Raw genomic sequence first — 109,394 nt, 5'->3', positions numbered from 1 at the left:
TTGTGAGAAGCTTGTAGAAGGCTACCCAAAACCTGACCCAATTTAAACAATTTAAAGGCAATGCTACCAAATACTAATAAAGTGTATGTAAACTTCTGAACCACTGGGAATGTGATGAAAGAAATAAAAGCTTCTTTACTATTATACTGACATTTCACATTCTTAAAATAGAAGACAGAAAATGTTTTCTACAATTAAAAGTCAGGATTTGTGAAAAACTGATGGTTTAAAAAAAAAAAATAATAATAATAATAATAATAATTTATCCCCTTTTCTCCCAATTTGGAATGCCCAAATCCCACTACTTAGTACGTCCTCGTGGTGGCGCGGTTACTCACCTCAATCCGGGTGGCGGAGGACAAGTCTCAGTTGCCTCCGCTTCTGAGACCGTCAATCCACGCATCTTATCACGTGACTTGTTGTGCATGACACTGCGGAGATTCCGCATGTGGAGGTTCATGCTACTCTCCGCGATCCACACACAACTTACCACGCACCCCATTGAGAGCGAGAACCACTAATCGGGACTACGAGGAGGTTACCCCATGTGACTGTACCCTCCCTAGCAACTGGGCCAATTTGGTTGCTTAGGAGACCTGGCTGGAGTCACTCATCACATCCTGGATTTGAGCTCGCGACTTCAGGGTTGGTAGTCAGCGTCAGCTACCCAGGCCCCCCGTGAAAAATTGAGTTTAAATGTATTTTAAGGTATAAGATGTATGTAAACTTCTGACTTCAATTGTACTATATAGTATGTCATTGTGAGTCACGCATGCAAACAGGCTTTATCATACGGATTTAAATTTTACATTAAATCCCACAGCTTTATTTTTGTCAAAACTTAGTGCAATGTGGATGGAGGGCAAAGAAAAATCTTAGGTCAAAATTATGGAAAATGTAACTTTATTAAAAAGCATTTTTTAAAATATAGTACCCTTAAAAACACCAAAAATGGTCACAAAGTACACCACCATCGCAAACATATCGGTTCCTCTGAACAGGTGTGCGTCCAGCAGGGCCCACCCCACCAAAACCCTCCACTTCACAAGTCACTGGACTCCGAGCCTCCACTCATTTCAACCCTGAGGCTTAGGTTCCAGAGTCATTCCTACTGTAGTCCCGTGCCTATTTCTCACAGAGACACCTGTGGTCGGTTGCCAGTATTAGCCGTCCGATTGAATCTATAAAGACAGACATGAGAATTCAATTAACATTTCAGCACATGTTGTTAATAGGGAAGACGTTGATTTGCCAACTTATGGGCCATTTGTGTTTTTTCATTGCTTTTCTATGTAAACATGCTCTAGACAAACATCTACTCTGATTTTTCAGAATCTCACACAGGTGTGCTGCGTTTTTAAGATTCTGTGTCAGGTTAAAAAGATAAAATTTTCATAATGTTAATGAATTTTTTTAAATGCTACAGTAAAAAAAAAAAAAAAAAAAATTGGTTAAAAGGGTAGTTACCTTAACATATGGTAAAAATTTATATTTAAGACAATACTTGTAATTTTACAGTAAAATATACTATTAAATACTATTTTACTACTAAACAAATTTGTATGTAAAAAGTATAATTTTACCATATAATTAATGGTCAAAATGTATATTATTTTTAACAAGAATACATGTACTTTTTACGGTAAGCTACTGTTGTAAAATATTACGGTCGAAAACAATAATCAGGCATTCCCAGAAGTCTCTGCGTGACCCATCACGTTTTATTATATTTTATGTGAATGGTTATGTTTCTTCGTTTTTCATATCTGTTATATACATTGGGATGTTCTGTGTTATATTTTATGTAGTTAAGCTAATGTTTATTGCATTTTATTTAGTGTCACATGTTCAGTGTTGGTGTAATTGTAGTGTAATGCATAACATTTTACATTTTTGTAATCAGATTACAGTTACTGACTTTCATAATTTAATTACTTTTAAGTACATTATTATATTATGTAGAATACATTCATTAAAGCCCTGTAACGAGTCATTGTGAAGGAGAAATGTGAGGTGCTGGGAGTATGACTTGTATTTAACAATGAACAAGGAAGAAATATAGACATTATTTTGAATTTGTTAAGTGGAAAAATGCTTTAGAAAGTAACTTAAAAGTATTTAGTTATGTAATTAAATGTTTAATGAAGTAATTAGTAAAGTAATTGATTAGACTTTTACAGAAATAATTAGAAATTTGTAATGGATTGCTAGTTTGTAAGTAACACTGCATGTGTTTTGTGTTTGTGTGAGTAACAATGTGCAATGTCTCCACATGTGTATTGGTCATTGCTCCTGGAAGGGCCACTTGATGAGCTTTAAATCATCATGTGGCCTTTTGTAATAACTACAGCGATTAACAATACGTTTTAAAGCAGACTTTTATAGTTCCAGAAGATTAGTATATCAAGTTTATAATATTTTATTTCTTTTATTAAATTTTATCCCCTTTTCTCCCAATTTGGAATGCCGAATTCTCACTACTTTAGATGGTCCTCATGGTGGCACGGTTACTCACCTCAATCCGGGTGGCGAAGGACAAGTCTCAGTTGCCTCCACTTCTGAGACTGTCAATCCACGCATCTTATCACGTGGCTCGCTGTGCATGACACCGGAGACTCACAACATGTGGAGGCTCATGTTACTATCCGCAATTCATGCACAACTTACCAAGCACCCCATTGAGCGTGAACCAGGAGGAGGTTACCCCATGTGACTCCACCCTCCCTAGCAACCGGGCCAATTTGGTTGCTTAGGAGACCAGGCTGGAGTCACTCAGCATGCCCTGGATTTGAACTGGTGACTCCAGGGGTGGTAGACATGCATCAGTACTCGCTGAGCTACCAAGGGCCCCCTTAAGTTTATAATATTTAATATTATAAACGGTAATAAACCGTAAAATATACAGGCATCAAAAAAAGACAAGCCTGAAACATGGTCACAGTTTGAAATTTGTCGTGGGCCCCTGGAATCGTTACCACCTGCATCAGCTTGTGAGTTTTTTCTCTTTAGCATAAGAACGAATGGGTCTGAATGGACCCAAAACATTAGTTGGCGTTTTACGCACCTTTTCAGTGTCACACCTTTGACTTCTTTTCAGCGTTCTGGAGTTTTTCGGTTATTTTGCGCTCGTGTCCCGCGGGATTTTGTCTGTTCGTGTTGCAGCTCGCCTCCTTCTTCGTCCTGCCTTTACGGCTAGTGCTCTCTGCAGTTCACACAACGAAAAAAATGTACCAAATAAGGCACAACTCTGAAAAAGACTTTATTCAATGGCAAAAACGTCTTTTTCATTAATGTTTGGATTCTTTCTTTATAAGAAAATTAAGCTCTTCGAAAACTTACCGGTATAACGGTCTGATAAATTGTAATATTCGTATTCATCGTAGTAGCGGTCCTCAAAGGTAGTAGGTTCAATGTTTTTCACTTCAACGTGGTTGCTCATGTTTGATAGTGAACGATTACTCGAAAACAAACTTAAACGGTTCCCGACAGCAGTTTAACTTTAACAGGCGATGCTCAGCGGCAGACTTCTAGGTTTCTCCTCGGTTCAGCTTTGTTTACATGCATGTCAGTCGATGCTTTATAAAACACTCGCTCCGCCTTCGTTTCCTTCACCTCCCCGCCTGTGCACCGGTTAACATCACCTGAAGGAAAAGTTGCATCAGAAAAGTTCATGTTTGATCAGCAGACCTCATCCAGTGCCAGACAGGATATGTCCTTTCTATCAGATGTCCTTGTTATTGTTATGACTTACACTTACACTTTCACTTAAATAAATGTAAGCTAAAACACTTATCTGTCTTCAGTGCTGTTTTTTTTCCCAACACTGAAGACAGGTTTCTTTATCTGATGGAGATTAGTTTAATTCAGTTAATGTTTGTCTCTCGCTCTCTCTGTATTATTTACACCTGACTTTGTGGTCAGACTTCTCACGTCCTTCTGGACTGTGACCCACTTACCTGCTCTGTTATAAACAACATATTTACACATTTGTCTCTGTTTGTGTGGCTCATTTAAAAAGCCTTTTAGTTTGCTGATTCATTGGTGAACGTCTAGATTACTGTACTGTCTATTTTGACTGATGTAAGTGTTTTCATGAGGATTATTAAAGGAATATTTTGGGTTCAATACAGGGTAAGCTTAATCGACAGCATTTGTGGCATAATGTTGATTACCACAAAAAATAATTTCGTCTCATCCATTATTTTCTTTAGAAAAAGCAAAAATGGAGGTTACAGTGAGGCATTTACAATGGAAGTGAATGGGGCCAATTATTAAAGGGTTTAAAGGCAGAAATGTCAAGCTTATAATTTTATAAAAGCACTTACAATCATTCTTCTGTTAAAACTCATGTATTATTTGAGCTGTAAAGTTGTTTAAATCGTAATGTTTATTGTCATTTTAGGGTTTTGTTGACGTTACATCATCATGGCAACAAAGTTGTAAAATTGGCTTTAACTTTACATAGAAAAGGTTAGTAAGTGATTTTATAATACTGAAATCATGTTAACATGCATAATATTTTGTGGCAGTACTTTTGAAACAGCGAGTATTTTAACATTTAAGGATTGGCCCCATTCACTTTAATTGAAAATGGCTCATTGTAACCCAGATTTGTGTTTAAAAAAAATAAATTAAAAAAAAGGAAGGAACATATCAAAATAGTTTTTTTGTGATAATCAATAGTATGCTACAAATGCTTTCGATTGAGCTTAACTTGTATTGAACCTGGAATATTCCTTTAAGGCGGTGGTTCTACACTGATGGGTTGTGACCCAAAAATGGGTTGCCCATCTGTGGCATGGACATCAGGGAAAAAACAATGCTGTATCCAAATAATAAAATGCAACTATACCAACATGTGCATATTTAGGAGGATGGCAAATGGCTTACCAACTTTTAAAGGGAGGAGATATTTTTCATATCTTTTTCTGTGTCAAGTGTTTTGATGCAAATTCACATAACACGTGGTATTGGCTAATACTAATCTAACATTTAGCCCAGTGTTTGTTCTAAGTGGCTGATGAATCACACTTCTGCTGTTGTTTTTGCATTAACAAAATTGTCAGTTTTCCTATTCAGCCAATGTCATGTTAATTTAGAATATAATTGAGCCTATAGGCAGTTCAGTTTTAACTTTTGACTTTAAGGACATTTTTGTTTACTTTTGTACGATAGACAATTGATTTACTACTGTATGTTGGGTCATCACTTCAAATCTGGGTTTTACATTGGGTTGCAATGACTGTATTAAATGATACAAAGGTGTCAAATATTTGTGTTGCAACAAAGTAAAACAAAAATGCACTACAGCATTTGTTTTATCAGCACAGAGGATTATAGGATGTAATCTGCCATCTGGTGAAATCCACATCGTCCACTGGAAAAGCAAAGCCCAATCCATCATTCAAGATCCTACTGTATAATGTACCCCAGCCACAAGCTGTTTTGTCCCTTGCCTACAGGCATTATCGCAAGATGACAGTGAAGTCTTAACAGTCTGAGGAATAGCTTCTGCCTAGTGTAGTTTACAGACTCAGTAGCATTAGTAATAGCTGGTTGCCATGCCTTCTCTTTATCTTTTAGCACACATTTTATAGTAGTTATTTCTACAAATATATTTACTTTTTTATATGATCTACTGCCTGAGTCATGTCCTGCACATCATTTCTTGTTTGTCATGTGGCCTATTGGTTTGGTGTGAACTGTAAAATGTATTGCCTGTGCTGTCTACTATGAATGTACGAAAGGTAATAACAATTGAGAATTCCATTGTACATGTATATATACTCTGTGCTCTACTTATTTTTGAGTAAAGTGGAAATTGCAGAGGTCTGTATGATGTCTAACTTCAGTGGATATTTTTGAACATTGCAGTTTACAGTAAGACTTCTGTGGTTTGTGTTAAACACCAGATGTTGCAATACAGTGTAAGAGTGCAGGAGATTCTTTTTTTCTTCTTCTTCTCAAAAATTCCACTCCGTGGTCTTTGCTTACGCGATCTCTGTGCATGAGCTACGTGATAAATGAGGAAGGCTTCTCCTTGGCAAGAGACGACAGAGACTACACAGTCTATTTCTTCCACCCAATCCATAAAAACAGTGAATCAGCACATGAGAAGTACACACTGTACTGACTTCAGAAGTGTTTTTCTCCCTTCTTCTCTCTTAGTGCAAACTGTAGTTCTCTAACTATAGCTCTCTCACACAGACCCAGTTCTTAATCCATATTTATTCTTTCTTTCAGAAAGCAAAAAATTTTGTCTCCCTAATCTGCCGTTTTTGTTTTGAGTACACATTCTTCTGTTTCCCTCCCCCTCTTTTTTTCCTAACACTGTTTTTCTTGGCTCTCAAATTAATATCATGTGAGAGTGCCGTGTTCTGTACAGTAAATATTTGCAAAGATAGCTGAGCCACATGTATGCTTTCAGCTATGACAACATAACTAATCTCTCTCTTTCTCTTTTATACCCACCTAGACCAGGATTTCTGTGTGCTAGATAAACCATCACTTATCTTTGTGTTTTGTTTATCACCCTGTTCTCTAAGTAGCTCTGTTTAAAATTAACTACACATTATCTCTTTATTCATAGCCTTTGGACACAGTAAAGTTCAGGTCAGAAAAATTAGGTCTTATTACTACTGCCTCTTTCAGTTCAATATCTGTAACAGTTAATCATGGGTCTAAAAATTGGAAATTCAATATGGAAATGTAACCCAGGTCTGTATGCATGATTAGCAAACACACTACCCCTAGCCTAACAGACCTTACCTGTGAACAGAGACAATTATTTTATCAACTTTATCAAGCTATTGTTTTGTTTTATGTTTTGTTTTTATTTAAGAGTATAGGCCAATTGTTGACAAGTATACGCCTGATGCTTTAGTGTTGCAAATAAAAGACTTCCACATGCAGTTTACTACTCTGAAAATGTAATCACCAGTTCCCATAAACCAATGTCCCACGTTAACATGGGCAACCATGTTACCCTGTGAAACCATGTTAAAATCGCTCTTAAACTGTGTCAGATTAATTGGAACAGACATCGATCATACAAAGCGGGTTAATAATGATACCAGCATTTTTTTATGATGTGTAAAACGACTTATATTGTCTCTTTACAAATTCACATAGAAACGAATCTGCTGAAAATTCAAGTAAATTATTCATGTGCATGTGCATGATATATATATATATATATATTTATACATACATACATACATATATATACATATATATACACACACACATGTATATATATATATATATATATATATATATATATATACACTATATTGCCAAAAGTATTCGCTCACCCATCCAAATAATTGAATTCAGGTGTTCCAATCACTTCCATGGCCACAGGTGTATAAAATGAAGCACCTAGGCATGCAGACTGCTTCTACAAACATTTGTGAAAGAATGGGCCGCTCTCAGGAGCTCAGTGAATTCCAGCGTGGTACTGTGATAGGATGCCACCTGTGCAACAAGTCCAGTCGTGAAATTTCCTCACTACTAAATATTCCACAGTCAACTGTCAGTGGTATTATAACAAAGTGGAAGCGATTGGGAATGACAGCAACTCAGCCACGAAGTGGTAGGCCACGTAAAATGACAGAGCGGGGTCAGCGGATGCTGAGGCGCATAGTGCGCAGAGGTCGCCAACTTTCTGCAGAGTCAATCGCTACAGACCTCCAAAGTTCATGTGGCCTTCAGATTAGCTCAAGAACAGTGCGTAGAGAGCTTCATGGAATGGGTTTCCATGGCCGAGCAGCTGCATCCAAGCCATACATCACCAAGTGCAATGCAAAGCGTCGGATGCAGTGGTGTAAAGCACGCCGCCACTGGACTCTAGAGCAGTGGAGACGCGTTCTCTGGAGTGACGAATCACGCTTCTCCATCTGGCAATCTGATGGACGAGTCTGGGTTTGGCGGTTGCCAGGAGAACGGTACTTGTCTGACTGCATTGTGCCAGCTGTGAAGTTTGGTGGAGGGGGGATTATGGTGTGGGGTTGTTTTTCAGGAGCTGGGCTTGGCCCCTTAGTTCCAGTGAAAGGAACTCTGAATGCTTCAGCATACCAAGAGATTTTGGACAATTCCATGCTCCCAACTTTGTGGGAACAGTTTGGGGATGGCCCCTTCCTGTTCCAACATGACTGCGCACCAGTGCACAAAGCAAGGTCCATAAAGACATGGATGAGCGAGTTTGGTGTGGAAGAACTTGACTGGCCTGCACAGAGTCCTGACCTCAACCCGATAGAGCACCTTTGGGATGAATTAGAGCGAAGACTGCGAGCCAGGCCTTCTCGTCCAACATCAGTGTCTGACCTCACAAATGCGCTTCTGGAAGAATGGTCAAAAATTCCCATAAACACACTCCTAAACCTTGTGGAAAGCCTTCCCAGAAGAGTTGAAGCTGTTATAGCTGCAAAGGGTGGGCCGACGTCATAATAAACCCTATGGATTAAGAATGGGATGTCACATAAGTTCATATGCGTCTAAAGGCAGATGAGCGAATACTTTTGGCAATATAGTGTGTATATATATATATATATATATATATATATATATATATATATATATATATATATATATATATATATATATATATATATATATGTGTGTGTGTGTGTGTGTGTGTGTGTGTGTATATATATGTATGTATATATATATATATATATATATATATATATATATATATTACACATACACACACACACACACATGTATGTATATATATATAGCAATGCCCAATTTGGGTATGAATAATTATTTTCAGTCGGTTCTTTTCAGTGAATTGGCCAACGGGCTTGCAAAACGGTCTGAATCGATTCGTGATTCAATACAATTCGTTCAGAGCGCTCTCTCACTGAATCATTTGGAGCAGTTTCTCACACAGTAAAACAGTGTCGGGATATTACGAATACAGAGAACAAACAGCGCTGGATACAGTGGAAATGTACCAACAATCAACTGAAACAAAAGTCTGTCTTTTTGAGTGGTAACTTTGAGAAACTTCAGCTAGTGCTGTCATGTGAACAAGGGGCTGTTCAAACTGAATGTGTTTTTGCGTCCGCTCGTGCTGTTTTTCAATCGTTTTCCATGTAAACATTCGCTAGATGGATATCTTTTGAAAACTGTCACGTTTCACTTTGTTTTTTTGCATCTCTCACAGGAGAGCTGCATTTTTAGACACTGTGTCATGTTAAAAATGACTTTTTCAACTGCTAAAAATGCGTCTCAAGACACTTGCGTTTTGCTTTTTTTAGCGTGAAAATGCATCTGTCTGAACTGTTACTGGAAGAAATGCTTTAGCCAATAGTTACATGAACGTTACTCATACTCAAGAAAATAAAACAAATGCTTATCTCAAAGTCACCAGAATTGACCGCTTTGGTGTTGTTTTTTTGCACACACCAAAAAATATCACAGGGGAGCATACCCCCGGACCCCCCTAGATATAAGGTGTATTAGGCAGATTTCTGTGCATACCTTCAGATTAAATCCTGCAGGAGCACCTGATGTCAGGATTGAGGAAAAAAAGGGTGTCTAAATCAGGAAGGAGAAAAGTCAATAATAAAAGGTCTGATGCCTGAGGTGGAAAACATGATTTGATGTAGGTACCTAATGTTGTTAAGCACCCAGAAAATTAATGAAATGTCGTTGACATTTTACCCCAAGTTGAATTAATGCCGAATCCCAGAAATTACCCTCCGTTCTGCCTTAAAGCGTTTTCAAAACACGCTTTTAGATTTGTCCCTTCAATGTGTCCGTACGAGGCCTAGCTTGAAAGCTAACAAATAAACACAAAGCGAAAACACACTAAAATTCGTTCTGGAAAGTAAAACTGCAATAAATAAATGATTATTAAAATCCCATTTTGAGTATTAACACACGAGGTGCATCTGAGCGGTATCGCAAAACTGTCTTGTTAAAGGTGAGACTCAGGCTTATCTTGTTTAGCTGTGTGCGCGCGGAGGGTGTGAACTGAGCTTCATACGGTGCTCTATGAATGTATGTGGATTTGAGCTAATTGTAACACGTAAAGCTAAATGCATCATTATTAGAATCACTGCACTATTTATTATGGGAATATATGTTTTGGACTATATTAGTGCTGTATTTTATTTTTTATATTATACAATTGAACATTAACTTCTAGCTCTAGGAGTCTTGTTGGCTCAGAGTCAAACCCTTATATATATATATATATATATATATATATATATATATATATATATATATATATATATATATATAACTCCATACCATTTTGACATTTTTTAAAATTCTGGTTAAATCTAAGTTTTTCTTACAGGTACAATGGCTTTAGTATCAGCAGACACCAAAATCGCAGAGTTACTCAATGAGCTGCATCAGCTCATAAAACAAACTCAGGTGAGCACTACTCTATTTGGGTTATTATAGGAAACACCCCCTTTCTACACATTTTGCTCCCATTGCTGTGCAACCTGCGTTTAAACCCTCACCTCTCTAAAACAAACAGGAGGAGCGATCACGGAGTGAACACAACCTTCTGAACATCCAGAAAACACATGAAAGGATGCAGACAGAAAATAAGAGTAAGACATGATTTCCGTTATTGTGTCCTGCAATGAAAACTTTGTCAGATTAAAAAGTATAACTGTGTTAAGTTATAAAGTATGTTATTAGCTGATGTACTGGTTATTAAAAGGATTAACTGTGCCACTAAACTGGATCTCGCTCATATTTGTATCTCTAAATTTCATTTCCTATCTAAAATTAATTCCCGTTCCACATCAAGTTTACTTTCATCAACCTCCCCAGCATCTCCATATTATCGGACAAAACTGAGGGGTCTTTACACTACAGCTAAAGCAGATGCGGAGGCTGAATGTGGGTGAGTAATGTGAATGTTGTAGCATTTGGTTTCCATTGATGCACCAATACGTGCACTTCCACAGTCAATTTCGGAATGGAGCTCAAAGACACTTAATCATTAATGTTACAGTTCAATCAATAACATTTAGTTTTAAACATTGCCCACCAACATCTACTCAGTTTACTACATGACTTGTATTACATATAGTTAACTGGCATTATATTTGTGCTGCATAGCCTGAGGGGAACTGGCTCTTCCAGCTGAGCCTAGTTTCTCCCAAGGATTTATTTCTCTCCATTAACCTCTTATGGAGTTTTGGCTTGCTCACTGGGGGCCTAAAGACCATTTATAAAGCATGATTTTCAATCACGTTTTTATTTAAACATTTCATTTCATGAGCACTTTAAGACATTATGGACATTACAGCTAGAGGGGCAGTGGTAGCTCAGCGGTTAAGGCTCTGGGTTACTGATCAGAAGGTCGGGGGTTCAAGCCCCAGCACCGCCAAGATGCCACTGTTGGGCCCTTGAGCATGGCCCTTGACCCTATCTGCTCCAGGGGCGCCGTATCATGGCTGACCCTGCACTCTGACCCCAGCCTAGCTGGGATATGTGAAAAAGAAGAATTTCACTGTATATGTGCAAATGTATAATGTGTGATAAATAAAGAAAATTATTATTATAATTATTATTATTACCATTAGTGGATTTTGCAGATACTGATAACTAAGGTGGTGGAAAAGGGAAATAACCGATTAATCGGCAGGTCGTTTTTAAAATAATTTACATTTATTCATTTAGTAGACTCTTTTATCCAAAGTGACTTACAAAATGAAGAAGGATACAACATAAGTGATTCATCTTAAGAAGGCAGTAGTTCGAAAAGTACTGCACTATAAAGTTTCAGTTGCATTAGAAAAGTATTAGCCGAGACAGAGTTTAGAGTGGAACACATTTTTTTAAATTATAACTATTATTATAAAATTGATTCATGGAATGTTACGACATTTTCTTAGTTGGCGCAGACATTGATGCCAGAGTCCAAAATGAATAAAATCCCAGATTTTTCAACCAATATCCCAAGATTGGGTGCATAACATGGGACTTTTAACACTTAACAAACATGAAACACACCGTGGACTCTTATTTTGAAATGACGGATACTTGGCTCCGTTACAGTGCTCTGTGTTATATATATATATAATATTTACCAAATTAAGCTTTTTATAGCCTATATATTATTATTATTTTTATTATTATTATTATTATTCATAATGTATGAAGTTGGAAACACAATGTGTTTGCTGACAAGGGATGTTTTCATATAGTCATATTTATCTTTGCATGCCCTCGCTTCAATTTAAAAAACATAATTATCAGAAGAACACGGAGGAATAAAAACTATCGCAACTATCGACAGATTTTTGCTGATAACCGATAGTTCTGAAAAGCAGCTACAGACACAGATTAATCTGTAAAACCAATATATCGGTCTACCTCTAATTACAGCATCATTTTATGTTACAGTATCATTTTCTGTAAAGCTGCTTTGAAACGGTGTGTGTTGTGAAAAGCACTATACAAATAAAAATGACTTGACTTGACCTATCACTGACTGTAAAGGATGCATTTTTACTTGAAGAAATACTTGGTTTACACAGAACTGTTCTGTATACATTTCTTGACTTTATTGTTTCAAGTGTTGACAATATTTCTGCGCTCCCTTTTTAATTATAACATCTTAAGAATATTGTGGTTATGTAGCCCCATCTTGTGGTAATTTTGCCTCAGGTTCTCACATGTCAAAAGTCCCTTGGGTATTGAACAGACAGACCGTAGTTCTTTTTTTGTAGAATGATGAACATAATGAATCATGCAATTTATCTGTTTTCCTCCCACAGTATACTAAGACGGGCCCTTGACAAGATTGCTGAAATTAAATCCCTTTTGGAGGAGAGACGAATTGGTAAGTCCTGGATGGAATTGTGTGTTTACTTAAGCCATTTTGAATGCTTATTGGACCCTTCCTTTCTGCAGCTGCCAGAATGGCAGGAGTGTACAGTGACACTGACCCACCAAGAAAGACCATGCGCAGAGGTGTTCTCATGACCCTGTTGCAACAGTCAGCTATGACGCTCCCACTCTGGATTGGAAAACCCGGGGAGAGGTACTTCCTGTCCAGAGTCTCCTACATATCTCTTACTATCTTCACAAATTGATGCAATTCACCAATTTATATTTGTCTTTCTTCTTTAGTCCACCACCACTGTGTGGTGCTATTCCAGCCAGCAGTGATTATGTGGCTAAGCAAGGGGACAAGGTGGCGGCACGTGTGAAGGCAGTGGATGGTGATGAGCAGTGGATTCTCGCTGAAGTGGTCAGCTACAACCACTCCACCAACAAGTAATCATTTACCAAAATGATCTCAGGATATCCTAATCATTGTTAACTGCTTTTAAATCTGATTGTGTGGAATGTTTATTTAATCTCATGCTATTGTCAATCATAGGTATGAAGTGGATGACATTGATGAAGAGGGTAAAGAGTAAGTAAAATATCTTTTTTTTTTTTTTTTTTTTGTGATTTTCACCTACTTCAATATTTATCTAAAAATACTATGACTTGTTTATTGCTCCTCAGTGTCTCTCCCTTTCTCTTGTATCCAGGAGACACACATTGAGTCGGAGGAGAATCATCCCTCTCCCACAGTGGAAAGCAAACCCAGAGACGGACCCAGAGGCTCTGTTCAGTAAAGACCAGCTGGTGCTGGCCCTCTATCCACAGACCACTTGTTTTTATAGAGCCTTGATCCACACGCCACCACACCGGGTGAGAGAAACAAGGCAGGAAAGAAAGGAGAGATTGATTGAAGGGATAATAAATACTCATATTCAGGCCCAGCTCCACAGGGTGGGCCTGGTCCCCCATCATGAGTCAGGCCCACCCTGCAGACCAGACCCAGAATAGGTTTCGTTCAGGGCATAAGACATGCCGAAGGAGAACGCTGGGAGAGAACCGCTTCTGTTATTAAAAAAAAAAAAAAAAGTAAATATACACTGCAAGCGCTCAGGGGCGTAGATAGCTATGGGCTTTCGGGGCTATATATCTTCATATTTTTTTTCTTACTAATAGGCCTACAGAGATATTATAGAGTTCCCAGCTGTTTATAATGAGAACAACAAATGCTTTCACAGTCAGCCCATGTAACTATAGCAAACATTATGCTGCACTTTTGTGGTATAAATTGTGCTTTTGTTTGTTGTTGGTACATCCTTACAATAAGGAAAATATAAAAAAAAGTTGTTAATTTAGACTCACATTTTCAAATTTTTCATTCCTGGGTTGCCCCATACAGTATATTTCCTCAGCCACAAGGGCTCCTGTTTTCATTGCATGTATCATTTCATAGCTTTACAAACCATATTAGCTAATGAAATCATAAGTAAGTTATTATTAAGGGGGGCCTGGGTAGCTCAGCAAGTAAAGACGCTGACTACCACACCTGGAGTCACAAGTTTGAATACAGGGCGTGCTTCATACTCCAGTTAGGCTTCCTAAGCAACCAATTAGCCCGGTTGCTAGGGTGGGTAGAATCACATTGGGTTAACCTCCTCGTGGTCACCATAATGTGGTTCTCCCTCTCGGTGAGGCACGCGGTGAGTTGTGCGTGGATGCCTCCACAAACGCTAAGTCTTCAAGGTACGCGCTTAACAAGCCACTTGATGAGATGCGAGGATTGATGTCTCAGACGTGGAGGCAACTGAGATTCGTCCTCCGCCACCTGGATTGAGGCGCGTCACTACGCCACTACAAGGACCTAGAGCGCATTGGGAATTGGGGATTATTATTGTCCAAATCTTTGTTGGGAAGAAAATGTTGAGATCGGTCCTCCCGGAACTTAAATGTAATACCTCTGGTGTATATATAAAGCTACTGAAAGATTCATGTATGATATATATATTATACACTGATTAGCCACAACATTAAAACCACTGATAGGTGATGTAAATAACATAGATTATTTTGTTACAATGGCACCTGTCAAGGGGTGGGATATATTAGGCAGCAAGTGAACAGTCAGTTCTTGAATTTCATGTGTTAGCAGGAAAAATGGGCAAGTTTAAGGATCTGAGCGACTTTGACGAGCCAAATTTTGATGGCTAGACGACTGAGAGTATCTCCAAAATGGCAGGTCTTGTGGGGTGTTCCCGGTATGCAGTGGTTAGTACCTACCAAAAGTGGTCCAAGGAAGGTCAACTGGTGAACCGGCGACAGGGTCATGGGCGCCCAAGGCTCATTGATGCATGTGAGGAGCGAAGGCTATCCCGTCTGTTCCGATCCCACAGAAGAGCTATTGTAGCACAAATTGCTGAAAAACTAAATGCTGACCATGATGGAAAGGTGTCAGAACACACAGTGCATCGCAGCTTGCAGCGTATGGGGCTGTGTAGCCGCAGACCAGTCAGAGTGCCCATGCTGACCCCTGTCCACCGCCGAAAGCGCCTACAGTGGGCACATGCGTATAAGAACTGGACCATAGAGCAGTGGAAGAAGGTGGCCTGGTCTGATGAATCACATTTTCTTTTAGATCATGTGGACAGCTGGGTGCGTGTGCGTCATTTACCTGGAGAAAAGATGGCAGCAGGATGCACTATGGGAAGAAGGCAGCCCTGCGGAGGCAGTGTTATGCTCTGAGCAATGTTCTTCTGGGAAACCTTGGGTCCTGGTATTCATGTGGATGTTACTTTGGCACGTACCACCTTCCTAAAGATTGTTGCAGACCACGTACTCCCCTTCATGGCAACGGTATTCCCTGATGGCAGTGGCCTCTTTCAGCAGGATAATGCGCCCTGGCCAGAGTATGTGAGTGAAGCGGCAACAATTTTCCCTCCGCGCTCAAAGCATTCTTTAATCGCTCCACTCCAGTTCCACTCCGGGTTGTCCATTTCCCGCTCTTCGCTCGCTCCGCGCTCCTGGATTAGAGAAACCCCACTCCTTAAAAATATAAATGACCATACGAAAAAAAGAAAAGACCAGAATGAAAAAAAACATTAAATTAAATAAAATTAATAAATAACCAAAAAAAATATATATATATATATAATAATATTAGGCCTATGTATTATTGCCTATTATTTTCTGTTATTGCACTTCTTTTAATTAACCTTGCCCTATAATTCTGTGAAAGAAAAAATTACATTCTCAGAATGTTCTACACTTTTTTTTTTTTTTTTTTTTAAATCAAAACTAGATAAGACTATCTAAACTATATGCCTAATGCAGAGTTCACTTTTAGAAATACTAGCTTTGAATTTTTTAAAGATTTTAAATCTGCCTCTCTCTGTTCGAGTTTGCTGAGCTTCTTCATCTGCAAATGTATAATGCATAAATTAGCCTACGGCACTAAAATACATTTAAATGGCAATCGATTAAAGTCAAACTATGCAATATTAACATATTGACTAGTTCAGTTGATGTTTTAAGTCGTTAAAAGTTAAATTCTATTTAATGCGGGACAATTAGATTAGAATGATGATTATTCAAAATATTTAATAGGGGATATATATATATATATATCCCCTATTAAATACTTTGAATAATCATCATTCTAATCTAATTTTATTTATATATAATGTGCATTACTGACCTTAAGATTTTCTCTCCACATGTGAATGGATTATCATTGTGTTTTCTGACACATCTTTTAGGATTTCACAACAAACCTTTGATCGTGGCAACCACCTCCCCACTCGTGTTCTCCTTCGTCGTCCCATCATTAATTTTCAGTGTGTGCCAGTTGATGTAGGACTAAAGTGACGAGACACAAGCACACAGTTAAGTCAAGCTTTACCCCAAGCTTAACTCAATAATAGAGAGCGTGAACACAGAAAGCGAAAGTAACCTTTGTGCTGGAGGTCAAACATTACAAAGTGCCGCTACATTTTATATTTGTTTTTTTTTATCACATTCTTTCTGGTTATATCATTTTTCCTTCATGCCAATAGTGTTTAACACTGTTTAACATGTGGTGCATTACTGCATTAAGGGCCATTAACAGGTGCTGTGCCTGTGATGGAGCATTAGTGGAGCGCATTTGGAGCGAGAGAAAACAATGATGCACCTATTTTTTTTTAAAACCTGCTCCTCGCTCCAGGCAAAATCATGCCTCTACACTCTTCGTTCCGCTTCCACTCCACTCACATACTCTGGCCCTGCCACACAGCAAAAAGATTTCAGGAATGGTTTGAAGAACATGACAAAAAGTTCAAGGTTTTGACTTGGCCTCCAAATTCCCCAGATCTCAATCCAATTGAGCATCTATGGGATGTGCTGGACCAACAAGTCTGATCCATGGAGGCCCCACCTTGCAACTTACAGGACTTAAAGTATCTGCTGCTAACGTCTTGGTGCCAGATACCACAGGACACCTTCAGAGGTCTTGTGGAGTCCATGCCTCAACGGTTCAGAGCTGTTTTGGCAGCACGAGGGGGACCTACACGATATTAGGCAGGTGGTTTTAATGTTGTGGCTGATCTGTGTGTGTGTGTGTGTGTGTGTGTGTATATACACACACACACACACACATGAGTAGAAGACAAATTTTCCCACAATTTGACAAATTTAACTTCTTTTTCAGCCCCAGGATGACTACTCTGTGCTGTTTGAAGATACATCTTATGCTGATGGCTATTCTCCACCCCTTAACGTCGCCCAGCGATATGTAGTGGCCTGCAAAGAGAACAAAAAGAAGTAATGGAAAAGATTAAAAAAGAAGTGATGGAAAAGATTTAAAAGAGAAGCATTTAAAACCTGACAAAGATTATATAATATGGGAGAACATTTGTGAAGAGTCCCTGGGTTGAGGTTTATGCACGATTATGGTGATTATCATAAGGAGTGAAACCAGCATATTGTGCATCCACTCTATGTTTTGATGTGCTTTTTTCTGTTACCATGTAAATAGTGTTGGTATACTGCATCTTTTTTTATGATGTTCCTGTGGGTGTGGTCACCCACTGCAGGTGAATTGTGCTTAAATAAAACCTTTGCATTTGAATGAAAGGTATGTGAATGAATCAGTTGTCTGTACTTTATAGAGGACTGATAAAAATCAATTTTGAATGTAAAAATTTGGATCTTGTGCAGGGCCGTCATTAAAGACATTCAGGGAAACGCATCTCCCTTGATACTGAGATTAGTGCTACATAGAAATTGGTTTCTCCATCCCACGAATCATGAATATTTGGTTACATAATTAATCTTTAAAATTCATAAAGATCTTGATGGTGAACATTAGACCATTCATTAGACAGTATTATATAGCATTGTAGTAATTCCAAGCGGTCACTGAAAATGTAAGATACTGCTGAACCTGGTTAGATATATAAATTCTTTAAATTCTTGCAGAAACAGTTTACCATGGCAAATCTCTGAATATTCTCTTCATCAATATAAGAATCAAGCGCTCAAATTTGTAATACCATTGAAACAGACCAGACTAGGACCCAGTACGTCCCAAGTGGTGTGACGTCACACTGAGGACGCGCACGAGAATGAACCACGGGGGCGCGCGGAAACGGATCATGGCTGAAATGGTGAGACGTACATTACTGTCTGCACTCTTACTTTAAAGTTTTAAGAGTTTTTACGACTTATATTCCGTTAATTTAATATGGACAGACTGACTGACTGTATGAATGGTTCTAGTCAGAAAACAACTCTGAATATTAGATTTCTATGCAGTTCTATTGTACAATAGCAAGTAGGCTAATCAGTTATCATTGATCAACAAGCAGCATAATTGGAAAAGTCAAACATTTTAAGTGGTTTCGTTCAGGTGGTCAAAACATTAACACCGTCATGTTATATTATCAGTATCAAGCACGTCTCAGTTGATAATGATTAGTTTTATTAGCTGGTTCAAACCTCCTACAAGCACTTTTCTGCATCTCCTCGGCAGTTATCAATAATCAGATTGTCTTTTGTACATTTTATTATCCCGTGTACTTAAAAGTTTAGGTATTTGTTGACATGATACCAGTGAGTTAATTGTTCTATTTATGTGATTCGACTGATACCTTTTATGTAGTTTAACGGCATAACTCTTGGTGTCATTAGTGAAGTATTTCCGCTGTTCTCTTTATTCAAGGTATCGGAAAGTGGCAGTGATGTGAGCGGTCCTGTATCAGACCCTCCGAAACAACCTCCCAAACGCCGGCGCATCATTGACCCCTCATCCATCACAACTGTACCTGTTTACTCCAACAAGGTGGGTTATTACTGCTTTCAAGTGGACCTCGGAAGCTACTACTTTAGTCGGGCGTTGGTTATTACATGTCACGCATTCGAATGGGAAACAAAATAAGACGCAAAGCTTAAACAAATACACAAGGATCGACGGCAAAAAGCTTTTCTGTTGTACCAGTGAATAAACATAACTAAACCGGCCTGTATCGTTTCTACACGACCTATATCCATCTGAGACACCCGCGTGATTTAATGGTAGAAAACATTCGCTGTCTTAGGTTAGTTAGGATATTTTAAGAATGTGAAATATCAGAATAATAGTAGAGAGAATGATTTATTTCAGCTTTTATTTCTTTCATCACATTCCCAGTGGGTCAGAAGTTTAAATACACTTTGTTAGTATTTGGTAGCATTGCCTTTAATTGGTTTAATTTGGGTCAGACTTTTTGGGTAGCCTTCCACAAGCTTCTCACAATTAGTTGCTGGAATTTTGGCCCATTCCTCCAGACAGAACTGGTCAGGTTTGGAGGCCTCCTTGTTCGCCCACACTTTTTTAGTTCTGCCCACAAATCAGATTGAGGTAAGGGCTTTGTGATGGCCACTCCAATACCTTGACTTTGTTATCCTTAAGCCATTTTGCCACAACTTTGGGGGTATGCATTGTCCATTTGGAAGACCCATTTGCAACCAAGCTTTACATTCCTGGCTGATGTCTTGAGATGTTGCTTCAATATATCCACATAATTTTCCTTCCTCATGATGCCATCTATTTTGTGAAGTACACCAGTCCCTCTTGCAGCAAAGCACCCCCACAACATGATGCTGCCACCCCCATGATTCACGGTTGGGATGGTGTTCTTCGGCTTGCAAGCCTCACCCTTTTTGCTCCAAACATAACGATGGTCATTTTGGCCAAACAGTTCAATTTTTGTTTCATCAGACCAGAGGACATTTCTCCAAAAAATACGATCTTTGTCCCCATGTGCACTTGCAAACTGTAGTCTGGCTTTTTTATGGCGGTTTTGGAGCAGTGGCTTCCTTGCTGAGCAGCCTTTCAGGTTATGCCGATATAGGGCTCGTTTTTACTGTGGATATAGATACTCGCCCACCTGTTTTCTCCAGCATCTTCACAAGGTCCTTTGCTGTTGTTCTGGGATTGATTTGCACTTCTCGCACCAAATTACATTAATCTCTAGGAAACAGAATTCATCTCCTTCTTGAGCGGTATGATGGCTGCGTGGTCCCATGACGTTTATACTTGCATACTATTGTTTGTACAGATGAACGTGGTACCTTCAGGTGTTTGGAAATTGCTCCCAAGGATGAACCAGACTTGTGGAGGTCCACAATTTTTTTTTTCTGAGGTCTTGGCTGATTTCTTTTGATTTTCCCATGATGTCAAGCAAAGAGGCACTGAGTTTGAATGTAGGCCTGAAAATACATCCACAGGTGCACCTCCAATTGATTTAATTAGCCTATCAGAAGCTAATTGCCTAAAGACTTGACATCATTTTCTGGAATTTTCCAAGCTGCTTAAAGGCACAGTTAACTTAGTGTATGTAAACTTCTGACCCACTGGAATTGTGATATAGTCAATTAAAAGTGAAACAATCTGTCTGTAAACAATTGTTGGAAAAATGACTCGTGTCATGCACAAAGTAAATGTCCTAAACAACTTGCCAACACTATAGTTTGCTAATATGAAATCTGTTGAGTGGTTAAAAAAAAAAAAAGTGTATGTAAACTTCTGACTTCAACTGTATCTAGCACCTAGTAAACAAGCAAATAGTTTTTCTAAAAATGTATGTCCTCATATGTGGAAAGTGGGACTAAGTTGTGAAATTTTAAGAAATACCAAGCTATAGAAAGTCAGATTTTTTTTTTTTTTTTTTTTTCCCATCAAATTGTTTGTGTCCAGGAGTGTTGGTTATTCATATATTTGAGACATTATAGACATTACAGCTGATTTTCTAGAAAGATGAATACATAATTCTGATTAAAAGTGTAACAGTTAAATGACCGGCTGAACCGGCTGAACATTCAACATAAAGTTTAATGTAAAACTCAACTTAAAACAACAAAACATAAGGACACACAGACACACATGCAACTGGCATCTCTGGCTTCCCTTTATCTCGGTCTCCCGCTGATCATCTGATTCAGCACCGGCTGTGCACCCTCACGGCCCAGCCACGCCCTCTTCCTCGTCACACTCCTCCTCTGCCCGATTCAATCCGGGGCCCACCGGACTGACTTACTCCCCTCCATATCTGGAGGGGAGATGCTGCCCTTCTGGCCATTCTGTCAGCCGGTGGTCCACCCTGCCTCCTGGTAACCTGGGGGAGAGATGAGGGGATGAGTGGGCAGAGGGAAAGGGAAAGGGCGAGTGGGAGACAGACAGAGAGAGAGAGAAAAACTTGCTCGCCGGTCCCCGGACACGCTGTCGCCTGGCCTTCAACCGCTCCTCCGACCTCTCGTGGACGACAGCACGCTCCTCCCTCGGTGGACGGCAGCGAGCCCTCCGACCCCTGGCGGATGGCAGCAGTGAGGAGACTCCTCCTCCCACCCGGGATTCGGCAACACTGTAAGAGTTAAAGGACAGGCAAGGAGGAGGTCGGAACCAGCTGAACAGTCAACATAAAGTTGAGTTTTACATTAAACTTAAAACAACATAAAACATAAGGACACACATGCAGTGTGGCCGCGTGTATCTCTCTCGAACTGGTGTCTCAAGTTCCCGTTTATCTTGCTCTCCTGCTGATCATCTGATTCAGCGCCTGCCGTGCACCCCTCCTCATCACAAAAAGTAATTGCCAGCCTCATCAAATCACTGCCAATCATGTTAAAATTTAATTTTGAATTATAAAATTCTTAATCAATCTTCTGATTATCATTGTCCCATATCTGCCAAACATGTTGAGTGGTCTAAACATCATCTGCAGCCTGAAACTGAACTTTTGGTCAGATTTAAGGAGTGAATGCACTTTGCTGCATAGGAGAGCTATATGATACACCCTGGCTCCCTTGCTCCCTTTTTAATTGAATGACTTAAATATTTAAGCAGCATATCAAACGAAACTAGAGACGCTATTCTTTACAACGAAAAAGGTTTCAGTGAAAAAATTTGAAGAGGTTTTTTTTTTTTTTTTTTACCAGAGATGCTTTTGTTGGCGCTGCACCCATAGAAGCAGTTCACGGAAATCGACGCCATGGTGTTTGGTCACATGACTCTGTGTGTCAAAAGTTTAACCCTTAAATTACTCCTTAGAGTGTCCTGAACAGTATGCAATGGGTTTAAATTAATTTATGCGTTGCGTATAGTGAATCCAAAATAGCCCTCGCATAGGCCGCGCGATCGCGTGAGGATATGATTTATTAATGCATGTCAACAAATTAATTTCCTTAAAAAGGGTGAGTCTTTAGTTGACTGTAATATGTAGCATGTTAATATTTTTAAACTAAAGAACTGAAATTAAAATAACTTTGCAAAATAATTGCTTTCCATTATCTTTCATGTCGACAAGCCCATTCCAACGTCACGACTTGGTAACTCGGGTATCATCAGTTTCCTACTGACTTCAGAGCTCTTAATTACAATATTTCCGACTCTGCTTGAAGGGCACATATATCTCGCCATCAATGTCTTCGACGACTGCAAACAATTGCCTCTGGAAGGCTTTTTAAAGTGTCACAAAACCCGCCTAGTTCAGCACCAGTTGTTCACAACTTAAGCCCCGTACACACATGCAGTGACTTTATCGCTTGATGTCGCTAGTCTCTGTACTATGAATCGCTAGTTGGTGTTTCTACTGCTGTCACTCTAATGTTATTGGTGGACTGCACCTCTGGCCGTATCTTTAGAAAATGTGATCACAGATTATCAATATTGCCGGTAAAACTAATACATCATTTTAATTTGACAAAGAATCAGATCTGTTGTCCCTAAAAGAGTGTTTTATATAAACTACAGCAGTGCTCAATGCATCATATTAACAAGTCGAACGATCTATCAATTTATGAGTCAAACTCACTAAGATTGCTGACAGTTTCTTTTCCACTCATCATTTTTTTTTTATATCCAGGGCTCGAGTTGAGGGGGGATGCAAGGGGATGCCATCCCCCTTGTTGCAAGAAATACCAAAAATCATCCCTCTCGTAAAACCACCATCCCCCTTACCATCCCCTTTAGATCAATTGTGTCATGTATTACTTAGAACTAATCATACAAGTAAAATATTTAATATTTAATTTAATATGTTTGATAAATAACAGACTTTAAGGGCGATTAGCTGTTCAGAATTAGATTTCGACATGTGTGAGGTTGCCAGATTTCTATAGGTGAAATCCCCCAATCAGATCTGGACAATTGTACAATTTGGATATATGCTGCCAGGGTGACGCTTTAGTCACGCAATCTGACAACCTTGAGTGCGTGAGCTCTCTCTCCACTGCGAAAAAAGACACTGGTTTTCTGAAAACACTGGCAGGTATGTCGAAGTTTGCGATGGGTTGACTTGTCCTTCCCATGAAACTTACAGCACAAGTTTTCAAATGCTTCACGCACTTTCAAACATGGTCAAGTAGAAGATTGGAGTAGAAAAAATGTGTCTGCAGTGGGCAAGCGACCTAGAAAAAAAAACTTTTTCATGATTATAACGTAGATTCTTTTCACAAAATGAATCATAAAATACAATTACTGAGGGTAACAGGTGCATATTATGGCCATGTGTCCTAAGGGTCAATGAAGTGACGCTTATTTTTGTCCTGATCTATTAAATTAAAAATACATAAATGTAATTCACACAAACCATTTACTTGAATACACCCCTTCTATAATGAACATTTTTAAATTGCTGAGTTTAAAGGCATATTGATATTTTTTCTGGGGCTTAAAGTAAAAAATGTAATGTGGTGTCCAGAGACAGTTAAAAAAAAAAAAAAAAAAAAAAAGTCAAAGTCTCATTAAAATCTGAAATTCCTGAAAAAAGAATAATATTTTGTTATTTCTTAAAAAAAAAATAAACAGTGAAACAATTGTTTAAAATTATGATTCATATTTTAAAATGCTTTTTGTCCACCAAATCAAAATCTTTGGGTGTAAGCAACATGCAGGTAGCCATTATGTTGTTTATGTTGACCATAAAAACTATAAAACACAGTAAAATAGTGTTTTGTCAGTATTTTGTTTGCTGAGATAAACATTGGTTTATTATAGATGGACCACTTCTATTAAAATGAATGGGAGAGTATTGAACAGGAAGTTCTTGCCCCTATTTCGCCATTTGCAAAGCCTTTCTATCAAACTAACCAGAGAAGTTAAATTACACCCAGTTATCTCACATTTGCACTCGGTATGGACAAAAGTGTCCAGAGTGTTTAATTTGGATATTTATCTAAATGTTGCCTCGAGCTTATGGCTGAACCCCAAACTACGTATTAATAAGTCCTCTTTCTGTTGGTCAGAGTGGACCGGGAGGGGGGTTACTACACTCGGTGACCTATAAGAGAGTAGTGTGTTGAGATCCTTTGAAAATTTTATTCAACATTTTGGGATCCCCAGATCAGTTTTTTAGGTATCTACAGCTGCGCCACTTGCTCTGTACTATTTTTGGGAGTAGCACACACTCCCCTAAAGTGGCAGATATTATGAGAGTGGTGATTACTGCTTTTGGAAAAGGTCATGAGGCATCAGTGTATTACTCCCTGTTAATTCAGAATCTGGGGGATGGAGCTTTAATTTCTATCAAGAGATTATGGGAGAAAGATTTAAACTTGGAATTGGAGGAGGGAGTGTGGGCAAGGATTCTAAAAAAACGTCAAGACTGCATCTAGAGACACAAGGGTGCGCCTTATGCAATTCAAGATTTTACAGTTCTATTGGACCCCCGCTAGATTGTATAGGCTTGGTCTTAAAGACACGCCCACCTGCTGGCGATGCCAGTCAGAGGACGGAGACATAACCCATGTCTTTTGGGGGGGTGTTGAGATCCAGGAGTTTTGGTTAAAGGTTCAGAGTCTTGTGTGCGACGTATTAGGCACTTGGGTATCATATTGCCCTAGATTGCTCTGTATTTTGGGCAATGGGGCAGTCATCAACATTGAAAATAGACACATAAAGATTTGGGTCTTAACCAGTGTCATGATCGCTAGGCAGATCATTTTAAGGGCTGGAGGTCGCCTGGAACACCCTCTTTTCAGGAGTGGTTCTCGGAGATGGGAAGGGTGGCGGCCTTTGAGGAAGGGTCATTTAGAAGAATGGGTAGGTACAGCGTGTTCATGGAGAAATGGGGCGGGAATATGTCATTTATGGATAGGTGATTATTATTATTATTATATTTTTTATTTGTTTTTATTTTGCATTTTTTTGTGCGTGTGTGTGTCTATCATTTGCCACCACTGTGATGTTGTTGGGGTCAGGGTGGGATGGGAGGGGTAATAGTGGGGGTTAAGATTGATTCTGTGTATATGTTTTGTTGTGTATGTGGTCATTTTTGTGAATCAATAAAAAAATAGTTTAATCTGAAAAATGAATGGGAGGACGGAAGGGGGTCAAAATCTACTTCCAAAACTCACAACAGAGATGGCAGAACATTGCATGAGTGATGAAGAAAACATAAGTGTTTTGGGGCACTTTGCTGTATATCAGTCATATGACAAAAGTGTGAAGAGTGAAGACGATAGAACAGTTTGCAAATCTGCAAAAAGATTTGGATATTTTGTTAAAACTTTCGAGAATGAAGTGAGAACAGCACTCAGCAGAAATTACCATCAAAATCAGCACTGTTTGAAACAATAATTTACAATCATTCATAGATATTTATTCTTACAAGGATTGTTTTGGGTTTAATACAAGTTAAACTCTGTTTGACAGTATTTGTGGCAAAATGTTGATTGCCACAGAAAATAATTTAGACTTATCCTCTTTTTCTAAAAGAACATTAAAAACCACGTCCAGTAAGACACATACAATGAAAGAAAACTGGTCCAATACACAAAACATTAAATACACACTGTTTTTCTAAAGTATAGACACAACACTTAAAAATAATATGTGTGTATATAGCTCTTGTATGATAAAATTGCTTACTAACCTTGTCTATATAAAGTTATCCAGGATTTCATCTCCATTATCATGACGACGTAAACCATGTAGGCGTAAATCCCGGAAACTTTCGCACAATGAAAAGATACAAAAAAGAGAGCTGACGTGACTTGAGTTTTTGGTCTTCATCAGTGTCTTCTGTTTTTTCACAAGCCATCCTGACATCCTGTCCATAACACACAGAGAAGATGCAAGAGAATCAAAATCCGAAACAACAACCTCCACTCATAAACAGCTGCTTTATGTCTGCAACCAAGAAATGCTCTTGCCGGTCCAGTTATGGACTCCGGTCTGTTCTGACAAATGATTTCGAGCTCACCACGTTGTTTAGTGTAAAAGTCCATTCTCATGTCTCTTCAGCGAGTGCTGTTGTTGAACTTGTGCCTGTCAGGGACCTCTGTCACGTGTGTGTGTGTGTATTTTGAATTCTCAGCTTCAGTGCAAGCTCATACATGATGCAGCGCTGTGACTGGATTGAAGCGTTCCTTCTCATGAATAATGTGGAGACACGCTCAGGATCTACTGACATACATGTGTACTGTCCTACCAATCATAACTCAGAGTTTACACATATACCTAATTTTCTGTGATGTTACTTCAACTTTTGTTTTTAAACCTGAAGAATGAAATGGTACAAAATAAAAACACTTTCCCCTTATTGTTATCAATGATGTGCAACCTGAACATCTCTGTTAACATCTGAAAATGTGTTTTGGGGTTTCATGACCCTTTAACCTGCTGTCACTTTCGCTGGCATACCCTGTTATGTAGAACCATGTTCAGGATTTGTTGCACTTAGTATTTTAGTTTTAGTAGTTGTTTACTGCTTAATGGCCTTTGAAAACATACATGTAATTTAGATGTACTGCCATGATCTATGTCTTGCAAAGTGCATACACTGCTAAATGGTGAATCATATAATGTCATTTTTGTTCTAGGTGAACCGTTCTTTAAATCTGAAGCCAGTAACCTTCAAACAAACCAGTCTCACAGGTATTAATGCTTATAGACAACTGGCCATGATGGCGATATATTTGAGTATATCAAATTTCTTCGAACTAAACTTGATATATCATTGCTTCATGTGAATGGAGGTTTTTCATCACTTTGCATGCAAGTTTTATCCAGTGCCATCCTCACTCTTTCATTTTCTATACCAGATGAGGAAAAGGGTTGTCCACTCTGGTGTCCTTCCCCACCTCGGACAGTGAAACAGCCAATCAGCATTGATCTGAGTGGCTCCGAAGAGGAGTCAGAACACAGTGAACCTCAGTGAGTAAACAGACTAACTTTGGTATGGAAGTATTTATGCAGATAATATGCTTAATCCCAAAGATAGATTGTTATTTGTTTTTGTGCAAACTGTTTGAAAAGTGTAATTTGTTTTTGTGGTAACCTCTACAAAATCACTCCTTGACTTCATATTGACATCATAATTAGTGATAGACCGATATATTGGCCAGGCCAAATAAATAATACATTTTTGATGTTGACATAGAGCATTGAAATATCAGTTATACCATATCAGTTGATCACTAATCAACATGTGCTAAAAAAAGATGGATATCTAAAGGAGGTATAGAATGTGCTGTGTTGGTTATGTTGCTTTTGTACTTGCCATCAACCACTTTGCCCTACCTTAAGTCTTTCTCACTTTCAGGGAAATTCTTCGTTCCCCCTCTCCACCCCCTCCACCATGTAGTCCACCTGTCAAACAGAGCAGACGGGCAAACCAAAAAATACGGTAACATCAGTATATGACATCTTATGCCCTTCCTCTCTCTTGCACTCTTTTGTGAGTGAATGCTTTCATGGCAATGAATAATATTAGCTTTCTCGGAGGAGATAAAAATGAATACCAATATTAGAAGTAATAAAATTAGCAGATACTAGGCCCAATGATAAATAGAATTGTTTGACTTTCTCTCTTTCTTTTTCTCTCTCCATCTCTGTCATAGAGAAATCAATAGAAAATTGGATGCTATTGGCTCTCTCGTGTGTCTGTCACCTGAGTGTCAAGAAGAACCTGTTATTGAATACAGAAACTCTCCATCTCCTGTAAATGACTATGATGATGATGATGACATCATCATAATTCCCTCTGGCAGCAAACAGAAAAGACGTCCCCTAAATACTGAGAGCAGAGACTTGGCACGAGAAATTTCATTAAAATTCCGTTGCCGAACAGAGCTGTACAAAATCCCAATACTGTCTGTAAGTGGAAAAGACACACGTCTGTTTACATGTCACACTTCGCAACCTTGACCTAGACCATGGGTTACCCATCTTTTATGACCTAAATGATTTACTTGAATTACCCTCTGAGATATAAGTCATGTTAATATTTCTATAAATATTTTGTTGTTATTTGCAAATAATTAAAACCAATTTAAAAGAATGTTCTATTTTAATTTTAAATATTTAAGCCTTTAAAATTATACATTTGTAATCAATATATTAAACTGACATTTCTATCACAATCACACAATATAGTTCCATCAAACCCTGACCTAGACTGTAGAAAGAAAGAAATCTTATGAATCAAATTTCCTTTTTAAGCTTCCTGACTGTTCCTAACTTTGACTTTCATAATGTGAATGACATTCAATTGCAGACAGCTCCTTTGAGTAAAGCTGTGGAACAGCTGGCCATTAAATTGAATGTCCCACCCAGCCAAATTCTGTTATTAAAGAAGGATGTTGATCTCCCTTTTTACTCATCAGTCAATGAGCTGGGTCTTGGCATTGCTGACATCATAGGTAATAGAAACCAAACTCTACGATTGAATGTTTTGAGCTAAATTCATATGCATATTTCACAGTGCATTTTTCCTTTGTACTTATCATGGAACCTTCTTGATACAGCAGATTATGTGTCTTTTGTAAAACAAATGTAAATACTTTCTTGAAGAATGACACTAATAAAATAGTTGGAGTAACCTCTCCTCATTTTGTTTCTGATGCCCTACCCAGATTGTGTAGTAGTAACGGAGAATAAACAAAAAGATGATGACAGAGGGGATGTCATCACTGTGCGACTGCAAGGCAAAGAGAAAGGATCTGTGCAGGAGTACTCTTTGCAGAAGGTGTGTCTTTTTGGATCCATGTTCTCCTTTTTCTTTTTTAGAATTTAGGCAATATTATAGTTCTTTGGATAGTTCTCCCCAAAATTAAAATTTTGGTAATCATTTACTTATCCTCAGGTTGTTTCAAATCCATATGATTTAAGATTTTCGGCAGAATGTTAAGGACTTGAAGGTCTATTCACACCAAATTCATGACAAATTTGCGAGGCAAACTGTCGACGAAAGGTCTATTCACATCGAGACCAAAATGATGTGTCAGTGCATGAGGTTAATATATTTGATGCAATTAAAGCATTTATTTACCTAATTTGTCATAACTGTTTCATTATGTTCCTTCCATGTTTTGATACAGTTTGAGGAATACGAATCTGTTTTTTGTGTGAGATGAGTAAAAAGCACTGTTGCATACATCCAATGTCTTCTGTCTTTATATTTATGCATGTATTTTGCCACGAGTATATTCCAAACAAACTCTAAAACCAAGCCTCTTTTTTTTAATGCCTGGATTATAAAACACAAGGTACAGTGATATAAATACACATGAAATAATGTACATTAGGTAAAACAGGCATGCATAAAATATATATATATATACACATATTATATAAAAACACAGCCTCATGATCTTTATTTAATGATTGCATATCTGTATTAGATTCAGAGAAAAAGAGCGCCGTTACAAGAAAGCTTTATTTTATCCTTGCAATAAAAATGTCAGTGAGGTTCGGCAGTTCCTTTGTCTACACTCGTAGTAAAGTATTTCATGTAAAAAGTCTTTTTATGTTGTATTTTACAAGCTTAGTCCAAACAAATTGCTGAACCTCACTGATGTTATTGATGCCTAGATAAGTCACAGTGATAAACATATTAAGTAATGTGCATTAAGACAAAACACCAGGTATATTATATAATGTGAGGTTTCAGCACATTGCAAAAATTTTCTAAAAAAAGAAAGAATTTGTTTATGGCTTCTATATTATTTATTTAATGCATATTTGCATTGAATTCAGAGCTTTTGTGCATAAGATGAGTAAGAGCACAGCACCTGTTTGCCAGTTGCACCACCAACTTGCTGGATCGTGCAGCGACTCTGGAAAAATGGCAAAAAGCTCATCTCATTAGTCAATCAGTTTTCATCACAGTCCGAAGAAGAAAAAAATCGGATTGCTCTCCGTAAAAATACCTTTGGATTGAAGGTGTACGATTTGTCGGATCTGGTGTGAATAGCACCATGGTAATCCATTGTTCCTATTCAAAACCTCTTTCGGAATGAAAATTCGGTCTTGGTATGAATAGGCCTTTACAGCCTTAGTCACCATTTACTTTCATTATATAGAAAAAAGATGCAATAGAAGTGAATGATGTCTGAGACTCTAATTATTCTGCCTAACATAAGTAATACGGGTTTGGAGCAGCTTGAGGGTGAGAAAATGACAATCTTCATTTTTGACTGAACTATCCCTTTAAAGAAATATAGCGTCTCACTGCCATTGTTAATCTTGTTTTTACTTTTTTGAAGAATGCTCCTCTAGGGTCCATCCTGTCACAGTACGTCTCTGGTCTGGCTGCCAGTGTTAGGCGGAAAGCTAAATTCCTCTTTGATGGGTCAAAGGTGACACATAATCAGACTCCAGCTGACCTGGATATGGAGGATGGTGATGTCATTGAAGTGTGGGCCTAAATGCTGGAGCTGTTGATGTTCAGGGTTTTGCACTTGTTCAACTGCATTTTTTTTTAAATGTAATATATGTTAGTATTTTTGCAGGAATTACTTTATTTTTTTATTTTTTTGTAGACCTTCTTAACAGCTGATAAACACCAAAAAAAAAAAATGTTGTTTTAGGTTTTATACAAATTACTTCTGTTAGAAAAAATAAACAATATAAGATATTTTTACGTTGTGTACATATGCCAGATTTATTTAAGAATTGATGAAATGTTCCTGTTTTTAATACATTAACTTGATTGAAAGGAATATAATAAAATGACAAATTTGTAAGATGTTTTTATTTCTTTTTTTAATGGATATTTACCTAAATGTAGATGCAACAATGCAGCAATGTTTGCTGCTCGCCAACCCATGTGAACGTGATCTCAGACCATTGATCAACTCGAACAATTAATTACTGCCCTACAATTAGATTGTGTTGACAAAGCACTAATGATTCATCAGTATAAACTGCAGAGACTAATGAAAGGTTCAGATTCACTGTTGATTTTGTTAGCGTTCTTTTTCATTGTTTGTCGAAGTATTTATTTGTATAATGCGCTAAATACCGTCGAAATAAATTATTTACAGAATATTTTTTTAATATAATCCATTCACACAGGCACAAATATACAAGTAGATTATTATAATAAATAAATGCATATTCCACAACACATTAGCAAAAACTAAAATGTGTAAATGGAAATATTTTCTTTCACGTGTGGTTTTAAATTATATTATTTCGAAATAGTGTCACATGTCTGGGGAGCGGAAGTACTGCGTCATACCAATATGGCGTCGTGCTGAGACTGCAGAGAAGCGGCAAAACAGTAAAGTCGGTTAGCTACACGGTACTGTTCGAGACCCGCCACTGTTTTCTGAAAATGTTCACACAGGAGGTAAGGCAAAGATAACACCCTGAAACGTCTCGACAATTCAGGGAGACCCAAACACCGCCATAGAAAGAACTTTGAGGACGCGACTGTCTACGCGTTGCATTTTCCAGGTAAACAACAGCACAACGATACGAAGAGTGTTTAGACTGTAATTTAGGAGTCACCGTACAAACTCTTGGATATATCAGAATGGAGACAGTTCATACTATTACATACGTTTGGTGCCCTTGCATGTCTTTGTAAACAATGTTAACTGAAAGGTTGTTTCCAAATGTTTTTTGCCATGGTTGGGTTTTGCATCCCAATGTTGTGAAAAATGTGCGTGTGTTTAAAGAAATATCCCAATGTCCTCTTCCCATAATAACCACATGTAGAAGATTTGAGCCAGATAGGCACACTTTTTGCGTGTTTTTGCTTGCTGAAAGCCGTTTTTGTGAACCCTAGTTTCATATATGTACACAGACTAGTATTGGTCAACACCAGTCATTAAATGTCAGCAGAAACCGGTCAGTTTTTGTGTGGATTCAGCTGACATGCTTATCTGAGTCAAAGATACAGATTATTGAGGCTAGATAAGGATTCTTCTGTCATGTTCCAACCTTATAAGTAAAAAAAAGCTTCCAAAAGTTAGGTTTATGTACTGTGTTCAGGCACTAATTTATTTATTCCTTGGTTAAAATAGATATTATCTGCTGTTTAATCAAACCTAAACATCTGTCCACATGTTCATATGTTTTTTTTTTTTTTAAATAATAGCACATATGCATAGCTTTCCAAGCATGTCACGTAATTTCTCCCAATGTCAGTGTTTTTCTTTCAGCGTCTTCCTCTTCACTGTATTCACATGACATTGTGGTGAGAGTAATTTTGCATCACGAGCCTGGGCACCATGGCTACTTCCCTCTCAGTAGTGTGTCTGTTTTATGCATCTATGAGAAAACACCCCTGATGAATTGGATTATAAATATACTTCATGCATTCTGTCCCATTGGAGTCTGTCTTAGAAAACTGCTTTCAATGCATCAGACAAAAGCACACTTTGGCAGCATTCTTGTCTTACTTGCCATTATTTAAAACAGTTCATCTCACTCACAAAAAAAGATACATCCTCATATTTGATTGTGATCAATAGTTTTTCCATGCTACACTAGCTGCTTGTATTTAAATAGTGAATAGACTCTGACAGTGGTGGACTTTGCTCTTTTTTTTTTTTTTTTTTTTTTGGCCTTAAGCATTGAACACAGTACTGTCCAAAACTGTGTCTGTCAATCTTTGGTTTTGATTCCTTGTGGCAGAGAAGTCTCACATTAAGAACATCTGCTAAATGCCTTAATTTAGATTGAAAAGTACATCTGTATTGCATAGAGGTCACTGTGATCAACAGATGGCAAGAATGCAATTTGAAATGCTATCTGATAGCAAAGAAATGCTTCCTGTACAAGTACAAACAAGTGCTTGTAGCACAATTCAAATTTTGTAACAAAACCTAATGCAAATAATCAAACCTATGATTATTTTATATAATCCAAGTATAAGTGATGAGTGTATTATATGCATCTGTATATTTGCAATCTATATCAATAACCCATTACTGAAACCTTTTGCTATCGTTGGTTAATAGATTTGTACACTAGCATCATCTTCCTTCTGCTACAGCAGTGATGTCACAAACAGATGCTTCTGCAGACACCACACCCTTCTTCTCAGATGATAATGAGGGGGAGGGGCCTGTTGACAATGGGGTGGGGAAATCTCATTCTAAGGAGGAGGAGTCTGCTAGTGGAGTGTCAAATAGAAGGGCTATATTGACAGTTATTGTCCTCTGCTACATCAACCTACTAAACTACATGGACAGATTCACTGTGGCAGGTAACTAATGCATTTTTAGTGCAGGTAGACAATTCAGGGTTCCTTTCCCTCCGGATCATTGCTGTGAGTTGCAGTGATATTTTAAAGGCATAATAGAAAAGACACATCTGTAATGCCCATTTATGTCCTAATAAGAGTGCTCTATGCATGATAACAGATTATAGTAGTCTGACTTGCTTCTTTTTGTTGTTCTTGTTTACAGAGTTGTCACATAGTCAAATTCTTAGAATAACTGAATTAGGGCTGCAACTAATGATTATTTTGATAATCAATTAATCTAATGATTATTAGAACGATTATTCAACTATTTGTGCGATTATTGCAATGATTAATCATTAGCTCTTAGCCGATTATTTGACTTAAAAGGTTTTATTAAACGTGCTTACTAACAATAAAGAGGACAAAATCATCTTTTAAAAATCTCTCTAAATGACATTCACTGAATTAAAGGGTAAAAAATACTTTTAAGTTTAATTCAGTAAAGAAATTCACTGCAAAAAATACTATTGTTATCAAGTGTTTTTGTCTTGTTTTCCATTTAAAATTGTCTCAAAATCCTTAAAACAAGATACATTTACTTGAGAAGCAACATATAAGATATTTAGACTTGCTGTAAGAGTCTTAAATCAATTTTTGTCTTAAATATAAGTGGATTGTTTCACTTGATTATACTTTTGTGAGTGCAGTAAAGACAAAAATATACTTATATTCAAGATCTATTCTCTAAAAGCAAGTCTAAATATCTTATATGCTGCTTCTCAGGTGAATGCATCTTCTTTTAAAGGATTTTAGATATTTTAAAATATTTGTATTTTTAATATTACATTCAACATTCTCAGACAACAATTTTTTTCTTCTGCAGTATAGCTGCTAAAGAAAATGTACGTTGTTTAAAGGAGTTTTAGATATTTATATCGGAAAACAAGCCAAAACAAAAACAAATCAAAAACATGTTTTGTTGCAGTGTATAATGGGGCGAAGACTACCCTCTCTCACCTTTCTGTTCACGTCAATCCATCTTTAACTCACAAAACAAAACAAAAAACTCTCATTAATAAAGCTGCGTACTGCCAATTTTCTTCACGATAAGAAATGCATAGTGACCTATATTATGATTCAATAAGTCATGAGCCATCACGTTATAATCTAGCTGCATTAAGCACGAGCACTCGAGGGATGATCGTACCCTTGACAGAGTGTGTATCAGCCAGGTGCAGTTTCAATCTCTCTCCCCCTTAGATCGGGACATTTGCGCTACTCAGAAGAGGTGCTGACTGCACAGAGAAATGCCATTTTCTGAGTTTGTAATTATTTACATGATCTGCTTCCATATTATTTGAACTTTAATAAAGCTATAACGCATTAAATATAACTGCATTTAAGATATAACGCCAGTGTTACCTTTAAAGAGCTCCGGCTCTGCTTATTCCACAACGTGAGTGCTTCCTTTTGTATTTACTTTTGTATTTTTGCATTATAATTCCCTCATACTTACGATCTACATCACCTAAATCTGTTTGGAAAGTTTAGAGTGCATCTAGACTGTGAGCTGTGTAATTCTTCCTCTCCTCAGTCAGGCGTGAACTGCAGTGCTGCTCGCACACGTCATCATTATAGTTTAATGTGATCTCATGTTACTTTAAATTAGATCAAAGATCTAATCTATCTAAGATCTATTCGACAATGAAAATTTTTGTAGACAATTTTTTATTGTCGACGTTGTTGGTAACGTCGACTAATCATTTCAGCCCTAAACTGAATTGTAACTAAATAACAGGTTAGACATGATGTGGATTCAGCTTTTGATGTGCTGTAGTTTGTTTAAGGTTTGTAAACATACTTCTTGTATAACAAAAGAGTCCTTTGTTGGAAAGTGAGAAACCATCCTTTTTCCTTATGAGTGCTTGACTTATTAGTCGTTGCTAGACTTCATTGTAATAATAAACATATCCTCTCTCACAGGTGTACTCCCAGACATTGAGCATTTCTTCAACATTAGTGATGGCAAATCAGGACTTCTTCAGACTGGTGAGTGGATGATTTATGCAATATGTGTTTCATACCCATGTGATATACAGTCACTGAGCACTTTATTAGGAACACCTGTACACCTGCTTATTCATGTGGTTATCTAATCAGCCAATCGTGTGGCAGTAGGGCAATGTATAAAATCATGCGGATAAGGGTCAGGAGCTTCAGTTAATGTTCACATCAACCATCAGAATGGGGAAAAAATTTTTATTCCCAGTGATTTCGACCTTGGCATGATTGTTGGTCATGCCAGATGGGCTGGTTTGAGTATTTCTGTAACTCTGATCTCCTGGGATTTTCACGCACAACAGTATCTAGAGTTTACTCAGAATGGTGCCAAAAACATCCAGTGAGCGGCAGTTCTGCGGATGGAAACGCCTTGTTGATGAGAGGTCAATGGAGAATGGCCAGACTGGTTGGAGCTGACAGAAAGGCTATGGTAACTCAGATAACCACTCTGTACAATTGTAGTGAGCAGAATAGCATCTCAGAACGCACAACACGTCAAACCTTGAGGTGGATGGGCTACAACAGCAGAAGACCATGTCGGGCGCTTTATTAGGACCATAGTGTTCCTAATAAAATGCTCAGTGAGTGTATATTTAGACATTTTCTTTCAATCAAGAGAATTGAGAATTCACTCTCTCTTACTCTTTTCTTTCCATTCAGTCTTCATCTGCAGTTACATGTTTCTAGCTCCAGTGTTTGGTTACCTGGGTGACAGGTATAACAGGAAGGTTATCATGTGCGTGGGTATTTTCTTCTGGTGTATAGTGACACTGGCCAGCTCCTTCATTGGCAAAGATGTAAGTCCAACACCACCCTCTTCATTCAAATTTCTGTATTTGTATTAAAGGTAATGTTTTCAATGTTAAAATACTTAATATACTTCTCAAAATACTACTATGCTAGCTTACACAATAGCCTGCTTACAGTTACAAAAATTATCTGCATCACTTCCGGGAAAGTCAAAGAACTCTGCGAGAACCAACGTCATAAAACTCTCACACAGAGGAGCATCTCCACCTGAGAAAACACACCCCACTGATTAGGGACCATAAAACGCAAATCACACTCACATCTGCTCTCTCTCTCTCACCTTAGGTCACTTTAAGGACACTAAAAACTAAGTTATGACTTATCCTGTTCTGTAATGTAAAAGGTTTTCTGATCATACATGTTTGGTATCATTCAAGAGGTCTCAGTGCAACTGGTAAAACGGTCTCATTCCCTTTTAGCAAAGTCAAACCACAAGTAAGATTTAAGAACTTAATAAAATACAGTATTCTATCCGAGGCATGCCCCTCCCAAGTCTCACACAGAGACCAGATGCTGTATGCAGATTAGGTGTATTCTTTGTAAACATCAAACAACCTACTCAATCAAAGGTCGACTTATAACTCCCTAAATTGTTAACCAAATCTTAAATAACATCAAACACACACATCTGAAATAACAATGGAATCGTTTGGTACTTAAGGAAGGATGGCAGAGAAGCTCGGGGAATCTGTAAATCAGATCTCCCATGCTTCGTTGTTTGCATGTAGTTTTTTCTCTACCAGGTATTTCTTATTATTGATAAATGTTTGAAGGAATCTGTAATTCAGATCTCCCATGCTTCGTCGTTTGCATGTAGTTTTTTCACTACCAGGTAATTGCAATTTGTATTTCTTATGTTTGGTAAATGTTTGAATGGAATACAACTTTAATTATATTATTATGCTTGGTTCACTGATAGCTTTGAGTTTGATTTATTATTTTAATTGGATTGTTTGAATGTATTACTATCACCTGGTAAATAAATTGTTATTATGATTCATTCTGAAGGACTGTTTTCTAGTATATTTCTTGTTAACTACAAATCTATGGTCAGAGTTGGCTTAATTAAGCTACTTCAGATGTAACCCATTAGTTGAGTATGTAAGAGGCTAAACGGTAAACCGAGAATCTATAATAGATCTTAGCCAAGTAGAATTAAATGGGAATACTAAATGTAGGACCGAGAACCTGTAAAACAGGACTTAATTGACTGGGGCTAAACGGTAAACCGAGAATCTATAATAGAACTTAGCCAAGTAAGACTAAACGGATAAAGCCGAGAACCTATAAGGACTTAGTCTAAAACTTACTAATATCTGAAACTGATGAATTTGTAGTTAAAGGACCTGCGGCCGGCCGGCACAGGACCCAAATAACATTGAAATAACAAATGCAGTCTAGAAGAGAGAATTACTAAAATTCAGAGCATAGATACATCAACGAGGTTTTTCATAATTGGAGTCAGATGAAATAAAGAAAATAATTAATGATAAGATTAATAAAAAACATGGAACTCAAATCAAATAATCAAAGTATTATTTAATGTCGCGCACGATAAGACAGAACACGCAGGAGACCTTCAGCCACACCATTGGATGTGGGTGACTTCCCCCTTACAGTACCATTTCACTTTAAAACTTCTAGTTTATTTTTAAAAGCAACAGCTTTCAATCTCTGACTTAGTATTGTGTCCTCTTTGGAGTGTGTGTATATAAAGTGTGATTTAGAGAGTAAACTAATAGAATCAATTCTGTCATCTTCTCTCAGTATTTTTGGGCATTGTTGGTGACGCGGGGGCTGGTGGGTGTTGGGGAGGCCAGTTACTCCACAATTGCTCCCACCATCATTGCTGATCTGTTCATCAAGGAGAAGAGGACCAACATGCTGTCTGTCTTTTACTTCGCCATCCCAGTGGGCAGGTGGGACCAAACACACACACACACACACACACAAAACTCTTTGTTAATTCCATTAAGCCTTTAAAAATTCGCTGCAACTATAATACTATGAGAACACGCAAAATGATTGATAGGCGGAAAGCATCAGAGACTGTGGCCCGCGGACACATTTTTGTTTGCTGTTTACACAGTCTAGTGCTGTCACAGAGACTGGTGAGGGATCTCAGTACACTTATTTCATTAAGGGTGTAGGACATTGCTTTTGCATACCTTTCCATGAAAAAATATTTATAGCACCTTTAAGCTATAAATGAAGTGACGTCACATGGGACATTGCGATAGATGTGTGATTTACACTAATGAGTGGTAAAAATCACTTTTTTTTAATTATTATTATTATTATTATTATTTTTATTAATAAACTAAGCAAAATTGCATCTGTATATTAGTGAATAAATATTAGGTGCAGGGGTGCATTTTATTTTGTAATTTGACTCGCCTGGCCTCTAGTATGTAAAGAGATCTTTTCAGACCGCTTATCCTATTTATATTAGACAGATAGCAGTCATAGTGAGATAGAAGCATTCATATTTTTTAATGGTTTGGTAAATGACTTATGCATGAATATTGATGGAAAAAATTGGTTAATGGACCATTAGTTTTATAATATTGGCAGTTCAGGTTAACCACACCTTATGTATATATATTTGACTTTCTCACGTACTTTAACACAATGTATTCTCATTGAAATCTGCTGGTTTCCATCTTTAGTGGTCTGGGTTATATAGTGGGCTCAAAGGTGGATGATGTGGCTGGGGACTGGCACTGGGCTCTGCGGGTACGTCTGTAGCACTTGATCTCTCTCTGATTATATTTCATAACATATGCTTGCTTTCACCACAAAATCTGGTTAAATATGATGATAACAGTTCTCTGTATCACCCTCTCTCTGCCTTTTGATTTATGTTTCACTTTCTCAGGTGACCCCTGGTCTGGGTCTTCTGGCAGTGGTCCTCTTGGTGTTTGTGGTTCAGGAGCCAGAGCGTGGTGCAATTGAAGCTCACCCAGAGCACACGCTGCACAGAACCAGCTGGCCGGAGGACATGAAAGCGCTCTGCAGGAAGTGAGTCACTGAGAGCTCATTTTTCCTTTTAAAGCAGTTTATAAGTCACACCCTTTACCTTCATGCAGGGAATTTTTCAGTAGCTGATAATAGACTGAGGGTTTCTTTCAGCGGCAGTTCCTCATTATGTAATTGTTGCCGACATGACTGTGGCAAGGAAATGATAAAATAGCTAATCGCCCACCATCAGAGGCTGGTAATTTATCAGATTTTCAAAATCAAGATATTGAAATGCTGAGATATATATATATATATGGTAAGAAGTTAAATATACAGTGCCTTGGAAAACACGGCACCCCCAATGCAGTTTTCACAATTTTTGTCAGATTCCAAATTGAGAATATATTGAAGTACAACTTTATGGTATATCATGCCAAATAAAAAACATATCCAAAACCACTTAAAATAAAACCTAAAACAAAAATTTTGAGAATAAAAAAAGTATTCATCCCCCTACTTTAATTCTTGGTTAAACCACCTTTTGCAGCTATTACAGCCACCAGTCTTTTTGGATAATTCTCTATCAATTTTGCACAACGTGATGGAGCAGTATTAGCCCATGCCTCCTTGCAAAATTGCTCAAGTTGTACTAAGTTAGTTGAGGATCGGCGATGAACAGCAGTTTCTAGGTCTTTCCACATACAGGTGCATCTCAATAAATTAGAATGTCGTGGAAAAGTTCATTTATTTCAGTAATTCAACTCAAATTGTGAAACTCGTGTATTAAATAAATTCAATGCACACAGACTGAAGTAGTTTAAGTCTTTGGTTCTTTTAATTGTGATGATTTTGGCTCACATTTAACAAAAACCCACCAATTCACTATCTCAAAATTAGAATACATCATAAGACCAATGAAAAAAACATTTTTAGTGAATTGTTGGCCTTCTGGAAAGTATGTTCATTTACTGTATATGTACTCAATACTTGGTAGGGGCTCCTTTTGCTTTAATTACTGCCTCAATTTGGCGTGGCATGGAGGTGATCAGTTTGTGGCACTGCCGAGGTGGTATGGAAGCCCAGGTTTTTTTGACAGTGGCCTTCAGCTCATCTGCATTTTTTGGTCTCTTGTTTCTCATTTTCTTCTTGACAATACCCCATAGATTCTCTATGGGGTTCAGGTCTGGTGAGTTTGCTGGCCAGTCAAGCACACCAACACCATGGTCATTTAACCAACTTTTGGTGCTTTTGGCAGTGTGGGCAGGTGCCAAATCCTGCTGGAAAATGAAATCAATATCTTTAAAAAGCTGGTCAGCAGAAGGAAGCATGAAGTGTTCCAAAATTTCTTGGTAAACGGGTGCAGTGACTTTGGTTTTCAAAAAACACAGTGGACCAACACCAGCAGATGACATTGCACCCCAAATCATCACAGACTGTGGAAACTTAACACTGGACTTCAAGCAACTTGGGCTATGAGCTTCTCCACCCTTCCTCCAGACTCTAGGACCTTAGTTTCCAAATGAAATACAAAACTTGCTCTCATCTGAAAAGAGGACTTTGGACCACTGGGCAACAGTCCAGTTCTTCTTCTCCTTAGCCCAGGTAAGACGCCTCTGACGTTGTCTGTGGTTCAGGAGTGGCTTAACAAGAGGAATACGACAACTGTAGCCAAATTCCTTGACACGTTTGTGTGTGGTGGCTCTTGATGCCTTGACCCCAGCCTCAGTCCATTCCTTGTGAAGTTCACCCAAATTCTTGAATCGATTTTGCTTGACAATCCTCATAAGGCTGCGGTTCTCTCGGTTGGTTGTGCATCTTTTTCTTCCACACTTTTTCCTTCCACTCAACTTTCTGTTAACATGCTTGGATACAGCACTCTGTGAACAGCCAGCTTCTTTGGCAATGAATGTTTGTGGCTTACTCTTCTTGTGAAGGGTGTCAATGATTGTCTTCTGGACAACTGTCAGATCAGCAGTCTTCCCCATGATTGTGTAGCCTAGTGAACCAAACTGAGAGACCATTTTGAAGGCTCAGGAAATCTTTGCAGGTGTTTTGAGTTGATTAGCTGATTGGCATGTCACCATATTCTAATTTTTTGAGATAGTGAATTGGTGGGTTTTTGTTAAATGTGAGCCAAAATCATCACAATTAAAAGAACCAAAGACTTAAACTACTTCAGTCTGTGTGCACTGAATTTATTTAATACACGAGTTTCACAATTTGAGTTGAATTACTGAAATAAATGAACTTTTCCACGACATTCTAATTTATTGAGATGCACCGGTATGTTAAATAGGGTTGATCAATTTTTTTCATTTTCAGCCACTCCAGTGTTGCTCTGGCTTTGTGCTTTGGGTCATTGTCCTGCTGAAAACACAAACTTCCTCCCAATTTTACACTTTCTGGCAGAGAGGAGTATGGTTTTCATCCGAAATCTCCAAAATGTATTTTTCAGCATTCATTATCCTAACAATCTTCACAAGATTGCCAGTCCCTGCTGCTGAAAAGCACCCCCATGACATGATGCTACCACCAGCGTGTTTCACTGTGGGAATGGTGTTAGGTGGCTGATGTGCAGTATTGGCTGTGCGCCACACATACCGTTTAGTGTTTAAGTCAAAAAGTTCCACTTTAGTCTCATCGGACCACAAGACTTTCTACCACATCTTTACAGGCAAGCATGTGCTTTTTTCCCCCCACAAAGGCTTCTTCCTAGCCACTCTCCTGTACAGCCCCTTTTTGTGCAGTATATTGGAGATTGTTGAGCCATGGACTTTATTTCCAGTCGCAACCAGTGACTTTTGTAGCTCAGTCAGAATGATTGTTGGCTTTGCTGTTGCCTCCCTGACAAGTGCCATTCTTGTTGGCAGACTAAGTTTAGGGGAGGCTGCCCTAGGCAGAGTGGCTGTAGTTCCATATTTCTTCCACTTCTGTATGAAGGACTACACTAAGCTCCTTTGAAATGGCCTTGTATCCTTCCCCAGATTTGTGCTTCTATACAGTTATGTCTCTCATTTGTTTTGAATGCCCCTTTGTTTTCATTTATGTTTGTTTAAAGGAAATCCGACCATACAGTTTGATCCTATAGAGAGGGATGGTGTTTATGCTAATGAAGTAATTGAAAGCAGCTGATTCACTAATTTCCAACGCTAGTTGGGACTAGAGCAACAAATTGGATGTGTTTATAAGACAATATTTTGCACCGGAGCAAGGTTAACCAAGTAATTACAAAGGGTATGAATGATTTTGTTTTCAAATTTGGTTTTAGGTTTTATTTTTTTTATTTTAAGAGGTTTTGGACATTTTTTATTTGTCATGATACTGTGTGCCAGCTGGGGGGAAAAGTCATACATAAATATATTCTAAATTTGGAATCTGAAGAAAAACAAAAAAATGAAAACTGCACTGGGGGTGTACTTTATATACAAGGCACTAATATATATATATATATATATGAGTGAAAAAAGATTTGAGCAGATTTATGTGGGTTCCGCTAATGTACCATATTTCTGTGTAGAATGTATGTAGGACATTGGTTTCTTTTATGAGCAATTTGTCTTGTGGTTAATTGCATTGACTGAATGTTGTTTCCTTTTTTCTGCCTGAACTAAATGTTCTTTCTCTCTCGATCTCCCGCTGCATTCCTTTTTCAGTCCAAGTTTTGTTCTTTCCACTTTTGGCTTCACGGCTGTGGCCTTTGTGACAGGATCTCTGGCCCTGTGGGCCCCCGCATTTTTATTCAGAGCGGGGGTCTTCACCGGAGAAAAACAGCCCTGCTTAAAGAATCCATGTGACACCTCTGACAGGTAACGCAAACAATCAACCTCTCTAAAGATACACACCTGTTCACCAAGACATATTTCAAAAGTCTGTGCATCTTTGCTTTAAATAATTGTTTTGATGCTGCAGTACTGTACTGATTTTACTGTATTATGTTACCATACAGAGTATTGTGTTTTCTTATTTCTTAGAACTTATTTTATTTTAGCTTTGCTCATATTGTAATTGTTTTTCTGTAAAGTACATCTAAGGGGCCATTCAGAAAGAAAATGTTCTGGCAGGGTGGCGACTATAACAAAATGCAGGTGTCTTGAGATGCGTTTCTTTTAACTTGACATGCCATCTTAAAACGTGGCGCTCGTGTGAGACTGAAAAATGTGAGACGTGATGCAACAGTCAAAGACATCCGTCTAGTGCATGGTTACATGGAAAAACAGTTAAAAAATGATTTACCCCTAAAATTCAGTAAGATTGATCCTCTAATCTCTTCTATCTTGCAGTCTGATTTTTGGTATCATCACAGTTGTAACTGGTATTCTGGGTGTAGCGAGTGGAGTGCAGGCCAGCAAGTTGCTGAGGATAAGAACCCCACGAGCTGATCCTCTGGTTTGTGCTGCAGGACTCCTCCTTGCTGCTCCCTTTCTCTATCTGTCCATCATGTTCGCTCAGGCTAGTACTGCGGCCACTTATGTAAGTTACTCCCTATGTTTAACCTTTTCTGTACCCTGAGTGTATCTCTCTTTTGAAGTCTAATCTGAAAGTCTTAATAAGCTGTTTTTTCCTGGAAGTGCTTGCACTTATATACTGACCACAGTCTTGTTGCAGTGATTGAATGTTGGGCAGTTTTATGCTGACCAAAAATTGTGGTTTTTGCTCTGATGATGATTGTGTTTGTGTTCTTGTCAGGTATTTATCTTCTTGGGTGAAACATTCTTGTCTATGAATTGGGCGATTGTAGCAGACATCCTGCTAGTGAGTGTCTGTCTTATTTATTCCACTTCCACATACAAAGCACACTTATTTTTCTACAAATAATACACCTTCCATGAATATGGTATACTTTGGTGTCCCATTACTTTTTTTTTAAAGCACTAGAGGCACAAATCTAAAGTTTTATGTTGTGAGAACTATTAGATATTTTAGATAAATTATTATCCAACATAAAATTATCCTAGCATGAAAAGGGCAAATTGCAAACTGCATTTTTGCGCCCTTGAAGGGCACTGCAGGAAGGAGAAGCCACTCAAACGGTCGTCCCAAACGAAAATAAAGAAATTAATCTTTTCACAAAGGGCCCTTCCAGAAAACTGTTAGTGAAGGGTACATTCATACAGTAATGCCATGCTCTCTTCAGAGTACCCACTTCAAGGGCATAGAGATGATTACATTTGATTGAAATTCACCCCAAATGTCTGTATCCCCCTTAAAATGGAGATTTTGGCCTGTCCCATCTCTGAGGTCTTAAACTCTTCGACTCTTTTCAACATTTAAAGTCACACAACATCAATATGGGCAATCGATATTCAATTAATTGTAGTAAAAACTATTTTTAATTATTAACTAATTTGAATGGTCAAAAAACTTAATATTTAGTATGATTTATTTATTTCAAATTTTGTTTTGTTTTATTTATTTTGTCAATCGATAAGTTTTATCAAATTAATTTTATAATGTGCTGATTAATCACAATTAATTGGATGTATCAATATTTAGTGAGAGAGGCCCCCAGTAAATATTATAATTTAGATAATTCAAATACATTACAATTCAACCATACAAAATGTGGCTTAAAGTTCAAAATATTGTTTGTTGGATTGTTTGTTTTAACATAGCCCTATTATTGGTCTACTTCTTTTTGAGTTATTTTCAATTGTTGGTCTATATACTCATATGTCAGATGGACGGTTTTGGAGCGTCTCAGTTTGGTTGTGGCGCGTTTCACTTGTTTTCAGCGTCTATAGTCATTAGAGCCGTGTTTTTAGAACGCTGTGTCCAGTTAAATGTAATTTGAAACATTGAAAAATACATCTCAAGATCCCTTCATTCTGTTGTGCCTGGCCCAGCTGTCTTTGAGCGTTAAAGCGCATCTGTGGAAGGTTGTGCTGCCTGTTGCTCTCATTGGTTTGACGAGGCATGTTGTCTGTACAGCTGGAGCTGACTGCCCCCTACTGCCACATCAAGGTGGTACATCAAGCTTGAATTGCACAAAATTAAAAGGATAGTTCACTCAAAAATGAAAATTCTCATCATTTACTCATCCTCATGCCATCCCAGATGTGATTGACTTACTTTCTTCTGCTGAACACAAATGAAGATTTTTAGAAGAATATCTCAGCTCTGTAGGTCCATACAATGCAAGTGAATGACAGCCAGAACTTTTGAAGGTTCAAAAATTACAAAGGCAGCATAAAAGTAATCCATACGACTCCAGTGGTTAAAACCATATCTTGTGGGTGAGAAACAGATCAATATTTAAGTCCTTTTTTGCTATAAATTCACCTCCCTGCCCAGTAGGAGGCAGTATGCACAAAGAATGCGAATAGCCAAAAACGAAAGAAGTGAAAATGAAAAAGATTTATAGTAAAAAAAAAAAACTTAAATATTGACATGTTTCTCACCCACACCTATCATATCGCTTCTGAAGACATGGATTTAACCACTGGAGTCTTATGGATTATTTTATGCTGCCTTTATGTGCTTTTTGGACCTTCAAAGTTCTGGCCACCATTCGCTTGCACTGTATACACCTACAGAGCTAAAAATATTTGTTTCTGTTCAGCAGATGAAAGAAAGTCATACACATCTGGGATGGCATGAGGGTGAATAAATGATGAAAGAATTTTCATTGTTGGTTGAACTATCCCTTCAAATTGACAACCCAAATTTTTATATAACTTTTGTCTATTTAATTTAGATGTTTCTATGTGATGCAAATTGCTAGAAAGTAGCAAAATACACAAACCAGAGTTTAAACTGAATTCAGACATAAGGTTGACAAAATTCTACATTTTTAAAGAATCTTAGGCCCTATTTGTTTTCCCCTTATTTTTGGAAAGTGCCTTTTGTCTGCATTTGTCTTTCTTGATTCCCTAATTTCTCTCCCTGTCTTCTCTCAGTATGTTGTGATCCCCACAAGGCGCTCCACAGCAGAGGCCTTTCAGATTGTGCTCTCGCACTTGCTGGGCGATGCTATTAGCCCCTACCTCATTGGAGTGGTATGACTCTCTCTCACACATACACAGAAGAAGTTTTTAAAATTAATGGAATTAAAGATACTTAAGGTTGCTTGTCCTCTTTTTCTTCCCCCTCCCCCGTGTTCAGGTGTCCGACTCGCTAAAGAAGTCTGACTCGTATATGTGGGAATTTCGCTCTCTTCAAATGTCACTCCTGCTGTGCTCCTTTGTTGCCGTGGGGGGTGGAGCTTTCTTCCTGGCTACAGCCCTCTTCATCGAGCAAGACCGAAATCTGGCTGAAAATTACGTGCCCTCTGGTGAGTGATCTCATTGTGACATCACAATATTCTCTTAGATTATTGGCTTTTCCTGTTTCAGTCTGATTTGGTCAGTTGAGGAGATGTGAAATTCGCTATTAGATTTCAACTGAAATTTCCGGTGTATTTTCTAAGGAGTCAATTAAATTAACATAATTTTTCTTCATAAATGGTCTTGCTGTTTTAAAGGAATGTTCCTGTTAAAATTCAATTTAATGTCTGTAGACAGCTCTTTATGGCATGCTGACGATTATTTTAGAAAATAGTTTCAACTCATCCCTTAATTTGTTATGAAACAATAACAATGGAAGCCTAGCAGGATGGAGGGTGTAAAAGCAGAAATGTGAGGCTTTTTTGAAAGTCTTTGTCTAAATCTTCCTTTTTAGGTGGGGCAATAAATTGTAAATAACCTAGAAGTTTGCTTGTATAGAGCTTAGGCTGCTTTCAGAATTATTGTAATTATGGCCTCATGGAAATCTAATATACGGATGTGCCTTCTCTTTTTTTTTTTCCCCAGATGATGCACCAATTGTTGTTCCAAAGAGGGGCAGGTCCACTAAAGTAACACTATCAAGCGTTTTAATTTGAGACACCAAAAGGATTTGGCTGGTTCTCAGTACAGGGAACAACTGTCTGACTGGCTTAGACAGATGGCACTAGAGCAGTCGACAGCCAGTCCTGGAGCAGTGTCGCACAAATAATAACTGATTGGACTCTCTTCATAATAAGGAGTTTTATAGTAATTTATTATATATATATATATATTATTGTTTTGTTTTTTTTGTTGTTTTTTTCATTTGTATCTTAACACCAATATTGATTTAGGGAACATGTCAAACTAACAAAAATTCAAGAAATGTCTTTCCACTTTTCTGTGGCTATCAATTATTCCCCCCGCCACCAACCCTAACCCTGAAATTAGAAATGGAAAGAGGTTATATGTTGGAGACAGAATTAGTTACATTTATTTGAGATCTATATAACTGTGTTTTAGATTTCAAGCCATATAAAACAAATTTTAGACCTTTTTATTGGAAGGGGTATGAATGGATTTTTCAGATTGCTGTCTGTAGGGGGTCAAAGGTCAGTGAGACAGGTCAAACTGAGTTTCTGTGAGCCAGATGTCTTCATAGAAACTGATAAAGACTGTTTTTAATCAAACTGAAACCCAATGCACTGTCAAAGTGTTGTTGCATTTTTATTTTCTTTTATTTTTAGCCCCAAAACTGGACTGCAACTACAAACAGATTCAGACTAAACTTGAGGAATACACTGATCAGCACTGTCTATAATCTGCCTTAACTGCAACTTTAGTTTTTCATCCTCTTTAATATATTTTCTTCCATAATACAGTTGAGCTTCTTTTAAGCTCTTTTAGGAAGGACACAATAAAACAAACACTAATGCTGCCATGATTAAAAAATAAGCTTAATTTGATAATGATGATTGTATTTTTAATAAAGGTTTCATTATATATATATATATATAATTTCTTGCAATGGCATGTCTCCTGTCATGTTTTAAGAATGGGCGCTTCTGACTGTCTGAAAAACGTTTCTTTTTTTTTTTTTTTTTTTTTTTTTTTTTTTTTTGAGGTAGATTCTTGTGCATTCCCTATGCTGGCTAATTTTTTCTTTCAAAGGCAATACTTTCAAAAATGTGCAAAACATTGCTAATCTTGTTTTGTAACTTTTTTTTATATATTAAATGACAGATTTGATCTTATTTGTGTCTGCTCATTTTTCACTGTCAAAACAAGCTTTAATTATCTATTATTATTATCTATGTCTCCTAGCATGACTTCCATATATAGCTTATCCTAATAATAGCAAATATGTTTGCTTAAACTGCTTCATATCTTTCTCTCTTTCTCTTGCATGTTTTGTTTCTCTCTCTCTGTCTCTCTATCTGCAGTGGCAAGAACGATGATCATAAGGTTTTCAGTTGCTGTGGTTTCCTGTTTGTAGGTGGGATATAGAGATGCAAGCTTGCTTGGTAAAATTGCTGAGAAAATAAGTCTCATGAATGAATTATGAAAACTGAAGTGCCTGAATCTAAATGAGTAGTCTCCGTACTGTGGAACATTTGGTGATTTGTTATGATCATGTGAGAAAATACTTGTACATACACCATTCCTGTAATTTGTGCTTGTGTGTGTTTGTGAGGCTAAAGGAACACCACAAAATGCCACAAGAGTGGGTGACAAGTTTGAGAAGTTATGACTCACTGTCTGTCATCATGAAACTCAGATTTTAACACTTGCATTTGAAAACATGCAACATTTAAAATGTTAATTAAAAATAAATGTTTTGTTTTTAAATTGTTTAACTCCCATTTCTCATTCCTTTCTCCAGAAACTGCCCAGGAAACAACAGTATTGTGTGATACTTCATCTAGTATTGGTAATTTATTGGGGTAAATCATAATGAAAGTATATCAATTATGCCTCTTTTGGTCATTATTGTTTTTAAAATAGCCTATTATTGTTTGAAATAGAACCCTGGACATAATTGGGTGCAATGAAATTATAATCTTGTTCTAATGTAGACACATTCTCAGACTAATGTAGGTTAATCGTGTGCATGCAAGGACTGTGTGATTAGTAGTAGCCTGTGTTTGGGTGGCCGTCACTACCTTTGGATATCAAACCAAATAAAAAAAAAACAAGAAACTGAATAAAATCTGCATGGTGACAGAAAAGAGCAAGACACCAAACCTTCAGATGAAAGCAGATAAGGAGGGATGTGACATGTAGAAAGCATCCACTTAGAGAGAGATTGGGGCAGAAAAAAGATGCTGAGTGGTGCAGGCAACAGAATGGCATTTTCAATGAGCCAATGAGGAGAGAGAGCAAGTGCAGCAAAAAAAGAGACCTAAAAGTAAAAAGTTCTTTGCGGCAAAGGCCTAGTAGATCAGAACCCACCTCAACGGCTCATCAAATAACAAGATTTAAGGAATTAAGTGCAGATATGAGCATATGTTGCTGATATTTGGGTTAGGATATCGAGCAAACGGGAGAAAGAGAGCAAAGGGACTGCACCTGAGGAATAAGAAAGGGGCAAGCTGTGTGGGTTGCAGAATAAAAAATGGTGGCACCTTTAGTGTGAGCTGCGAGTTAAGTGTGAATTTTGCAATCTGCATTTAGCCTGATAACAGGTCTCCAGTTTTGTTTCAGATCTCAGCTGAGCAGAACCTGTGGTGTCTTGACTGACTTTGCTGCTACTAATCAGGTAAGCCTTGTCCCATTTAAAAAAAATATATATATATTTTCACCCAATAAAACAGGAATAACTGTATTTACTATGTTGAATACTATGTATTTAGAGTTTTCCGTTACACAAAAAAGTGAATGCGAGTGTAAAAGTTTTAGTTTAAGAGATATTTCCTTGACCTTTAGAGACAAACTGCCCTTTTCATTTTTATTAATTTTCAAATGGTCTTGTGCATTGTATCCCTCTCACACATCATCAAGAAACCAGTGCCGAGGAGTCCACAATCTTCTTTCCACACCTTTTTCGAGTCATGTCAGTTATTTGGATAGTGCACAATGCATTTTGTTTCAAAGCAAATTTACAGAAAATAGTGCATTAATACCACCAGTGAGCAAGATAAATGTGACTGTGGTAAGGAAAACAACTCCAAAACCTGTAGTTTCCTCTTTTTCCTCAGTTCATTAGTGATAATTAACCCCAATCTGAGGGTTATATTAAATACAAAAGGGCTTCAAAACATTTATCAGCCAATTTTATATTTGAAATTGCCTTTGAAAATTGTCAAGCTATCTTGTTAATTGTTAACACAAATCAAATGTATTAATAATTTTCATTGCTGATCTCATATTAATGTTTCAAAATACAAGAAAATCTGTCTCTGAGTTGGTAAGCACAGTTTTGCCAAAAGGATTTATTTGAATGATTTATGTACTGGCTAAGTCACTTTAAAGTGAATGGTACAGTAATGCTGGTTCATATTCGACTAGTTTTATTGAGATCAGAGGGTCAAGTGGTCTCGAACTGCAAAAGAAACCGCATTATGACACATTACGTAAGCCAGTTACATTTACATATGTGCTCTGAAAAGTTCATGATCTTTTCTCACCAAAGCGATGTACAGTATAGCACACTTCTCACATAATTACATATTATTAAAGATATGTAAACCATTGCATACATATAAACAAGGTAGTCATTTTTTGTAATACTGAATGCATGATAAACACAATTAAATTGTTTCTGATGAGCTGATTTTTTAATTATTTTTAATTTTATTTTTTCTTCTTCTTTCAGAAAGTCTCCATAATGTACTGTGTTGAGTATGTAGTGTAACAGAAAGAAAATGTAGGCACGGTTCCTTGCATTTGATTCACTACAGCTCTGGGGCTTAAGTGAGGCCCATACCTCTCATAATGTGTCTTTTTTTTCTCATCTAACTGCAAAATACAGGAAATCCGTTTTCTTGCTCTATATGCAACCACAGACAGTCACACACACTTAGATAGAGGTGTGTAAAAACTTGCAAGGCAGGTGATGTCAATTGAAAGTTCACAGATTGAGAAACTTCTAAATTAAAACTGGCAAAATGTTTTTTTGTTTGTTTGTTTGTTTGTTTGTTTGTTTGTTTGTTTTTTCTGAAAAGAGTGGACAGCTCATTTGAATAAAATGTTATAGAGAACAGGTGGATTTGCACATTGACACTAAAAGGAGCGGCAGTTTACATACACATTTATTCAGACTGCTTTTAGCCAAAAGGAATTTACAAGTGAGGACTAGTACACTGCAAAAATGGTTGTTAGAAAATAAGAAAATAAAATAGTACATTTTGTGAGGTTTATGTTTAAAACGAGTAAAAAAAAAAAAAAAATCTGCCAATGGAACAAGGCAAATGGTCGTATTTTCAAACTAGATTATCTGAAAAACAAATCTTAATGCCTTATGGCAATTATAACTATCAGGAAATGCATCTTGTATTAAAAAAACAAGACAAAAATATTGATTAAGAATATAATTTTCTTGGCAGTGTGTGACACGACTAATTAATCATATAGAGTCGGCACCGTTAGAAGCTCTGCAAGACAAAGGTACAAGCTATTTAGGGATGCAAGTGTGCAATGATGTAACCACACATTCAAGATTGTCCTAAATGTTTAAGAATCAGTCAGGCAAATCTATTTATTGAGCTCTATTCTTAATGTCTGAGATGATTATGGACCTGCAATTGCATATAGTGAGAGTAGAGCGGTTCTTTAGTGTTAGGACAGGTAAAGAAAGTTCTTTAGATGAACTGAGTTGAGAACTCAATTATCCAAGTTTTTGTTGGCTAAACTGTGAAGTTAATGAAATTAGAAAAACTATATTTGTGCTCTTGGTTGTTGTGATTGTTGTCACTTTCAGTTATTTGTCATGTAGCACATCTTTTTACTGAATGATGTGTTTGGTGATTGCCACCATCATCGTGATTAGCGTTTAAAGTGTTATGGCCCACGCGTGTCTCCTTGTCAAGCTAAGTCTGAATATGATAGAGGGATCAAACACTGATCTCTGATCATCAACTGGCCATTTACCATCAAATGGCAGTTTATTTGATCACTAACAATGGTATATCTCTAACTACTTTTGTTATATTATGATTTCATATTACTAATGACAAGTAATTTAACTTCACTCACTGAGTACTTTATTAGGAACACTACGGTCCTAATAAAGTGCCAGATGTGGTCTACTGCTGTTGTAGCCCATCCACCTCAAGGTTCAACGTGCTTTGCATTCTAAGATGCTATTCTGCTCACTACAATTGTACAGAGTGGTTATCTGAGTTACTGTAGCCTTTCTATCAGCTCGAACCAGTCTGGCCATTCTCCGCTGACCTCTCTCAACAAAGTGTTTATGTCCGCAGAACTGCCGCTCACTGGATGTTTTTTGTTTTTGGCGCCATTCTGAGTAAACTCTAGAGACTGTTGTGCGTGAAAATCCCAGGAGGTCAGCAGTTACAGAAATTCTCAAACCAGCCCATCTGGCAACAACAATCATGCCATGGTCAAAATCACTGAGATCACATTTTTTCCCCATTCTAATGGTTGATGTGAACATTAACAAAAGCTCCTGACCCGTATCTGCATGATTTTATGCATTACACTGCTGCTACACGATTGGCTGATTAGATAATTGCGTAAATAAGTAGATGTACAGGTGTTTCTAATAAAGTGCTCAGTGAGTGAATATTCCATTTGAATTGAATTACAATGAAGCTGATTGAGATAAATAAGGTCAAGTTTACTTAAAATACATTAAGCTCATTTAACAAGTTAAACTGATTTAACAACATTATGTTCTGTTTAAACAACATTCCCTTTTAAGTTGACACAATTAACATTTTTAAGGCAGCACAAACATTTACTTTTTGAAGTTGAAACAACAAGATTTATTTTACAGTGCAGGCATTTCTTAAAGATGGTGATGGACCTGAATAGTAGGACACCTGTTGCTAGCATTAAGAAACAAGAATTTGTGCATCCAATGATTCAAGCACCTCAGCCAACCGCCTCCCTATTGTTTCATTTGCATAATCTTACAAGTATAAAAGGGGTCATTTTCTCACACACACAAAAAAAAAAAAAAAAAAAAAAAAAAGTTGATTTCTTTGTTGTTGCTTTTTTGTTTTTGTTTTTTTTATGCATTTAGTCACACTAACCTACTACAGATTCAGGTTGGTGCTCTCCATTATAGCCTAATACATCCATAAATTCAATATTATTTCATTCTCTTGTCAGTTATGGACTCCACTGCACTGCTGTCTGTTGTGGGCGGTGCTCTCCTCCTGTCAATCATCTTTGTAACCAGTCTTTGTGTAGACTGCTGGGGCCGCAAACAACCAAGTAAGGCAAACGGTCACTTCCAAAATGCATCTGTCTAAAACAAAAATCATTCTTTCTTTTACCAGAATTGCATGCTAAAATAAAATGTGGTGGTATATGGTAATCCAAATAAACAAATTTACTGTACACTAACTGCCTATTGGTATACAGCTATGCAAAACTCTAACATCTTAAGAAAGAGTTGTATCATAACGTTTGCAGTGTGTCTCAATACTTTGTAAGTGCATCATGACAACAATTAGTTAGTACATTAGTACTTCCAAACTATTTCCTTTGTAGCATCCATCCATCAGAGGTCCAGTGATTCTAGTCCAGAATACAACTCAACGTAAGAAATAATATCACTCACCCACCGAATAGAGGATGTGCCTCTCTTCAGATTGCAATTTTCATACATATCTAAAGAAATACAGTGGGGTCCAAAAGTCTAGGATCATTCCTGAAAATGCTTCTTATTTTTTATTTCATATTACATTATTAGCATAACAATTTGAGTGAAAATTTTTTTTTTAATCAAAATATTAACACGAATTGCTGAGTTTCTAAAATTTGATTTGGCCCCTTTTGCTTTATTGACAACATACACTCGAGCGAGCATGGACTCCACACTTTTGTACAAGTTCTAAAGAGCATCTTGTGTGCTTTAATGAAAGCAAGCAAATCTATCTGACCTTTTGTACAAAGGAGTTAACATGGTCCTGGTCATGAATATGTTACATTTAATAAGTGAATTAGAACATTTCTTTGTTTAAAATTATACAACATCCTTCTTCTTAAACTGTTTATTTCCAGGTTTAAATTAGATTTTGAATTACACATTTTCTATGTGGTCTTGGACTCTTGTACCCCAAAGTTCTGACTCACTTGTTTGAGGTTGCATGTGTGTGTTGGGTTAATATTTTCTCTTTCTTTCTTCATACAGATCAGGTTTCATGGGTAGGCATCCTGAGTCTACATGTAAAAAGATTGTCTCATAAGTTATAACATAATGAGCACTGTTTGGTTTGTGCTCAGATAAATGCATATAAAGATTTTATTTTTTTTTAAATCCAGACAAGGATGACAATGGTTGTCTCCCTCTTTTATTATTCAGATGCACCCCATTTAGACCATCATAGATTTCAAACCATGCCTTACCCACTACCCAAGTGAGTATTTACACAAATATACACACAGTGTGTTGTGTTTCTGTGTGTTGTTAATATCCAGTTTTCCCTCAGTTCCCTAAGTTCTCCATCAATTACTGTAGAGAAGAGACCCTCCTATCCTCCCTCAGAAAGTGAGTCCCATACAGTCATTTTGGCCTTTAAGACAATATAATAAATCTTAAAAACAGATTTTTATTATTGAATGATTGGTTAATAAAAGTATTTTATTTTTATTTTTTATATATCTCTGAAGCTGGAAGTCAAGCCAGTTATGTGAACCAAAATGGTGAGGAGGGAATCAATGTGGATGACTATGGTCAGAAGTCCAATTACAAATTTTAATGTTATTTTGGGGGGTTCACGGTTTTATTTTTAAGTATTTGCCTGAATATGAGATAAAAGGACAAATGTGTTTGCATGTGTGTGTGTGTGTGTGTGTGTGTGTGTGTGTGTGTGTGTGTGAGAGAGAGAGAGAGAGATAGGATAATTAGTAAATAACCATCAATATGTGACTCTTTTCTGCATATTGAAGATGAGCCATTTCAGCCCACAGATGAACCAGACAATTACATGTAAGAGCATATCTGCCTGATTACAATTTTTCAGAAGGTGTTTTAAACAGTTACAATCAGGCTAATAAACATTAAGTCATTATCCATATTCATTATTCACAGACAGTGAAATTATTGAGATTTTATACTTTTTGTTTGCACAACAAATTATCCTTAATCATACAAATATACATTTTCTCATTTACTCCAGGCTCTGCAAAATGTATTAAAAATATCAGAAATTATCTTTATTTTGTTCTTTAGAACTGTGATTCCAGATTGTCCCAGCAGAACATCGTCTCAGAGCTCAGGTGAGACAAGATTCTGAGATGAAGAGGTTCAGTTATTACTTGGTCTAATCTAAAACTAATCTAATTTATAATTGGAGAAGAAAAATTTGCCAAAAAACTATTTTAAAACGAATAAAGTGAATAGAAGCAAGTAAAGTGAATTATGGAAGTTTGAGAGTTATACAAGAAATCTGAACCCTTTATAAAATGAAATGAGAAAAATTTTATTTAGTAGTAACATCAAACTAATAACCCTTTCAAATATGTACTATGGAAACCACAGATTCCACAAAATACCAAGCACTTAAAAAATTTGAAAATGCAGGTTGTCCGCTTTACTAAACCATATTATTTGTGTTACACAACAAAATTGAGTTTCTCTTCTAAACTTGTTTTCTTTGCTTTCTTTTAATGTAATTCTCTAAAATGTGCACTCTACTTGATTACATTATGTAGGGTGAATGTCAATTAATCAAGTAAGTAGTTAATGTTGTTATTTTGTGGTTTAGAATAACCAGTTATGTTATGCTGGGTTACCATTGTAGTGAAGAGTGGAGCTTTTGCTTAGGTTGAGGACGAGTACACAAACAACAACTTGTATGTTGCTTTACTCAAGGAGCAATTACTACTTAGCATTTAGCATGCTATTGCTAGCTAAAAATTCGCTAACTAGCATAACCTTACAACATAAATCAATAATATGATACAAAAATGTTATGTAAAACTGAGGGGGAAAAAATGTTGTGTTGGGAACACACAAAAAAAAAAAAAAAAAGAAAAAATCACTTTAAGGCTAATTAATTGGGTCATTTAAAAATAACTTTATTCCATTATGTTGAAATTACATGAAAACATTGTTTCCTCACAAAGAATTGAGCTAAACCAAGAGGAAAAAATATGTTGATGCAACTTCATTGATTCATGTGGAACCAATGTACATGATTATATCATCTAAATTCAAAGCATTTTTTCAGTGTAGCTGCTAAAATACTGTTTTTAATAGCCTACAATAGAAATTTACTATAGTTACTATTTTACTACAGTAAAACTTTGGTAGCTTCAAAAACAAAGATTCTAAATGAAGGTGATATTATAGTTTAAAAAAATAAAATAAAAATTCAGTGTAAACTGACATTAGACAGATTTCTTTGATCGTTGTGCCACGTGTTGCTGTTTTTTTCTTTTAAGTGTCTCATGCAGGAGCGGTGCTTTTTTTTAGACGCTGCGTCATGTTAAAAAGAACTTCAGCATTTAAAATGCATCTCAAGACACCTGCATGCATTTTCAAGGCCAGCATTCCCCAGCGGCTCACCATCTCACTGCCCTGTGGAGAGTGAGGGTCATGATGGCGATGTGGTTTCCTGTTTTTTCTGGACCTGCGATGACATCATTGTATGTGTACTGTGAAGAAACCGGTCTCTCTAGAGCTGCGCTCATCATTTAAAGGCAGCAGTGATGAGGATACGCAACAAATCGATAGGGTTACAACTGCAACCCTAGTTCACTGAAAGGAGGGAATGAGACGCTGCATCATAGCTGATGCTTTGAGGTTATTGCCACAGGGTGTGGACGGGTGAGCAGGCAGGTATAGCTACGGGCTGGAGATCTCCAAATGACACCTGGGATACTCCAGAAGGGGGCGGGGGACGGGGGTTGTGCAATCTCCAAAAGGGGGCGTCACTTCCACTCACGGTTAGGTTTAGGGAAAGGGTTAGGTAAGGTGCTCCTTATATCTTTGCTGGAGGATTGGAGCTCCCGCCCCTTTTGGAGCTTTGCAGTTTTATCCTTCTCCTGGTGAGCGGGCCTGGTTTTCCATGCCGGGGTCGAGGAGGGGCAAAAGTGGGCATCATTGTGTACCCAAGCTGCTCAGCACGGTCCAGTGTCGTGAAGGCCGCGGCTCCTGAGACCAGCATCCGTGCTGAGCGTGGAAAACTGCCGAACGCAGTGGAGCCCGGCGCCCTAATTGCGGGATGCAGATCATCACAGGCAAAGACATTTGAGGGGGAGGAGAGGAGAAACATGAGGCTTGTGCTAGCGAAATTTCCTTCTCAAACTCTCCATGCTCATCATCCCATCCTCACACATCTCCCTCATGTGGTCCTTCGGGAGTTCTTTCAGAAAAAGGGCAACCCGAGAGCGAAGTGACTTGAGTCTCATGCGTTTGCAGTTAAAGCAATCTGACTCACCGAGCAGACAGGGGGATAAACTGCTCACATGGACGGAAACATATGCGAAATTCCATCTTGAAAAAGATGTTGTTAAGCAAACAGCTTTTATGCCTGTGAACAGTATACAAATACACACAAACTCATCAAAGCAGTAGTGTTTATGTAAAATAATTTGTATTATTTAAATAACATAAATTAGTCAAAGGATATGCTTCCGATGAGGCACAACAAGCTGTAGAAATCCAGACTTTGGACACCAAACCCCTGGTAAGTATGAACATGCTAAAATAAGTTGTATGAATGTAGCACAGGTTACAACAGGGCTAAAGGCACTGCTTATGGACTCCACAGGTGAAGATGCTTGAGGGGGAAGTGAGGAGGAACGCAAGGCTTACGCTAGCAAAATTTCCTCCTCAAACTCACCAAGCTCAACATCCCACCCTCGCACATCTCCCTCGTGTGGTCCCTCAGGTCCCTTTAATCAACTCGCTGGTAAATCAGTGAAACATCGAAAGATGGCTCGTCCATCCGCTAAAACACAGGAGCGAAATTCCACATGTTGTCGTATTCATCGGCGAAGTGTCAATAAGTGGTGTGCACCAAAGGGAGTAGACAAAAACCAATCCACTCGCTGTGAAGAGTGCAGATCTTGACGGCAAATTAAAAATTAAATGATGTGCAGTGTACGAAAGAGAGATATCACCAGTGTTGGGTAATGTTACTTTTAAAAGTATCTCGTTAGAATATTGCGTTACTCCTTAAAAAAGTAACTTATTAAAAAGTTCATTTTTATGGAAAGTAAAGCGTTACGTTGCTTTTGCATTATTTTTTGCATTACTTTTTTCTCACCGCCACTCTCTCTTCTGCTATAGTATGCATTGCATACAAATAAGCCATGCATTGCATACAAGAGACATTACAGGTCATGCTAGCTACTGTACAACACTCATGTCAAAACAACAGTAAATAAACAGATATTTAGAAAGTCTACAATCAGTAGGTCTTCACATCATATTTATAATAAAGACTCAAAAACATGAATATGCATGATTTGTTTTTCCATCAACATGGCAGCCAATATGAATAATGAAGAATAACCACTGTCTTACCAAATGCAACAAAGTTCAACATCTGAACCTGCATCATATGAGGTGCCAATCGACAATGCCAGAGTCAACTTGAGATGTTTTTTCAGAAGTCAGGATACAATTCAGAGGGGAATGCCAACCTAACATGTTCAAGGAATAAGTCTGATGAATAAATGAATATTTTATTTTATTTATCACTTAAGTCATCAGGCTTGTTTTGAGTTGATCCACAGTGCATACTGCAGACATCCTATTGCAAACATGCACGTTGATACAACTTGAAGGGAATCGTTTTTAATGCTACCAAAATGTCATAAAAATGGTATGTTTCACAAATCACATTACTTGTTTATTCTAAAACAAAAATGTAGAATATTTAAGACATTTGTCTGCGTACACAAACCGTGTAGTACGTTGCTCGCAGCCGCTGATCCAGAGTCAGCTTTTCTCATCCCATCTAGTTATGGGGAGCTCTAACACGGAGCAGTTTGGCTGCATAAGTCCGTGAATTGAGCGAGCATTTCACCCTGTGTATCATGCCATGGTCAGTGGAAGGCTAGTCTTATAATCCCTCTGCCTAAACGCGCTTACTGATTTTTTTTAATGCCGTATGTATTTACACATGAATCAATCACGTTTCACTCAACCAAATGTTCTGTTGTCTGAATTTCTGTATTCAGGGGTGATATTTTTACCGCAAGGATGCCCAGTTTGAACAGCCCCTTACATTGCTTGAGGGATCTATTTGAATTCATTATGGTTTTACTGTTGTGACAAACACTGTAGAAACTACCATGGTTATTTTTTGTAAGGGAATGTCAAATAAAGTCATTACATCATCCGATAATATGTTGATGTACATTTTATTAACTTTGTAGGAGCAAATTATATAAACATAGTGAAAGAGGACGGGAATGAATCTGCATGTGATGAATGTGACAACAGAGATGATGACTCAGGTATAACATGCTGTTATAAATGAATAAATAAAGAAATGACCAAAACACACCACTTCAGTGTGTATCAGGCTAACTTCTGGGGTGTGTTTACAGACTCTGGTGATTATGAAAACCTCAAAGACAATTTAAACAATCCAGACCTTGGACACCAAACCCCTGGTAAGTATGAAAATGCTCAAATGAATGTATGTATGTAGCACAGGGTACAACAGGGCTAAAGGCACTCCTTATGGAAAATTTGCTTTTTTTTTATGGTCAAAGTGTATCAAGATTGAAAAAATTCATTTATTTTTATTGAATATTTATGGTGCAAAATCATTTGGGTGAAAATAATACTGAAAGGTTGTTTTGATTAAAATTCTTTAAAAAAAATAAAAAGGTGAAGAGGGAGCCTTTTACCCCACGCTTATCATGATATCATGTAAATATAGGGACAGAATTGTCAACTTAGACAAATGCTTTTGAGACAGCAAGATGCTTTTTTGAGTAACAAATTAAGATAATGCTTATTCAAAATATCCACTTCAAAAAAGGGTTTAACATTTTCTTTTAATTTCAGTCACATTTGGCTCTTCATAAAATCTCAAGTATTCTATGAACAAATTCATATCCATTGTGATTTAATCAGTCAAGTTGAGCCAACTTTGAACATTTTTCATAACAAATCTATTCACTCCACTTAAAAAAATAACATAACATAAAAACCCAATGTGTTTTATGGGGTCTTTTTACCCCAAATACTATACTTTCACTTATTGAACAGTTATTAAAAAACTTTGATCAAAACTGAAAATGACAAATAAGAATTTTGTCTCAAAATAAATGTGATAATTTCAGGGATTCTCATTAGCTACATAAATTTGCAAAATATATTAAATATTAGATCAAATTACAAAATCAAACTTTAGACATTGCACACAATTCTTTTATGGACAAGGAATATTTTGCAGTGTATAGTGACGAACAAGTGTTAAAGAAAGTACTGTGGTAGTTTTTGTTGCAGTTTAATGTTTTGGGAGAAAATCAAACCGAAAGCCTTTTACCCCAGGGGGCCTTTAGCCCATAGGGAAGACCAGGGCTGTGTTTCCCAAAAGCATTGTAAGCCTAAGTATATCATAGAAACCACTGGCACCAATAGTCTCTACGATCAACTTAAGCTTGTGATGCTTTAAGGAAATGCAGCCAAGGCCAGTCGTCCACCTTTTTCCTCCAATGATCATTTGTAACAAATTCTTTGTGTGACTGCTAGCCTGGGTCTTCCCTTTATATATTCATATTTTTACTTTGTCTGTTATTGGTGGTGCATGGTCAATCAACAGACAATTGTATTTCTATTTTACCCCGCACAAAGAAACGTAATAAAATAAATAGGTCTGTCAGAAATCTTTTGACAAAATTCCAGTGGAATGACAGAGCCCTAACTAATTAACAGGGAAGAATATCAGGGATGATAGCTCATGAGAGGCAAGTCAAAGCAGGTGTTGCAAATGCAAATTTTCAATTGATTAGTTTGTTGTATGTAAAGCTTTTTGTTGTATTTAAAGCTCTTTAAGTGTTTAAGCTTAAACTTAACTTTTTTTTCTTAAGAACTAACCCAAAATCATTATTTTTGATTAACTCATCCTAAAATTTTCAAGCTACAGCCACCAAACTCGGCACAGACCTTCAGCCTGTTCTGACTCAAGTTGCTATGATGACTTCTAACTGATCAGAATTATGGTTTTTGCACAGCAGGAGCAGGCAACCAAAAGTCCCCCAAATCTCATAGTCTTACTCTCTTCTTTCTTTCTTACCTTTCTAACGGTCTCTCTATCTGTAACCTTCAAATCTATTTTTTTGTATTAGTGTAAAACTTTCAGACAAGGCTTTGTCAAGTCAATGTCAAAGTTTATTTTGAGAAATTGTATCTATTCATAGTGAAACTTGATGGAGATGAAAATAACATGTTGCTCTTGCTTCTCAACAGCTGTGTCCTTTGGAAGTATTGACAGTAGCTCTGATTATGTCAACACTGACCCAAATCCACAATAATTAAGGTACTAGACAGTTCTTCTCGCTCTTTAGTACTCAAGATTATCTGACACGTGTGTACCTTGGAAGATTTCTTAATGAATGCAATGAAACATTGTTAAAACATTTTTCCTTCTCTCGAAGACTAATTTCTTGAATGGATTTATTCAATTTTTACCCAAGGATGACTAGAGTTAACGAAAGAAAGCCCATGAATCATCCTGCCTGCCAGAACTTTCCAGATGTCCCCAGTGCTCTGGAAATTGTTGAAGTGCAATGAGGCATCATCAACAATGCACTGAAGCCTTTTGTTACATTCAGTCCTTACGAAACATCAGCTGACGATACCTGAGAATATTTTATTTGATTACTTTTTATGTATATATATATACTTTTGCAGTTTACAGCCTTCTACATCCTGGCTTTTACTTCTAAGAATATGATCACACCACTGTTTCTTTGATTGACAACACATGTAATATTCAGCTTTCAATGCCGTTTTTTTTGTAAATGGAGAAATAAATCAAGCATCACTAAACTCATCTGGTGTGTCGAGTATCAAACAGCAAAATACTGGAGGAAAATGTTTACATGGGAATTCAAGAAATACAGATGAAAGATCACCTGCAATGAATTAAGGCAGTTTACCAGTGACTCTTCAATGATAGGAAAATTAAATGCAGAATTAAATCTTATCTAAAAACTACTGCAACTTGAATTCACATGATTTCTGAAGAGGATAAGGATTTAAAAAATGTTTTATAGAGATTGCACACAATGTTGAACACAAGTGGGAAAAAAAAAAAAAAAAAAAATCACCCAATAATTTTATTTCAGTGACTTCTCCAGGACTGGAAACAGTTTAAAATTCCCCGATATTTCCAGGTTTCTAATGACATGAAAACCCAGTATACAAAGAAATAATTTGAAACCAAACACTGGAAGAGTTAAAAAATTTATTTTTATACACTTTTATGGATTTTTTTGGTTCTTTAACAGTTTATTTATTTACTTATTTAAAAAGGGGGTTGAGGACATAGTATTTTTATAAAAATGTCCCTCATTCTTTCCATTGTCTCACACGCTCACTCATTCCCTCTTTCTGCTTTAGACACGGTGTGTCCCCATCCACTCAAATTAAAAGTAAATGAAAAAATAAAACTGGCAAGACTGAATGTGCTTGAGGTATGAATAAAAACAAAACCTTTTTTCCCCCATTCTTGAAGCAGGTGGCGAGTATGTACAAATGAGAGTGTGATCACACGCACACTACCGAGTGTTCAGATCGGGGTGCTCTCTGTCTAGCTCTGTTTCAGTCTCCAAGTCACTGTCAGTTTCCAGGAGGGTGGAATGGAATCTGCTGGGGAGGGTGACCCTGCACCGGGACTGGGGGAAAGAAATATATATATATAATTTTTTTACTTATATCTCAGACACTTTAATCTAAAAAGAACTTACAACAATACCCAAGTTAAATATGCCTGCAAGGACTGGACAATAAAGTCTCTAGATTACCGGTACTTATAAACAGCATTGCCTTAACATCACATATAACCAGGCCCACACAGATTCTACATGCAAAGCACTCCGATTTGGATTGCCCATCATTCAGTACTCTCTGCTCTGCTTAACACATTTTACCATGTTTAAATCCATTCCAGTAGTTGACCCATATGGGTTTTTTTATTAGCCGACACCTATGTCCAGAGAGTAGGGTGGCCGATATAATGAGAATATACATCACTAAATTTAATATAGTAAATAACATGCATTTAAAAAAAAAAATCTCAATTTCACAAAACTTCGTAAAAAGTGTTTTGATTGGTAGATAGTTTCTCCTGGTTTCTGTTTAGTCATTCCATTTTAATAATTTGCTTGCACAAAGAAATTGTTAATATATTAGAAAAGGAGGAAATAACATTGTGCACAGCAGTCAAGCAACCACAGATGGCATGTGAACATTAGCAATCGCATTCTCTCACTTTCTGCACGGTGAATATGACATGGCACTTTTACTTTGCAGTTGCTCTCTTGAGCGGATCCCGCAAGCAGCAATCTACTGACAGCCTTCAGTTTACACTGCCCCAGTCAACTGCTTGAAGTCACAGACTGACCGTCATGCAGCAATTGTGAGTCAGAGGAACAGAGTTCTGATTCAGGCTGATAGAATACGTGCTTCAGAGGAAGATATAAGAGCACTCAACAGGAAGAAAATGCTGGATTTGCAGAAGAGTTGTGAGGTTCGTGAATTACATCCGTTTAAACGAGATCTCCGCATATTTGCAGATGGCATATGATAGAAGTTAGGGATGTGCCAGAGTGGTCGATTAATCAACAAGTCGTCTAACAACTGACTAGTCGATTAGTGAGGTCGACTATTAACAATTTTTTTCTTTTTTCCCCAATTTGCAATTCCCAATGCGCTCCAAGTCCTCGTGGTGGCGTAGTGACTTGCCTCAATCCGTGTGGCGGAAGACGAATCTCAGTTGCCTCCACGTCTGAGACCATCAATCCGCGCATTTTATCACGTGGCTTGTTAAGCGTGTTGCCGCAGAGACATAGCGCGTGTGGAGGCTTTGTGCTATTCTCTGCGGCATCCACGCACAACTCACCATGCACCCCACCGAGAGTGAGAACCACATTATAGCGACCATGAGGAGGTTACCCCATGTAACTCTACCCTCCCTAGAAACCAGGCCAATTTGGTTGCTTAGGAGACCTGGATGGAGTCACTCAGCATGCCCTGGATTCTACCTTGCAACTCCAGGTGTGGTAGTCAGTGACTTCACTCGCTGAGCGGTTGACTACTAACAATATTTTTAGTGGTGGTGGTTTTAATGGAAGACACAATTAAAAAACTGAGACAACTTCTTACAGTGTTTTTGCATGATGACAATTTGCTGTGCTTAACAATGAATAACAGTCAGCACAGTAAAACCCCTTTAGAATTTTTTTGCACTGTTGTTACAGCAAAGCACGGCATCAACAATCAATTTCAAGACGATCACTGTTGGACATTAATCCTCTGCTGAGAGTAATGTTCCTGTATTTGTGAGGTGATTTGGAGAGATTACGTTTTTCGCTAATTCGGTCTAAGATTGCTTAAATAAATAGTTGCAGTAAAAAAGGTTTAAAATGCTTGGTGTTGTGAACTAGATGTGTACATGCAATATTATCTTGCAGTTCTTTTGAATGTGCAGCGAGGATCGACCTGAAGCACTCCTGTTACATTGAAGCGTGTGCATGTGCTTTTTTGCCGCTCTGTATTGGTCCCTTTCTTATTTCTTACTTTGATAGCTTTGTTCAAAAAGATGTTATAGATTTTTTAGCCTACTGTATTTATTTGTTAAATCAGTCACCATGTTGAACTGCTACATTTAGCATCCATGTACTGTATTCCTCTGAAACACATCTGATCAGGGTCACATGAGCATAACGAAGCCTAACTTTTATACATTATTATCCCTAACACTGACTAGTCGCTCAAACAACAGACCGACTAGTGGATTATGAAAATTGGTAGTTTTACATTTTTTATTGATATTGTCCTTTATAACATGGTTTCCGTCATGGCTTATTAAGTTGAGCTTAATGTTCTCTATTGCCGGAAACTCACCCTGAGGTGGTCCAATGTAGGTGTAGTGCTGGTGGGTTCCCTGTTGGGATGGGGGAGGTCCGTGCTGGGGGCCAGAGCCCTGCTGGTGAGGCGGGGCATGGAGCAGCATCACTTGCGGTGGGCCATGACCTCCAGAGTGGTGAGGACCCGAGAGAGCACCTGAAACATGAGCCTGAGAGAAAGAGATGTTAGTCATCTGATTATCATTTAATAATAGATAGAAAACATCTTCTCTCAAAAACAATTTAAACCCAATTCTCAATGACAGATGAGTCAAAACTACTACTATTAAATCACTTTTAATTCAAGACCTCTCTTCATTTACATGTAACGAATACTAATCTTTGTGTGTGCAATACTGGACATTACCTGTGTGAGCTGTCCTAGGGAGGAGTAAGGGAGAGGCAGGGGTTGGTGTCCAGGCAGGCTGTAGCCCTGAAGGGAGTAGGTGGCTTGTGGGGAGCTGTGTCCAGGGGGCGTAGGGGCTGACAGCGGTCCAGAGTGATACAGAGACTGAGGCTGAGGACCAGATTGACCGGACTATAAAAGAAAGACAAGGTCAACATATAGCTTGTCTGGAATTTTTGAGGATCTCTCTTATAAGACCATTTCAACATTTTTAAACGTACTCTATTGACTTGGAACATTTAGTCATATCCTAATAACACAACAGCAAACTAATTACTGTAGCATAAGAACTAATCAACTATTCAATATGTTCCCCCTCAAAAATTATAAGGTGAATTTGGTGATTGGCAAGTGGATTTACCGGTCCTGAACTGGGGGCAGGGTGCTGAGGGGGTGGCTGGCTGCCTGTAGGGGTGCTGGAGGGCTGAGGGTGATGCATGGAACCAGAGTGATGAGAGAATGGCTGTGGAGCTGAAGCAGAGAAGAAAAAAGAAACGTAAACATTCATATGTTGATATCTTCGTAAAAGCACCATAAATACAAATGAACCGAATACATTCAACCCGTGAAAATATTTCCAAATGCTTTGGCACTGAATTTTACACCTACAATTCCTGTGACCTTCATAGCCTTTGTGTTTCTTTTAACTTACCATACATTCCCTGCTGAGGTCCTGGTGGTCCCTCAGTCTGGCCAGGATACTGGGGGCCAGGGGGACCCAGTGCCTGTGGGTGCCCTCCTGATCCCAACATCCGTGGTCCAGCCTGGAGCATGGAGTACATCTGGAAAGCGTAAAAGAGCAAAGAGGCATGAAATAGCAACACAAAACATCCTGAAGTTAAATGTGTGTTTATTTAATTGTATACTACATGCTTTGAAAGGAATCATGTTTAGATTGACAACTTAGGCTGTCGATTTAACACGTCGATTATTAAAAAAAAAAAAAAAAACACCATACACTTAATCATGCCCCGACAATTCGTAATTTCCGTAATAAGGAACTTCCCTACCAACGGAGCAGTTCAATTTGAAGAGCCACCTCCATGTTTTTGAGAGTATCAGTCAGTAGGGGGCAGTTAGCACAACTCCAGCTGTACAGATAAACCAACAGCTGTTCGAAGCAGTGTGCAGGGCAGAGGTTTCAAACTACATTTAACCTAAAAACGCAATGTTTATGGCTTGATATGCTGAAAACAACAAACTAGGGATGGGCATTTGTCGTTTTGTCTACTCGAGTACTCCAAGTGATTACATGAGTACTCGTCGACTACTCAGGTACTCATGTCTGACGACAGACATTTACATACAGAATATTCACTTATCTACACTGCCTGGCCAAAAACAAAAACGTCATCATTTGGATTTAAATAAGCAGATACTTAAGAGCCTATGATTGGATCATTATTGCAGTGATTAATATGTTTTAGCTGGCAACAATTCTCATTTCTTAACCATGTTGGAAGACATATCCCATGGTCATGAAAAAGTTATGGTGTTTCAGAAGGGGCAAATTATTGGCCTGCATCAAGCAAAGAAAACCACCAAGGCGATTGCTGAAATCACTTGATTTGGGTTGAACTGTCCAACACATTATTAAAACCTGGAAGGATAGTGGTGAACCATCAGCTTCATGGAAGAAATGTGGTCGGAGAAAAATCTTGAATGATTGTGAATGGAGATCACTAAAATGCTTAAGTGTTTAATAGTGAAAGTAAGAGCATTTCCACATGCACAATGCGACGAGAATTTACAGGATTGTAAATCCACAGACTAAACGGCTGTGTGGCAAACAAGAAAGCCACTTGTTATGGAGGCTAATCGGGAAAAAACAACTTCAATTTGCTAGGGAGAATAAAGATTGGACTGTGGAACAATGGAAAAAGGTCATGTGGTCTGATGAGTCCAGATTTCCCTATTCCAAAGCGATGGGTATGTCAGGGTAAGAAGGGAAGTGCATGAAGCGATGCATCCGTCACACATAGTGCCCACTGTACAAGCCTTTGGGGGGCAGTGTTATGATCTGGGGTTGCTTCAATTGGTCAGGTCTAGGATCAGCAACGTTATGCGGCAATAAAATGAAGTCAGCTGACTACCTGAAAGTACTGAATGACCAGGTTATCCCATCAATGGAGTTTTTTTTCTTCCCTGACGGCACGACATATTCCAAGACTCATCGAGCTCAAATTGTGTAAGAGTGGTTCAGGGAGCATGAGGAATCATTTTCACACATGAATTGGCCACAGCAGAGTCCTGACCTTAACCCCACTGAAAGATTTTTGGGACGTGCTGGAGAAGACTTTACGGAGTTGTTCAACTCTCCTGCATCAATACAAGATCTTGGCCAAACATTAATGTAACTCTTGATGGAAATAAATGTTGTGACATTGCATAAGGTTGTCGAAACAATGCCACGATGAATGCACGCCGTAATCAAAGCTAAAGGCGGTCCAACGAAACGTACGAGTATGCAACTTTTTTTTTGGGCCAGGCAGTGTATGTACATATATATCAGACAGACATCTATGTCTGCTGCTTTGCATCTCGTTGTTCAAGTATCTCGCAAATGTATTATTATAGGCTGTTATAACGTAGTCTGTTACAAAAAGTACAAGAAATTGGGGATGCACTGATATGAAAATATTTGGCTGATACCATTTTTAACAAAAAAAACTATTGGCTGATCCAGATGCATATATTTTGCCACATACCTTATTTTTTCATCAGATCACCGTTTTGCTAAGGAATTATGTTTTAAAATTGACCAAAGAGGTACAAAAGCCTTTTCTCTGTTCCAACAATATTTCAATTGAACATGGTTTATATCTGTTGAACACATGACAAGCCAAAATTTTAAAGAGAGCCACAATTAATAAAATATTGAAAAATAACCAAATATCATAGCATGATAATTGATGTGTAAAGGTTATTTTGTACTTCTAAAAAATGTTTGCACTTCTGTTTTTGCAATTATATAAAATATATAATAAAACAAATTCATATTATGCATATGTTCCACAGAAATGTCAACCACATCATGGAAAAATAAAAAGTTAACAAAAGGAACAAAACACCCTTTTAAATTCTATTGTGGTGTATTGGATATTGGAAAATGGCATCCAGACCGCTACAGGACGCAATGCTGACTGAAGCGCTGCTTGCAGTCTATTTTTAAACATTGCCTTTCAAGCTTTAGTAATCAAGCAAGACCATAGATTTTTATCTTAATCAATCATGCAACCTTAATGGATACAATACCTGTGTCTTAAAAGTCGAAGTTTGCTGGTTTCAAAATGTTTTGGATGGTTTTACCTCATGTATAGTTAAGTGCCACTTTCACAATGGTCACATCTTTAACGAGGAATTTCCTTATTAATGTTAGAACGGTAAATGATTATAAATGAATTATTACATGTTCTTAGGAGTGCAAACCCTTCTACATTCTATGGCTATAATTATTTATGGATGGTGCATTTAAATTCAAATAGTTTTTACAAAGTGTGTTGATAATTAGTTATAAATGAACCATCGGTTTTTCATATCTGCGTTTTCATGCTTAAAACCAATTTGGATATTGTTTCAATTTGTTCAGTAAATATCATTAGCCAGTAAATAGGTGCATCCCTACAAAAATAATGATTCATATTTTGTCATTATATATAGACTTGCGCGTCTACAGGTGCATCTCAATAAATTAGAATATCGTGGAAAAGTTCATTTATTTCAGTAATTCAACTCAAATTGTGAAACTCGTGTATTAAATAAATTCAATGCACACAGACTGAAGTAGTTTAAGTCTTTGGTCCTTTTAATTGTGATGATTTTGGCTCACATTTAACAAAAACCCACCAATTCACTATCTCAAAAAATTAGAATACATCAGAAGACCAATAATAAAACATTTTTAGTGAATTGTTGGCCTTCTGGAAAGTATGTTCATTTACTGTATATGTACTCAATACTTGGTAGGGGCTCCTTTTGCTTTAATTACTGCCTCAATTCAGCGTGGCATGGAGGTGATCAGTTTGTAGCACTGCTGAGGTGGTATGGAAGCCCAGGTTTCTTTGACAGTGGCCTTCAGCTCATCTGCATTTTTTGGTCTCTTGTTTCTCATTTTCCTCTTGACAATACCCCATAGATTCTCTATGGGGTTCAGGTCTGGTGAGTTTGGCCAGTCAAGCACACCAACACCATGGTCATTTAACCAACTTTTGGTGCTTTTGGCAGTATAGGCAGGTGCCAAATCTTGCTGGAAAATGAAATCAGCATCTTTAAAAAGCTGGTCAGCAGAAGGAAGCATGAAGTGCTCCAAAATTTCTTGGTAAATGGGTGCAGTGACTTTGGTTTTCAAAAAACACAATGGACCAACACCAGCAGATGACATTGCACACCAAATCATCACAGACTGTGGAAACTTAACACTGGTCTTCAAGCAACTTGGGCTATGAGCTTCTCCACCCTTCCTCCAGACTCTAGGACCTTGGTTTCCAAATGAAATACAAAACTTGCTCTCATCTGAAAAGAGGACTTTGGACCACTGGGCAACAGTCCAGTTCTTCTTCTCCTTAGTCTAGGTAAGACGCCTCTGACGTTGTCTGTGGTTCAGGAGTGGCTTAACAAGAGGAATACGACAACTGTAGCCAAATTCCTTGACACGTCTGTGTGTGGTGGCTCTTGATGCCTTGACCCCAGCCTCAGTCCATTCCTTGTGAAGTTCACCCAAATTCTTGAATTGATTTTGCTTGACAATCCTCATAAGGCTGCGGTTCTCTCGGTTGGTTGTGCATCTTTTTCTTCCACACTTTTTCCTTCCACTCAACTTTCTGTTAACATGCTTGGATACAGCACTCTGTGAACAGCCAGCTTCTTTGGCAATGAATGTTTGTGGCTTACCCTCCTTGTGAAGGGTGTCAATGATTGTCTTCTGGACAACTGTCAGATCAGCAGTCTTCCCCATGATTGTGTAGCCTAGTGAACCAAACTGAGAGACCATTTTGAAGGCTCAGGAAACCTTTGCAGGTGTTTTGAGTTGATTAGCTGATTGGCATGTCACCATATTCTAATTTTTTGAGATAGTGAATTGGTGGGTTTTTGTTAAATGTGAGCCAAAATCATCACAATTAAAAGAACCAAAGACTTAAACTACTTCAGTCTGTGTGCACTGAATTTATTTAATACACGAGTTTCACAATTTGAGTTGAATTACTGAAATAAATGAACTTTTCCACGACATTCTAATTTATTGAGATGCACCTGTATATATAAGCGCGTCTCTCTGCTCTTCCTTCAGGTTACCATAATTATATTAAATGTGCACCACTTTTTTTGTCATGGCTGGCTGAACAATGCATTTCAAATTGCGGTTATGACCGAAGATGCCATAACCATCGCGTTTTAATATGCCGTGTTAAGCCGAAAACAGTTTTAAAGACCCTGCGTTCTTTTCTATTCAGCTGAGCTCCGTCTACCAGTTTAAAAGGAAGAACTCTTCTGGTGTGCGCGCTTCTCTAGATTAAGTGCTCTCTCTCTGCCCCGGACAGAATGTTCCGGTGCACGGAGTTGGAGTTTGTTGCTGTGATAATTCAGAGGTACTGCCAAAAATCATGACAATCAAAACAAAAAATAAGGCCCCTCTGACAAATTTGTGTATAGTTATTACTGAATTTTGAATTTAGCGAAAAGTCACGTCACACATTATCATTGCTAACACTTGAGTACTCGTGCCCATCCATAACTGAAACGCGGTGCAAGTACAGTGACATGCTCAAAAAGCACAAGAATGTGCATGAACTCCATTGCAAAATGTATTGCTGTGGACAGTAGGCCTGTTAAGTATGATATAAAAATAAAACAATCCATATACTGACTTCTAAAAACTAATATTGATATGCATTTAATTTGATAAATGATGTTATCAACAGCCCTATTTTAACAGAACTAATTTCTTCTTCTGATAATGTGTGAGGTAGGCAGGTACCTGTCCATGGTAGTGGGGCATGGCTTGTATGACCTGGTTATACTGCAGATATGAGGGAGGGTATGGAGAGGCCACCAGAGGTGGTCCTGCTGCTGACGCAGCAGCCTGCATCATAGGGGGTGCTGAAGAACTGTGGTCTGGACGAGGGGTCACCACTGAACCTGAGACAAGTGGTGAACACAGTACATGAGCATGCATGATTGTGTATACATACAAGTGCTCAATAAAAATTAAGAAGCTTGAATGTGTGTGTGTGAGCATCACCTTTAGCTCTTGGGTACTTCCCTTGACTAACAGTTGTCATGGGATACGGGTACATCTGAGGTGCCTACAAGAAAACAATGATGATGCAAAGTGCTCTATAAATATCTTTGCAACTGTCTGATTCTATCAATCATGGAACATTTTTTAGAGTATAGACTGAGACCCAAACAATAAAGCACCTGTACAGAGTGACCCTGTATCTGGATAGGCGAGACGTAGCTAAGGTACTGGGTGTAAATGGCTCCCTGGCTTGGTGGAGGCTGTAGCACCACTGTGGGGCTGGGCGGGGTCGGCCGTGGTGGGGTGGGAGTGGCTGAGGGCTTCACCTGCACAAGTAAACATGACACATGAGGGGCGAGGGACGAACCTATAGCTGTTTAGAGGATGCTAAATAGCAAGAATAAGTGCTCTCACCATGCTGAGAGGGGCCTTGATGGGGTTGAACTCTTTGGCATTGGGGTTTAGTGTAGATTTCTTCACTTGACTGCAAAGGAAAACCATATAAAATACATGTTAGTAGCCAACAACCAACTCACTGTAAATAAATCATTAAATCGATAAGTATTAAAGGGATAGTTCGAAAACGAAAATTGTAATTTACTCATCTTCATGTTGTTCCAAAGCTGCACAACGTACTGTCTTTCACAGAGCACAAAAGAAAATGTTAGGCAGAAGGTAAGCCTCAGTCACCATTAACTTTCATTGTACGGAAAAAAGATGCAATGAAATTGATTGGTGACCGATGCTCTTTTTGTGTTCTCCAGAAGAAAGTCATGTGGGTTTGGAACAACATGAGGGTGAGTGAATAAAGACAGAATTATAATTTTTGGGTGAACTATCCCTTTAAATCAAAAAGCACATGAAATACAGCTCACTCAGTCTCGCCCTCTGATCTCTCAGCAGTCTCTGGCTTGCCCTCCTCACTGCCTGGGGTCCTCGCAGGCTGGGGTGTCCCTGCCGATTGCCCTTCCGTAGTTGGATTTTGCATGGCAGGGCCACAGAGGGCAGAGGGTGCAGAGATGGATGTGGCTGGTGGAGGGGTGGTGGTTACCACCCCTTCTGCATTTATCTCTCTACTTCTCTCCACTGCTGGAAGCTCTGCTGAGGCTGGGGTTGTGGCCATGGCAGGTTTAGATTCTGTAGTAACAGCAAGGTCTGTTTGTGTGTTGTGGGCGGGGTTTGGCTGGGCAGAGTCTGTGGGTGTGTTTGAAGTGTTGAGGCTGGAGGGAGTGGAGCTAGATGGAAGCTGAAACCAGAAAAAAAACTTAAGAAAATGTCAAATTGTGAAAAATTACTTAAGATAATGTGAGTGGTAATTGCCAGTGCAAAACCCGCCACCACAATACTAGGACGTTATGGTGGTTGCAAAGGGTTTGCTAGGTGGTTGCTTAAGTTGTCCTGAGTAGTTGTTAGGGCATTACCAAGCAGTCACTTACTAACCAAAGTCAAAAGAGGCCCCACCTCTAAGTCTCTGACATTCTGGTCCCTAGATACAGCTTGGGTCCCTCCTCCAATGCAAGTCTATGTGATTTCTTTGGCCATTTTTTATCACCCACATAGTGAAAATTAAAGGAATTTTCCAGCTTCAATACAAGTTAAGCTCAATCGACAGCATTTGTAGCATAACACTGATTAACATACACAAACATTTTTTGACTTGCCCCTCATTTTCTGTAAAAAAAAAAAAAAAGCACAAATCTGGGTTCCAGTGGGACACTTACAATGGAAGTGAATGGGGCAAATCCATAAACATAAAATACTCACCGTTTCAAAAGTATAGCCACAAGATGTAAATAATACGTGTAAACTTACCTTTTCTGTATAGTTATATTCAATTTTACAACTTTGTTGCCATGACAATGTAATGTCAACAAACCCAAAAACCACTGTAACATTTATGGATTAAACATGTTTCAGCTTAAATAATCCACAAATTTTAACAGAAGAATTAATGAAAGTGATTTTATAAAATTATAAGCTTCACATTTCTGCCTTAAACCTTCAAAAATTGGCCCCAGTCAAGTCCATTGTAAGTGTCTCATTGTAACCTTAATTTTTTTTTTTTTTTTTTTATTATTTAGAAATTATTTTTGTGGAAATCACCGTTATGCCATAAATGCTGTCGACTGAGCTTTACCCGGAATATTCCTTTAAGTCTATTTGCTTGGAAAGTAATGGCACACCACTCCTGAATAAGACTCACAATTTGAGGTAACATTCATATCTGTAGTACAAACAGTGTGGGAAGAGTTACATGCAACAGTTTTGGGTGGAAAGATGAGCAACACTAAGTGATACTTGCAAGCACCACCAATTATGGAACAATTAAAAAGCCAACATAATTAAGCTTAAAGAAAGTTTTAAATCAGACGACAAACACTCACCCTAAAATCTTTATAAAACTTACGAAGATCCTCAAGATTTTGCGATCTTTGCTGGACTGAAGAGACTATGAAAAGAGAAAGAAAAAGAGCATAAGAACATTCATTAGTCAAACTTTAAGCAAACGTAGTGAAATTACTGCGATTAAAAACTTAAAGTCAGATTTACCTTTGCTGTTTTTGCCCTCCTGAGGACTAGCTGGATTCTCTGTCCTTTCCTTAGACAGGATTTCATTCACTAAAAAGTGACAGGGAGAGAGCGAAATGGTTGGGCACATGCACAATCTCACACCGTGTGTAAGCACTCAGATTTACAATACATTCTCACCATCTACAGGGAACAAAGGTGTGGGGCCACTGAGTTTGGGAGTCACCGTGGTAACTGAAGAGGTATCCAGGTAGGCAGAATGGTCCTGGGAAGGAGCGTCTGGTTTAGGGGAACGAGAGACTGGAGAATGAGAGAAAGGTTTACATGTTAATTAGAAAAAGAGATGTTAATTGGACAGGACAAGACTGTTTGAGCACGTGTATGTGCATGTTTAATTGTAACCTGTAGAGGAGTGCGAGTTTGAGGCACGCAGGTTTCTGTTGCTCAGTCCAGGTCTCTGAGACTTGGGTGACATTCGGGATGACACTACAATAGACAGATTAAATGTACATTAGCGACACACAAACACGAAAACCACTTCATAAGCGCACGTGCACACACAGCTTACCTCCATTGACAGGCCGTGCCGAATCAGAGAGAGACTGTGGGTGTGAGAGCGAATGTGGGAGTGTGTGTGGGGAAGGGGGGCTGGAGTGACCAGGCTCTGAGGGGCGAGGCTGTGTAGGTGGGCTGCTCTGGGACTGGTGTGTCGAATATCCTCTGACAGATAGAGGGCTGCTCCTATCTGTGGGAGAAATGGGCTGACCACTGCCCGAGGAGAGGGGTCTGGGGGAGGAGCTTGAAGGACCAGGTCTATTTGTTCGATTGGGCAGGGTGGATACAGCTCCACCTCTTTCACCTCTTCCAGAAACTCCCATTTCTCTTTCCCTTGCCCGCTGAGGCAGAGGAACGTATTTGCCTTCCCTAAAATGTAGAAACAGACAACAATAATGGTTGAAATACTAAAACAAAAGTTGTCCTGAAAAGTTTAACCCTTTAAGCTCTGAGGGTGTTTTTAATTTTGGATATGCCACTGAAACAGGAAATTTTTAAAGGCTTAAAACTTTTTACATTTTATGATATAGATTATGATGACTACGGAGACTCTTAGCCTAAGAAACTGCTGAAAAATCACAAAAAAAACTTGAGCACAAAATATAACATTATTTCTTCTGGCTAGACATTATAGATCTCTGGGTGTAAATAAAGTGACTCCAAAAAACTGCTTTAGTTTTGTACCTAATCAAGCTAAATATAGCTGAGAAAAATTTGTGCTGATACAAAGCAATCAAAAGTTACAGCATTACAAATATAATTTATCATGGTGTCCAAAAGCCTCCACAAACAACTTGTACATTAGTAATTACACATGCAAACACAATGACTAAAGGTTTAGCATGCCGAAGGGCTGTCGATACAATCAAATATAGATATTTCGCGATACTTTTTTAATGATATTGTATCAACACTTTATATCCATGTATCGATATTTCTATTAAACTATGTGTATTAATATCATGTAAATGCACAACAAATTTGGCACACTGTTACTTCTAAATCAATTTAATGAGCTAACCAAGAGACAAAAATGTGATGTTTAGAGCTACATGCTCTTCATCAGACATCAGTATGTAACTGAAATATACCAAAATGAATTGAAATTGAAATTGATTCATAATTTTATTAAACTATGATATCGTGATGTAATGCAATATATTGCATCGTGACATATATTGCAATAGGTATCGTATCGCGAGGTGCAATGCGATACCCAGCCCTAGCATGCAGACATGATTTTAGTAAAGAGATTTCACAGAATGAGTGCCTTTTGACTAAATGAGCCTGCATCACTGAGTCTGTGTCATTTACTTGGCACCATTACAATTGTGCTTCGTGCCAATTATCTAACGATTATCTATATATCCGATTACCTTGTGTGTGTGTGGGCTCATTTGAGAGATAATCGCCTGCAAGTAATGGTTGTGATATTTTATGTTCCGTTTATTTTTCGTCAAGCTATAAGAAAAAATGCGGCATATAATCAATACCCGTTCACATGAAACATAAATGTCAAAGACATATACTTAGCCATTACTCACTATATTTTTACTATGTCTGCAAGTAAAACAAATAGTCTGGTTGTATTCTACTCTTTGAGAGCTTTCCAACGACATATGACACATGGCTATTTGATGAGTTTGTTTTTACTGATTGCAATAACAAAACGAAATACTTCTGATTTGTCTGCAAACTTCAAAGCACTTGTTCAATTTTGGTCATAATGCCTGCATGCATTGTAAAGTACAGCTTCTAAGCTTTAAAACTTTACCTATTTCATGTTGGTCAAGACTGTTATTAATATTCTGATAATGTTTTTTTCTCAAGGGCCCATCTGAGCTTAAAGGGTTAAACAGAAGAACTTTCCCTTTAGCCCTTCAAAATCACAGAATAGAAAGATGCTCAGGAATTGTCCAACCTGCTCCCAGCGCTGGAGAATCCAGGGCTGTCTCTTCCCCTCTCTCTTTCTCCTGCATCCCGTTCCTTGTCCCGCACCACAGCGCTGTATCTGTCCTCCTCAGTTCTTCCCTCATCATTCTCCAGTGACACCCTGTGCCGGTACTGTGAACTGGCCTCAATCTCATTGGCCAACCGAGCAGCTCGAGCCTCTCGCTGCCTGAAGCCCTCTGTGCTGACCCGCTCTAGAGGAACCCTGAAAGAAAAAGCATAATTTAATATTTCCTCGTGTCATCATGAATGTTAAAGGACATGGATAATTTTGCTACAACAGAAACAACATGAAAGTTAACATGAAACAGCATTTGCAGGACTTGACGTTATTCATCTAGAATTGATAAGACCGTGAAAAGTGGCCGTTCTATACCACAATGGAGCCAGACCTGAAAGCAAATTTGCAGTCAATGTTGAGGACTACTACATACCTCAATGGTAATCTGTTCTTTTCAAACCTATAATTATTTACATTATTGCCAAACCCATGATGTTATCTAGCAATAATGTTTTGGCAAGTTTTTAGAAAGGTTGCATAACCTACAATAATAGCTTAATACAATAGCTAAAACTCTACTTTTGCTTTGGTGATGTTATTTGAAAAAGAAAGTCGACGTTCAAGAGGGGGAGAAAGTTATTTTTTACGTCAGTTATGCATTGATAGAAGAAACCCTTTAGAAGAATGTGCCCTAATAAATCTAGCATAGCCATACCAGAAACATGTATTAAAAGTAGGGATGCACCGATACCACTTTTTCTCTTCCGATCCGATTCCGATATCTGAAATCTCAGTATCGGCCGATACCAGTGTTGTTTTTTTCATAATCAGTTTAGAATATCTATACTTCACTGAGTGATGCTAATTATATGCAAAGAAACACCAACCTTTAACTACACATTATTTCAATATAAATGTAAAAACTATTAAGAAAAACTTTAACTAGTCTACTGGATAATGCTGCAGCAAAATTAACAGTAATTCCAGTCTAAGTGTTCAGTAGTAGTTTTGTTTTTTTTTTTTTTTTTTTACTTGTATCTGGACTTTAAAGATTCAGATCTCTTTTTTTTTTTTGTTCAATTTAGTTGTAAGATATGTTCACTTTTCATTCACAGTTATTTTTTGGAACCCATTAAACTTAAATATTGTTTTAATTTGTAAACAAATAATACATTATTATAATTGATTTTCAGAATTTTAAATACAACAGTAATATATTTCAATCGTGCACCTTTAACTTTAAAACCCTTGGGCTTTTATTTTGACATTCTGAACTCTCCAGGAAGTCCTGTATGTGTCTGTTTATAAGCAAGTTCACAGTAGTTTAATTCGCTTCTTAATCAAATTCTAGTAAAATGCACCTCCTGCACTGTTCTATATGCATATTATAAGTGAACCAAACTATTGAGCATCTACATCTGATATGTTATTCGTGAGTAGCACAACACTTGAAGGCTAAAAATAGGCACGACTGTGCATCAACAGAGCAGCGCCATTCAATAACGCGCTGGTGCTGCACTTGCATATTATATATTTACTTATTAAACACAGCCTTTTGTGATTCACAGAGCTATCGCACGTCTTCAAGTGGCTTTGAATAAAATGCATGAGTCATATTAACTACTTCAGTGGTGTTTTTATGGTTCCTTTGTCATTTTTGGAGCTTGAAAGGAATGAACATGACTAACACACAGTATCAGATTTGGATCGGGCTCGTCGGACCGATACCCGATCCATCTAAAAACATCAGTATCGGAGCCGATACCCGATCCAGGTATCGGATCAGTGCATCCCTAATTAAAAGAAGGCCAGCTATGTCTAAAATTGACAGAATATAAACTTACGTGTACATGGAGAGACTGGAGTCATAGGTGGACTTCACCCCATAGGTCTCTTCATTAAAGCGAAACATCTCGCTGGCATCCCAACCATTTGACTGATGGAGAAAAGAGGGCACACATTTAGATTCAATTACATGCAAACCGTACCCCACGACATTCACTTCAAAAGTGCACTAATTCAGGGTTTCTGCAGGTTTTATGAAGCTACATTTAAGACTTTTTATGACCAACTAAAGAAAATGTAATTGAGTCAATTGAATGGAACACAATACGTCAATATGTTCTCTAAATGTAAATGTCTAGGGAGCATATGAAAAGTCATATTTAAAGCAACACTTCAAAGTTTAAAAAACAATTTTCAATAGATCTCCATTACTTTTTAACTCATTTTACAAAATGTATCTTAAGGCTTGAATACCTCAGTTATTTGAACTTTAATAAAGCTATAACGCATTAAATATAACTGCATTTAAGATGTAACGCCGGAAGTGTTTCCTTTAAAGATGCTCGACATGCAAGTTTTGCTTCAGCGGAGCGGCAGCTCCAGGTCCACTTATTCCACAATGAGAGTGCTTCTGTATTTACTTTTGTATTTTTGCATTATAATTCCCTAATACTTGCGATCTACATCAGCTGAAGCTGTTTGGAATGTTTAGAGTGCATCTGGACTGTGAGCTGTGTAATTCTTCCTCTCCTCAGTCAGGCGTGAACTGCAGTGCTGCTCTGGCGTGCCATCATTAGAGTTTCATATGATCTCATGTTACGTTAAATGAGATCAAACGACTATTCGACAACGAAAATTTGTGTAGACAATATTTTTATTGTCGACGTTGTCGATAATGTCGACTAGTCATTTCAGCCCTATTATCGGGACACAACTCTTAAAAATGGGATGTCTGGTCACCCTACTTAAATGCAACGAGAAAACAGTCCCTCTTACAACATCTAATGCCATGACCTTATGAATTTAAGACTTGTTGCTCCGATTTAAGACCTTTTTAAGGCCTTAATTTGCAGAAGGGGAAATTAAGACTTTTTAAGACCCGCGGAAACCCTGTAATTTGTAAACACTCTCTTCTACACACAAGTGTCCGTGAGCAAGTGTAGAACTTACTGCATCTGCCTCTAGGTCAAAATTTTCTCCGTTACCATCACCTCCATCCCACCTTTTAAGGACCTTATCTCTATGGTCACCATTTACACGTGATGAGCCGATTGCAGAGTCTGTGAAAGTGTCTAAAAACACAAAGCATTCAAAATATTTCCACTTTCTTACAATGCCAGACTTAAACTCATGCTAGATTCAAGTGTACATAGACTTTACTGCACAAACACACACCTCGCGTGGCATAGTTGAGGTCCACATCTCTACAGGTCATGGTGACCAAGTCAATAGGGCCAAAGATCATGGTGTCTGTGATCTCTTCTCTCCTGGGATGGACAGGTGTGCCACCACCACCACCCCCCCAATCCCCCTCATCATTTTTCAACTTGTGTACTGCATCCACTGCCAGTTCACACTAAACACACAAGTAATGCAAGTGATGAGTTTAAGGGATAGTTCATCCAAAAAATTTTATTCTCTCATAATTGATTCACCATCATGCCATCCCAGATTTGTATGACTTACTTTCTTCTACAGAAAATAAAGATTTTTAGAAGAATATTTCAGCTTTGCAAGTCCATGCAAAGCAACTGAATGGTGACTAAAATTTTGAAGCTCCCATAAAAGTAATTGATAAGACTCCAGTGGTTTTACTGATGTCTTCTGAAGTGATCCAGTTGGTTATGGGTGAGAACAGACCTATGTAACATTTTTTTCACTGTACATCTTGCCATTGACGTCTCTAGGCACAATCATGATTTCAAGCTCAGTTACACTTCCTAGTGACTGACGCATGTCCAGAGCACTAGGTGGCACTAGGAAGCATAATCAAACTTGAAATCATGACCACCAAGGAGACTGCTGATTTTGAAAAAGCAGTTACATTCAGTGACACATATATTATGATTCAATAAGTCATGAGCCATCACATTATAATCTAGCTGTAGCACGTGTGCTCAAGGGATGAGCGTCCCCGCGACAGAGTGTGCATCAGCCGGGTGCAGTTTCAATTTCTCCCCCTTAGATCGGGACACTTCGCACAACTCATAGAAGAGGCGCTGACAGCACAGAGAAATGGCAGTTTCGGAATTTGTAGTTATTTACATGATCTGCTCCGTATTATTTGAACTTTAATAAAGCTATAACGCATTAAATATAACTGCATTTAAGATGTAACGCTGTGGTGTATCCTTTAAAGAGCTCCGGCTCAGTTTATTCCACAACGAGAAAGCTTTTGCATTTATATATTTTGTATTTTTGGATTATAATTCCCTCTTACTTTGCGATCTACATCACCTGAAGCGGTTTGGAAAGTTTAGAGGGCATCTAGACTGTGAGCTGTGTAATTCTTCCTCTCCTCAGTCAGGCACGAGCTGCAGTGCTGCTCTTGCACGCCATCATTAAGAGTTTCACATGATCTCATGTTATGTTAAATGAGATCAAACAGCTACTTGACAATTTTTTTTGTCGACATTGTTGATTACGTTGACTAATCGTTTCAGCCCTACAGGTTAGGGGTTAAAAAAATAAAAGCTATAAAACGCAGATGTTTTATTTATATAGTAAACAAATATTACAGGCCTGCTAAAACACAATATCTGTAGACAGAAGCTTTGATAACAAATTATCCTGGCTTGGCCTGAGATTTGTTGATGAAGTTGAATAGCCCTGGTATAGACCTACAGAGCTGAAATATTCTTCTAAAAATCATTGTGTTCTGCAGAAGAAAGTAATAAACATCTGGGATGGCATGAGGGTGAGTAAACGAGATAATTTTTATTTTTGGGTAAACTATTCCATTAATGAAGAGATAATGAATGAACATCATATAGGATAGATTATATGTTGTCAAATATGGTTATTGAAATCAACAGCTACAGCTTTGGTGTAAAACGTCTCAGACTCATTGTTTGTCAATAGTCTGTACTGACAGACTTACTCGCGAGCTTAAAGTCTTGAAGATTCCCTCATATACACTGCCATTCTTCACCATAACGTCACATCTGGAGCCCTAAAAGAAAGTAACAAGTCAAAGCCAGGAAAGATCTTTCTGATTGGAAGGCATTTACCGATCAGTCCTACATAATCTATAATCTACATCTATAAACTTACCACCACAGCTGTGAGAAAATGAAGCATCCGGGAGTTGTTGTACACACCCTCAAATACCTAAACATGGTACAGAATGAACACTGTTAGATGCACAAAAATATCTAAAGCACAGCACTAGCAACTGGCTTTCTGAATATTATTGTTTGAGCGTGTTGATCAAAAGACACTGTGTTTTTCAGAGGATGGTGACAAATGTTTCATAACCTTATGCCGGGATGCTATAAGAAAGATGTTATAAAGAATTTATTTACGTACAGATGGTGACGGTGAGGGAGTCTTCACAGAATTTCTGTTTCTTTAGAAAAACAAGAGAAAATAATAGTTAACATACATTGAAAACATATTTATTGTGCCATTTTTTAAAATGTATTTACATCATGCAATCATAATACCACAAAAACAATAGTGTTTTAGATGTCAAGCATTTGTTTATCCTCATGGGTTGCGTCTCAAACCCTTCGAATTAAACGTTTGGTATACACCTATGGTGCCCACACTACGTTTTGAGACACAGCCCCGGTGTTCCCAGCATTGTACTTCTGTTGAACGTGTGTCCCGAGCAGAGGATAACAATAACGCTTGGTATAACAAAAGGACAATCGTACACGTGTAACAAAATAATGTTCGGACTGAATTCGATTTCTCGTCATAAACGCTCAGTTAGCCATCTAAAAGTGTAAACAATGGCAAAACATAGCTTGTTTTAATTACGTCAGAACGCAAAGCTGGTTAGCAGTGCTGGCTAACAACACAAACAAATGCCGTATCAAAGACAAGACAAATAACTTGACATTAACGTGCGCAATTTTACATATTTCATGCTCATTGTTACGAGCAATTAAATCGGTTATTAAAGGCGTAGTGTGTACTTTTTTGTCATTTGCATCCTGGCTCTTGGTGGAAGGCGTCGTTGTAAAATGTATTAAATTAAAGTCGAACACGGCACACAATACTGAATCATATGGGCTCAAAAAACAACAACAAAACACCGCTGATCCCGTTCCATGTCCCGCCTCCAAGAGCAGTCATAGGTTGGGAAAGATAGCAATCAATTAGGAACTGAGTTCTATTGGTTAACCATATTCTTTCTGGGCGGGTGTGAAATCTTATTAATCATTGGCCCGGAACAATGTCAATCAAAAATAGTCTACAACGATTGGCTACTAGCCAGCTTATTTCATAACGCTCGGTCTTGTTCAAATGTATAGGCCGAGTTCGAAATGGCACACTACTCCTACTATTTCTGCCATTGACACACATGGCAGGAGTAGTAAGAGTAGTATGCCATTCCGTACTCAGCCGTAAATTATATATATGTTCTAAACACGCCCACTTTAACCGGTAGGCCTCATGTTAACATGACAATCCACGAACTCTCTCTGAAGAGTAGTCCGACGTGCACTTTACCTTCCCGGGGCGGGTCTGTTAGTGTTATTCCCCGAAACTGACGAAGCCATTGATCCTGAAGTTCCATTGGATGTTTTGCGGCCACCGGGTCCAGGTTGCTGTTACAAAGCATAGCGATTCTTAAGTTCTGACACAAATGAAGTATGAAACACGTTTACGTATAATAACAGAACTAGCCGAACATTAGGAGCTTGCCGGCTAACCAGCACACTACGGCAAATATGAAAGTCGAAGTAGCTAGCTTAAGTGGAAGTGACAAACTTTGCTCCAAAAAATCTCTTATGAAGTCAAAAACTCTCATTTGAAGAGAGTGGGTAACTTCTAAAAAAACTGATAGCAATATTTAGAGCTGATACTCACGTTCTGTCGGCGAAAGGACATAACTAGCCGCTAAATGAGTTGCCCGCTAAATTTCTCCTTGTTGCCTATGACAAGCTAGTAACTTGAAAAGCCTGTCTGCTGTCCTATTTTATTAGCTTTTCCGCAGTATTTTCAGATTCGGTCGCTCGTTTTCTGTTACAGCCAAAAGTCCAGTTCAGTGCGATATTTCGTCATGAACGGAACACGAATATTTAACGAGCTTTATTTTTCTATTAAATATTACCGGCACCACGTCTCGCAAATTAGCCAGCGATAAACGCGAAGTCTGTTTTTTTTTTCTTCTTCCAGAAATCCTTGATTGTCATTGGACAAAGTCGTGAAACGTAGCGTGATGACACAATGGCGTACACGATCAGCATCACGTCGGCCACACACGCAAGCATGCTCCTAAAAATAAGCGCCTGTGCATGCGTCAATATGGCGTAACAAATAAAAGAACGTTCAGTTTCACTAATTATTCTTTTATAACAGACAGTATATCATCCTACGTATTATTAGACAAGAACAATGAAGCCTTTATATGAGACTGCTCTTTATATGTGGGTGGGCAAATCACAAGATATGCTCCTATATATAACACAAACACGACTCAGACATGTTGTTTCAGTATAATTATATTATGTCATATTATTATCATCATCATTAAACTCAATGTAGTACCTGAAACTCTAATTACACAGAGTGGGCAACAGTGTCCACCATAACACACGGTCCCAGCACAGACAGACAGACAGAGAGAAGAGAAAACAGAGAGAAGGCACAATAAGAGGTTTAAATAAAGGGTAAAAGGGGGTGACTGAGGATCACAGGGCTTATGGAGAGAGAACAAATCATAGTGAATGATCTGTAGAATTAAAAGGAATATTCCAGGTTCAATACAAGTTGAGATCAATCGACAGCATTTGTGGCGTTATGTTGATTACCACAAAAAAGTAATTTCAACTTGTCCCTCATTGTCTTAACCAAAAAGCAAGAATCTGGGTTACAGTGAGGCACTTGCAATGGAAGTGAATGGGGCCAACCTGTAAATGTTAAAATGTTTCAAAAGTATAGCCACAAGACAAACAATATGCATTTTAATGTGATTTGTGATAAAATCTGTGTAAAGTTATATCTAATTTTACAACTTTTTTGACATGCCGATTAATGCAACCCAGTATTTTATACAATTATAAGCTTTACATTTCTGCCTTTAAACCCTCCAAAAATTGGCCCCATTCACTTCCATTGTAAGTGCCTCACTGTAAACTAGATTTTTTTTTTTTAAAGGAAGAACGAGTCTAAACAATTTTTTGTGGTAATCAACATTATGCCACAAATGCTGTCGATTGATCTCAACTTGTATTGAACCAGCAATATTCCTTTAGGAGAACAACTGAAACGGAGACAGGAAAAGAGGAATAAAATGAAAGGGAAGGGGGGAAGAGACAGATGCAGGCACTGAACTGGATGGCAGACACGGAAAAAGACTGATGCACAAAATCAAGAATGACTGGCACAAAACAAGAGGGAATGACAATTAACAACATGAAAAGGCACGAGAAGAAAAGGACTTTTTTTTTCTTTTTCTGAAATTTGTGAAAACCGAAGCAATTGAAAGGGACAGCAGTGAGGGACAGAGTGAGATTAGAAGAGATATAAAAAGGCACAAAAAATTAGAAACAGAAAACAGATTTTGGAGAATAAATATTATGTGTCCACATAGTAAACAACATAAAATAAAGGCATTTTTGAAAAACAAAAATAAAATAATACTATTATTCAGACAATTACTAAATTCATTATTATTATCATCAGTTATTATTGTCATTAACATACTCAACAATTTCTCTTTTAAAAGAAGGACATTCTCTCTTCCTCTGGACTCTACCTTTGAAATAAACGCACCAATAAAACAAAAGATTGTAAAGCTAAAAGGAAGGATAGGATATAAAGTAAGAGAGAGGGAGAGTAGAGGTTGTTGTTGTCCTGGCTCTGAATGCTGTACTCTCGTCAGAGAGGAGGAGCTGGGTGACAGATCAGGACTCTGAGGTAATAACGTCTATGGAGATGTTTAATATCAAAATTAACCTTAATAAGCGATACTACTAGATTTTAGAGGACTGGGCTTTTTTTGGCATTGTAAAGCCCTAGGCAATGCCTGAAATTGAACTAACAATCAGTAAAATTGAAATAAACAGGAAGAAACAAAACAGTTTTAAGTTATTACTTTTTGACATTCGTAGTTTGTCAGTGGCATAACAAATAAAACAAAACAATTAAAATGCTCCAGTATAATAAGAGTGCTGGTGGGTAACAATCAATCTCTGAACAAGTAAAAATATCTGCTAACCTGAGGTAAAAAACAAAATAAAAAAAACAACTCTTATATAAGTGCGAAGGGCCAGGCAATACTAGATAACTGAATGAATAAGGGAGTCACTTAAATTGTGATGTGAAGGACACACTCGTTCATTCATGAAGTGTCTAAAAACACAACACCAGCTCAGTGGTGTGGTACCATTCAGTGGGACTGCACAGTCTGTAGTTGTTGTACCTTCCCTTGCAGCAGTACCAGAAGACGAACCTTAGCATTGACAAACACTGGAGAACAAATTAGTAAAAGCTGATAAATATTTTCACAAACCACCTCCAATTTAGTGTAGTACCGTTACTTAGTGTTTTAATGGTGTACCGTCAGTGTCATATATATACAGTACTGTGCAAAAGTTTTAGGCACTTAAGATGTTTCACAAAAACATTTGTCATAAGATGGTTATTTATATTTTCAGCTTTAGTGTGTCAATAGGAAAAATACATTTTATACTCCTAAACATTACTTTTGCAAAAAGAAAAGATTAGAATAGAAGAACAGGGTACTCTGCAACAGATGTCATGGCCCCCACAGAGCCCCCCACAGAACATTGTGTCAGTCTGATATTACATAAAAGAGACAGAAGCAATTGAGACAGCCTAAATAGATAGAAGAACTGTGGCGAATTCTCCAAGAAGCTTGGAACATCCCATCTGCCAACAACCAAGAAAAACTGTGTCCAGATGTACCTAGGAGAATTGGTGCTGTTTTAAAGGCAAAGGTGGTCACACCAAATATTGATTTAGCTTTTTTATGTTTACTGGACTTTGTATGACGTTAACTGATAAATGAAAACTATTTATGGCATTATTTTTGAAGACATCCTCACTATGCAACATTTTTCACAAGTGCCTAAAACATTTGCACAGTACTGTATATACGTATGTATGGGTGTCTCTCTCTCTCTTTCTCTACATCTATCTCTTGCTCGCTTGCTCTGTGAAAGCTCATGTTTAATAGTGTTAATAACTCGGTTCTGTGACCCCTCGGTCAGTTCTTCCAACGAAGGAAAAAAAACACTGATTGCGAAGGGCTCTCCTCTTCCTCCTCGATCCCACCTCAGAAGAAGGAGTACTGGTTGTCGATGGCTCTCGCCCTCCCTCCTTCCCGCTCCTCGCCCTCCGCCCCTTCCAGCTGGAGAAGAAGTGGATCCCTCTCTCGTTCCTCACACTCCTCCGCCCCGCTGCTTGCTCCCCCTCCTCCCGCAGCCTCAGTTTCGCTCCCTCGGTCCTGCGGTGGGGTCGGGGGTGGAGGGCGTCCGGGAGGCAGAGGCGGAGGAGGTGGCTGAGGAGGACTACGGGGTCTGCTGGTCAAGTCTGGGAGGCAAAGAAAGTGGGTGAGTACAGGAGGAGATAAGAGATAAAAAATTGGGAGTAATGTATGAAAATAAGATGTTCAAAGAGAAGAGAAAGAAGAAAGGAGAAAGAAAGGGATAAAGTCTTTAGGACTTTAAACTCAGTGGCTCAGCTATGACACAAGCTAGTAATGGAATCGGTCAACACATTGCACACAGACTGTTTACACCCTGCCTCCACTAAACAGCCGTAGAGAGTCATCAATTGAGAAATCTTTGCTCATTCATTATATACGGAGTGAACAGGAAACATCTCTTATCCTGAATCACGTTTATTTGGAGACAGAGCTCACGTCTATAAAATGTGTGACATTTAAAAGACATTTTTCAGGATGGATGTGTGCAACTTTAACCCAGCTGTGAATGAGGAAGTTAAGCAGACAGATGTGCGCTGAAGTGAACGGATGACCTGTCTTCGACCCCTACACAGGATCCTGTCTTTCTTTCTCTCGTTTTCTTTTTCTGCCTTATTCTAACAAGCTTCCTCTTCGTCTAATCCTTAATCTGTTTAATGGTAATTTAGTCTTTAATCTAATTCCCAGATCCCTGTTTGAATACTTAAAAAGGAGCTTTATCAAATATTTATCACCACTTTGTTTTCATTGTTTGAAATCCAATTCGTAAATCCACTCTTTGTCAGTCTGTAGATTTTGAGCCAGTTGGAGTTGACAGATTTCAAAGAAAATCGCCAAGTATATGGTGGGCACTAACTCTGATTTCTTACTGTCAGACTATGATTCCATCTAGTCAGAGAATATCAATAAGGTTTGCTTTTTTTCGAGCCGACTATCCACGACTATGGAAATCTCGTAGTGTGTGATGCTCCACGACTTAAATCTGAAATCATATGGTGACCAGCCAATGGAAATAGAGCATGCAGGACAACAGAGCTCAATGGTGAACAAGCACTCAAAGTTAAGCTTAACTTTTAATGCTACTTGCCTTCAACTGCCATATCTAGAGGCCATACTGGCCAAGAATGCATGAACATGTACAATCGGAACACAGATATGAGAAGCACGCACATTAGAAGCTCAGTTACAGGTACTGCACTAAAATAAATCAGAATTCTGCTATAAACCTCATGTTCATGAATAATTAAGATAAACTGTATGCCGGTTTTTAGTGCTCTCTTTACTTTTTTGCACTTAATTATTACCTCATGAAACCAGGGACTCTCTCCTCAAAATCCGAACACAAGTGATCAAAAGAGAAGACCAGATGTAACGTTAATGTCTCGCGTGTGCATCTGTGATCGGATCACCCAAAAACGCATCTTAATACCAGTGTACACATGGCCTCAGTTGGAGATGAATGGTCATGTAGTTGAAACACTACAGTCCTGAAGTGAATGCACCAGCACGACAGAAAACATGACTGAGTCGCAGGGTGCCGACTGCAAGTCGTGTACTGTATACTAGGCTTTACTGTGAGTGTGAGTATTTTTAGAATCTGTGTAGCGTAATCCAGCCTTTAGTTTGTATAAATCATATGGGTGGACAAGGGAGGAAGTTTTGCTGTCAACATTAATATTTTTATACTTAAAGGGCACATATTTTAAGTAAACCTATCTCATGTGTCTCAGCACCTGTTGAATCTAATTTCTTCCTCTTAAAAATATATTCAGTGTTGTCTTTTACCCTCCTCACAATATGCATGTTTTATTCACTACATGGTTTCAGTCTTTCTCAGACCCTGCCTCTTTCTATCTCTCTCTGTTGAATCTGGTCTCACTTACACACAGTCAGAGATGGGGGTTGATGGAGAGTCAGGGTGGCGCGTGGTGATGACATCACAGACTGTGGGGCGGCTGCCTGCCCTTTCCCGGCCTGCGAAGATGACCCAACGACAAACAACAACAGAAACAGCCAATCAGAGCTCTGGTATGCACAATGGAGAAGGCCAGAGACTGAAGCGGGACGGCAGGAGAGCAGAGGTGCGGTATGAATTAGTGTGTGATTAGAGATAGAAGTAAAGGAAGGCAATGGTGATGGGAGGAGAAGAATGATAAAAGATTTATGTCAGAAAGTAGTAGATGAGGTAGGCCTAGACAATATATATATTGAATATTCACAATATATTTGTGATGAGTTTGCTGGCGATATAAATTAGGTCAATATTGAAATTAATTTAATGCACTTTTTATTTGCCCATAAATTTCAGTGTCACAAGACAAGTTTTGCAAGCAGGGGGTGATTAAATCATGTTTTAACAATGTCACTGGTTTAAATACCAGTGTATTAGAGATAAGTGGTGTTAGAGATAAGTTCCATTCATTTCCATTAATCGGTTCACAATTCCGTTTCAATGAATCAATTCAAAACTCTGATTCAATGAAATCATTTGAAACAATCAAGTGTTTGTTAAATATATGCAGGTAATAAGCTCAATCAACAGTATTTGTGGCATAATGATGATTACTTGATAATGATGGTTAATTTTGACTCGTCCCTCCTTTTCTTAAAAAAAAAATAAAAAAAAAACAAACAAAAAAAAAATCAAGGTCATAGTGAGGCACTTACAATGGACGTGAATGAGGCCAATTTTTGTAGGGTTTAAAAATGCAGAAATGTGAAGCTTATAATTTTATAAAAGCACTTACAATAATTCTTCTGTTAAAACTCATGTATTATTTTAGCTGTAAAGTTGTTTAAATCTTAATTTTTACAGTCGTTTTAGGTTTTGATGACATTACATCATCATGGCCACGAAGTTGTAAAATTGGCTATAACTTTACACAGAAAAGGTAAGTGATTTTATCTCACTAAAATCATTTTAACACACACATTGTTCATGTTTTGTAGCTATACTATCAAAACAGTGAGTATTGTAACATTTATGGATTGGCCCCATTGACTTCCATTGTAAGTGCCTCACTGGAACCTAGCTTTTTGCTTTTTTTAAAGAAAAGGAGAGGCAAGTCAAACTTTATTTTTGCGGTAATCAATATTATGCCACAAATGCTGTCGACTGAGCTTAACGTTTTAAACCTGGATTTTTCCTTAAATTATCATTATACAGATTTTTTTCCTGTGTTTATTTAAATTCTTAAATTAAAAACTTTGATCCACCTTGAACCTCTGATTGAAAAAAATAAATAAAAAAAATCACCCCTTTAAAGCCATTTCAGAGCTAATGCATATATACTGAAACATATTTTGAATATCATCAAAAGGCTGAAATATATTGATACATTTATTTAGAAATCACGCCCAGCCCTTAGGTAAAGAAGGTAAGAACGGAGTTAAGACAGTATAAAAAGACTAAAAGGAAAGTTGATGAGGGATCGACAAACAATGTAGGGTCAAAATGGGATGCAATGTGCTCGGAGAAGACAAAAGATGAAGGGATGACAGGAAACGAAGAATGAGGTGAGCTGAGGAATGTTTTGAAAGTTAGGGAGGAGTTGGGCAGGGTCATACATCCAAAAGCTTTCAGATCATGCACACAGAGAAATCAAATTAACAATAACAATCATTGTCAGAAACAAAGCCATGCACCGGCAGCCAAAAGCAGACTCTGGTAGCAGCGATGTATCTGTGTGTGTGTAGTCCGAGTAGTTAGAGCAGATGCTTGCAGAGAGTGAGTGTCCTTTTCAAAAGCATGCCATGATAGGAAGTGATCACACACATGTGGTGATCCCACATTTAGTCATATCTCTGTGATAGGTGCAAACAACTCATGCAGTGGCCATGTTTTTTATGAAAACACATACATACACAAATACACATATGATCTCTCTCCAGATTTATCCCAATCACATGACACACACACACACAAACAAAGCTCAGTGCTGTGTGTCCCTGAAATCTACGCAGGATTCTTCGTATACCAAGACAATCAAACTGAACGCCTTCTAAGAAAGTTTGTTTTGTATGTATGTTCTCCTTGGGTGGACCTACCAGGATTTCAACAAAAACAGCTGTTTAGCTAGAACTTAACTGTTAACATTTACATCTCCATTTAATCCAGGAGACGGATATAAAATACAGTGTTAATAAGTGTCAAATAAAGATGTGTGACATCCTCTGTAGTTATACTTCTTATTTACTTTGTTTGAAATAAGTCAGAATATTTATGTCTGACATATGTTTTTGCAAATAAGCTGTTCCGAGGGAGATCACAGGATCTCAGGAGTAAACCATCTGAATGAACTGTCATCTAAAACTGCGGAATTTCCCTGTTATCTCTGCTCTTTTCTGCAATAAACTCTCACCCTTTAGTGCTGACCTAGCATTCCATACCTGGCTGCCGGACATTCGTGGCCCCCACAAAGCTGATGAGAGTGACATCAGAGGCGCCCCCAGACTCCAGGGGAATAGGGTGCACACGGAAATGCTCCAGCATGTCAAAAATGGACTGGAACCAAAGATGCTGCACTCGACACTGTCCGTCTTCGTTCAGGGAGAGACGCAAGTGCTAGGAGAAGGACGACCAGAATAAGAGGACGAGGTTCAGACGTGAACAAATGAACTCTAAAATGTACAATTAGCAATACAGTGCATACTGTGCTGACATCCTGAAAGTGGTTATCACATGATGCATGTCAAATCCATGTTAAAGGAATATTCCAGGTTCAATACAATAAAGCTCAATCTACAGCAGTTGTGGCATAATGATGATTACCACAAAAAACAATTTTGACTTGTCTCACTTCTTCAAAAAAGAAAAAAAGAAGAAATAAATCAAAGTTATATTGAGACACTTATAATGGAAGTAAATGGGGACAAGGTTTGGAGGGTTTAAAAGGCAGAAATATGAAGCTTATTTTATAAAAGCACTTCCATTAATTCTTCTGTTGAACTCTTGTTTTTTTTAGCTGTTCTTTAAATCATTGTTTTTAATGTAGTTTTAGGATTTACGGCATTACGTCGTCATGGCAAAGTATTACGATTGGATAAAGCTTTCCACAAAGAAGGTTAGTAAGCGAATTTATCACACTAAAATCATGTTAATGCGCATATTGCTTACATCTTGTAGCTTAAGTTTTGAAACATTTAGTATTTTTTCATTTACGGGTTGGCCCTATTCACTTCCATTGTATGTGCCTCACTGTAATCCAGATTTTTGGCCACAAAATACTATCGATTGAGCTTAACTTGCATTGAATCCAGAATATTCCTTTAAATATCAAATGTCAATAAGCATCCCCACACGCACACTTACCTTTGCTTTGCCCTGGAAATTAAAGGTGAGGACGTATTCCCCACGCCGGGTCTCGCTCTGCCTAACGAGGAAGACTCCATGGCTGGCCATGCCACCTGCCAGCACCAGCTGGGCCGCCTTAAGACGGGAGAGTGTGCCGTGGAACCACTGACACTCACTCAAAGGATGCTCCACTGTCTCTGACACAGAACCTTCCGAGAATAGGAACGACCCTGTGGAAAAAACAAAAACAAACTGAATACCTCTGATCTTTGTTTATAAGTATTTGTGACTTATGTTCACTTAAAAGTCAGTCAACATGACATGGCATTTCTTATCCATTTTACATCCATAATGTGATCTATTTCCCAGTGAAACAGAATTTTCAACAAGAAAAAACGTAGGGTGGGACATTATTTTATCCATCGAGAACTGACTGGATCATGAAAAGCAGTATTTCCATATCAGAATGGACCAATGCAGCTAGCTGGCCTATTACAGGTGATTGGAGGAGAGAGGTTGAAAAAGAAGAGGGCTTCAATATTTCAGCCATAAAGGAAAGTCATTGCAGAGATGGAGCATGCTATTACATTTTGATCAAAGATGAGTCTAATATTTATTTCATCTAAATTATTATTCTTTGGTATAACTGTATACAATTAATTGCATACAATAAGACCACAAACGTATTCAAGTAAACGGGTCCATTTTGATTTCATGCACACTTCACATATATATATATATATATAAAAAAACAGGATCGTCCCTACAACGTGTGTTTAGTAAGTATGCTACCTGTTGCATCAGGGGTTTCAGCAAAAGGTGTACCAAGACCAGTTCCGCCCCCACTAAGCAATCGGCTGTCCGATTCGTCAAGAGGGGCCCGGGGTGGTAACTCAGGAGGTAGAGACTCCAATCGGGGAGAACCACCAACTCCACCGTAGCACACTGCATTGAAAATAAACATATAAAATACCTGATACATCACCATCCGTATATACTGCTAAATACACTACCTGGCCAAAACAGAAGTCGCCGTATGAATTTAAAGAAGCAAATGCTTAAGAGCCTATGATTGGATCATTATTGAAGTGATCTTTAAAAGTGATCTTTTAACCCTAACTGATGCAGTGTGTAGCTTCTCATTTCTTAAACAACCATGTCTGAAGACGTATCCCGTGGCCGTGGAAATGATGCTACTGTGTTTCAGAAGGGGCAAGTTATTGGCCTGCATCAAGCTAAGAAAACAACTAAGGAGATTGCTGAAATCACTGGAATTGGGTTAAGAACTGTCCAATGCATTATTTATACCTGGAAGGATAGTGGTGAACCATCAGCTTCGTGGAAGAAATGTGGCCGGAAAAAAAAATCTTGAATGATCATGATTGGAGATCACTAAAACGCTTGAAGCCACATCGTAAAAAAATCTACAGTAAAACTCACGGCTATGTTTAATAGTGAAAGTAAGAGCAAGAGAACAACACAGGATTAGGACTAAACAGCTGTGTGGCCACAAGAATGCCACTTAGTGAGGCTAATCGAAAAAACTACTTGCTAGGGAGCATAAAGATTGGACTGTGGAGCAATGGAAAAAGGTAATATGGTCTGATGAGTCCAGATTTACCCTATTCCAAAGCAATGGGTGTGTCAAGGATGGGCTCAGCAATGTTATGTGGCAATAAAACAAAGTCAGCTGACTACCTGAATGTACTGAATGACCAGGTTATCCCATTGTGGTGATGTGGGCGTTGCTGAGTGACATCTGTGGAGAGCGAGGCCGGGAGAGGAAGAGCGGTAAGTATTGACACCTGTGTGAAATCATGTCTAACAGCTGTTTTGTGTTGCAGTGAGAGCTGGAAGGGGTTAAAAGGGCAGTCCAGACTGCCGGAGGAGAGAGAGAGAGAGAGACACACACAGCAGAGTGTTCGTGTGTGTTCATGTTGTGCTGAAAAGCAAACAGTGGTGAAAATACTGAAGTGTTAAAAATAAAGACACATGGATTGTTTATCTGGCTCCCGCTTCCTCCTCCACAAGAGAACTAGAGACTTATCACACCCATCAATGGATTTTTTCTTCCCTGACGGCACGGGCATATTCCAGGATGATAATGCCAAGATTCATGGGGCTCAAATTATGAAAGAGTGGTTCAGGAAGCATGTGGAATAATTTTTACACATGAATTGGACACCACAGTGACCAGCCCTTAACCCCATTTAAAGTCATTAGGATGTGCTGGAGAAGACTTTACGGAGTAGTTCGACTCTACCGTCATCAATTCAAGATCTCGGCCAAAAATGAATGCAACTCTGGACAGAAATAAATGTTGTGACGTTGCGTAAGGTTGTCGAAACAATGTCACGATGAATGTGCACTGTAATCAAAGCTAAAGGTGTTCCAACAAAATATTCGAGTATGCGACTTCTTTTTTGGCCAGGCAGTGTATAATTTCTATTCAAAATAAGATGCTTTACATTTTATACTTCTGTTTTTTTTTATTTTTTTTTTTTATCCCCTTTTCTCCCTAATTTGCCATGCCCAATTCCCAGTGCGCTCTGATTCCTTGTGGTTGCACATTGACTCAATCCGGGGGGCGGAGGACGAATCTCATTTACCTCCACTTCTGAGACAGTAATCCCACGCATCTTATCACGTGGCTTGCTGAGCGCGTTATCGCGGAGACCTAGTGCGCGTGGAGGCTCACGCTATTCACCGCGGCATCCACACACAACTCACCACGCACCCCACCGTGAGCGAGAACCGCCTTATAGCGACCACGAGGAAGGTAACCCACGTGACTCTACCCACTCTAGCAACCGGGCCAATTGGTTGCTTAGGATTAGCAATTGGCATGCCCTGGATTCGAACTCGTGACTCCATGGGTGGTAGTTAGCATCTTTGCTTGCTGAGCTACCCAGGCCCCCTGTTAATCACATAGTAATTAGCATTTTATATTCTTGCTCCCCTCACATCTATTTTTAAACCAGTTAGAATCATCTGGGTTCATTCAAATACTGGCAAACACATAGAGATGAGTGCATGCACATGCCCTATTACACACTGTCTTGTATGCAGCTGACCACAGCATGACGACATCATCTTCATACCATTTACCTTGAGACAGGCGGTCACTGAATTCCGGCGTGCCACTGAGGTCAGTGAGAGCACTGCCACAAACTCCCTCAACATCCTCTTGCTCACTAGTGTGAAGAGTCAAAGAGTGCATTTCAGATCATGTCCATGAAAACTTTGAAGAATTACCTCATTATAAACTAGCCTTGTATTATGTGGTTGGACTTTTTAAAAATTTGAAACAAAAAGTCCAACCTCAGGCAGATGGCGTTTCTGATGTCACTAAGCCAAGCCCTCATCTGAACCGCATCTCTTGTCTCGATAACGTACTGCACCTGACCTTCCAACTGAGAGAAACATGAAGAGATCACATGTGTAGGTGAACAGCAGAAGTGCAACATAGTCAGTTTTCAATGATTAGGATCTCAGAACAGGGTGCTAAGACAGGATGTCACCAAATGATAGGTGACCTGCAATCACAATACTGAAAAAGAAAAATCTTAACATTTTTTATTTTTTTTTTATTTACATGAAAGGATTATTGTTGTGACCAATTCTCTGACTCTGAACGACAAAACATTTTTACATTTTAGAATTCAGAAAACAAATAGCTTCTTTTTCCATACAATGAATGTGAAAGTTGACTGAGGCTGTCAGTCCCTAACATTCTGCCTTTTATACATTCTGCCCCTAAAATATCTCCTTTGTGTTCCACGGAATAAAGCAAGTCATACAGGTTTGGAACAAGGTAATGATAATGAGGGCGAGTAAAGGATGACAGAATTTTTATATTTGGGTGAACTATACATTTAAGATCCAGGATAAATTAACTGACCTCATGGGGGGGGGTAAAGTGACAAAAATAGAGGCTGATGTACCTGTAGAAGGAAGGTATTCTCTTTGTCTGGCACCTCTATAGCTGTAGTGCTCCTCACATCAACAATAGAGCAGCATGGGATAGACAGTCTAGGCTTGGAGGACTACAAAGAATTCAAAAAGATGAACATTTACTATTTACTACGTATTTATATTTATAGGACTATACCTAGGATGATTTTGATAAATGTGGTACTATGCGGTGAACCATAGCAACTAAAGACAAGGACACAATCTAATATTGCATTATGCAAGTTCAATTGAGTCTAGCAGACAAAAAAAAGGAATGCAATTTTACAATTCAAAAGGAATGTTTTTATAAACACTTTGTGTTGTGTATGAGTGTATCTGTTATAAACTGCAAAATGTATTTAAGGAAAAACAAGCAAAGAACAGACTGATGTGCGTAATCAAATTAAAATGTTTACTTCAGTCAGCTGGGACATTTACTAGTAAGCATGTTAGGTAATAATACCAGGCAGCATGCAACCTGTACATATACAGTGCTGTACAAAAGTTTTAGGCACATGCGAAAAATTTTGCATAGTGAGGATTTCTAAAAACATAATGCCATAAATAGTTTTCATTTATCAATTAATGTCATACAAAATTCAGTAAACAAAAAAAGCTAAATCAATATTTGGTGTGACCACCTTTGCCTTCAAAACCAATTCTTCTAGGTACACTTGGACACAGTTTTTCTTGGTTATTGACAGATAGGATTTTCCAAGCTTCTTGGAGAATTCACCACAGTTCTTCTATATCTCAATTGCCTCTGTCTCTTCATGTAATCCCAGACTGACTCAATGTTCAGTGGGGGACTCTGTGGGGACCATGCCATCTGTTGCAGGGCTCCCTGCTCTTCTATTCTATTTGCAAAAGAAATGTTTGGGAGTCTAAAATGTATATTTCCTATTCACACACTAAAGCTGAAGATATAAATAACCATCTTAAGACAAATGTTTTTGTGAAAACTAAAGACTTTTGTACAGTACTGAGCATGTGAAATCACCATGATTCTTTAGGTAGGACACTCTTTCTCACCTTTGGTGGAAGGTAAAACTCCAGGAAATATTCAAGCCCTCCATCCCCTCCATCCTTATCGCGTTCTTTCAGTACTAGACGGCACTTGTGCCAGCGCATACCCCGTCTACCCACAGCTCCCCCAGTGGCTGGAGGATGCACTGATGCGGTGTTGCTGTTGTCTGTACCGTGGTGCAGGAGTCCAAAGGAAAATCCTTGGAAACCATGAGTGCTGGCAAACTCATCCAAAGACGAGCACACGGTCACCCCTCCCTCCCGAACCAGCCTGCCCATCTTTCTGGGTGCACCAGCACTGCTAGGAGGCAGCGCAGAGGGTGACATGGCTGAGGAAGCTGGAGTTGCAGTGGATAGAGTTGCTGGTGGTGAACGGGACAGTCGCAACTTCTCCAAGCGGTGACTCCACTTCTCTTTTTCCCCATCTCCATTGCTCCTTCGCCAATCACGGGCCTCGGAAAAAGAGAGGGAGGTAGCACTGCTAGAGGAGGATGGGGGCAAAGAAGAGGAGGAAGAGTGAGGCAGGGACAGGGGAAGGGAGAGAGAGACAGGGAGAGAAGAGGGAACTGCCTGGGAGCCGGAGTTCCTCTTGCCATCTTGCAGGCCTGTAGTGTAACTGTAACTGGAAGGTAGAGGGGCAGAGTTACCTGAGCTGCAGTTCTGAGGGGAGTCACTGGAGGAACTACGCCAGTGTAAGATGCCTCGTACACTCCCCCTGACACTGCGGCCCACACTGCGCAGAGAAAATCGCTTTTTGAGTTTGTTTTTGGAGTGTCCCCCCATGGGTGTTCCATTGCCTTTTGACCCAGAGTTTGCTGGTGTGTCAGATGGATAGGGGCATGTCGGAGTTTCTGAAGTAACCTCGCCCTCTGCCTCATTGTCCTTTTCTACCAAGTCCGTCTCTACCTCCTCTTCGGTCACAGGCCCCGCCCAGCTGTCCTCCTCTTCCTCCAGATCATTGTAGCCAGACGGATTGTGAGGATACTGTTTAACTATCAGTCCCCTATCCTCCCTCCGCCCATTATTCCCACCCATAGAGGAAGAGCAAGATGAAGATGAGGAAGGCAGGAGAATCTGCGTATGAGCATACGAGTCCTGAAATGCTGCAGTGTTCTGGAATCTTTCCCCGCCATGGCTCTCCTGTCCATGCAGGGTCAACAAAGGTTTGGGCACAGCCCGCATCTGAGAGGACGGGATGGGGGTGGTGGCCTCTGATGGCAGCAACGGTGGAGACGTGGCATCCTCCTCCAATGATGTAACATCCGATTGGGCAACCCAGCTACCTGTTCCCTCCCTACCGATGGCAGTCCCCTCAAGTTCACTCTCGAAATGTTGAACAAATCTGTCGGTGAAGCGCCGACAAAAAGCAGCTGCAGAATCAGGAGAGTAATGCGGGTTCTCCTGCAAGAACGCCCGAAAATGACGGGCAAAGTCCCCAGCAGCTACCCGTGCATGGAGCTCACAGAACTCGGTCCAGCTAAGGCAAGGAGATGGAGATGGTGTGGGCGTGTCAGATAACGATGACAAGGGCTGACCAATAGGAGTTGGAGGAGGTAAAGGTGGGGGTCTTGTAGAGAGAGGCAACAGTGATGGGGATGGAGGAGAAGGGGAAGGAGACGGGGAGGGCAGAAGAGTAGATGAATCCGCAGCAGCACGTGGGCTGGGCGGAGTTAAGAGGGAGCCATTCATGACTTACAAAAAGAGTGATCAATTTAAACCCAACTGATCATCAAAGGTGTCGGATCAAGTGATCCCTGCGATCTACGTGGGTATGGGGGACGTACGCTCCGTTCATCAGGCTACAATTTTAAAATAGTCCTTAATTCAAAAACCTTGACCTAAAAATGAGGCCTAAAATGGATTGATAATTGTCTTCCACCATTTAAAAAAAATGATCTGACTCTTCAATGTCATTCACAAGTTTGATGTTCTAAAAATTTGTTCACATTCTATACATAACAATATGTGTAAATGTATATACTGTGTCATATACGGATAAAAGAAATCAGGTGCAGTAGGCTGAGCTGGTGTTAGTTTTCAGGTGATCTCTGGGTTTTCAAGGCACTGCAAGTATCCTGCAGTAAAGATCTGTGACCTAAGATGAAATTTAGAGAGAGAAAAAAACAAGATTATAATATTTATTTAAAAAAAATTAACCATTCAATTTCTGTTTGTTTAAAGATGCACTCAGATACTTTTGTCTTTGTGTCATCTTGGACTTACGACACCTAGCGGCTTGGATGCAGCATAATTTAAACTCAATCGTTTTCAGTTTGAGATGCCACTGTAGAAATGTTGTATTCATAGTCAGCCATGATTACTTTAATCAATGAGTGAAAGTGTCAAATAACAGTACAGTTACTGAGATTAACAGTTATGGTTACTTAAGTAGTATTCGACTGGTCATGTGATTCTGACATGGCAGCCCCCATGTGCGGACCCTTTCCTTGTAGAATAAAACAGCTTTTATAAGGTTACTGATATGACTGGAGTCTTCATTTTAATGTGAGTGGTCATATTTTCATGCATATATTGCAAAATTACTATTCATATCTTTAGGAGTTAAAACTTTTTTTAATGAGTAAAAATTACTGAGTGCACCTTTAACATACACAAATAATATTCAAATACTATTCAAACTACTCAAAGCAAGTTATATACCCTAATGTACATGCAGTGCTGTTATGTCTTGTAAAACCTAGCTCTTTTAGGTATTTCTATTTTTAATTTCAGGTATTTCTTATGCTAGATTCTGGATACAGTTTGTCAATCCTAGCATTTTAATAAAACAGGCAATTTCACCTAAGCCATTTCTATATAGGCCTATAATAAAATTTAATAAAATAAAACAGGCATGAACACCTTATTTATCAACACATCGATCTTAGTACAAGATTTGCAACTATGCAAATATGGCATTTATACGTTTAAAGTGTCTTGCACGTAGTCGTGGTGATGAAAGCGTTGTTTTGCTTTGCCTGAAATGCGTAGTGAGTCTCAATCCTCCACCTGATTTGTGAAGAACGTGCAGAGCGCAAATTTCTCTCTTTTTTCTTTAGAAAGCTATCCAGACCCAACAAGTAAGATATTTTAAGCATTTGGACGTGAACTATTCGATACCAAGCCGTTGCTAGAAAACCAGTTAAGAAAATGTACATGAGCAGAAGACGCCGATGTAAGCTTTTAAGCCCCGGTATTAACTCACCATCATCAGGCCTGTGGTTAACTCGAGGCCGGTGCAGCTAGCTGCAAAGAAAAACACACCAACCTTGAAGGCCTAATTTTTTTTCCAACAATAAATGCGAAATGGGTCATTTTAAAAAGCTTAACAAATACATTTCGCCACATCCTACCAGTGTAGTTTCATTGTCATAATACGCTCTCACGCTGATAATGTCAACACACCGTGCTAACTGAAGATAGCTAGACAACTTTAGCACATGAAATCGTTGTGCAGTTAGCTGGCGCTTGTATGCAAAATTAAGAAAATATCCCGTTAACTCACCTTTTTGCACAAAAAGCACGCAATTTGCTCGCTGGCGTGATCAAAAGCCGGAGTCAGGTTGCAAACGTAAATTGGACTAGCCAGTGTGGCTAACTAGCTAACCCTGCAATGCTTATCAATTACCAAGTTTGAGCTGCTGGTCAGCTTGTTGGCTGTATTGCTAAGCAAGCAGTGTGTCTCCCACTGTTAACTCTAATATTCATTCCTATCCGTCTAGCCGTCGCCTGTTGATGCTAAACGTATTGATTACTCAAATGTTATCTATTTATGAATGAGGGCTTTGCAACTGCTCTTGTTGCGGGTATATGAATATTTCTCTGCCTGCTGTCCCAATCAGTCTCTCGCGATATAGTGGAGGGAGAGGGTGTAGGTTGGGAGGACAGGGAGTGTGGGAGAAGAGATGGGAGGAAAAAAAATCTCAGTGACAGTGATGTGGACTTTTTAGACTAACCACATTGGACAGTTGTGTGAAAAAGTAAAACAAGGACGGATGCTGCAGCGGGCTGATGATGGAATTAATTGAACTTGGTGAAGTAAAGAATGCCTCCTCATCTCAAATGAGAGAAGCCTTGTCAGCAAATGCTATTTAGAGTCTAAAATTACTATTTGCGTGGGCATATGAGAACTAACATATCCTAAGTAGCAAAATGTAAAATGTATCTATGTAAGTCTTGTTATATAATAACATTCTAGCTAGTCTGTAATGTTTTCACAGTAACACTTTACAATAAGGTTTTCCATTTGTTAACATTAGTTAAAGGGATAGTTCACACAAAAATGAAAATTCTCTCATCATTTACTCACCCACATGCCATCCCAGATGTGTATGACTTTCTTTCTTCTGCAGAACACAAATGAAGATTTTTAGAAGAATTTCTCAACTCTGTTGGTCATTACAATGCAAGTGAATGGTGACCAAACCTTTCAAGCTCCAAAAACACATAAAAGCAGCATATAATTAATCCATACAACTCCAGTGGTTAAATCCATGTCTTCAGAAGTGATATGATAGGTGCAGGTGAGAAACAGATCAATATTTAAGTCTTTTTTTTACTATAAATCTCCACTTTCCCTTTCATATTCTGAAAGTGAAAGTGGAGATTTATAGCAGGGACTAAAAACAGTCCAAGTAACGAAAACAAATGTTTTTGCAGAACGTAACCGAAAACGGGAACAAAGTGATTTTCAATTGTTCCGGAGTGAAAACGTTATTTTAAATGCTGGTAACCAGTTAAAACTGGTTCATTTCATTATGATAATTGTTTTATGAAACCAAAAGGCAAAGGGTTTATCACAGTAAATATTTGGAACTAAACATCTTCATGTTGCCTGAAAAAAATTAAACATGTGCTTTGATCCTGAAGGAAACTGCTGCATTACACATTTCTTTGACTAATTGCCCATTGTGGATGTTGCTTGCTTTGAATGAAGACCTTTTTAAAAATTATGTATTATTACTACATATACATGCACAGCTAATCCACATTTTTCAGTTGTTTCCATATCTTCACTGAATTATTGTTAGATATGATGCATTAATACAGATTTGATGCTGCCAGGTTTTGACTGAGAAGCAGATCTGTAATTAAAATTACAATTAACCGGTAATTAACTGTATGCTCATTAGGATTTCTATGCTGATATATCCACCACACAGGAAAAAATGTAATTGCTTATTTTGGTGAGGCAAGTGGCTTATTTTGGGCTTGTTTTTCCAGACCAAGTTGCTTGTTTCTCTTGCGAGATTTGACAACACCGCAAGTTGGTATTAGCGCAGAGTTCTGTCATTTAAAAAAAAACATTATTAACCGTTCCTTTATTTTGTTCTATAAGGTTACCATTTGGAAAGGAGTCTGCAGAACTTCTGAACCGAATGAAAAAAATACAGTATTTTTTTTAGTCCCTGATTTAGTTAAAAAGGATTTAAATATTGATCTGTTTCTCACCCAATGCAGTTGTATCACTTCAGAAGACATATATCAAACCACTGGAGTTGTATGGATGACTTTTGTGCTGCCTTTGTGATTTTTGGAGCTTGAAAGGTCTTGTCACTTTTCACTTGCTTTGAAAGGACCTACAGAGCTGAAATGTTGTTTTAACAATCATCGTTATAGTTCTGCAGAAAAAAAACAGAAAATCATACACATCTAGAATAGCATGTATGGGTGAGTAAATGATGAGAGCATTTTCATTTTGGGGAGAATTATCCCTTTAACTAATGTTAACAAATGGAAATGTATTGTTAAGTGTTACCATTTTGATAATGATCCTATTTCTGAGTAGTTAATAGGCATCTGTTTGAAAGAATTGTGAATTGTGCAGATTAAACACATTTAATTTTATATTTCTTCGAAATCACACAGTAAGCTTTATAAAGCATTATATTATATTTTACATAGTATCTATAAAAGGATATGTGGTAGCTGTCCAGCAATATAATTTTTGGGATTTTATCCCCTATGGGGTTCCCATTCCCCTTTAACTTCATGTAAATTCAGAGCGTGTGTTCTTGTGTACCAATGGAAAATTCACAGGGCAATGTCAATAGAATACTGTTTATTTTTGTTTACATCAAAGAGGTAAGGAATTTGAGCTCCAAAGTGCAATAAAGTTCAAATAAACATTCATTAGACTTAAGTACGCCAACCAGGCTTATAGAACACTTTCTTCTCCTGACACAGTAAACATTGCAGTCTCCAAACAGCACAGTTGCACAAAACGAGAATGCAGTACTTTCTCACAAAGTAGCCTACATTCTCTGGATATAGATTACAATAATGACTTTGTATTAACAAATATCTGCAAAGATCTGAACTGTAAAAAAAAAAAAAAAAAAAGAAACTTAGATTGGTTTTGAGATCTTCGCCATAGCATGAATCTCTACCTCATAACTTATGAACCATTTATGACAAATTCTTTAAACGTTTTAAAGTATAAATCTCCCTCTCTCTCTCTCTCTCTGTACACAGTGCATTCAGAAAGTATTTAGACCCCTTCATTTTTTTCCACATTTTGCTATGTTGCAGCCTTATGCTAAAATGCTTTAAATTATTTTATTGTTTTTTTCACATCAACCTACACTCCATACCCCATAATGACAAAGCAAAAAACAGATTTTTGATAACTTTGCAAAAAAAAAAAATGAAATATCATATTGACATAAGTATTCAGACCTTTTGCTATGACACTTGAAATTTAGCTCAGGTATATCCCATTTCTCTGGATCATCTTTGATATGTTTCTACACTTTGATTGGAGTCCACCTATGGCAAATTCAATTGATTGGACATGACTTGGAAAGGCACACACCTATCTATATAAGGTCTGACTGCTGAAAATGCATATCAGAGCAAAAACCAAGCCATGAGGTTAAAGGAACTGCCTGCAGAGCCCAGAGTCAGGATTGTGTCGAGGCACAGATCTGAGGAAGGCTACAAAAAATTTCAGCTGCATTGAAGGTTCCCAAGAGCACAGTGGCCTCCATAATTCTTAAATGGAAGAAGTTTGGAACAACCAGGACACTTCCTAGAGCTGGCCGCCCGGCCAAACTGAGCAATCAGTGGTCACTCTGGTTGAGCACCAGAGATCATGTGTGGAGATGGGAGACACGTGAAGAAGGACATCCATCACTGAAACACTCCACCAATCTGAACTTTATGGCAGAGTGGCCAGACGGAAGCCTCTCTTCAGTGCAAGACACATGAAATACTGCTTTGAAGGACTCTCAGACAGTGAGAAACAAGATTCTCTGGTCTGATGAAATGAAGATTGAACTGTTTGGCTTCAATTCCATCCGTCATGTCTGAAGGAAACCAGGCACTGCTCATCGCCTGTGCAATACCATCCCAATGGTGAAGCATGGTGGTGGTAGCATCATGCTGTGGGGGTGTTTCTCAGCAGCAGGGACTGGGGGACTGGTCAGGGTTGAAGGAAAGCTAAACATAGCAAAATACAGAGATTTCCTTAATGAAAACCTGGTCCAGAGTGCTCAGGACCTCAGACTGGGCTGAAGGTTCACCTTCCAACAGGACAATGACCCTAAGCACACAGCCAAGACAACGCAAGAGTGGCTTAGGGACAACTCTGTGAATGTCCTTGAGTGGCCCAGCCAGAGCCCGGACTTGAACCCAATCGAACATCCCTGGAGAGACCTGAAAATGTCTGTCCACCGATGGTTCCCATCCAACCTGACAGAGCTTCGGAGGATCTGCAGAGAAGAATGGCAGAAAATCCCCAAATCTAGGTGTGCAAAGCTTGTCACATCATACCCAAAAAGTTTTGAGGCTGTAATCGCTGCCAAAGGTGCTTCAACTAAGTACTGAGTTAAGGGTCTGAATACTTATGTGTGATAAATCTCTGGCTACTTTCTTGGGAAGGAGGAAGTGGTAGCCAGATAAACAATCCACGACCAAAACCACCGGGCTGGCCCAGTCACTGTGGGATTCTTCTATTACCCCATATCCAGCATGGTCTTTAATTCTTCCCGAACCACTTTTTTTGTGCTTGGGTAATCGGAAAGGACGACTACGTAGTATTACCCCTGGGTTCATTTCGATATGGTGCTCTATGAGATTCGTACGACCGGGAAGAGGCAAGAACTCGTCAGAGAATTCTCCTTTCAACCTGGCAACCTCCGTGATTTGGGATGGTGAGAGGTGGTCTCCACAAGTGACCGGGGTGACTCAATCGGTGACTTTTAAGTTCACCTCTGCTCCGAGCTCCTTCCTCTCTGGAACCTCCGTCGCCAAGGTCACAGGGACCACCTCTCTCCATGGTTTTAGGAGGTTGATGTGGTAATTCTGACATGCTCTGTCTCTATCTGTTAGTTTCACCTCATAATCGATTTCCCCGACTCGTCATGTGACCTCGAAGAGTAATTTAGACCTCGATTTGGGGAGCAATACAAGGACTTCATCACCCAGTATAAATTCCCATAGTCAAGTACCCCTATTATACAGCCGACTTTGACGTTCTTGAGCGTTAATTGCCCCAGTGTGTGGAGTTTTGCTCTCAAGTCAAGAACGTTTTGAATTTCATTTTTGCTGTTTGAAGGTCCCTCCTCCCAATTTTCCCGAAGGATATCGAGCACGCCACGCAGTCGATGCCCGTACAATAATTCAAATGGTGAAAACCCAGTGGAGGCTTGCGGGACCTCTCGAACTGCAAATAACAGGGGCTTGAGCCACTTGTCACAATTTCAAGCGTCTTCATGCACAAACTTACAAATTATATTCTTTAGGGTCTGATTAAATCATTCGACCAAGCCATCCGTTCTTTCGGAATCCCCACTCGAGATGTGATTTTGAAGATTGCCTCCACAATACTTCATGCTGAAATGTTGCGCAGAGGCACTGCGAGCATGTTATTTTTTGGTGGAGTCATGGCTGTGGGTACTCCCCTGGGTCATCAAGCTCTGCAATACCTGTCGGTCCTCTGTCTGGGCTTGGAGCAGGACCTGGAAACGCTGCTCCTGCTACACACATAAGTCCAGGAGGGCTTGATGTTGGGTCTTGTGGATGCCGGCAAGAGTCTTGATGACCTCGGCTAATGGTGAGGACTCCAAGACGGCATTTTCTTCCTTCTAATCTCGGGTTTCGACAGCACTGTGATAAATCTCTTGCTACTTTCTTGGAAAGGAGGAAGTGGGAGCCGGATAAACAATCCACGTGAGTCTTTATTTTCATACTTTTCAGCTTAACACACACACTAATGGCTTTTCAGCACACTGAACACACACACAGCCAGGTTTGTGTGTCACTCTCTCTCTTCCCTCCGGCAGTCTGGACTGCCCTCTTATCCCTATCCAGCTCGCATTGTAACACAGAGCAACTGTTAGAGATAATTACCCATGTCAATTCTTACCGTTCTTCCTCTCCCGGCCGCGCTCTCCACAGACGTCGCTCGGCCACGCCCACATCATGTCAATGTGACATTTCAGTTTTTTCTTTTTAATAAATTTGCAAATTGATCAAAAATCTGGTTTTTGCTTTGTTATTATGGGGTATGGAGTGTAGATTGATGAGAAAAAATTAATAATTTAAAGCATTTTAGCATAAAGCTGCAACATAAAATGTCAACAAAAAAAGAATTAAGGGGTCTGAATACTTTCTGAATGCACTGTATACTGTAATGGTTCTGAATAACCATCTTAATGTGTTTTTTTTAAACATCTTATGCACAGTACAGTATATATATATATATATATATATATATATATATATATATATATATATATATATATACACACAGTATATAGTATATACATATACAGTACTGTGCAAAAGTTTTAGGCACTTAAGATGTTTCACAAAAACATTTGTCTTAAGATGGTTATTTATATCTTCAATTGGGGCTGTTTTAAAGGAAAAGGTGGTCACACCGAATATTTATTTAGCTTTTTTATGTTTACTGGACTTTGTATGATGTTAATTGATAAATGAAAACTATTTATGGCATTATGTTTGAAGACATCCTCACTATGCAACATTTTTCACAAGTGCCTTTTATATATATATATATATATATATATATATATATATATATATATATATATATATATAAACCAAAGACTTTAGTAGACAAAATTGCTTAAATTTAATGAACACATTTTATGCAACACTTACTCAAAATTACAAAATAAATCAGGATATTTTTATTTACTGAAAGAATTGCTGGTTTATTTGGAAAATGACATAAGGGAATTGATATAAGTAAAACTACCAAATCCAATAACCTTACCCAAGCAGGCAGGCTGATTAATTAGCCAATATTTTAGATAATTTTGGAAACCTACAAATCTGCAGCTCACACCTTGTAAGCACTTCATCTGTATAAACTAAATAATTGACATTAATATTGTCACTGTACTAAGGCCAAAAAAAATATTATCTTGAAAATATTTACTTTGTATGTTAAGTTGACTGTGTATATATTTTTTCTACACATTATTAGAATAATGCTACATGTAGATAAATTTAGACTCAACTTATATTAATTTATATAGCGTTTTTTCTCAAAAATTGTGTCAAAACAGCTTTAGAGGAAATATTACCCTAAACCCAAGCTAGCAAAAGTCAGGCAACAGTGATGAGGAGAAAGTCACGCAGAATGAAATAGCAAATATGTGAAATTCAATAGGCCTGTTTTTCTGACATTTTCCTCAGACCCCCTAACACTACCTTGCGGCTCAGATTTGATTGTTTTAATTATTTATATTCTGTTGAGATTTAAATTCTGTTTCTTTGTTGTCTCCAAGTCTGGCTATTGATATACAATTAGACATATTTTGTGTCTTTCTTACATATTTTGTGCAAGCCACGGATTATATAAGAAAAAAAAAAGATATGAAATCCTGTGTATTATTATTATTATTATTATTGAGAAACGATCATGCATTAGACTTTCAAATCGAATCATTATTTCTCCTCATGAACAGACAAGGTGTATGTGACAAGAGTGCCATATGTTACTCTTTCATTTGTATATAGCGTCCTCTACTGTCAATGTTTTAACAAAACAGGATTATTTACTACTCCCCCCCCCCCCTCCCTTTTCTCCCCAATATGGCATGCCCAATTCCCAATGCACTCTAAGTCCTCGTGGTGGCATAGTGACTCAATCCGGGTGGTGGAGGACGAATCTCAGTTGCCTCCGTCTGAGACCATCAATCCGTGCATCTTATCATGTGGCATGTTGAGCGCATTACCGCGGAGACCTAGTGCATGTGGAGACTCAGGCTATTCTCTGCTGCATCCACACACAACTCACCACATGCCCCACCAAGAGCGAGATCCACATTATAGTGACCACAAGGAGGTTAACCCAACGTGACTCTACCCACCTCTATATGTTTTTTTTTTTTTTTTTTTTTTTTTTACATAAACAACAGTGGCATTAAATAAACAAACTGGCATTTAAAGGGTTAAAATACTGAAAATGAATGGATATTTGGTAGTTATGATCAGGACTGGTGTTGGTT

At 38.3% G+C, this 109,394-nt stretch overlaps 6 protein-coding genes across 16 annotated transcripts; 4 read left to right on the top strand and 2 right to left on the bottom strand.

Annotated features, from left to right (window-relative positions):
* Positions 1 to 8,951: 8,951 nt before the first annotated feature.
* On the top strand, positions 8,952 to 17,943 carry sgf29 (SAGA complex associated factor 29). 3 transcript variants are annotated; one of them, XM_051717785.1, is made up of 10 exons: positions 8,952 to 8,981; positions 10,316 to 10,395; positions 10,505 to 10,580; positions 10,807 to 10,879; positions 12,762 to 12,826; positions 12,898 to 13,027; positions 13,117 to 13,263; positions 13,370 to 13,405; positions 13,527 to 13,689; positions 17,498 to 17,943. In XM_051717785.1, the coding sequence occupies exons 2-10, from the start codon at positions 10,321 to 10,323 to the stop codon at positions 17,612 to 17,614; spliced, it is 882 nt and encodes a 293-aa protein (XP_051573745.1). In that variant the 5' UTR covers positions 8,952 to 8,981; positions 10,316 to 10,320; the 3' UTR covers positions 17,615 to 17,943. The 3 variants fall into 3 exon arrangements, with proteins under 3 accessions (XP_051573745.1, XP_051573743.1, XP_051573744.1); XM_051717783.1 differs by lacking the exon at positions 8,952 to 8,981 and adding an exon at positions 9,542 to 9,934; XM_051717784.1 differs by lacking the exon at positions 8,952 to 8,981 and adding an exon at positions 9,970 to 10,011.
* Positions 17,944 to 18,413: 470 nt separating this feature from the next.
* nfatc2ip (nuclear factor of activated T cells 2 interacting protein) lies at positions 18,414 to 31,289 on the top strand. 2 transcript variants are annotated; one of them, XM_051717167.1, is made up of 9 exons: positions 18,414 to 18,455; positions 19,010 to 19,129; positions 27,148 to 27,202; positions 27,370 to 27,481; positions 27,870 to 27,953; positions 28,168 to 28,423; positions 28,824 to 28,968; positions 29,182 to 29,294; positions 30,814 to 31,289. In XM_051717167.1, the coding sequence occupies exons 1-9, from the start codon at positions 18,414 to 18,416 to the stop codon at positions 30,973 to 30,975; spliced, it is 1,089 nt and encodes a 362-aa protein (XP_051573127.1). In that variant the 3' UTR covers positions 30,976 to 31,289. The 2 variants fall into 2 exon arrangements, with proteins under 2 accessions (XP_051573127.1, XP_051573128.1); XM_051717168.1 differs by lacking the exon at positions 30,814 to 31,289 and adding an exon at positions 29,412 to 29,704.
* Positions 31,290 to 31,794: 505 nt separating this feature from the next.
* On the top strand, positions 31,795 to 49,111 carry LOC127451328 (protein spinster homolog 1). Of its 3 annotated transcripts, none has more exons than XM_051715922.1 (13): positions 31,795 to 32,008; positions 33,520 to 33,767; positions 35,730 to 35,795; positions 36,468 to 36,604; positions 38,385 to 38,536; positions 39,287 to 39,353; positions 39,496 to 39,638; positions 43,232 to 43,384; positions 43,859 to 44,048; positions 44,265 to 44,330; positions 46,475 to 46,573; positions 46,680 to 46,848; positions 47,366 to 49,111. In XM_051715922.1, the coding sequence occupies exons 2-13, from the start codon at positions 33,560 to 33,562 to the stop codon at positions 47,434 to 47,436; spliced, it is 1,521 nt and encodes a 506-aa protein (XP_051571882.1). In that variant the 5' UTR covers positions 31,795 to 32,008; positions 33,520 to 33,559; the 3' UTR covers positions 47,437 to 49,111. The 3 variants fall into 3 exon arrangements, with proteins under 3 accessions (XP_051571882.1, XP_051571881.1, XP_051571880.1); XM_051715921.1 differs by having other exon boundaries at positions 33,558 to 33,767; positions 47,366 to 48,794; XM_051715920.1 differs by having other exon boundaries at positions 33,555 to 33,767; positions 47,366 to 48,794.
* A 190-nt stretch (positions 49,112 to 49,301) lies between these two features.
* lat (linker for activation of T cells) lies at positions 49,302 to 62,761 on the top strand. 2 transcript variants are annotated; one of them, XM_051715924.1, is made up of 13 exons: positions 49,302 to 50,078; positions 53,615 to 53,719; positions 53,999 to 54,047; positions 54,642 to 54,655; positions 54,813 to 54,867; positions 54,940 to 54,998; positions 55,121 to 55,153; positions 55,400 to 55,439; positions 55,683 to 55,729; positions 59,843 to 59,923; positions 60,017 to 60,082; positions 61,890 to 61,959; positions 62,117 to 62,761. In XM_051715924.1, exons 2-12 carry the CDS (start codon positions 53,617 to 53,619, stop codon positions 61,952 to 61,954), a joined length of 612 nt encoding a protein of 203 aa, XP_051571884.1. In that variant the 5' UTR covers positions 49,302 to 50,078; positions 53,615 to 53,616; the 3' UTR covers positions 61,955 to 61,959; positions 62,117 to 62,761. The 2 variants fall into 2 exon arrangements, with proteins under 2 accessions (XP_051571884.1, XP_051571883.1); XM_051715923.1 differs by having other exon boundaries at positions 49,305 to 50,078; positions 54,642 to 54,676.
* Positions 62,762 to 62,875: 114 nt separating this feature from the next.
* Positions 62,876 to 84,358, bottom strand: LOC127451327 (ataxin-2-like protein). 2 transcript variants are annotated; one of them, XM_051715918.1, is made up of 24 exons: positions 84,056 to 84,358; positions 83,696 to 83,793; positions 82,544 to 82,583; positions 82,289 to 82,345; positions 82,116 to 82,187; positions 80,411 to 80,591; positions 80,186 to 80,307; positions 79,075 to 79,166; positions 77,201 to 77,434; positions 75,293 to 75,648; positions 75,127 to 75,210; positions 74,905 to 75,024; positions 74,746 to 74,814; positions 74,580 to 74,644; positions 73,071 to 73,441; positions 72,610 to 72,679; positions 72,375 to 72,521; positions 72,196 to 72,259; positions 71,932 to 72,092; positions 66,610 to 66,739; positions 66,319 to 66,428; positions 65,919 to 66,089; positions 65,550 to 65,721; positions 62,876 to 63,319 (listed from the first exon to the last, which is right to left on the bottom strand). In XM_051715918.1, the coding sequence occupies exons 1-24, from the start codon at positions 84,074 to 84,076 to the stop codon at positions 63,264 to 63,266; spliced, it is 3,063 nt and encodes a 1,020-aa protein (XP_051571878.1). In that variant the 5' UTR covers positions 84,077 to 84,358; the 3' UTR covers positions 62,876 to 63,263. The 2 variants fall into 2 exon arrangements, with proteins under 2 accessions (XP_051571878.1, XP_051571879.1); XM_051715919.1 differs by lacking the exons at positions 83,696 to 83,793; positions 84,056 to 84,358 and adding an exon at positions 83,158 to 83,302.
* Positions 84,359 to 84,608: 250 nt separating this feature from the next.
* Positions 84,609 to 101,749, bottom strand: LOC127451688 (SH2B adapter protein 1-like). 4 transcript variants are annotated; one of them, XM_051716563.1, is made up of 10 exons: positions 101,417 to 101,749; positions 101,117 to 101,157; positions 97,918 to 100,006; positions 96,876 to 96,977; positions 96,253 to 96,344; positions 96,040 to 96,125; positions 93,724 to 93,876; positions 92,950 to 93,161; positions 92,028 to 92,202; positions 84,609 to 87,745 (listed from the first exon to the last, which is right to left on the bottom strand). In XM_051716563.1, the coding sequence occupies exons 3-10, from the start codon at positions 99,598 to 99,600 to the stop codon at positions 87,489 to 87,491; spliced, it is 2,760 nt and encodes a 919-aa protein (XP_051572523.1). In that variant the 5' UTR covers positions 99,601 to 100,006; positions 101,117 to 101,157; positions 101,417 to 101,749; the 3' UTR covers positions 84,609 to 87,488. The 4 variants fall into 4 exon arrangements, with proteins under 4 accessions (XP_051572523.1, XP_051572520.1, XP_051572525.1 ...); XM_051716564.1 differs by lacking the exon at positions 101,117 to 101,157 and adding an exon at positions 89,522 to 89,612 and having other exon boundaries at positions 87,575 to 87,745; XM_051716560.1 differs by lacking the exon at positions 101,117 to 101,157.
* Positions 101,750 to 109,394: the final 7,645 nt, after the last annotated feature.

The sequence above is a fragment of the Myxocyprinus asiaticus genome, chromosome 14 (assembly GCF_019703515.2).
Source record: "Myxocyprinus asiaticus isolate MX2 ecotype Aquarium Trade chromosome 14, UBuf_Myxa_2, whole genome shotgun sequence".
Taxonomy (NCBI): Eukaryota; Metazoa; Chordata; class Actinopteri; order Cypriniformes; family Catostomidae; genus Myxocyprinus; species Myxocyprinus asiaticus.
Note: the sequence above shows the minus strand (reverse complement) of the source record. Positions and strands in the feature narration are given on the sequence as shown.

Coding starts and splice junctions, on each gene's coding strand:
- sgf29 (XM_051717785.1), top strand. CDS start 10,321: ATGGCTTTAGTATCAGCAGACACCAAAATCGCAGAGTTACTCAATGAG. Junction 13,028..13,116: donor ATTGGAAAACCCGGGGAGAG/GTACTTCCTGTC, acceptor TTTCTTCTTTAG/TCCACCACCACTGTGTGGTG. Junction 13,690..17,497: donor TCCACACGCCACCACACCGG/GTGAGAGAAACA, acceptor CTTCTTTTTCAG/CCCCAGGATGACTACTCTGT.
- nfatc2ip (XM_051717167.1), top strand. CDS start 18,414: ATGAACCACGGGGGCGCGCGGAAACGGATCATGGCTGAAATG. Junction 18,456..19,009: donor AACGGATCATGGCTGAAATG/GTGAGACGTACA, acceptor TCTTTATTCAAG/GTATCGGAAAGTGGCAGTGA. Junction 27,203..27,369: donor CAAACAAACCAGTCTCACAG/GTATTAATGCTT, acceptor TTTCTATACCAG/ATGAGGAAAAGGGTTGTCCA.
- LOC127451328 (XM_051715922.1), top strand. CDS start 33,560: ATGTCACAAACAGATGCTTCTGCAGACACCACACCCTTCTTCTCAGAT. Junction 39,354..39,495: donor ACTGGCACTGGGCTCTGCGG/GTACGTCTGTAG, acceptor TCACTTTCTCAG/GTGACCCCTGGTCTGGGTCT. Junction 46,574..46,679: donor GCCCCTACCTCATTGGAGTG/GTATGACTCTCT, acceptor CCCCGTGTTCAG/GTGTCCGACTCGCTAAAGAA.
- lat (XM_051715923.1), top strand. CDS start 53,617: ATGGACTCCACTGCACTGCTGTCTGTTGTGGGCGGTGCTCTCCTCCTG. Junction 53,720..53,998: donor CTGGGGCCGCAAACAACCAA/GTAAGGCAAACG, acceptor TTTCCTTTGTAG/CATCCATCCATCAGAGGTCC. Junction 55,154..55,399: donor CAGTTATGTGAACCAAAATG/GTGAGGAGGGAA, acceptor TGCATATTGAAG/ATGAGCCATTTCAGCCCACA.
- LOC127451327 (XM_051715918.1), bottom strand. CDS start 84,076: ATGTCCTTTCGCCGACAGAAC. Junction 72,260..72,374: donor TACAGGGTCACTCTGTACAG/GTGCTTTATTGT, acceptor GTTTTCTTGTAG/GCACCTCAGATGTACCCGTA. Junction 63,320..65,549: donor CTACATTGGACCACCTCAGG/GTGAGTTTCCGG, acceptor TCTTTCCCCCAG/TCCCGGTGCAGGGTCACCCT.
- LOC127451688 (XM_051716563.1), bottom strand. CDS start 99,600: ATGAATGGCTCCCTCTTAACTCCGCCCAGCCCACGTGCTGCTGCGGAT. Junction 96,978..97,917: donor AGTTTTACCTTCCACCAAAG/GTGAGAAAGAGT, acceptor AATTCTTTGTAG/TCCTCCAAGCCTAGACTGTC. Junction 87,746..92,027: donor CACGAATGTCCGGCAGCCAG/GTATGGAATGCT, acceptor TTTGCCTCCCAG/ACTTGACCAGCAGACCCCGT.